The following is a 120,976-nucleotide window of genomic DNA, read 5'->3' on the forward strand; positions in this document are numbered from 1 at the left end:
CCTGTCATGATAAAGGTCTTGGAGAGATCAGGAATACAAGGAACATACCTAAACATAATAAATTCAATTTATAGCAAGCCAACAGTCAACATCAAACTAAATAGACAGAAGCTCAAAGCGATTCTATTAAAATCGGGAACAAGACAAGGCTGTCTACTCTCCCCATATTTATTCAATATAGGACTTGAAATTCTAGCTAGAGCAATAAGACAACAAAAGGAGGTCAAGTGGATATAAATTGGAAAGAAAGAAGTCAAGCTTTCACTATTTGCAGACGATATGATAGTATACGTAAGTGACCCCAAAAATTCTACCAAAAAACCTCATGCAGTTCATAAATAACTTAAGTAATGTGGCAGGATATAAGATTAACTAAAAAAAAAAATCCCCAAAACAGCAGCCCTCCTATATACAAATGATAAATGGGCTGAGAAAGAAATAAGAGAAACATCACCTTTTACAATAGCCACAAATAATATAAAATATCTTGGGTTAACTATAACTAAGCAAGTGAAGGACCTATATGACAAGAACTTTAAGTACTTGAAGAAAGAAATTGAAGAAGATACCAGAAAATGGAAAAATCTCCCATGCTCATGGGTAGGTAGAATTAACATAGTAAAAATGCAATCTTAACAAAAGCAACCTACAGATTCAATGCAATCCCCATCAAAATCCCAACACAATTCTTCACAGACCTGGAAAGACCAATACTCAACTTCATTTGGAAAAACAGAAAACCTAGGATAGCTAAAAGAATCCTGTACAATAAAGCCACCTCTGGAGGCATCACCATCCCTGACCTCAAGCTCTATTGTAGAGCTATAGTAATAAAAACAGCTTGGTACTGGCATAAAATTGGACATGTGGACCAATAGAATCAAATTGAAGACTATGACATTAACCCACACACCTATGAACACCTGATTTTGACAAAGAAGCCAAAACAGTACCATGGAAAAAAGAAAGCATCTTCAACAAATGGTGCTGGTATAACTGGAGTCAAACTGTAGAAGATTGCAAATAGATCCATATCTATCGCCATACATAAAACTCAAGTCCAAGTGGTTTAAAGACCTCAATATAAATCCAGTTACACTGAACCTGTAGAAGAGAAAGTAGGAAGTAGTCTTGAACACATTGGCACAGGATGCCACTTCCTAGTTATAACACCAGTAGCACAGACACTGAGAGCAACAATTAATAAGTGGGACCTCCTGACTGAGAAGCTTCTATAAGGCAAAAGACACAGTAAATAAGACAAAACAACAGCCTACAGAATGGGAAAAGATCCTTACCAACCCCACATCTTACAGAGGTCTGATCTCCAAAATATATAAAGAACTCAAGAGACATGGGCTACAGAGTTAAACACAGAATTCTCAACAGAAGAATCTCAAATGGCCAAAAGACATTAAGGAGGTGCTCAACTTCTTTAGTCATCAGGGAAATGCAAATCAAAATGATTCTGAGATACCATCTTACACCTGCAGAATGGCTAAGATAAAAAACACTACAGACAGATTATGTTGGAGAGGATGTGGAGCAAGGGGAACACTCCTCCACTGTTGGTGGGAATGCAAACTTATACAGCCACATTGGAAATCAGTATGGCTGTTTCTCAGAAAATTGGGACTCAATCTTCCTCAAGACCCAGCCACACCACTCGGGCATATACCCAAGGAATGCTCAATCATACCTAAAGGAGACATGCTTAACCATGTTCACAGCAGCATTATTAATAATAGCCAGAACCTGCAACAAACCTAGATGCCCCTCAACTGAAGAATGAATTAAGAAAATGTGGTACATATACACAATGGAGTATTAATCAGCAGAGAAAAACAATGACATCATGAAATTTGCAGGCATATGGATGGAACTAGAAAATATCATCCTGAGTGAGGTAACCCAGACTCAGAAGGACAAACATGGTATGTACTCACTCAAGTGGATGCTAGATATAAAGCAAAGGATAACCAGACTACAACCCACAACTCCAGAGAAGCTAGCTAACAAGGAAGACCCAAAGAGGGACACATGCATTGCCTTGGGAAGGAGAAATAGATGAGATCTCCATGAATAAACTTGGGGTGAAGGATGGGCAACAGAGGGTAGGGAGTAAGAGTTGAGAACATAAGGGAACAGGATGGTTGAGCTGGAACAGGGATGGAGTGGGAAAGCAGTGAGAGTGATACCATGATAAATGAAGACATCACGGGAATAGGGAGAAACAGAGTGTTAGTTAGGGAAGTTCCCAGGAATCCACAAGGATGACCGCACATTAGACTACTGGCAATGGTCGAGAGGGTGCCTGAACTGTCCTACTCAGGTGATCAGATGGCTAAATATTCTGTCATCACAGAGCGTTTCTCCAGTGACTAATGGAAGCAGATGCAGAGATTCACAGCCAAACACCAGGCAGAGTTCCAGGAGTTCAGTCAAAGAGGGAGAAGAGGGATTCTATGAGCAAGTGCATCAGGATCATGATAGGGAAACCTGCAGAGACAACCAAACCAAACTAGTGGGAACTCATGAAAGTTGGATCAATGGCTGTGGAGCCTTCATGGAACTGGACTAGACCCTCTGCACTGGGTAGCTTGATTTGCTTTGGGGCCCCCTGGTGGTAAGATAAGATTCCATCCCAGGTGCATGAGGGGGCTTTTTGGAGCCCACTACTTATGATGGGACACCTCACACAGCCTTGAGGCATGGGGAGTGGCTTGGACTTGCCTCTACTGGATGTGCCTCCCCACGGGAGGCCCTTGCCTTCTTCTGGGGAGGAGTGGAGGTTGGGTTGGGAGGGGGATGCTGGGGGGAGAGGAGGGAAGAGGGGGATTTTGACTGGTGTGTAAAATAAATGGAAAAAAATTTCTTAATAAAAAAAGAAAAAATAATAATAAAAAAGCTTTTTTCAGAGGGGTTCTTTTGTTCCTCTCCTCAGCCATGGGCACTGTGTGGCCCCATCAACCCACTTGGGCTTTGTGGTAAGGCAGGTGGTTCCTGCCATCCTCACCAGCCTCATATGTAAAGCCAAATTTTGTCTGTATTTTTCCCGTGATGTCATTGCAGCTTTGCAGCTACTGCTAGGAACTATGACCCTGTTTTTTTCTGCAGGAAGGATTTCCAAGGCCCCACTGCTTCCTCCATGCCATCAGCTTTTCTCCGGGTCCTACACAGCCTCTGCTGCAACTCCACACTGGAGGGAAGGTGCCCCATTTGGCTCTCTGCCTGTGCTCTCTCAGGCTCCTCTCCCTAGGCTCTGGTCATAAGGGACTCTGGCTATGGTCCTAAGTTTCTGCTGTTTTTCTAATACTGGCTTGAAGGGAAGACAGGACTAGCAGAGAGGGTTTACCATGTTCCAAGAAGTTTTTTTTTTTTTTTTTCTAGGGCAATTACAGGAGACTTTCCCATTCTGATAGACGTTCGTTCCTGGTGAGTCTAATTTTGCTCTTACAGAAAGAAAAGAGTTCTGAGAGAAAAAAAAGGTCTGAAAAGCTTTCAGTTTTTGAAAGAGAGATTACTAAATTTTCCCCATGATTTCTGTTCTTTATTCTTGGCTTCATGGCCAAGAGGAAACTAATTCTGATGGTACGCTGTTTTCATACAGTGGCAATATCCGCAGAGCAGAGGGTTTTGTCTCGCCTGCATCTGTCTCAGAGAAAAATTTTTTCCCACAGGAATCTTTTTCTGCATATTATCCTCATAGTATATTTTACTGACTCTGATTTTTACACAGGAGTCTGCATTAATAGTCCCATAGTTTGGAGAATCAAGGACATAGCTCCTCGGTCTTGTTGCTTTTCTTATACTAAGCTTTTTTTTTCTTACACCATATGCCTGTATTTTACATTACCCCAAGTTTTTCAGACTTTCTTCAAGTGAATCATTGAAGATCTGCTTACTATTTTCCTGCCCCATTTCAGCACAAGGGAAATTCTACTCTTATCCTTATTTTCTTCTTACCCAATATTCCTACATTTAACCCTATATTTTTACTTAATTTTTATAGATAGAAACGAGAGAGAGAAACCTAAACAGAGAGAGAGAGAGAGAGAGAGAGAGAGAGAGAGAGAGAGAGAGAGAGAGATTCACTGCAGCCTCTTTTTCCCTTTGACATTTCTTTCAGCCACTCTTTCACTCCCAAAAATAGAATACGCCTGCCTTCAATTATACTACAAATTGGACATGTCCACTGCTTCCTGTGGGCCCCAACCCTCTTTTTGCCAAGTCCTTGTCCCTGTTCATGGTACTATCTGTGGGAGGCCAGCTCCTACTTTTTCTCCAGGGTACTCTTGAGGAGAGAGGGATGAGAAATATTTAGATAGAAAGATAGATGGGAGAGAAGACAGACAGAACCACAGGATAGCTTCAGGAGGGCCTGGATCAATATACAGCAGCCCCTTTTGTCTCTTCAAAGGGGCTTTTGGTACGAATGCCAAGGGGTGGGCAAAACAGCTCCCTCTAGATCAAGCAAGTGCAGACCCTTCCAATCACCTGGTAACCATGCACGTGGTCAAGCCATCTCTTAATGCAGCACTGCTGGGTAAGGTAAGCTCAGATCTTCCTAGGAAACCTCAGTGGGCTTCTACATAATGAAATGGATTAGATGGTAAAAGTGTTTATCATGAAAGCTTAATGACTTGAGTTCAGTCCCCATACAAGCCTGAACACCTGAATTGATCCTGAGAAACCACATGAAAGTGGAGGTAAAAACTCATTAAATTTGAATTTGACCTTCACATATGTTACACAGAGCACAAGTGCGCATGTGCGTAGTCAGGATAATAAAAGTAATGGCAGCAGTATAGTAATCATGATGAGGATGATGACGATGATGATGTGCCACCCCACAGGTAAAGCTACTGTTTTAAGACACGAGTTAAAATGCCTTGTGGATATGTTATTTCTTAGAGGCATTATCAAAGATTGGTTTTGTACGTGTGTGCCTGTCTGACGAGTCCTGTTGAAGGCTTTGCAATTGACACTGGGACGTTTTTCTACAATGCTTTGAATTTGGCAGATAATTACACCGACTTTTCACCATTTTACTTAGGAGAGATAAATCCTTCTGCTGTCAATACTGTTGTTTCAAAATCACTTTCAATGACACAGCAAATTTAGAATGCAACAATCCCAACTAAGCAGGCACTTACCTAATACTTCACTGTAAAGCTGATTCCACCTCTTCTCATTAAAATTTTGGAAGCAAAAGTCAAAACAAAGCACATAGATTACATTTTGCACCCTCTCCATGATTGTCATTTGATCACTCAATTCTGACATAGCAGGAGGCACATAGGAAGGAGGCAGTGGGAGTCCTCCACTGTACTTTTCATATGTGGATCCAGGAAAGAAGCAGAGACTGTACACAAGTGGTATCTTGAGAATCTCAGCCAGCAGGTCACTGCAGGGTATGAAAGGATCTGCTACAATAACATCAAAGCTTGAATTGTGTAGTTTTGTCATGAGTTCCTTGTTAAAAACTACATCTTTGCAGAGACTTTCAAAATAATCTGAATATTTCCAAACCAATTCTTGCAACATTAAAAAGTATCTCCAAAATGATTGCTTTGGCAGCTCATAAATGCATTTCCTGAATAATTCGATATAAAGTTCCTCCAAATCAGCCTTGGGAAAGGATGAAGGGTATATCTCAAACTCAATAGCAGATGCTTCGTCAACCTTATAAGTAAAGGAAACTGAGGGTATCAGAACAGTCACTTCATGGCCCTTCTTCACAAGTTCTTCTAGGATTACCTTTAAGTTGAGCCAATGGCTGTATTCCATTGGCCACACCAGCACCTTCCCACCACTCCCAGATCCAAAGAAGCGACTCAGCTGGAGCAGGAGCAGGGCTGCTGTCATTTTCACTGACATCTTGGTTAAATCCAGAGCTGCCTTTCAAATGGCAATCCCTCAGATCTTGCAGATATAGGAGAGAAATAATTAGTTAAAGTATAATTTGTACTCACAAAAGTAAATACACATGGGATAGTCACAGCCTCTGGATGCCAAATGGAATATGAGGGGGCAGATGTGAACATGTGAAAAGACTCCTGATTCTCAGTGACCTTGAACATATAATGTACTTGGAGAACAGTAAACAGTAAGATCTCCCTCTCTTTCTTTGTCTCTCTCCTTCTAATGTAGCTTCCTTGATAAAGAACTTACAGAAAAGACATAACTGTTGAGTCACACTTTTAAAATATCATAGTCCAGTGTGTCTTCATATGAATGTTGGCAACAGCATTCCTTTACCATACTATTGAATGATTTTAAATAAATGGTTCAGAGGTCCATAGTATAACCTCAGAATTATAAACCTGCAACTAAATTTGAAGCTGATTTTAACCTAGATAGGAAGCCCCGTTCTCTTAGCCTTTCCATTGGTTCCAGCCCTATCCAGTCAGGAATCTGCTTTCTTGTCACCCTGGCAGGAATGAATATATTCTAATGAGACACTTTTGCCTCCCTCCTCGACTATCAGACTATTGAAAGAATGGACACTAAAAAAATTAGAATTTTCCTGGTGATCTTCTGGTGGGAGAAGAATTGTCTGATGCCTTGAGGGTACCTAGGAGGAATCGGTCCTCAAGGGCCATTTACAAACTGGAGGAGACTAACATTTCTGAAGAGCCTAGGAGCTAAGAAAATGTTGGGCAAGGGACCACATCATGGCTGAACTGTTTAGCTATGCATGTGTCTTGTTAGAATCCCAAAGATGGAGTTGGATAAACATGATGGGCTCTCTCTGCCTCTCTTACTAAAGTGATTACAATGAGTAAATCTGTTTTTTCTCATTTTACAGTTTATTTGTCTCCATTGATTGACTTATTTAGTGGTGTGTGTGTGTGTGTGTGTGTGTGTGTGTGTGTGTGTGTGTGTGTGTAACTGGCTTGTTGGGACATACAGGTTGAGACCCCTTAGTCATGAAACACCCCTTTTCCCCCTTATTCTGAGCTTTTCTTGTAGCTGGCATAAAATGGGTGGTACTTTGTGACTGGCTTTGATTATTATAAGGTTTTAATGTACTTTCATGTTATAAGAGGTAGCTAAGTTTCTTTTATGTAATGTTCAATCCATTTTGTAACAGAAAATCCACACTTCCTCATTTCTAATTTGATTGACATTAGCTTTGTTCCCAGTTTTTGACCTCTATTGTTGTATTTAATATTCACATACCATCATTTTGTTCTGTTCTATATTTTGATCTCAACCCTTTCCTGAATCCTCGTATCTTTTGCAGACATCACCAAGAACATAATCCCTTATTTTCATTATTCCCTCATTGAGGCAAAATATCATTAGAAAAAGATCAGGGTGCCTCCCTGCTGAAGCTCCTGTGGTGTCCTACACACAGCACCCAGCAAACCATGAGCTCCTATGTGGGATCCACCTCAGAGAGCAAAGGCAAGTGGTCTGAGCAAGCTGGGACAGGAAAGGGGGAATAGGTGAAAGCACCATTGTGCTCTTGCTCATAACCAAGTTTACCTTGATCTGTGCTGTCTTGGTGCTCCTCAGTGGGATCTACCTAGCAGGATGGCAGAGTTGCTCCTGAGTGGGCATTGAAGAAAGGGACACCCGGTGGAATTCTTGGCTGTCCTAGGGTGAGCATGGAAGTAGGGTGAAGCAGGTAGTCCTGCAGCTGGGCAGGCAGGAAGTGTGGAAAGAGACTTCTTGCAGTTCTTATCTAGAGTTTAACAGGCTCTGGTCGGGGAAATTAGGGATCCACCCTGCCTGTCCAGAGGGGGTTTAAAGTGAACCTTGGAATGAGGAGGTCACCCTGAACCCACTTGATCTCACCTAAGGTGAACTTTGGTTTCTGCTCAGGATTGTTTTGAATCCAAGTTGGCAGGAGCTGGAAATTGCTTCTGTTATCCTATAACGTTCTCCCTTTGAACAGTCAGTGTTCTTGTAACCCTTGTAAGCAATGTTTCCTTTTGGCCAGTGTTCCCTTTATAGCTAGATCCTTCAGCCTGGGGACACTGGCATAATGTTTCCACATCCATGACACTCTCTTGGTCAGCTTCAGCTCTCTTCCTTATTTCATGTATTTCTAGCATCAGCTTGGTTGTGCTTGCTTCCCCAGGGTTAAGACACAGGTATCACATTCTCCCCTGGGTTCAGAAGGAGCAAGGGCTTGTGATTGACCAGCTTTCTCATCTCTCCTTTTGTTGGACACTCTGAACTATTGCAGTTACTCTTCCTTTCTGTCCTTGTCCCCGACTGATACTTCCCTCCCTGGGTAACCTGATCATAATTCATTTCCAAACCTTTCTTGTGGTGTTATTTTGTATATGATCTAATAAATAAAGCTTGCCTGGAGATCAGAGTGTGGAGCTAGCCACTAGTTAACCATAGAGGCCGGGCAGTAGTGGCACACACCTTTAATCCCAGCACTTGGGAAAAGGAAATAGAAAGATCAGGAGTTCAAGGCCACCCTGGGCTACACAAGATTTATCCAGTCTAAAAGAGACAAAGATCCAGGTGGTGGAAGCTCATGCCTTTCATCCTAGCACTAGGGAGATGGAGACATTAATATAAGGCAGGAGTAGACAGGAGCTCAGCCATTCGCTTTGAGGATTTGGCAGAGGTAAGAAGTCTGTCTAGTGTCTGGCTCCTTTACCTCTCTGACCTTTCAGCATTTACCCTGATATCTGACTTCAGGTTTTTATTATTAAGACCAATTAGAATTTGAGTTACACTTTTTGAAGAGTATACACAGTATAGTTTACAGGTATCACAGCTGTCCCAGGGCTCACTTTATCTTCACTAACTAGGGTTTCTGCTGCTTCTGAACACTGAGGTTTGAACTGTTTATGGTTGAAAAGATCAGCTGGGCATTGGTAGTAAGATGGTTTCTAATTTCAGTGCATGTGATTCTCATTCAGGATTTCCTTCTTGTTGTTGATAAAATCGTGTTAGTTTCACCTGGGGCTCCAGTGAGGCTCAGCTTACATTTGAACAGAAGTCCTCTTGTTTATTCTGAAATTCAATGCTCACCATTAGCGGAATCCATTTCAGAATGTGTGGATATTTTATTGCAGGGTTTAAGGTGGCAATAGGGTTGATATTTTTGTGATCCTGCACTGCACAAAGCAGTTTTCGTCTATAACGTATGGAGCCACATCATATGCTAGATACAGTTTTCTTTTGTCTTTCTTTTATCTGGAGACTTGTCTTCTTGTGGTTAACTCTGGTATCTTCTTTATAAAATTATAACTATTGTTTTCACCCTTTGCTATTAAAACTTCAAGAACTAATTATAGGAACTCTTTTACATCATTAGGGTAATCTATATCTTATGATCTGGGTCATGAGATAGAATACCCTGGTTTTTCATAATAAATCCATGTCATCAGGATACAGAAATTACATTATGCCTTGAAGTATTCTTCCCATTTCTTGAATTGCACCATCAAGTTATATCTGAATCAGCTATGATCCAGATTAGGATAGTCTTGTTTTTACATTTAGAATTTATTCTGCCCATGAGAAACTTATAGTATATACCCAGATTATAGAACTAGGTTCTTAGATTAATTTAAAAACCATCCACAGAGAGTCACATTGTTCTATGAAGTGGGGATATATGAAGAAGAAGTCGAGGTCTCTATCAAGGATGAACCTAACATAGGGTAGGTGTAAACTGTGACTGAAAGTCAAATGAGTAATAGAACTTTTCACAATGCCATGACCTGGGTGCCATTTGCTGTTTTATTCCTGATGTTTAGGATTCCTGGATTTTCATGAACTAGAATAGAAATGAAATCTGATGGTGGTATGATGACACATGGCTATATCAGAGCAGTTACTGATATGACCTCAAAATAAAGTTGGATTTTTATGTCTCCCAGATTCATCCTTAATGAGCTTCCTATTCAATCCAGGATAGTCATGATGTAGAAGGAATAAATTAAGAATCAGTGGATATAAATGCCCAGTCTCAAGGAGCCAGGAGGTGAGGATGGATGATGGGAATCATGAAGAACTGTTACAGCAAGGATGCAACACTCTTCACTCTTCTGCATTTATTCTCATGTTTATCCAGGTGTCAGCATGCCACTTTAACATTTAACCAACAGCAACTTAGGGAAAGTTAGGTCCAGTAATATCAACCAGGGGTTAAGAAATGTATCAAGGTTGGTGAGATGGCTCAGTGTTTAAGAGCACTGGCTGCTATTCCAGAGGACTAAGTATCAATTCCCAGCACCCACATGGCAGCTAACAACTGTCTATCTGTAATTCCAGGTCCTTGGGAGCAGACACTCTCACAGAAACAAACATGTAGGCCAAACACCAAGACACATTAAAAAAAAGTGTGATTATAATTCCAGTTCAACAATCCACCTATGTTACTAATACACACATTGATTTTTCCAATATTTATTTATAGAAAATTTTCCCTTCAAAGTCAATATAAATATTTTTCAATTATATTGAGTTAATTTCCTTATCATCACTTTTATTATAGGTATTTTGTTAGATTAGGTCCTTGTTAGAAGACATTGTCTATATACATGGTCACTTCAAGAGCAAGTGCCCATCTTACCTTCTATTTCAGCATTAAAAGCCACAGTCTCCCAGGTGGACTCTGGATTGGTAAATCCTAGCCTACCTATTGTTTTGAATAGCAAGGAAAACATTTGCATTCATAAGCCCATTTTAATATGTAGGTGGTCACATTTGGCCAAGACCATAAAGGAACATTATGTTATACAAACTCCATTTTTAAAAATTTACATTTTCTTTTGTTTTCTATTTTCTTTTTATTGAAAAGAATTTTTTTCATACAATATGTTCTGATTGTATTTGATCTTTTCCCATTTTTCTTTTTCTATGCTTCATCTTGCATGCTCAAGGAGCTCAGACATGCCTCTGAAGATCTTCCTAATCATGAACAAAAAACATAATTCGTTTTCCTTCTACTTTTGTGTAATTATCTTTACTAAATACACAAAAATTATACATGTGGATTCTTCATTCATTATGTAAATTGATGTAAATTTCACTTCTTTCAGCTATAAAGAGAAAGCTATGTGGTTATCAACCATTCACCATGACCAGCCAACAAAGCCCCTGGACAGAGCCGTCTTCTGGATTGAGCTTGTCATGCGCCACAAAGGAGCCAAGCATCTGAGGCCACTTGCCTATAACCTCACCTGGTACCAGTACCACTCTCTGGATGTGACTGGATTCCTACTCACCTGTGTGGCAGCCATGGCTTTCTTTACCATAAAATCCTGCTTATTCGTTTATCAAAAGTTTATAAAGATGAGAAAGGAAATGAAGAATGAGTAGATCTTATTGAGAATGTACTACATGAACTAAATTTCAGCATCATTCTAATTTATGAACTGCCTTCTAAATATTCACTGATTAATTTATCAAGTCATATCTTCTTTTGACAGATGAAAGGGAAGGGGAAAATAATGTACTTACATTATATTCTCAAAAAATAAAAGACATAATAAAAATGAAAATGCTGAGCAAGCTATAAGGAACAATCTAGTAAGCAGAGTCCCTCCATTACATCTGCTTCAGTTCTGCCTTCTGGTTTGAGTCTTTAACCTCTCATCTACTTTTCCTCAGTAATGGACAGGGAGCTATGAGATGAAATAAGCCCTCCCCTTTCTCAAATAAAAACGAATATTTTAAAAAATTCAAACAAAGGAGAGGCCTGGGCCTGGGCAGGGGCAGGCACCACTATGAGGAGTAAATATGTGGTGGAGAGAAAGAGAAGTGGAAGCAGTTTGTGCTCTTCGAAGAGAGGCAGAACTGCAGAGGTGAAGGCAGCAGGGAACAACCCGATGTCAGAGGCCTGCACTGCCACCTGAGGCCACGGTGATACCTGTGATGCCACAGAGGGCCATATCTGGGTCCGTGGACTTTCTGTATCAGGGGTCTGTGTCCATGTCCATGGTGACGTAGACCTCCTTGGTCTGGGCTGCCATTTGAGGCCATGTTAATGTCTGAGTACTGTGCTGAGCTGGTCCAACCACTCACCAGCCACCACACTGTAGCACCAGCGGTGACATGAGCACTGGCCTTTTCAGTGTGGGAGAGCTGTCCCCCTATGCCAGTGTAGAAGAGCTGACCTCATGACTTAGTAGGGGAGAGCTGGCCCCCTATGCCGGTGTAGAAGAGCTGACCTCATGACTTAGTCGGGGAGAACTGGCCCCCTATGACAGTGTAGAAGAGCTGACCTCATGACTTAGTGGGGGAGAGCTATTCTGTCCCTCATCTTGGCAGTGCAGGAGAGCTAGCTTTGTTGGCATAGATGTGGAAGAGCTGGCCCTGATGTTGTGGGCACAGGAGAGGCAGCCTCACCCCTCGACTGTACATTATGGGAGAGTTGTCCCTGGTGACATTGGCAAGGGATAGCTGGTGGGCTGACCAACTCAGCCACCACCCCGGCCAAGATCCGGGGCTTTGAGCTGACTCACCCCAACACCTACCCCATCTGTGAGCTGCTGGAGTTAATGAAGGGGCTGGTCCTGCATAACCAAAGTTGGAGGAGCTCCATGACACAGGGCAACAACAGGATATCTTATAGGAATCTCAGTAGGATCCAGCTCCAATAGTGTAAAAGAAGCCAGAGGCCTCCAACCAGACCATTGACACATTGCTATGAACATTTTCAAGTAAAGCTGTTTGTACAAAAGAGTATAAGGTGTGAGACACCATCTCACACTGCAGCTTTTACCATGAGACATTTTGTGATTTTTATTTTCTATTTTCTTTTGTGGGGGAGATTACAGGGGTGGAAGGCAGATATAGAAGGACTGGGAAATGAGTGGGATATGAGGGCATGATGTGAAATTTCCAAAGAATCAGTAAAAAAAATTATGGGAAAAATTCAAACAAACAAACAAATAACCCTTATTCTAAAAGTAAGTAATAGTGTAAAAAAAAATGAAATGAGTAATGATCTCATCCTGACCTCTCTTCTCACATTCATAGGAGTCATGATTACAGCTGGGTATTGGGTAATTACATGTATATAAGGTAATTGGTTCAATGATTAATTTAAAATCAATAACTAAAAAATTCATGTATCTTATCATAATATCCTACTGATGATTTTCTCAGAACAGAAAAGGCAGACAATGTTAAGTGGAGTTAAAGAAAAGAATGAAATTGTATTGTAAAAGAGGTGGAAAATGTAAATAAAATGAACTGTCTTTTTTTAATCAGAATGCTGAATGAGACAAATAAAGTTCTATATTTAATAAATTCAGAAATACACTATCTGACAAACATCCTTCCCCAGTTAGCATTTTTTCAAATATCAAAGTTCATGGTTAAGGTTAAATATTGCTCTCAAAATTGCACTTTGCTCATCAGCTGTACTGTTTGAATTAGGCAACCAAGTAAGAGTGAGGATGCAGAGGGCATGGCCAGTGGGCTGTGAGGACCTCAGCAACTAGCATGCCCACACAAGATTTGTCTTTTGAGTGTACTCAGCATATTCACACAAACATTTCTTTTAATGTCATGTTAATAAAAGTCAAACAGAAACCTCACCAAGCAGGGAACAGTTGCCAGGCAGAAAACCCTGCTACAGGTTTCCACTGGGGAATCTCCTCCCATGAGGATGCTTAGGAAGCTATAGTCTTGACTCATGCCATGGTGAAGTCCTTCATCTGTGTCAGGCCAGCACATGTGAGGGTTCAGAAGGTCCCTGAGGGCACAGGTGGACATGTGTGAGCTTATCAACAATGCTGGAAGTGCAATGGTAACCAAAGCTAGGGTCACACACAGAGGCCAGTTTCAAAGTCTTCTTGCAGATGAGTATCAACACAAAGGCTCAATAAGCTGTTTCTCAGAAGGAGCACAGCATATGATCCAAGGAGCCACTTCCAAAGTTCCAAGGCTTGTCTCTTTTCATTTTGCCTTAGCTTTTTGCTATTAAGGGTCACAGCTTACATCTGATTCACTCACATATCAGTGCAACCTTGTGGTTAGTTCATTAGCACATCAAGGCCTAGTGTTAGTTTGGCTCTTCTGGGCTGCCTAGTGTCATCTCTCCTGGGACTGGAATTACAGATGGTTGTGAGTTACCATGTGGTTGCTGGAAATTGATCTGGTTCTTTTGGAAGAGAAGCTAGTAATCTTAACTGCTGAGCCATCTTTTCAGCTTGATATTTACATTATTAAAAAGGAACATATTAACAAGTACAATGTAAATTTAAACATTACAATAGTACTGCAGATAGGCATATCTTTCTAGCTTGCTCTTTTGCTAGCAAAATACCTAAAGGCAGTGTGGCACACACTACAGATGCTATCAGAGGAGGTTAGGTTGGTTTAGTGGATGAGTATGACACAAAATATATGAAACTTTGATTTTTATGATGCAGTATATATTTGATACATAATCTGACAATATTTGTATTGCTTGTATATTGGAATAGTCATGTACATATGCTTCTTAAAGAGGTATTCAGAGAGAAAGGTGGATGGGATACACCAAATCTGAGTCAGGTACCTACCCAGCCAAATGTCTTTAGAGGCACCCAAAATCAACCCACATAGGGAAGGGTAGCTCTATCTTTACTTGAAGTAGGAAGATATAAGAGAAAGAGTAAAAGCAAAAAGTAAAATCAAAGCAGGTCATAAAGTCTATTTCAATAGTAAAGTACAGATCATGTTTTAGGAAACTACAAGATAGTGTGTCATAAAACCTCAATCTGTGGCAGTCATGATGAAGTAAGCATGTTATAAAATGATAGAAGTGTTTTAATCTGATTTAATATTGGACATTGTATTTTAACATAGATTTTGAAAGTAAACAAGCTTTTGAGCTGGTGTGTCTAGAGATAACTGACAATATTTTGTTGAGACATGTTAACAGCTGCTAACATTGAGATTACAGCCCTAGTGATATGGTAAGATTTAATACTTGCCACATAATTCCGTGACTCAGCATTTTGTGTTTCTGATTAGAACTTAAAGTTCTGAGAAGTCAAGTGGAATTAGCAGCCGACTACATGATTATGAGAAGTTGGCCTTAGGATATGTTAAATTCATTGCTTCTATTTTATGCTCTTATGTATATACAAATTCCCTGTCTGGTAATTCACTCAACTGAGCTGAAGATTTGGCAGACTAATAAGCAATACTTTCAGACATACTTCTTCCTCTCACCCTTCCTTCCTTCCTCCTTCCTTTATTTCTTTCTAGCTATCATCTATCTATCTATCTATCTATCTATCTATCTATCTATCTATCTATCTATCTATCTACCTACCTACCTATCTATCTACCTATCTATCTATCTATCTATCTATCTATCTATCTATCTATCTATCTATCTATCTAATCTATCTCCATTTCTCTTTCTTTTTCTTTTTTAAGCAGACACCCATAAATCACAAAATAGAATCTCAGTGGGTTCATATTTTGGTGCAGTATTGACTATTCAATATTCACGAAGACCCTTCCTCCACTTAGTGACTTCTGACCTCTTAAGGGTGATCAAGCAACTAATATTGCCAATATAAATAGGAGGAGAATAATAACAAGATCTTGACGGTCTGTATTCCCCGAAAGCTAAGTTTAAGCTAGCTACACGAAAGGACTCATTGTGTTCCCATTCTGTGTAGGAGCCCCCAGTGCCCCCAGTTTCTGCCTCGATTTCATCTTGACTTGAGGTCAGACAATTCAAGCTTGTCTTTGTTCTCTTAGGCTGGATAACAGGATGTTGGGCCAAAGGTCAAACCAGATGTCTTACTCTTCAAGGTTGGATAACAGGATGTTTTTCCTATCTATTATTTCTCAATCTTCACTCTCTACTCAGGACTGCTTGTCAGGTCAGGCAGGGTCCAGTAGTTCTGGCATTAGATACACTCACTAGCTTACTTGTCTGATGTTTTAGGATTCAGTTTCCAACTTCCTGACCTACACCAGGACTGGTTTCTTTCTTTTTTTTTTAACATAGGATTGTGTAAAGTTTGTGATTTCTGTGAGTTTATATCATGTCATCTCTATTAATAGTGTAAATGAATGGTGTAGGCTGTTTTCCACCTTTGAGTTCAGAGACAATCCTACATATGTCAGCTAGCATTTATTCATTATTAAAATAAGAAATTTAATTTAAAAGGAGTTCCCAAGCCTAAGAAAAGGCTTATCCATAAAAACACAAGAAGCACATAGCACCAAATAGATAAGACCAGGAAAAAAAACTCCCCACAGCATATCACAATTAAAACACTAAGTATATAAGTATAGAGAAGAAACAAATAGTACTAAAAGCCGCCATAGGTGGAAAAAACACAAGTCATTCTAATTAAGGCAACAATTAACCAAGAAAATTTTACTACCCTAAATATACATGCACCAAATTCTGGTGCCAATTTCATTAAACATATACTACTCGATTTAAAGACATAGATTAACATTAATAGTAGGTGATTTAAGTACCCTACTTTCTCCAACAGATTTCTCTAAAAGACTGGTCATCTGGACAAAAATTAAGCAGAAGAACATCAGAATCAAATAACATCATACATCATCTGGGATTCAGAGATATCTACAGAATATTCCCTAAACACCAAAGAATATACATTCTCCTCAGTGTCCCATGGAAGCTTCTCTAAAATAGACAGCACACTGAGACATAAAACAAATATTGACAAATTCAGAAAGATTAAAATAACTCTTTTCATCTTATATAAAGGAGAGAGAGAGAGAGAGAGAGAGAGAGAGAGAGAGAGAGAGAGAGAGAGAGAGAGAGGAGGGTAAAATAACAGTAAGGATTTATTTACCTAAAGTTAAACATAATATATATGTCTATTATATACATATACATATACAGTTTAAATGAAATTTTCCAACCTGGATTGGAAAAACTCCTACAAGAGCCATGGACTAGAAAAAAAAAGCATAGCATACCTAAGAAGTCACCTTTTGAGTTGTTACTTAGGGTTGTCCAAAAGACTCCCCAAAACATTAAAGGTTATTGCTATTGATTTTGATTGTTCCCCAGGGATGGAAGATAAGTTCCTATTGCTGAAGACACCACGCACTTCAGACAAGGGACCCATAGGAACTGAGCTGAATCTGACCTGAAAGTCTCCTTCCTGAAGCCTATCTTTCCAGGTAGCAGTAGATGTCATACTAAAGAGAGGGAAAACACCAACAGCCCTACCCAGTTATGATGTCTACGAACTATAACAATAACCAACATGGCATAATAGCCTTAAGAGTACAGTACTGGCACTCCTATACTGGCAATTACCAAATGCCTTCTAATTGAACTTAAGACCCACTCAACAAGAGAAAATTCATACCTGGTACTAGAAACCTAACTATCTGGAGCAGATGACTTCATAGATCTTTGAGGAGAACTTACAATGTACTTTACTAAACCAGCAAAATTCCTAGGTCCTCCTCATGAGAGAAGAGGAGCTGTGCCATTGTGAAAATGTGTCCACCTTGAAGTAACTATTACTGACAGGAAGCACCTTGGGTCCAAAGGTGTGGCTTCACTACTGTGCAATATGTCTATGGTTATTTCAGTAGCCTAGGCTTAGGAGGCTGTGACTTGTACTGCCAGCTTGCACATAGCTTTCCTAGTGAAAGAAAATTATTGTCAACTCTGGAAATGATTCAACTAATCACAGTTTAGAATACCTATTTATTATGTGAAATTAGGTCATTTCAGGATAGAAGGATTCCAAAAGAACCAAATCCTTCCAGAGTGGAGAGTGGGCAATTCTTTCTTCTTTGAAGGGAAGGAAGGAAACTTCATACAACATTATGTCTGCATTACCCAAAGGGAGGAGCAGTGTAAAAAAATAGGCTTACCAAAGCAAAAATTTTATGGCATTTCCTCTTACAAATTTCACAACTAAGATAGGCTTGAAAATAAATAAACATCGTAATGCAAATTGTATCATGTTAGCTTGGTTTTAAACATTTGTTATTATCTGTCTGATTAACTGTTGGTTAGAGCTTTGTACTGATAACATTTGCTGTGACTTGTATCCTGTCAGCTAGTAAGATAGGGTGATGGTTAATTGCACAGACATGAAGCCACACATTTAGGCCCAGGGTATCCAAAGGCTGTAACAGTTATTTCAAGGTGGATCCATTCTTATCACTTAGAAGTCCAGCTGCTTCCTGGGGGATGTGATTTATGAAAATGATATGTTTTTGCTTCTTATGTTATTAGTCAGTGTTTCTGAGAATGAACTGTCCAACCTCTTTTGAGGTCCATATAAGAATGAGTAAGGCTACCTGAGTGCTTCATAAGAGTTTCAACAGAGGTAAAAACATTCAGACTAGCCTTTGAGACAACTACCTAGGCTAAGTAATGGGTGGATGGGATTACTTTTCTGCTCCTTAGGACCTCTCAGGGAAAATACCCTCAAGCCAGGCTTCCTGACAATTTTCCTGTGGTTGAGGTTATCATATTGCTTCAGATAAATGAGCAGAAACGTAAAATTGATACCTGGGCAACAGTTGTATGAGAAGGCACATTGTTTTCCATGAAGGCTCTCTAGAGTTTGAGCCATTTGTGGCATGAAGTGGTATTTCCTATGACAATATGGAGGTGGCAGAGACCATTGGCTTGTTTATAAGGCTGAATAAACTAAGTTGTCAATGCAGTTACCCAGCTACTTCACAGGAACCCTACCATGTAGAGTCCCAAGATGGTGATATGGAACAGGAACCCGAGTGGGAATACACTGTTGAGTGGATTTTCCAAGTCAAATCTTCAATGTGATAACCTAGTAACTCCTAAAAATGGGTTCAAAGCCTGTCTTAGTTAGGGTTTCTATTGCTGTGAAGAGACACCACGACTATAAACGAAAACACTTAATTGGGGTTGTTCACTTACAGTTTAGTGGTTCAGTCCTTCATCATCATGGTGGGCCATGGTGGCATGCAGGCAGACATGGTGCTGGAGAAGTAGCTGAGAGTTCTACATTTTACAGATACCAGGATGAGGTTTGAGTGTCGCACTGAGTGACGCTTGAGCAAAAGAGACTTCAAAGCCCACCGTGACAGTGACATACTTCCTTCCACAAGGCCACACCTTCTAACAGTGCCACTCCCTGGGCTTATGTGAGCCAATACATTCAAACTTCCATAGAGCTTACAGGGAAGCAAGCTTCTATATCTACAGTTATGTAGGAATGATACTCCTGCTTCCCATTTTCCATTAAGCAAAAAGCATGGTATTCATATTTTATCTTGAAATATGTGAAAAGGTAGATTCTATTTTCTTAGTCCTCTATTAGAAAGTCATAAGATATGTTATGACTTCAATATTCCATAGATGTATGTCTTTGAATATTTGATCCTCCATTTTAGACTTATTTTGTGGGGTGGGGAAACATGGAGGAGATGGAGCCAGGTTCTAGGAAATGGGTCATGGGAGTGGAGGGGGGCGGTGCTTTACAATCTATATTATGGTCCTGTTTCATGTCCAGTTTCTTCCTGATTCACTCAAATGTGAGATAAATGCCTCACACTCCTGATGCAATAGGTGTGACTCTTCCTGTCTTGTACAACCCTAAAAATAAAAGCATAAACAAACCCCTCCTCTTCTAACTGAGTTTTTGTAGGTTGTTTGGTTATGATGATGAGAATAGTAACCAATACAGAAAATTAGTGATGATAAATGGGCTCATTACCATGATAGCCTGGCTACAGGGTTCACAAATCATTGTCTAATGATTTTTTCAAAGAAAAATGGAAAAATTTGGACATGTGAGAATGCAAGAATCTAGAATTCTGTAAGCCAATTCTGTGGACATTTGGATTGGAGCCTAGAAGACCAGAAAATGAAAAAACAAGGTGTAGAAAGTATAAACTGGGTTCATGAGGTTTCAGCAGATAATGAGGATTTTGTCAGGGTCTGTGTTAGTGGCCATTTATGCTGTATTCTAGTGAAGAATCTGATTGTGTTATATTTATGTTCTGAGAACTTGAGTAACACTAAATTCAAAAATAATGGAATATGTTGCTTGGTGGAAGAAATGATTCACTTCTGACCTACTTTTAAATTCAAAAATGAAATCTGATCTCTAAAATCTACTTATTCATTTGAACTGCAGCAATTTTGGTGAACACAAAGAATGTGGTAGTCCCAAGGAACACAGACATTCCTGCCATTATTATTTGGTAGGGGTAGTTGTTTCTGTATTGTCTTTAGAGGACATTTGTCTCTCAGACAATCAGTGTTAAGTGTTTTTCAGACATGAATCTGTGACAATCGAAACAGTCTTCATTGTAATAGGTCTGCAGTGGCCAGATTCAAGTCCAATGCACTTCAAGATTTGGCACATAGAAGAGTAGAAATAGAAGCGTATCTAAAAGATACTGTCATTGTTAGGGTGTGTGTGACATATACAATAAGAAGTCATCCTCTGTTGGTGCTATAGTCCCCTCTCATGGATCTCTGGATCTCTCCATGATCCAGTGGATCTCTCCAACCACTAGAGCAGCACAGCAAGCAAATATAGACAAGGAAAATAGAAGTCAAGATTGAAAGGAGAAAGGAAGGAAGGAAGGAAGGAAGGACCCATGGATCTCTCCAACCACTAGAGCAGCACAGGAAGCAAATATAGACAAGGAAATGGAAGTCAAGATTGAAAGGAGAAAGGAAGGAAGGAAGGAGGGAGGAACGATGGACCCAGGACTCTTTAACATGCAGTTTTAGTCACTTACATTGATTAGTAAAGGATGGTCTGTTTACTCCTCTGAAGAGTACATAGCAGCCTGATGTCACACATCTACCTACATACTAGAGGAGGTGAGGAAGGACAATGAATTTTATATAGAGAGATACTTATAACCTGAGTTGCCACCAAAGGAAAGAAATGTGCTGAGAGACCTTGAAATCATGGAAGGTTAGAATTCAGCTGCAACAGAGGTTAGAATTCAGAAGATCTGCATTCCAAACTTCTGTTGTTTGCTTGACAAGCAATACAGAGTGTGTGGGATCTGCTGAGGTTACATGTAACACTTCCAACCTCACAAGGTTCTGATTTCACCTAACATCTTTCTCCTGGCTGTCAAACCACCAGGGTACTTCAAAAATAAAGTGAGAGCAATCATTTTGTTGAAATTGTAAAAGAATAAATAGTGAAAGATTAAACGTTTACGTTTTCAGAACTTACTGACATCATTTTTGTGAGCCTAATTTATGACTGATAGATCCTGGAGAATGTGCCATGTTCTGATGATAGAATATATATCCCACAACTATTGTGTAAAATCTGCTATCAACATTAGTTAGGTCAGTTGGGTTTTGAGAATAGTTTAATCCCAATATTGCTTGTATTGACTTTATTTGCCTATATGATTAACTCCATTTCTTATTTCTAATTTACTATAAGATTTATAAGGAAATATGTCTATTTCAGTTTCTTATAGTTCTGTTTCTCCTTTAGAGTCATATGTTGTCTTATTGTTTTATAAATTTTGTATCACTTTGTTGTGATTTGCCCACAGAGCAAGTCAACTGTATTTATTTTATATGTAGGATTGCATAGTGGCTAGTTTCTATTATTAACTTTACTTGATTAAGAAATGCCTAGGGCGTTATGATATAATTCTTGGGTATTTATGTGCAGGCATTTCCAAAGAATATTAACTTTTTAGTTCTACAGCATACAAGGAATAACTGTGAAGGCTTTCATCACCATGAACATTCTTACAGATTCAATGACATGATGGACACCAATTGCTTAAAATATAAGCCAACATAAACCATTCCTCCTATAACTTGTTTTTTTGTCAGGCACTCACCTAATGATGACAAAAATAACTAATGAGTAGATATTATTTTTAAATAATTAAAACTTCTCAATGATACTTTTTACTGTGTTCAGGTAACTATATGACTATCATTCTAGGGGAGTGTTTTAGTACAGTGCCTTTACAGCGTCTTCAGCTATAGTAAACAGTGATATTGGTGTATGTTTCTCTGTCCTAGGCTGAATGGGTTGTGCACTTTTATCAAATTTTTCTTTTCAACTTTTCTAGCAAGCTGGGTAACTACTAGTTTTAGCATGACATGATCAGCTCTGCATTTTCTACAGGTTATATAGGATGGGGTCACCATGTTGAGTCCAGGCATGTCCATTCATGGATGTAACATAGTAGATAGGATACCAACCTGAAATCTTAAGGGATTGCTGGACCACATCAAGGGCCTGGAGTAGAACATGAATCAGCATCCAGTGGCTGCATGGATGAACTTGTAGGAGTTGACATTCTCAGGAATAGCAGATATGCTGTTTCCTGGATTTGAATGGTATATAGATGCATTTATTCAATACTTATCAGTGTCTTTATGAGACACTGAGATTCTGAGAAAAAGTAATCAGTTATTAAAGCATGTTAGAGGCATACATAAATAAGTCAAAGCAGGCAATTGGCTTGTGAGAGCCTTGGTTGAGAAAAATCACTTAGGGCATTCTATTTAACTGTTTTGGTGGGGTCATGGGTCCTTCTCTGAAATCCATTCAGGCATTCAGCCAAGCTATTTTGTAGAGGCAAATTGAAAAATGCTCTGGTGAATGCTATAATGGTAGCAGAAGAGTGAGCATATTTATTAAGTTATTTTACAAGGGATTCTACTGAGTGAAACATATAGAATAGATTTTCCATATGCTTCTCGGTTTGTGAATGTACACAGGCTAGGTAATAGGATTACAGAGCAGGGTGACCTAAGATACAGGGGCCATGGGCAAGTTGGCCAGATAACTTACAACACATCTCAAGATGATCTATGCAGGAGGATCTGGTGATAGAGGGAAAAACATGTACTGGGTTATTTTACTCTGGCAATACACAATTGTGTGCTAACTGTGAAGTTCACCAAACCGGCTGCAAATATTCTGAGAAACAAGGTCTTCTTCTACCCAGATCATGACAAGAAGCTCTAGGAGCCCCTGCTTCTTTTCTCCATGCCAGGTTAAGTTCCCTGTGGTTCAAAGTTTCTTTCTGAGCCAAGACTGTAGATGCCTTGTGCTCAGTTTCCTTTTATAAGACCATTGTTTTATTTTTTGACAGTTTGAGACAAGTATATAATCAGTATTGATCAAACACCAGCTCCCCCCTCCATTTTTCCCACTACCCCACACTGTTTTTCACTCCCATCTTCAGAAGTTCACTTTTGAAACCCAGTTGAGTTCACTTACTCATACTGCGAGTTTGTGGATGGGTATAAAGTCATCTCCTGGAGCATGATTACCCCTCTCAAGACTGGAGCTTCTCACTCTTCCTCCCTAGCAACCATCACCTACCAATAAGTCCTCAGGTAGACATGGGACTCCAAGTATCCCCCTATCCATTCTGGGATTATGGCTGGTTTAATCTTCTGGGGGTTTTGTGCATCCAGCCACAGCCTGTGATTCATATGTGTAATGGTTCTGTAATGTCCAGAGGATGTTATTCTGCCCCAGCCATCCACTACTTCCGGCCCTTACACCCAGGGTGTGCAATCTCAACACATCCTTTTATACTTTGGCCCTTCCTAGAACGTGCTAGTAGAATGGCTTTTTTCACTTTCACAGGTTTTTTGGCTTTGCCAAAGTGATGACTGAAAAAGGTTACTACTTCTCATGAAATTCTTGCAAACTTGTAGTCAAGGCATTTATGCTTTATTGCAAATATAATATAAAACATTTCTCACACAGTTTAAGTTGATGAATTTTATGTAATAAGTACATTTAAGAACATTATTACAAAATTTTTTGATTCATTCTATTGAAGAAATAATGATCTGCTGAAAGCATAAATTAATATGCTTTCCAATTTGTTTAGAGGAGAATTCAGAAAGCAGCCACATTACTCCTCTCACTGCTATTGAGAGACATTTTATAGATTATTCAAGTATTTATGCATCATAGATGATTGAACATGCAGTCATCAGCTCCTGGCTTATTGAAAACACTTCATCATAAAAGACACATTAAACACACTCATGTAAAAGATAGCAAATAAAATTAGTCTTCTCTATTTTGTCCTTCAACATACTGATGGTCATTCAGCTTCCAGCTTTAATCAATGCAAGTTATATATTAACTTCTGGGCTAATTTCTTCTTAGATAAAAGTGCAAGTAGTGACAGAAGGAAACACACTGTGAACAGAAGGACTTTGATTTCCCAGGATGCCTGTGAAGTGGATGTCTGTTCTGTTCCTGCTGCAGATGAGTTGCTACTTCAGATAAGGGGAACTGTGGGAAGGTGTTGGTATGGCCTATGGAATACAGTCACTGGATGAATTTAAAGATAATACTGGATGAACTTGTACAAAGGGGTCATGAAGTGACTGTTCTGAGACCTTCATCTTCTATCTTTCTCGATCCCCAAAAACCATCTGGTCTTAAATATGAAACATTTCCTACCGCTTCCAATAATGATGAAGTAGAAAAGTTTTTTACCCAATGGGTCAATATGTGGGTATATGATGTGCCAAAAGACACATGTTGGAGATATTACCCATCGATGAACATAATGTTTGGGCAATTTTTTGATTTGTGGTTAAAGCTTTGTAGAGAAGCAGTTTCGAACAAACAACTTATATCAAAACTACAGAAATCCAAGTTTGATGTTGTTCTTTCAGATGCTATTGGTCCCTGTGGTGAGCTGATAGCTGAGTTACTCCCAGTACCCTTTGTGTACAGTCTTCGCTTTGGTAATGGCTACGCAATAGAAAAGTACAGTGGGGGACTTATATTCCCTCCCTCCTATGTACCTATTGTTTTGTCTGGGTTAAGTCGCCAAGTGACATTCATGGAGAGGGTAGAAAATATGATATGTTTGCTTTATTTTGACTTTTTCTGAGTCATTTCCTCATAAGGATTGGGATCCATTGTTCAGTGAAATTTTAAGTAAGTTGTGTCTCTCATCAGCAGGGTGAGGGCCTACCTTTCATTGCTCTTAAAGATATTCTTAGATGCAAGCATGTCTTTCATGCTGAAATGATTAAATAAAACATAATATTGTACAACAATCTCACTACAACATCATGTCCAAACCTCCATTTTAAAGACCTAAACTACTGAAGCTTGGACCTAAATATGTTTCGTTGGTATTGTTGGCAGTCATGGTCTCCTAGTTTAAGAAAGAAAGCCACAATTAAGCAAGAGCAAAAATTTCTGCTCTCATGTTTTCCAGATAATATTTGTAAATATTTCTACAAAGAAATACATATTATTACATTGTTAATACAAATGAAAAGTAGTTATGGATGTCATAAATTCTTCCAAGCATAACCCTCTAATGGGCTTCTTAGGAAAGGAAGAGTCAAGGGGTAGATTGTTTGTTGTAGAAACTAACATGATTCCTGCACAAGTTGTGTCCATAATTATGCTGAGATAGCTTGACTCTAGAGCTAGAATGCTCCTTTATATTTGTATCTGCTTTTCTGAAGCTTTAGAGAAGAACAAAATGCATGGCAGATACATCGGGGCTTCATGGATTATATAACAAATAGGATTGCTGAATTATTGAGGTGACGTTAGCATTTCATCTCAGTTTATCTTTAATATACATATATTATGTAAACCACAAAAATTGCATTATACATAAAGTAAATATATTTTTTCCAAGAATGTACACTTTGTTTCATTGAGTAAAATTATTCCAACATTTTTCAGACAATATATATATATATTTTAATTTTTATTTTGCAATACAATTCAGTTCTACATATCAGCCACGGATTCCCTTGTTCTCCCTCCTCCCGCCCCCCTCACCTTCCCCCCAGCCCACCCCCCATTCTCACCTCCTCCAGGGCAAAGCCTTCCCTGCGGACTGAGATCAACCTGGTAGACTCAGTCCAGGTAGGTTCAGTCCCCTCCTCCCAGGCTGAGCCAAGTGATCCTGCATAGGCCTCAGGGATCTAGAAAAAATCATCCTGAGTGAGGTAACCCAGACTCAGAAAGACAAACATGGTATGTACTCACTCATAGGAGGATACTAGATGTGGAACAAGGATGACTGGACTGCTACTCACATCACCAGGGAGCAATATATGTTTTATTCATGTGGCAATACTTTCATTACCATTTTGCTCTTTCATCTCCAACTCATTTCTCTATTTAGGAAGACCTACTACTATGGTTGACACAATGAAGAAAGCAGAAATGTGGCTCATTCAGTCCTACTGGGATTTAGAGTTTCCTCGCCCATCTTTACCAAACATGGAGTTTGTTGGAGAACTCCACTGCAAACCTGCCAAACCCTTGCCTAAGATAAGTACAACCTTTTAGTTTAGTTTTGTTTCATTTTATTTCATTTCAGTAAAAATGGTTCTACACCATTCTTTTAGTTTTTCTTCCAGTGAGAAAGAATCAGAAGTGGGGAAAAACAATGAGCGTGAAGGGAGACATTTGCATTCAAACCATAATGACTTACTAAACCTACTGATTATCTTACATTTGAAGAAAATTTATATTCATCTTGCTCAATACTAATGAGAATTTTAATACATTCTCAGGCAGTGTCCTAAAAAGACATATACCATACATACTTATGAAGGTAAATGTATAAATTTTGGAAACAGGATGAAAAAAGTGTAAACCTAAAATGTATCCTGCCAAGATTCTTCAACAGTATCTTAGCATAAGCAAAAGACCATTCTTCAATATCGTGAATTTTTGGCTTCAATGACTTTACAGAAAAACTCAACATTTCCTTGGTTTCAGTCTACTAATTAACTCACTACTCACTTGAGATCTCACAGTTTTGTAGCTTAGGGCATAAAAGGGATAGTTTACTCTATTGATGCAGAGGTTTGTTTGTTTGTTTGTTTTTATTTAATTGTCATTACACACACACACACACACACACACACACACACACACATACACACACACATAGAAAAATGTATAATACAATGTTTGAGTCCATTGAGTGTTGTTCATATGCACACGTTATTAAGGGGGGGAACTCTTGGTATTGGATAATGAGTTTGAGGCTCATTCCCTGGGAAGACTGATGATGTATTTTTGTATCTTATGCCAGACTACAGGAGACCACTAAAACTTCATTGAGGAACAGGGTCCTGGCATCATGGCTGCTTGCCGGAATAACCACAGGAAAAAATATATACTGCACATGAACACCTAGTTATTCTTACCACCTGCTTATGAAAACAGATGTAAATTACCCAATCATTCTGACAATATCTGATATGAAATGAACATTACATTTTGTAAGACAAATTGCTAAACAGCCTTATAAATAAAAAACCTGGAGGCAGATATTGGGGTGAAAACCAAGAGATCAGAGGAATAGGACAAGCCACAGCCAACCTCACCTCACCAACTCCTCAGCCTCCAAAGAGACCTACTTCCTGTATACTCATGCCTATAGCCTTTCTGTTCTGCCATCTCATTTCCTCTCTCTGCCCAGCTACATCACTTTCTGTCTGTCTCTACAGACCTCCAGACTTCTATGGTTAGTACTGGGATTAAAGGCGTGTGTCAGGCCGGGCAGTGGTGGCACATACCTTTAATCCCAGCACTTGGGAGGCAGAGGCAGGCAGATCTCTGTGAGTTCAAGGCCAGCCTAGGCTACAGAGTGAGTTCCAGGACAGGCTTCAAAGCTACACAGAGAAACCCTGTCTCAAAAAACCAAAAAAAAAAAAAAAAAAAGCATGTGTGTGTCACTGTGCCTGGCTCTGTTCCCCAGTGTGGCCTTGAACTCACACAGATGCAGATAGATCTCTGCCTCCTGAATGCTAGGGTTAAAGGTATGTGCAAACATTGCCTGACTTCTATGCTTAATATAGTGGCTGGCTTTTTCCTCTAATCCTCAGATAAGATTTATTAGGGTGCACAATATATTGGGGGACACAATATATCACCACAAGAGTTGTAAGACAGTTATAGAGAGTAAGCTTTCTTTAATGACACATAATATGATAGCCAAAGAATTCTTGCAATTTTATATCACTAGCAACCATATAACATTATTTTCCATTAATTTTTAATTTGTGTGATGTATGTGTGTACATATATACTACTGTGTATGCATATGGGGAGAGAGACATCGTGGCATAGGTACAAATTGTTGGCATCCCTTTATTTGCGGAACAACATGATAATGTTGCTCACATGGTGGCCAAAGGAGCAGCTGTTGCAGTTGACTTTCATACAATGACAAGTGCAGATCTGCTTAATGCACTGAAGGCAGTCGTTAACAACCCTTCGTGAGTGTAACCGTCTATCTATTTATTTGTCTTGTATCAGAACCCAGGACTTTACACATGCATGCTGAGCAACTATTCTGTCACTGAGCTATGCCACTAGCCTATTTAATATAGATCATTTCTCACCAGAAGGTCCAGAGAGCAGCAATTAACCTAAAGAAACAATGATACATACAAAGACCTACATTGGATAGTGAGGGAATGTCAATGTGTTTGCTCATTACTTTATTTTAGACAGAGTCTGGATTTAACTTGACGTCTTCCTCTTTCATCCTATAAAGTTCTAGAATAAAAAATATGTGCCAATACCCTAGACCAAAGTATTTTGCAATAGTTTTACTAAAAAAATTATCAGAGATTTAATTTTAGAATAATACAGTTTTATTTGTTAAAATACCTACTGGTAGTTGAAATTGTAGTAGAGTGAAGCAAGTGAACCCAGCCACCATTTTTCTTTTATTTAAAAAAAATCTCCTCAAAATGGCTTTTTGTTAACCAGTAGGATAACATTAATCTCTAATTCCAATTATATTTAATTTTACAAATTTGTATTTGCCAATATTTGATTCTATTGCTGATCTGTGGTGAAAAATAGAGCTTTGATTTTTGTTAATTAATAACATCAAAAAAGAGGATTCTAGTTATAAATAGTGCATATCCTTAGATTTTTAAGTTGTGGTTGCCTTGTGTAGAAGAATTATGTAATTTAAAAAAATTGCTTTGAAAGACAGAACTTGGCATATTGCTGTTCAATTGCCAAATACCTTACACAATAATGATTTACTTTCCAAAATACTTCAGAACATTAAATTAAATTATGCTTCCTCTTTATAGGCTCTTTCATCAACAATATTATACATGCATTTCATGCATAAAAATTTTGTTTAGAACTGTAATGGAGAAGAAAGGGAGAAAGGGAGAAAGAAAGAAAGAAAGAAAGAAAGAAAGAAAGAAAGGAAGGAAGGAAAAAAGGGGGGGAGGAAGGGTGGAAGGGAGGAAGAAGAAGAGAGAGAGAGAGAAGAGAGAAAAGAAAGAAAGAATAACTGGGCAGAGGTGGTGTACGCCTTTAATCACAGCACTCAGGAGGCAGAGGCAGGTGGATCTCTATGAGTTTGAGGCCAGCCTGGTCTACAGACCAAGTTTCAGGACAGCTAGGCCTGCTACACGGAGGAACCCTGTCTTGAAACCCCCAAGGGGAGAGAGAGAGAGAGAGAGAGAGAGAGAGAGAGAGAGAGAGAGAGAGAGAGAGAGACAGAGAGAGACAGAGAGAGACAGAGACAGAGACAGAGACAGAGAGACAGAGAGAGAATGGTGACAAAAGAACAACAGATGCATTTTAAAGCAAGTTAACTCAATTTGAACAAATTTTAGCTATTCTAATAAGCACTTTGTGAAACATTTTCTTTTTACAGTTTTTGAAAAATATTTTTCTTGATGGTTAGATAAAAACCCTCTTGTATGGATACTTGCCTACATTTCTAATCCTTAATAGACATAATGATGGTACTATGTAGCTAGAGTTTTCCTGCCTGGCCCACAGTCAGGACAAATCTCTGTCACCCGCCAGTCCCACAGCCACTCAGACCCGACCAAGTAAACACAGAGACTTATACTGGTTACAAACTGTATGGCCGTGGCAGGCTTCTTGCTAACTGTTCTTACAGCTTAAATTAATCCATTTCCATTAATCTATACCTTGCCACATGGCTCGTGACTTACCGGTATCTTCACATTCTGTTTCTCATCGTGGCGGCTGGCAGTGTCTCTCTGACTCAGCCTTCCACTTCCCAGCTTTATTCTCCTCCTTGTCCCGCCTACACTTCCTGCCTAGCCAATGGCCAATCAGTGTTTTATTTATTAACTAATTAGCAACACATTTGCCATACAGAACATTCCACAGCACTTCCCCCCCCCTTTTTTTTTTCCAAAAGGAAGGTTTTAACCTTAACAAAGTAAAATTACATATAATTTGGGAATTTGGGCGTAGCTTCTCTTACTACTTCCTGCTGGAGGGGGGCGCTGTATCTTATGGGGAAACAAAGAAAATTTTAGGATTATGGAATAGTCCATGAGGGTGTATCGTCTGAGCCAGTTGCCTTCAAACCATTCTGGATGTTGAATCATCTGGGCCATGGTGTCATCGGAGACCTTTCAGGGGGTCTTGGCTGGTCAAACCTGATGTGTCTTAATCTGGAACAAATCCATAGCCTCTGGCTTTCTGTGGAAACAAAAGCAGAGTCTCCTTTCCAAAGTAACATATCCTTATATCCAAATTTTGAAGTCAAGGTACCTTTAAAATATACATTTTGGCATAACTCAACAGCTTTTACAATCAAATGTTTTTCTGCAGTTAAAAGTCCCAAAGACAACACAATGCAGATTCTCTGTGTAATATCCATTTTTACGTGGCTTATTTTTTATACTACCTTTACTGTCTCTTTAAAGACTTTATTTTTTAAAACTATGTATTTGTTTCTATAACTCTATATATCATCTTTTTTGTCTCTTTCAAGCCTATGTATCTTTTACACACATTGTAAACTATTACATCTGAATCTGTCTTATTGTGAATCTATTGCCTTAAACTGCAGCAGCTGTGGCTGCTGGATCCACCCACCTCAGCTTCCCAACATGGCCATGGTTTACCGCCAGCTCTGGGAGCTATCAGGGGTCTATGCTTTTAGCCAAGCAGCGTGTAGCCCAGAAACCTCCCCTTTTGCTCTGCACCAGCAAAGGCTAAATCCACCATGCAGCTCAAAGTGCCACTTGCAAAGGCCTCATTCCCGCCATAGGCAGGTCGAGCACGCACGCTAGGAACCCACCAGTAGCTCAAACAGGCAGCTGCCGCTCATTTGAGAGAGACAATTAGGAAGCTGTTTTTAGCTCCGTTTTAGAATCTTTTTTCTCAGGTTTTAGGTGGAAACTCTTGCCACCACGTTGGACGCCAGTACTAGATGAAGCTGATTTCTTAAATAGATGATACATTTTGAAGGCTTATGACGCACACTGTATTAGTCTTGAGTAAACTGTTCAACATCCTTATTATAGGCCTCATGTCCTGTATAACAAAAATACAGTACTGTTTCTACCTTTGTCTGAAATACACTGTCTTTTGTCTGTGTATATTATGGCTGCCTTATATTATAAATAACAAGAAAGGAGGTTGCCTCTATTGCCATTGGTACTCTGTTATGATACAGCATGTTAAGCTTTACACTTGATGAGACATGTCCATAAATAGACCCCTTTCCCATGTATCCTGGTCTGTAATCATTTCGCCACTAGAATCAAATATCTCTTTAATGTTTCAGTGTAAAATATTGAGTAGTCTCAATATTGAAAAGTCACAACACGTAAAAGAAAAGCATAAACAGTAATTGCAATAATAATTTACAGTAAGTAATTTACAGTAAGAATGATTAAAAGTAGCCGGGCGGTGGTGGCGCACGCCTTTAATCCCAGCACTCGGGAGGCAGAGGCAGGTGGATCTTTGTGAGTTCGAGGCCAGCCTGGTCTACAGAGAGAGTCCAGGAAAGGCGCAAAGCTACACAGAGAAACCCTGTCTCGAAAAACCAAAAAAAAAAAAAAAAGAATGATTAAAAGTGTTCCAAGAGTCAAAAACATTTTCCAACAAATAAAGGAAAGTATAGTTTTATTATTTTCATCTAACAGTTAATAACTAGAAGGAGAAATTTATGAAAAGAAATTAGTAAATTTCTTTTACTAAGAAGAAGCTAGTAAATGAACAATCATTGCATATCTATGTTTATAATCAATAAGCACTGATAAGTGGTCAATACAAATTCCTGATCAATCCCAACTCCTTATCAGCTTTGTCCAGATATGGACCACAGTGAAAAATGGCATGCATTGGCTATGCATCTCCAAATTGTTCTACTGTTCTGAATTCTTCATACCAGCTACACTAGTAATTGCTTTCTAAGTGACTCATGTTTCAAAACCTCAAAGGATAACTCATTTTGATTTTGTTTATTTTGCTTTGGGGTGTAAACTGGGTCCAATCTCTTATTTATGAATATTTGCTTTTCCTAGCATTTCTCTTATATATTTAAATCCTGTGTGTTGAAGAAGTTCTAGCTGATACATTATTTAATAAGATCTTTACTGTGATGAGCCCATAATTTTCTTTATACTTCCATGTGATCATCATCATGATACACAGAAATTTAGACACATATGTTTTCACCTTCATTCTGTAAGTCAATGCCCATCATATCTCCCTTTAGCTATAAAGAGAATGTGATGTGGTTGTCAACCATTCACCATGACCAGCCCATAAAGCCCCTGGACAGAGCCATCTTCTGGATAGAGTTTGTCATGTGCCACAAAGGGGCCAAGCATCTGAAGCCACTTACCTATAATCTCAGCTGGTACCAGTACCACTCTCTGGATGTGGTTGGATTTCTACTCGCCTGTGTGGCAGCCGTGGCTTTCCTTGATGTAAAGTGCTGCTAGACTATTTACCGATTCTTGTAAAAATGGGAAAGAAAAATAGGAACAGGGTTCTTTAAGAATGAAGGCAAGACTCTCCCATTCAGCTCTTGCACTGTGTATCAGGCTATTCTTGCTTTAGGAGATATAAGGATACTTGACTTATCTATATATTTTACTCCTTAAAATTAAGAAATTAACCATTTAAAATACTTATTTCCTCATATAACTAATTTTGTGCTGATTTACTGATGTAATAGTCTTGAGAACAATGATAACCAGAGAAACACCATCTTGTTTATGGGAGAAGAATAGGAAGCCTGAAGTTTTATTGTGAATTTTGCAGAGATATCATTTTTAAAATAAAATGGAATGAAATGAACTACCAGTGTCTGTCAAAAGAAATGATCTACTTATAAAGTGACAAGGCAGATTTTTATTTGCCAAAATAGAGGACAGGGCCTTCGAGATACAATGAATCCAATTCTATAAGAAAGAAGATAATTTTATAGAAACAAACAGGAAAGGCATCAAGATGTTTCAGCTGGTAGGGGCATGGGTCACACAAACCTGTTGACCTGAGTTTAAGCCCCAGAATCCACAGACTGTGAAAGGAGAGAACCAATATCACAGAATTGTTCTGTGCCTTAATTCTGTGTCTCTGCACACACATGCCCATGTGCCCATATACACACAGCATGTACACACATACACACTCATACACCACCACCACCATAAAAACAATAATACCAACAATAACAATGAATGTAAAGTGAAGTTTAAAGAACATTGAAACATGTCTAGAGGGGAATAAAGAAGTCTGAATTTAAAAGGAGTCCTAGAGTTAGTTAGAATTACACACGTAGGTGGAAAATTAATTTAAGTGTCCTGGTAAGAGGGAAAAACAATGTACAATTCACAGTTTCACATAAATACAGATGTATGCACATAAAGATTGAAAATTAAATCACCTTTAAAGACAGAATACAACTGGAATCCAGGATAACTTGCTCTAGGTACATTGTTAATCAAGTCCTACGTGCTACATGAGCCTAGAAATACATCTTTCTTAAATACAAAATACTTTGCCAAGAATTTTTGTTATTTATTACACCAACTCAAGATTTTTTCCTAATGCATTTCCCACAGTTCTTCACAATTGATGGCTTCTTGCAGGGGTGTGAGGAATGATTCAGTTACCTTCAGAGAGCAGGCCACTGGGAGTGTGACCATGCCCCAATGACTGAATGGACAGCACAGATTGCACTTGGTGTATTTTGGGGGTAGAACACTGGGGAGGGTGCGTGGACCTGGGAGGACTGGAAGGAGAGTGTGATAGGGGTGTCTTGTGTGAAATTCCCAAATAATCAATAAAAATATTAATATTACACTGGAGAAAAATTAGATCACCTGATACATTTTTGGTTAAATAAACAGAAGCCATTATACTGCATGGTGCCTTGACTATTCTTTTCATTGAATAGCTCTGTGCAATTGGACAGTCTGAAAATGCACAATGGAAGATGGCCTGCTTAGCTCAGAACAATAGCTGAGTACCCATGCTTAATTGAGTCTGCTTAGTGTTATAGCACATTTTCGTCCTGTGGCAACAAGGTGACCTGTACCTTCCTGTTATTCACCTAGCTAGTCATTTCTAGCTGCTTTGTTACCCAGAACAAGTATGTGAAAAACACAAACTTTTACATTTTTACTTATTTTGCATTAACAACATATGAGATAATAATTGCAAGAAGGAATAAATAGTCAAGATTGAATGAAAAATTTTGATATCGTAGCATCTTTGCCAGAGAGAATAGCTTAAATAGTAAAAGACTCTTAAGATCTGACCTGCAATATCTACAATTAGAATTTTCCTCCTCAGGGCATAGTCTGCAAAGCAGAGCACAGTGAAGACAGACCACAACTGAACAGCATTTCTTTTGCTCAATAAATATCATACAATTGAATAGGGCATGTAATTATCACGTTTGATACATGGAAAAAGATTTCTACAGTATTCTTCAATGCAAAACTTTAGAATGATTATTATTCATACTAGATATGATAATAATGTGCAGGAAATAAGCAAGAATTTTTTTTTTTACTGAACTTGAAATATAAGAGAATTGGTCAGACACAGCCTTCTTGTCACTGTGCAAAGATCAAAGTTGAAGCTACTTTCAATATTTACACAGCAAATTAAGGTTAAATGGTGCTCTTTTCCATTGCCTTACTTTGAGAATGAGACTGAGCATGGAAATCTTTGCTTGTAGCAGCCCATATTAATCTTCGTTCTACATACTTTATAATTCGCCTCAACCTTCACATTGCTGTGTCCTTTTAATACAATTCTCATGTTGCAGCAACACAAACCATAATTCATTGCTACTTCACAACTGTAATTTTGCTACTGTTATGAATCATAATATAAATATCTGATATGCAGGATATTTGATATGCGACCCCTGTGAAGGGGTCAGTTGACCCTCTGCAACCCACAGGTTGAGAACTGCCTCTGTAGACAAATAAACAGCCAATTAAACAAATTTTCACAGCTCCGCATTTTGGAAGTTTTTCAAAAACATAAGCATTTCCCGTCATAGCAACATGAGTAATGTTGAAAATTTCACTTATAGGTTTCCTAGTAGTGCTTACATAGTTGTTATTAATTTGTTATTAATATTTAATTTCAGCTTATTATCTCATATATGTTATTGAACAAACTTAAGGAGATAACATTTTGACTATTCTGACAACAGGGAAGATATTCTAAAGACAGACACCCCTGCTCCCTCTTTTGGCTATTAAGACTCTTCAAATAGACTCTAAGAAAGTCTACTTCCCCAGGAATCTCATGCTGGGAGAAAGAAAAGGCTGAGTTCTTGATGCCAGCTAGTGGGCAAGCTTTTCTCTTGGGAAGAAAATTCACAGAGTTCTGGCAAATTTTCAGACAACCTTACAAAAGAGACTAGAGCCAGTGAGACCATGATCAAAGATAAGCAAAGGACTCCGTTGGAAGGCTCCTATTGGATGTTTATTTCGTGCCCTGTATATATCTAAATCTCTTAAGTACTCCCAGATGGACTGGACAGGTAGGGTAGAGGCTACTGGAACTATATGCTCATCTTTTCAGTGTGGCCACATCAAATAAAATTCCTTCCTCTGCTCATTATTACTTTTCTCTTTCATTGGTTTATATAGGACAGGTTGCTAAGCTTAGAGTTTTAAGATAGCAGGGGCCCAAGCTTTGTCCCTAACCACTTTTGTAACAGTTTCTGAAACTCGGTGAAATTTAAAAGTGCTGCAGTCGAAACTATAGAAAAATATACTTTCTTTACATAATGAGTCTTACAGAAATTTGAGGGCAAGAAATCAGAAAAATTAAGACCCAGTAGCCAGGAATATAAATGGATATTCCCCAACGCCCTGCTTAGTGAGACACTGGAGAACAAATGGTTGTTATAAGGTTGATAAGACTCAGTAGGTATTATATACACATATATTCAATGACAATAATTATTAAAAAAAGATCATGAATTCCAGATGGATTGGGAGGAGGGGGAAAAGGTTGGAGGAAGAAGATGAAGAGCTAGAGATGATTCCAAAACACTGTATACATAAATGAAGTTTTCAAAAAATAAAAAAACCCTAAAAACAAATAGAAAAAAATTGATTGAAGAGTTTTGACTCAAATATTTTGTTTTATTTTTATTGTATTTTATTGCAATAAATTGCTGTGGATATCACTCTGTATCAATAAAATACTGATTGGCCAGTAGCCAGACATGAAGTTTAGGCGGGACTAACAGAGAAGAAAATTGAGGGAACAGGAAGGCAGAGAGGGAGACACTGGAGTCGCCGCCATGACAAGAAACATGTGAAGATGTTGGTAAGCCACGAGCCACGTGGCAAGGTATAGATTTATAGAAATGGGTTAATTTAAGATGTAAGAACAGTTAACAAGAAGCCTGAGCCATTAGGCCAAACAGTTTAAATAATGTAAGTGTCTGTGTGTTTATTTTATATGTGGGTTATGGGACTGCAGGGGCTTGGTGGGACCTGGAGAGATGCTCTCCAGCTACAATAAATTTATTGCACTTTTGAAATAATGCTGATAATAATATTTCTTCCTTTCCTCTCCTCCTCCCAAGCCCTCCCATAGAACCTTCCCTACTATCCTTGAAATTCATGGGCTTTTTTCACTAATGTGTGTGTGTGTGTGTGTGTGTGTGTGTGTGTGTGTGTGTGTGTGTGTGTGTGTACATATTCCTAAATATCACCAGTTCAATCCATATAATGGTATTTGTATTTATGTTTTCAGGACTAACCTTCTGGCACTGGACAATCATTTGGTGTGCTCCTCCTTGGGTAGACCACCTTCTCCCACTCCCAGCTTTCTTTGGTTGCCTATAATTCTTCATGCAGGATGTGGACTTTTCTCCAGACACTTTGGCATGTCCATTAGTGTCCTTGTTCAGCCCACACTTGAGCAGTCATGTTAGTAAAACTTTATGGGTGTAGCTTCTGATATTACTAGGTGACACAATGTCACAGCAAACTCCCTCTCCCTATATGTAATATTGTTAAGACTTTACAAGATAGAGTAAAATCTTAAAAGTTTGCCCTATCTTCAAATACCTGCAGTCATTATTTCATAGCTGAGAATACTTTGCAAAATGAATGGAGAACAAGGAAACTAAATTAAGAGGACCTCTTCTGTAGAAAGAAGTATGTTTTAATAACTCAAAGAAAGACTGAGTATCACTCTTTACAAATCAAAAGTACATTCAGGTAGGCAAATAATACTTAAAATTAATTGATGTAAGAAATCATAACACTAACATCAAGGAAAAAGCAGACAGTGCTGAATTATTTGGATTATATATTGAATATTTTATCATATAACTAAATGGGCAAATTCAAATAAACAATTGACCAAAAGAACAAAAATAATTAATTACATGTTCTTTCACTATATTGATATATTTTTAAATTATTTTTATTATATTTTTGTACGATGTATGTATTTCTGTTCTCGATTTATGTGCAGTATCCAAAGAATGCAGAAGATCCCCCTGGAACTGGAGTTACAGACGGGCATAAGCTACAACATGGATGCGAGGGATTGAACTCAGGACCTCTGGAAGAAAAGTCAGTGCTCTTAATTGCCGAGGCATCACTTCAAGCCCTGTAGATATATTTTTAACGAGGGAAGAAACCTACCAAACTACAGCATCCAGAGGCAAAATAAGAACCTAAGAGGTCTAAAAGCTAAATTTCCAGTGTACATTTATTTTATTTTATAATTAAAATATAATTACACAACTACCTACAACCCTTCCCATGTTCTCCTCTAAGATCCATGACCCCATTAGGCACAAAATAATTATATCATTTTTTTCTTTACAGTTGAATAGTATTTCACAGTGTATATGTACCACATTTTCATTATTCATTCACCAGTTGAAGGACATTTAGGCTGTTTTTATTTCCTAGTATGAATAGAGTGGCAATGGACACAGCTGAGCAAGTGTCTGTGGAGTGGGATATCACTTTTCTGTTGCTGTGACAAAACTTACAGAGGCAACTTATATATAAAAGAGTTTATTTTGACTTATAGTTCCAGGAGGTCAAAGTCTATAATGGTGGGACACCATGGAAAGGTAGCAGACATGGTGGCCAAAACAGGAAGCTGAAAGCTCCCATTTAACTACAAGTACAAGCAAAGAGAGAAAACTCAAAGTAAGGCAAGGTTTTTTGCTCTCAAAGCCCATCTCTAATAACATACTTCCTCCAGCAAAGCTACACATTCTAAGCATCCCCAAATGGTACTACCAACTGGGGGACAAGTATTCAAATACATGAGTTTGTGGGAGGGCACATGGGATCATTCTCATTCAAACCACCAGAGATGTGGAATCCTTTGAACACATAGGAAGGAGCAGTATGACTGGGTCATGTGATGTAATTTTAGCTTTTTTGAGAATTCTCCACACTGATTTCCATAGTGATTTCATGTCTGCAATCCCAGCATTGAACATGGGTTTCCCTTTCCTCACGTGCTCACCAGTGTTTGTTGTCTGTTGTTTTCTTGATTTTAGCTATTCTGCCTGGAGAAAGATGAAAACCCAGGGGAGCTTTAATTTGCATTTCCCTAATTGTTAAAGACAATGAACACTTCTTGAGAGATTTTCACTTCATCATTTGAGAATTCTCTGTATGTTAATGGATTATTATGAAAATACCTCTCACATTCTAAGAGACTGTGACTTTTGCTGGACCTCACAGCCAGAGTTAATAATGCAACCTGAGGTCACTTAAGACTCAAGACAGATACTGTGCTGTCTCCTCAACCTGTTTGTCTAATCTGCCTTTATGAGAACAGTGTACCAACTGATCTTAATTGCCTTGGATTCCCTATGCAATCAGCTTTTACAACCTAAGGTAAAGTGTAGCTGTGAGTTTGTATTATGTACTTTTCCATGGCCTAAACCAAAAGTAATACATCTATATATGTGTGTTCCAGCAGTAATGCCGGAAACCACAAATAGGTTGAAAGAAACCATATGAAATGAATATCCAGAATAAATGCTGGAATGCAGCATTCAGATAATACTCAACAGTGTTTGTTTGTTTGTTATTTTGGTTATGTGGGGTCATTTGGAGCCAATGACTTAATCTCTTGTAAAGCTATGTTGAAGATTTCTGTGAAGTATCCCTCATTCCTTTTCCCATCTGATGCTTTCTATGGTGTTTAATAAATATGGAGCAAAATCCCTTTGTTAGGGACACAGAGACACACACACAAGTACAGACACAGGGGCAGATTCACAAGAGAACTTTCAGGTAGACACAGATATTTCATCATATATGATAAAATAATTCATTTATTATAATTTTGAAATCTTTACACATAAAGCAGTATATATGTATGTTTATATACATACATATACATACATACATACATGGAAAAAATACATGCACATCAGGATAAATTTTACATGCTCTGGAAAATTCAATTATATACTAAGTGTTTTGAGTTTAATACCCAAAATTGTTCCAAAACAGACTGTAGAATATTCCAAATGTGTCATCTATTAAAAGTATTTTAGTATGGAAAGCTGTAAATTGTCATATCTAAGACCAGAAATGATGTAATCTTATTCATTATTTCGGGGCAGCATAATTTTTTTTAACAGCAATGCTTAAAGACAGGATTATATCAGTAACTATGGATTCAAAACAAAATTAAAATAATCATGTGTTGGAAACCTTGCTTCAGATGTGTTCGATGACCGGGGGGAATGTGTGAAGTTGGAGCCAAGAAGAGACTGTGACCACCTGCTGTTGTTCAAACAAGTGGCCCTGGATAGTCTGGGCTGTCTTTATTTATGCAATTTCAATATCAGTTTTACAATCAGTTTTGCTTCCTGAGTTTCTAAAATTGGCTACAATAATTATGAGTTTGTTCCTTGTCTCCTTCCCCTTCCATCCCCCAAATCTCCCACCAGTAGCCATTACCTTTTTATCTATGTCTCTACTGTTAGAAGCTTAAGCAGTCTTCTAAGCTACAAAGGAACTTCTCTAACTAGGCACATCTACAGGTAGAACAGTGGGCCCAGTTGGCAGCATGTATGGTTACTGTGTCATGCAGGGTGAGAGACAGTTTTGTCTCTTGGGGTTAATATTTACATCTGATAGAGTCTGGGTTCTCATGAACAACTCACTAACCAAAGCTGGATCACTCTATTCTACATTTTGTACTACTCTGTCTCCTCTGAGGGCATACCAGGTTTTTCTATTTATCCTATAGGAAGCATAACTTGGAAACTGACTCTTAATAGCTGGCACTGTTCACCCCTTGTCCTTATGTCTACCTCCCTTAATTTCTTGGGGTAGTGGCACAGTTATTAGAAATGAGGGAACTCTAGGTTTCTATGATTCTGTTTCATTCCCTGTTCCTAGACTATTTCCATTAACTCCTGATTCCATCTATTTAATAACATTTCTCAAAGACTCTTATGGTAAAATCAATCTTTCCAGAATATTACAGCAAATATGGAATATTAAACTGCATGCCCTACTGTGACTCATTCAGGCCAGCAGTATGGCTAGCATAGGGAAAGCAAGGAGAGCATGTAGCACACGCATTCCCAAGGTCATTCCCTGAATCATGCAGCAAACTGTTTATAGGTCTTTGCCAAGTGGGTCAGGGTCTCCAGGGTCTTGCCACAAGGAGAGCCGTTTGTACTATTCTCAGGCCTTGTTTCCCAAAGAAGTCACATGGCTCCTGCCAATCATGGATTCATATCTGAAGATGACACAAGAAGCTGAGACATCAATGTGAGGGTGTACACCTGTTAAGTCAGAGTTTCCTGCACTAGGTTACAGACTGAATGCAATATGAATATGAAAGAATGGATGATACAAATGTGCTAACTGGGTGTCTGCTTCCTAACATTCTTTAAGCACAAAATCCAGCATTAAACATCTACCACATAAAAGATATTCTTGAAACGAGCAAGAGCTAGAAGCATTACTACAGAGCAAAGAAGATTGTCTGCTAGTGATGAAACATTCAGCCATCAGGAAAAAAAGATGAATGTCTGCATACCAGATTCAATTCAACAAAATGATACCAAGACCTAGAAGATGATACACAAAGTATCAATATTTCATCTGTTATCACCCTAAGCATTGTTGTCTCCTTGGGTAATTTGGGAATGTGTGGAATATATATATATTCATATAAAATTATGATTGTAACTGGAGACAGTGTACTCTTGAAAGATGAAGTTATTGAACAAGGGATCAAATAGAGAATCTGGCAGAGGTGAGTTTAGTCAGCCATTGGTTCTGCATTTCTGGTGGTGGGCCCTGATGCATTCACCTGATGGCCTGACATGTGATCAGACTTAATGTTTATCAACAGGTATTGTTGGATTTTGGCTCTAGTACTACTTACCTCCATTCTGGTTGCAGATGAGTTCAGCTGTGTCCTTCATATGCAGTGATCTCTATGTACACTCACAAGCCATCATTTCGGTGGCCAAGTATTAGTTACCTCCACTATGGTATTTATTTTTCTAAATATAAGACTTATGAAAATCTTTCAGATGATCTGAATAATCATTCTAAGTACCTTCATGCACTTTTGCTTACATCCTGCACTCATATTCTGTGGGATTGTTCTGTTGGATGTGTTTTGGTGAAGTTAGAATAATCTTGCCTTTTCTCAAGCTGCTGAGTCACAGTGACATTTCTAATAGTCATGTTCTGGGAAATGACATCAATTAAAGTTTGATAAAAGGGTAATGTTTAACAACAAATAACTGGTCACACAAGGTGAGACCTAGAAATGAATACTTAACAACAGAGAATACATGCAGGTTACAAGTATTAAAAACAGTTTTCTTTTTCCTTTACTGCTCTATTTCCTTTACTTGGCAATATTATGCTTTGTTATTTCTGCCAAGGTTTCTTCTATGATCTTTGAGAGGCTAATTATGCAAAACATATCATGTACCCCTGAAAACTATGCATGTATTCTCACACATTCCTCTATGTCTTTGATAGACAAATTATACTGCTTGGCTGTAATATACACAAGTCATATTACCCCCTTTGCCCAAATGGCATAAAATGACAACTTTTTTCCTCTTTCCTTTTAACCAACATCTTGGAACGCATACGAAATTAGAATTATAGCCATTTCAATTTTGTTATTGCACTGAGCTATTATGAAAGGTCTTTATTTTCACTAACTGGTTTTCTATTTCTCCACGGCCTTTGAAAATAGTTTCCAGTTTATTTTATATACATTTTGAGATTGTATCCCAGTCTGTAACTCAGTCTACAGGCACAAGAACCAAAGACCTACTCATTCACACAACCCACAAGTCCTATAAAAATACTAATCTGAAAGGTATAATATATGTGCAGAGGAAGTGGAGCAGATCTATGTGGGCCCTGTGCTTGCTGCTTCAGTCTCTGTGAGTTCATGTGAGTCTTGTTCAGTTGATTCAGAGGGCCTTGTTCTCCTGGTGTCCTCCATCCTTTCTGACTCTTACATTCTTTCCTCTTCCTCTTTCTTCAGTTTCCCTACTCTAAGGAGAGAAAGATTTAATGGAGATATCCCATTTAAAACTGTATGTTTCAAGGACTTGCTCCCCCCCTCTTTCTCTCCATCCCTCCTTCTCAGCATCGTTCAATCCCTCTTCTCTATGCATAATGTCTGGCTGTGGCTTTCTACTTCTGTTCCTGTCTGGTCCAGAAGGAAATGGCTTTGATGATGACTTAATAGGCACTGATCTATGATTATAGCAGAATATTACTGAGTCGTTTTATTGATACTTTTTTTCTTTAGATAGTATGGTTTGGTTTTACCCTAGGTTTCTGGACTCTCAAGTTTCTGGTTCTTGGTCACCAAATTGTCTTGTGGAATGGACCTTAAATCAAACCAAACCTTGCTTGGCTATTCCCATAGGTTCTATGCCAACATTGCCCTAGCATATCTTGAAGTCAGATGAGATAGTAAATCATAGGTTTTGTGACTAAATTGGTATTTATACTTCTATTTGTTAGCCTACAGAATATATTCTCATAACAAAGACATTAGAACATAGGGATGAATGCTCCATGTAAGAACCAGCTTGAATACCCCAGTTCAGTGAGTTGTGTGGGTGTTGTCCTCAGCAATGGAGCACAGCAGTCAGTCTCCAAAGAGCAACCCACTATCTTAGCAATGATCTTGGTTGTTTGGCCATTTCCAACAACTCAATTTAATGCAACACAGTTTGGATACTGAAAACTTCCTTTGGTGTCAAGACATGGCCAGTTTGAACTCTGTCACTCTCATTATTAGGAGACCTCATTTGGATCACCTTCATATATTTTAGGGAATTTCCACTGCACTAGGTTTCCATATCATTCCTCAAATGCCTCTCAATTCTAGCTGTCTCTCTCTGCATTCTCTCCCTCAATGGTATCTCTCCTCACATGATCCTCCCTACCCCCTGCCCGCTTCTACACTCCACCCATAAATCTATTCTATTTTCCCCCTTCCAGGGAAATCCAAGTTCCCCCACAACACTCAGTCCCTTATTCTATCCCTAACCTCTCTGTGTCTATGGATTGTAGGTTGGTTACCATTTATTTAATGGCTAATATCCACATACAAGCAAAATACAAACCTTATTTCTCTTTCTCAGTCTGGGTTACCTTACTTAGGATGATTTTTTTTCTAGTTCCATCCATTTGCCTGCAAATTTAATGAAGTAATATTTTTTGACTTGGAGACTGTTAGTGACAGCTTCTATTTCTCTACAGGGTGTCTGTCTATTTAAATTGCTTATCTGCTCTTGATGTAATTTTGGGAAGTGGTATCTATAGAGAAAATTTTCAGTTTCTCCTAGATTTTACAATTTGGTGGAGTACAGAGTTTGTTTGTTTTGTTGGTTTGGTGTGGGTTTTTGAGGGGGTGGGAAGGGGTGGCAAGTATTTTATATATTTATTTGTTCTTCTCTCATACAATGCATCCCAAGCACAGTTTCTCCTCCTTCCACTCCTTCCAGTTGGCTTTTAAAGTATGTCCTTATGAATCTCTGGATTTCCTCAGTGTCTGTTGTTGTGTTATGTCTGTTGGTGTGTTATTGAAAGTTTGGTGGGTATAGTAGTCTGGGCTGGCATCTATGGTCTCTTAGAGTCTGCAGCACATCTGTCCCAACACTTCTGGCTTTTAGAGTTTCCACTGGGAAGTCGGGTGTGATTCTAATAGGTTTGCTTTGCTGTGGGATGGTCTGTATGTCAAATTGCTCTGATTGGTCAATAAATAAAACACTGATTGGCCAGTGGCCAGGCAGGAAGTATAGGCGGGACTAACAGAGAGAACAGGAAGGCAGAAGGAGTCACTGCCAGCTGCTGCCATGACAAGCAGCATGTAAAGATGCCAGTAAGCCACGAGCCACATGGCAAGGTATAGATTTATAAAAATGGATTAATTTAAGATGTAAGAACTGGATAGCTAGAAGCCTGAGCCATTAGGCCAAACAGTTTAAACAATATAGTCTCTATGTGTTTACTCGGTTGAGTCAAAATGGTTGTGGGACTGGCGGGTGAGAGAGATTTGTCCTAACTGTGGACCAGGCAGGACTGGAGAAAACTCCAGCTACACTGCTTTATTCATATTTTTCCTTTGCAGCTTTTAGTAGACTTTCTTTGTTTGGTACATTTAGAGTTTGATTATTATCTGGTTCCACCTATTTGGTGTTCTTTATGTTTCTTGTATTTTGATCAATATTCCCTTCCTTAGGTTAGGGAAATATTCGTATACGATTTTGTTGAAAATATTTTCTGGCCTCTGAGGTGCATTTCTTAACTTTCCTCCATTGCTATCATTCTTAGATTTGGTATTTTCATTGTGTCCCAGATTTACTGGATGTTTTGTATCAGGCATTTTTTAGAGTTAACATTTTATTTTACCAGTGTATCCATTTCTTCTATTGTATCTTCAATGCCTGAGGTTCTCTCTTCCATCTCTTGTACTCTTTGGTGAACTTTGCCTCTGTAGTTCTGTTCAAATCCCTAAATTTTTCATTTCCTCAGTTTGGGTTTTCTTTATTGATTCTGTTTCCATTTTCAGGTCTTCAACAGCTTGTGTCCTCCCAATGTTTGCTTGTGTTTTCCTTGATCTCTTTAAGGGATTTATTCATTTCCTCTTTAAGGACCCCTGTCATCTGGATATAGACTGTTTTAAGGTCTTTTTCTTGTGTTTTGGTTATGTTAGAATTTTCAGCGCCTGCTGTGGTAGGATAGTGTGGTTCTAGTGGAGACACATTGCCCTTGCTCTTGTTGATTGTGTTTTCATGCTGGCTTCTGAGCATCTGGGATTATAATGTCTAGGTGCTGAATTCTGGTTTTGTGTTTTTGGGTGTGTGTTTTGTTCCATGGTTACTGTTTCCTCTCTAGATTTTAGGAGAGTGTGAGAGCTGTGTTGTCTGGTGGGAAACTGTCTATGAATGTAATTGATGTGGTCATCCATGGAAGATCCAAGTAAAATGTATTTCTGAGTATTGAGAGCTGACACTTAAAATATAGAATAGGCTAAGAGTCTCAAGGGTTTCTTGGAAGGGGGAAGAGCAGGTTGTTCAGCCAGGATCTACTTATTTTGTCTCCTTGCAATAGGGATAGAGAGTGAAGAGAGGTTACTTCAGATGGTCTGATATAGGGCTGGAGATGATCTTTGGATATTTAAGTAGTTCTCATTATATCACCCATCTTATCTACATTTCTTCATGAATTTCATAAACTCTGAATCTCTACAGAATTATGATTTGACATTCTATAGTTCTTTGGAAGTTTGAGAACAAGAAACCAGATTTAACAGGAAGCAATACTTACATATGCAAATGGAGGCTTCAAAATGACATTTGTGGAAGACTAGAGAATGAGTAGAGAAAATATGAGTATCAATCAATGAGACTAATAGTAATTCAACAATAATAGAATGCACCAATTGAGCATTTGGTATTGAAATTTCAAAAATAAAATAAAATTTTATTTTATCTTTTCAGCCTTAATAGAAATGAATTATACCACTGGGAACCATTACGATTAAAAAAAAAAAAACCCAGCAATATTTAAGTTTAGCTGTGATTCAAAATTTTCTCTAATTACCCAAGTTAATTCATTCATTACATTTACCTTTTTTTCTAAAGTCCAAGTCTCCAAATTCACTGAGAAATAACCCTTTGCTGCATTATGAGTAACGATATTGTTACTGAAAGAAAAACAATCTCTCTTTACACTTGGCCTTTATTGTTCATAAAGGCATCTTTCCAGTCATTCCTTTTTGCCACCTAGCCTTCACTTACTTCTAGGGACTGTAGGTACCTCTTGCTCTGAAGTAATAGAAATTTAAATGAACTTCTATGCTTTTAAAAATATTTATGCAAAAAGTATGGCCCTTGAAGTGCTTTGTACTATGTTACATAACTTCTAATTAATCTTACTGAATTTGTTGAAGATAGTGTTTTTTTCTCAAATGAGTATATTTGGCACCTTTAAAACACATAATTTCAAAAGTTTAATCTAGGGTTTGTTTGTGACTTTGGCTCACAAATGTGACAGAAGGTAATGGCGAAAATCCTGGTAGATCACAGTTCTTATCTCATGACGGAAGGATGCATAAAGTAAGGAAAGAAAAAAGACAGGATCTCAATAACAATTTAAAGAGAATGGCTTTATTTCTGCTACTTTAAACCATTTCCTAAATCTCCAAAAGCTTCCAGTAGGTTACCAGTGGCATGCCAAAACCTCTGAACATTGACCACAAGACACCACTATCTAAACAGTAACAGGAGTATATTAGTAATAATAATACAAAGACTTCAACTCCAGGGACAGGCTATCATTTAACAAAGGTGATATGCTTGCATAGTTTTAATGGCAAATCATGGGCAAGTTTTTGAGGACGAGTTTATTGGAAATTTCAGATCTTTATCAACTTTGTTCAAACATGCACCTCAATATTACTACATATTTTTTTTGTCTGGAAATTATGGTATTGTCTTGAACTGTGTGTATCATGACCAGTTTTGGACATCATGGTCTTTGACATTACTTACCAGATAATTCAAGGCCTACATCCATGACATGATAATCTCTGCTGTCTCCAAGTTACTCTTTGGGCTTCACTGATTACAGTTTCTAGTTTAACTGTTTTGTTCCTCTAGCTCTTCTCTTTGCATTTCTAAATCCTGTGCTCAAATTGTTGCCTGTAGTGAAGTGAAGAGAGGAAATGATTTTATTCCATATTTATTCTCAGTTTTGTCAGCTTTGTGAGAATTCTAAATCTATCATTTCTCCTTAATTTCATAAGTTAATGTCTAGTTTCCTTAAGCTATTAAGACAAAGTATATTAGCTGTATATTAGCTGGCAATCCATGAAAAACACCCCATGAAGCTCCTTTATAGAGCAATCTTCTGGGTCAAGTTTGCCACCTGGAGCCAAACACCTGCAGTCATTTGTCCACTCTCAGTGAAATAACATAGTCTCCATGTAACTGTGTCCTGTAGGTCTCTATGGACACCATTATTTTGCTTGACATAAAATGTCATTTGTTTATCAGAAGTTTATGAAGACAGGGAAGAAAAAAATGGAGGTAAAGCCCTTTGATATATAATGGTGTGATTGAGGTGTGTCAAGATCATCTTCCACATTTTACAAGACTTTGAATTCCTGATTTCCCTGTGCACTTTACTCACAGTCAAACATTGAAAATGTACAATTCTAATTAAAGATTTACTCAAATAGTTTATTTAGTGATGACACATTCACATTATCATTACTGAACATCAGGCTCACTGAAACACCAACGTGGAGGTTTGAGAAGTTCAAGATTAATGTGTCTATTGTTCATTTTCAAAAGAAAATCTATTTGAATGAAACAAAATCAAGTGAACTCTTTTGTGTTGTATTGTTTTTGTTTATGTTTTGTTTATCAAAGAACTCCAGAACCACATCTTTGTGAATTTGGCAAGACATGCAAGTGTAGGTAGAGCAATATAAACTGAGCTTAACTCTGACTTATATAAAGCTGACTGAGGCTTCACTATGAATGAGCAGTTAGTGAAGAGAATGGAAAAGGTTTGTGCCAAAGGGCATTGTCAGGATTTGGAAGTGTAACAGCCCCATGGGCTCATTATCATTTCCCAGCTGGTGGTGCTGTTCTGTCACTTTATGGCCTCTTTGCCACATGAAGTATCTCTGGCAGATGTACAGCCACAGAGGTAAGACTGATTGATGGGTTATAGCTTGCTGTAGCTTGAGTTTTCCTGCCTTGCCCACAGTCAGGACAAATCTCTGTCTCCTGCCAGTCCCACAGCAGCTCAGACCCGACCAAGTAAACACAGAGACTTATATTGCTTACAAACTTTATGGCTGTGGCAGGCTTCTTGCTAACTGTTCTTATAGCTTAAATTAATCCATTTCCATTAATCTATACCTTGCCACATGGCTCGTGGCTTACCGGCATCTTCACATGCTGTTTGTCATCATGGCGGCTGGCAGTGTCTCTCTCACCCAGCTTCCTGTTCTCTCAATTCTCCTTTCTGTTAGTCCTGCCTATACTTCCTGCCTGGCCACTGGCCAATCAGTGATTTATTTATTGACCAATCAGCAACATATTTAACATACAGACCATCCCACAGCACTTCCCCTTTTCTTTTCTTAAAAAGGAAGGTTTTAACCTTTACACATCTTCAAAGTCAGCTTGGTATATTTGGGAATTTGGGCGTAGCTTCTTTTACTACTTCCTGCTGGAGAGGGGCGCTGTATCTTATGGGGACACAAAGAATATTTTAGGATTATGGAGTAGTTTGTGAGGGTGTATCGTCTGAGTCAGTTGCCTTGAAACGGTTCTGGATGTTGGATCATCTGGGCCATGGTGTCATCGGAGACCTTTCAGGTGGTCTTGGCTTGTCAAACCTGATGTATCTTAATCTGGAACAAATCCATAGCCTCCGGCTTTCTGTGGAAACAAAAGCAGAGCCTCCTTTCCAAAGCAACATATCCTTACATCCAAATTTTGAAGTCAAAGTACCTTTAAAATATACATTTTGGCATAACTCAATAGCTTTTGTAATCAAATGTTTTTCTTCAGTTACGAATATGAAAGAGAACATAATCTAGATTCTCTGTGTGGTAGCCATCTTTACTGGCTTATTTTTTTATATTGGCTTGAGCCTATTGCTTTAAACTGCAGCCTTCTAAGCCTGAAACGGAGCTGGCTCTGTGACTGCTGGCTCTGCCCACTTCAGCTTTCCAACATAGTGGTGATACATTTTCCGCCAGCTCTGGGAGCCATCAACTCTCAGAAATAGTGGGTCTATGCTTCTATCAAAGCAGCGTGTAGCCCAGAAACCTCTTTTTTTTTCTTTTTTTTTTGTACTACCAAAGGCTGAATCCACCACACAGCTTAATATGCCACTTGCAGAGGCCTCATTCCCACCATACTGCAGGTCGAGCATGCACGCACGCTAGGAACCCGCCAGTAGCTCAAACAGGCAGCTGCCGCTCATTTGAGAGAGACAATTAGGAAGCTGTTTTTAGCTCCGTTTTAGAATCTTTTTTCAGGTTTTTAGGTGGAAACTCTTGCCACCACGTTGGATGCCATTTGTAGCTTGAGTTTTCCTGCCTTGCCCACAGTCAGGACAAATCTCTGTCTCCTGCCAGTCCCACAGCAGCTCAGACCCGACCAAGTAAACACAGAGACTTATATTGCTTACAAACTTTATGGCTGTGGCAGGCTTCTTGCTAACTGTTCTTATAGCTTAAATTAATCCATTTCCATTAATCTATACCTTGCCACATGGCTCGTGGCTTACCGGCATCTTCACATGCTGTTTGTCATCATGGCAGCTGGCAGTGTCTCTCTCACCCAGCTTCCTGTTCTCTCAATTCTCCTCTCTGTTAGTCCTGCCTATACTTCCTGCCAGGCCACTGGCCAATCAGTGATTTATTTATTGACCAATCAGCAACACATTTAACATACAGACCATCCCACAGCAGCCTGCCTCTATTTCCAGCCCATATTTCAGTTTCCTGGGCTTCTGAGATGTGAGAAATCACAACCACAAACCGCTACCTCCAGGAACTTTGGTATGTCCTTCTTTCCATGATGAAATGAACCATCTCAAATTCTGAAGAACAACACAGTCTTCCTTCCTAAATGGCTTCTGTCAGATATCACTCATGGCGATGACCAAAGGAATCACCACAGAAAAGACTTTTGAGCTCCGTAGAACTAGAAGATCATGAAAGAAAAGTGGAAACTTAACTGCAAATTTCTGGACTAAGGATTTGACAATGCTAATTTTCTAGTTTCATACAATCACATTTATTAGAGAAAAAACATGGAGGGTGAGACCTCTTATGAAGACACAGCCCATTAATCAGCATAGGCAGAATCCAGGATAAGTTTCCTCAAGTCTCTCCACACAGTATTAGCACATATTCTTTATGTTACTTGAAAGATAATATTACATAAGTTTCATGAGATATGTAACATTCCATTATGGGGGCTGGAGAGAAGGTTCAACAGGTAAGAGCACAGGCTGCTCTTCCAGAAGACCTGAGTTTAATTCATCGCACCCACATGGCAGCTTACAAATGCCTGTAACTTCAGTTCCTGGGGATCTGGCACCCTCACACAGACATACATGCAGGCAAAACCACCAAATGCACATAAAAATAAATAAATCTCATGGTCTATGTGGATGCCTGAGGCGATGTTGATGTCCTTGGTCCATGCTGGCACCGGAAATCATGTGGAAGTCCATGATCCATGCTGCTATGTGGGCATGGAAGCTGCTTTTGCAGTGCTATCCATGACAGAAAACGCATAATTGAGAATGAGAGACCATGAAGGCTTCTGTGACAACCCACCCTCCAGAGCAAGAGCGAGAGCGAGAGAGCGAGAGAGCGAGAGCGAGAGAGAGAGAGAGAGAGAGAGAGAGAGAGAGAGAGAGAGAGAGAGAGAGAGAGAGAGAGAGAGCAACAATCCAGGCAGGAGTCTTTAAAAATATTGATAAAGATACTGAAATGTACCTCTTTGTAGTTGATGTCTTCCAGCAGGGGTGAAGTTTGGGGAAGGACTCAGCTATCTTTAATGGGCTGGTCACTGGGAGTTTGACTGTGCTCCAATGAGTATATGGGCAACACAAATTGGACTTGGTGTATGTATTTTTTTTCTTTTGTGGGGGGAGTGCAAAGGTGGGAAGGTGGACCTGGAGGGATGGGAAGGGAGTGCTATTGGGGTGCATTGTATGAAATTCCCAAATAATTAATAAAAATATTATGTTGGGGAAAAATCTTTTAAAAAATTATTCCATTTCAGATATTTCTTATTTCACAAAATCTGTATAGTTCTAACACTTTCCACTCAAAACTATGGAACTGCTGATATTTTTGCCTGAAATACCTTTTGAATGTGAGACCTTAAATACTTTGATTTGCTACTTTTGCTTCACTGATTGCCTCTATGCATTAGACAACAATGTACACAGCATAGTACTTTGATAAATCCATGTCTATACATATTAAAATGATTAAATTAAGCTGATTATTCTCCTTGTTTTTATAATTTTATGGTAAAATCCATTCAGAAATTTTCAAACGTATAATAGATTTTAATTATTATAATCATTAGGAAAAGTAGATATTTGGGGTTTATTCCTTGTGTTGAACTAAAAGTTTCTGACTTTAACCAATATCCACCCATCTCATGTCCCACCCCAACACACAGTGGTCACAACCATTCTCTATCTATTTGGTTTGGGCTTCCTCAGTGAAATTAGGAGGTATTGATGTCTCTGTACCTGCTTCTTTCATTCATAAAGTGTCCTACATATTCATCTAGGTTGCCACCAATGACAGAATTTCTTGTGTGTGTGTGTGACATGCTCTTTACCTATTCAACTTTTGAATTCTTAGGTTGATTCTGGCATTACCAGAATTCTTAATTCATAGTAATTATGAATAATACTTCAATAAACAAAGAACTGTAAATGTCTTTTGAATTAGTCCTAACTTTTCTTTATAAAAGTGTACATGCATAATTTCTTAGATGTGTACTGAATTTGCATGTTGTCCCTCCTTCCCTTTCCAAACCCTTCCATGCCACCATTTCCTTTCAAATTCATAGCTTCCTTTTCTCTAGCTACTAGTGTTTCATATGTATGTGTATATATAAATATATAAATACAATATAAATACATATATATTGTATGTGTATTTGTAAATATATAAATACAATCTATTAGTCCATTAGGTGCTGCACATATATATATATGCATGTGTGTGTTTGTACATATGTATGTGTATGTGTATGTATATACACGTATATGCATTCATGTGTTTTTAGATCTGATCACTTAGATAACTAGTTGGGAGGTTCCTCTATGCAGAAGACTGAATCTTCCTCAAGGGAATATTTTCAATGAAAAAATTATTTTCAATAGCTTGTTTTTGTCTCTGAAATCCTTGTCTTTGGACTCAAAAAAGTTTGGAAAATAAGCCCCAGAAAACAAAGGAATTAAGCAAAGAACAGTTTCCCTACCTAAACAGAGATATTTCAGTTAGTTTAATGGTAGACTCATATTATATCCCTATTAGGTGAAAAAATAATAAATTATTATCAATAAAACTAGTTATAGCACTATGATAATGATGCCCCGAGAAGAAATAAACTGTGATTATTTTTGTTAAACTGATTATGCTTATGTTTGGTACCTACTTACACCACAAAGAATAAAAATCACATGAGAGTAAAGTAATAAAAAGAAAATGTTGTGTGTTACTATTCTTTAACTCTATCAGTAGAAACTTCATGGGTAGTATCACTAAACTTAGCCATCTTTGTTTATGATGCATTGTTTCTTTTCCTACACTGACCTCTTGTGGACAGTTTGTGCTAATGCTCAGTTCAGGATTGTTAAAACAGCTCGAATACCCAACAATGATCAGTGTGGCTCAGAGAAACTGACAAACAAAAGAACTGAAACAATCGATGACATAAAAAGAAAATAACTATCTAGAAATTCTAGGTATAGAAAGAAATTCTGAAGTCAAAATCTAATTGTAACTACATGCAGTTTGCAAGAGTAATGATATGATAAAATCAAAATGGACATAAATCACAAATATTTAAATAAAACAAGATGGGTGATTGTGACTGAGAAAATAATCAGAAACAAGGGGATTGGAGGTATAAATCCAGGATGAAGATGGGCCTAATGTATGGTGCTGTGGAATAATTCTTTTGTACACTGTGAAGATGTGTTGCTCTGTTAATAAAGAGCTGACTGGTCAATAGCTAGGAAGAGGTTAGGCAGAGGAGTCAAACTGAGAGATGCTGGGAAGAAGGGGACAGAGTCACCAGCCAGACACAGAGGAAGCAGGAGATAAACAGGCTGTGCTGAAAAAAGGTACCACCATGTGGTAGAGCATAGATAAGAATTATGGGTTAATTTCAGTTGTAAGAGGTAGTAGCAAGCCTAAGTTATTGGCTGGGCATTTATAATTAATAATAAGTCTCTGTGTGGCTATTTGGGAGCTGGCTAGCAGGACAGAAAAACCTGCCAACAGTAAGGTGGTAACGATGCTTTGAACCTGTTTATGACAATTCCAGAGCACTTAGCTGACTGCTGGGAGCTATTGAAGTTGTGATTCAGTGAGGTGGAAAAATAGTATTTCCTACTATGATCTTGTTCATTCTTTTCCTTTAAGATTTATTTTATTTTTAATTATATGTTTGGGGTTTGTAAGTGCATGTAAATGCAAGTGCTCACAGAGGGCAGAGACATCAGGTTCCCTGAAGCCAGAGTTACAGGCAGTTGTGAGCAGCTCAGTACTGGGAATCAAACTCAGTCCTCTGTAATAGCAGTACATTCTCTTAACTACTAAGCCATCTCTGAAGCCCTTGTTTATTATTTTTTATTATTCTTTCTGTTCCCTTTGAATTCATATATTTTTTACATCCTCTGCAACGGGTGAATGCACTTCTGATAGCAAGAACTTATTTTTTTCTTCTCAGCTCAGTTTTGTTTTCCATAACAATGTATTCCTCTCTGAGCATTTAAATAATAATTACTTTGATTTTATAATTTTATGTTTACTTTTATCTGCAATCTTTAGGTACAAAACTTCCTATTTTATACAGTGGGTGGCATTTTCTCAGTCACAATCACCCATCTTGTTTTATTTAAGTATTTAAAAACACGCTGACTTATGATTTTATTAGTTCTGTTATCATTAAACTGTTACAGTGATTCGACATGAAATTTTGGCTACCCAAATCTGTGTTCCTGTGCTATGTTCACTAATAGTTAGATCCAGAATAAATAACCTTTTGGTGAGAACTGATTTTCCTTATGTTGACAATGGAAACAAACATAATGGAGGAAGGAATTACAAAAATAAGAAAACGAGTCCACAGAACTAAATAATGAACTTAAGCAGTGATAAATAGTATGCTTGGCCACAGGAAAAGAAATGTAAATTAAAACTACTCTGACATCCCATCTCACTCCAGTCAGAATGGTTACCATCAGGAACACAAATGATAGTGTATGCTGGTGAGGATGTGTGTGTGGAAAGGAGAAGCCTTATATACCATTGTTGGGTTATATATTAGAGTAGCCACTGTGGAAATCAGTTTGGAGATTTCCTAAAACAATAAAAACAAAACTACCGTATGATCCAGCTGTACTATTCCTGGGCAGACCCCCAAAAGACTTTATGTCCTACTTCAGAGATGACTGTTCAGACATGCTCATGCTGCTCTGCTCATAATAGTCAGCAAATGCAACTAGACTAGATGTCCTTCCTTGGAAGACAGAATCATGAAAATGCAGTGGTGCATATATATCACAGATACATTCAGCTGTAAAAAAAAAATGAAATTTGCAGTAAAATGGATGGACTAGAAAACATTAAACTAGATGAGATAACCCAGGCTCAGAGACAAATGCCTCACTGCCTTACGCTAACTCTCATATGTAGAGCATAGCTTCAAGTATTTAGATTTATATTTAACCCAGGGTGTCTATAGAAACTGGGAAACTAACATGGAGTCATGAGATGGGAATAATCCTGAAGTAATATTGAAACTGTAGAACATGAGAAATATGAAGGTAGGAGGCTGGAGAAGACCAGACATGGCAATGTTTAGACAAGTAGAGGGACCGAGAGATAGAGAAAAGAAGGGGGTGGAGAGAGATCAAACAAAATTAAGTGTATCTGAAGAAGTCACATGGAAACCTACTACAGTACAAACTACTGGAAAGATATTTTTGCATTGAAATGTCCTGCCTGAGCTCATATAAGAAGCCATGTGGTTCATGTTGCACTTGTTTACTGTGTCATGGTGTAGCTAGAAGACCCTCACCAACTGCCAGTGCCATGCTCTTTGAGCTTGTCACACAATAGAATAATGAGCCTCAGACATTTTGTAGCAAGACAAAATAAAGTAAAACAAGCAAAAATACAAAAGGCTTTTACAATCCTATAAACATGAAACACAGAGTTATCAGTTTAACTTAATGTGTTAAGGTATGTGTGTTTTTAATCATCAAAGTTTTAATACACAATTACTTAATGGCATCTAATTAATAACTATGAATTTACTTGAATTTATAATTTTATATAGCTATACACAATACAGACCAGCCAGGAGGGCTTCCAGAGTATGCTGTTTTTGACACTGCTCCAAAAATGCTACACACAAATTATATATATAAAACCTATAAATGCAAAGCCATTCTCTCTTGGTTGGAAGATAGCCTTAGAGAACTGAAAACGATACAAAACAATTTTTAGAAGCTTGAGGTCATTGAAGTTCTGTTTGGCAAGCTACATTCCACACCATCAGAAGCTGCCCATTAATAGTGGACTTTGAAGTGTACGAGTTACACATTAACTTCTTGATTGATTTCTTGTTGCATATAAGCTTGGGTTCATAGGGACAACAAATGTAAAAGAAGCCTTTAAATTGCACTACGCTACCTACCTACAAAGGTTACCTCAGTTCTTCTGCTGATGCCAGTGACGTCTTACTTAACTCTGGAAATTGTGTAAGAGTGCTGATGTGACTGGAAGACAGCCATCAGATCACTATTGACACATCCTGAATGGACTTGTACTGAGACCATGAAGTGAATTCGATTCTTACTGATCCCAGCAAACTGGGTTCCTCTAAATTTGATATTTTTCTCTGTATATTTGATGAAACAGGAGTTTGAAGATCACAGCATGAAATGGGTCAATTGGTGAATACACAAGTAATAAGAGTGTTGATTTGGGAACTATCAGTCCAAATAACCAAGAGACTTTGCAGAATATTTGAATATTGTAAACTAGTGCTGCAGAGATTCATGATAAAGCTACAGGATTCAAACTTTGATGTTATACTTGAAGATGCCACTTGTCAGTGTGGTGAGCTGATGGCTGAGGTTCTTAAAATATGTTTAAAAAATACCCTCTGCAATTCTTGCTTGACTATACAGTAGAAAAGTACGGTGGAAGACTTCCCCCTCCTGTGTACCACTGTTCTCTCAGAGCTAAGTGAGCAGATGACATTCATTGAGAAGGTTTAAAAACACAATTTATGTACTCTGTCTTTGGCTTTTGGTTCCAATTATTTACTGAGAAAAAAATGGAAATAATTTTAGAGTGAAGTTCTAGGGATGTTTTAAAATAGGTGTTGCATAATCTTAGTGTTTCTGTCTCTGTGAAGGCGAACCTGTATATTATTTTTAATCAAAAGACTGGATTTGTGTAAATCAATCAGGGAATCTGTTGTAAGATTGTATCTCCTAGCAATATCAGAAGTTGTACCCATGAAGTCTCACCAACATGATCACCTAAACAGGAGATGGACAAGGACAACGACAAGAGACATGTCAAAGTGGACAGAGAAAAACGAGAAGGGCTCAGCCCTACGCAATGAACTGCGTGCAGCTAGCTAAGGAATGCTGAGAGCAGGGGAAATAATCTTCTCCATCAAAGAGCACACCAGCTGGTTATCCAACACCAAATGGTCATCCCTGAAAAAGAGACCATACATATAGACATGTAACATTTAGAGTCACCTGAGAGATGGCTCAGAGGTTAAGGGCACTGGCTGCTCTTCCAGAGGTCCTGAGTTCAATTCCCAGCAACCACATTGTGGCTCACAACTATCCATAATTAGATCTGGTGCCTTCATCTGGAGTGCAGGCATACATGCAAGCAGAACACTGTATAAATGATAGATAGATAGATAGATAGATAGATAGATAGATAGACAGATAGACCTGTATCTCCATTATTTAAGAATCCACATAAGAGAGAAAACATGTGATACTGTCTTTCTTAGATTTGCTTAACTACCCTAATACGAATAACTCCAATTGTGTTTATTTTCCTGAAAATGACATAACTTCATCTTTTAAGGCTGAAAAGTCCTGTTGTGTATATAAACTACATTTTCTTTGTTGCCTGTGCTGAAACCTAAGTTGGTTCCGTGACTTAGCCACTGTGAATAGGGTTGCAACACTGATACATATACATCTCTGTGATGTGCAACCTTGGAATCTTCAGAGTTCATGCTCAAGAGGGATATAGTTGGGTCATATATAGTGTAATTTTAGCTCTGTTACATTGTTTGCTTTTTTTCTGTATGTTTGTATGGTGTGTGTGTGTGTGTGTGTGTGTGTGTGTGTGTGTGTGTGTGTGTGTAAACAAACACATAAATACAACCTTCTGGAGCTCAGGGAACATCATGGTATGGGGGTAGAAAAATTGTAAGAGCCAAAATACCAGGAAGCCTGTTGTAAAACAGTCTCTCCTAGAGATGGCTGTATAAACAAGACTGAACAATAGCAGTATCAATGAACATGTTAACATAAAAGGGAGAAAATTTCTAGAGGTCCCTACCATAGACAAAAAAAACCCCTGCAGGCAACTAATGACTCTTGGGAGAAGGAGAATTAGCCTCTCCCAAGAATGAGTCCCTTTATTGGTTGCCCAGATCAGTGTGGTCAGCACTGAAACCTTAGACACACAAACAACAAGAATATTCCCTTGTTCTGAGAGCAGACTGTTCATTTCATTTGCTCTTTTACTAAGTGGGCTGTCTCATATTTTCAGTGTTCCATTTTGTGAGTTCTTCATATATTCCATCGTTTAATCCTCTCTCAGGTATGTAGTTGGCAGGGTTTTCTCTCATTCTTTAGGCTGTTTTCCCTGGATTGTACCCTTCACTGTGCACAAGCTTTTTAAATCTCATGCAATCCCACTGGTCAGTTCCTGATTTCATTTCCTTATCTCTGAGAATTCTTTTCTGAAAGTCCTTGCCTAACACCATGTCTTGAAATACTTTCCTTGCTTTCTTTAACAGTTCCTAAGTTCAGGTCTAACATCAAGGTCATTATACATTTTGAATTGTGTTTTGTTCAGGGTGAGGAATATTAATCTAGGTTCAGCATTACACATATTGATGTCAATTTTTCTAGCATTCTTTATTGCAGAATTTTCTTTCCTTCAATGTATGATTTTTGCATCTTTTTTCCAAAAAATAATGTTGGTGGTAGCTGTACAGGTTCAATTATGAGTCTACTATTCTGTCCCATTGAACTACATGTCTCCTTTGTGCCAGTATCATGTTGCTTTTGCTACTATGAACTGGCAGTCCAATTTCAAATGGGACGTGGTGATACTTTATGAATTATTCTTTTTGCCCAAGATTGCATTGGATATTTGGAATCTTTTGTTCTTCCATGTGAGTTTTACGATATTTTATGCTTCTGTATAAAGTATAATTTTTATTTTGATGAGAATTGTACTGGATCTGTAGTTGTGCTAGTAGAGTGATGCTTACACTATTAAATATGTCATGAGTATAGTGGGTCTTTCCATTTTCTAGTACCCTCGTACATTTTTTTCTTCAGTGTTTTAAACTGTCTACTGTAGAAATTTTTCCCCTTATCCCTTGGTTGAGTTTATTCCTAGGTTATACTTTGGTGGTAGTGGTTTTTGTTTTAAAGCTGTTTTGCATAGATTTTTTTCTTGATTTCCTTCTCAGAATGCTCATTATTGACATATATAAAGCATCCTGGATTTTTGCATGTATTTTTGTGTGTAGCAGGCATGTGTCTATATATGTGCATTAGTGTATTGTGAGTGTGTCATGCACATGTGTGTGCATTGTTTGGAAGTCTGAGGTTGGTATTGGGAGTCTTCTTCAATCATTCTCCATGTCTTTCACTGAGCCAGTCTCTCATTTGAACTCAGAGCTCACCCACACGGACTAGTCTAGCTAGTCAGTTTGGTCTCAGTTCCCTTGTCCTGAGACATTTGAAATAATGAAATATAGGTGGGCTACCTTATCCATCTGGGTTTACTCTGGTTCTCATGCTTGAGTGGCAGGTGATTTCACTACTGAGTCATCTCCCTGGCCTGCTACTGTTGTTTGTATATTGACTTTGTGTCAAAACATTGATGAAATAGTTCATTAGTTCTCAGAATTGTCTGGTGGACTTTAGGTTCTCTTACATGAATCACACAATATGCAAATAGCAGAAAAAATTTTTTTCTACTTGTATCCAGTTTTTTTCTTTCTCTTGTATTATTGCTCTAGCTAAGATTTCAGAGACTATATTAAATACACATGGACAAATTGATCCATGTCTTTATGCCTGATCTCAGTGATAATGCTTGTTTTTTCCATAAAGTATAATGTTAGCTACAAATTTTTCATATATAGCATTTCTTACATTCCTTCAATTCACAGTCTCTTGAAGGCTTTCATCATGAAGGAATGTTGGATTTGTCAAGGATTTTCTGTATAAATTGAGATGAATTAAAACCTTTCTTGACTCTCCAGCCATGGACCTTACAATCATTCTCAAATTTCATTTGTACTGTTCCATTAACAGGACTTAAAATTACTCATTATCACCTTCTCTCTAGGAAAAAAAGTTGTGCTGTCTCCTGACATTGTATTTTCACTTTAGGAAATATTACCCCATACAAAGATTCCAATTATAAACCAATGACCACATGAAGATCAAAGCGAAACTTCATTACTTGTATGACAAGGCTATGACGCTTATTTTTTTTTATTTTTGAGATTATAATATATTTACATTTCTCCCCTCCTCCTTTGAAACCCTCCTATATACCCCTTCCACTTCTCCTTCAAACTCATGGCCTCTTTCTTCAGTGATTGTTATTGAATGCATTCATGTATTTGTGTATACATAATTATTCCAAATATAACCTGTTCAGTCCATATAGTGTTACCTGTACTTCTGTCTTCAGGCCTGACTGTTCGGCACTGCACCACCAATGGGTGTGGTATTCCTGGGGAAGACACTTCCTCCTCCTCCCAGCTTCCCTCCATTGTCTATCGTTCTTTGTGTAGGGCTGAGGTTCCTGGGCTGCTGTTTGTGTTATTGATTTTAACCATTCTGACAGGTATAAGATGGAACCACAAAGTAGTTTTGATTTATATTTCCCCTACAGGTAAGGAAGTTGAACATTTTTTTCTCATTTGTTCAGCAAATATTTATTGAACAGCATCTTTGTTGGACCTGGTTCTAGGTATCTGGAAAACATCAGTTTCTCGCTGGTATCATTGGCAAATCTTTGACTTTTTAAATTACTTTTAAAAAATATTTTATTTATTTATTCTTCCTTCACAAAATACATCCCAACTGCAGCCTCCTCTTCCACTCCTCCTCCCAGTGCCCCCACCCCACGTCCCCTCTTCCCCAGATCCACTACTCCTCCAGTTTCCTTCAGAAATGAGCTGGCCTCCCAGTATGTCAACTGAACTCAGAATAGTAAGGTGCAATAAGACTAGGCACAAGCCTCATATCAAGGCTGGATGAGGCAATCCATTAGGAGGAAAAGGGTCCCATGTGATGGCAAGAGAGTCAGAGACAACACCCGCTCCCATTGTTAGGAGTCTAACAAAAACCCTGAGGTAATGAACCACAGCATGTATGCAGAGGACCTGGTGCAGATCCATGAGGTTCTGTGGTTGCCGCTTCAGTCTCTGTGATCCCCTATGAGCCCTGTTCAGTTGATTCTGTGGGACATGTTCTCCTAGCATCCTCAAATCCTTTGTCTCCTACCATCCATTCTCCCCCTCTTTTGTCGAGTTCTCTGAGCTCTGCTTAATATTTGACTGTGGGTCTCTGTATCCATCCCCATCAGCTACTGGAGGAAGTCTCTCTGATGACAAACGGGCTAGGCATTGATCCTATGAGTATAACAGAATATCATTAGGAATCATTTAAGTGTTTCTCAGCCATTTGAATTTCCTCTATTGAGAATTTTCTGTTTAGATCTGTAACCCATTTTTTTAAATTGGAATATTTAGAATTTTCTATATCTAATTTCTTGAGTTCTTTATATATTTTGAATAATAGTCTATCAGATGTGGAGTTGGTAAAAATCTTTTTCCATTCTGTAGGCTACCATTCTGTCTCAGTGACTATGTCTTTTGCCTTACAGAAACTTGTCAGTTTCATGTCAAATACCTCCCCTCAGGACTCTGGGAACCCTGTAAAAGAGAAGGAGGAAAGAGTGTAAGAGAAGAGGGGATGGAGGACATCAAGAAACCAAGGCCCGCTGAATGAACAAAACAAGGCACATAGGAACTCACAGAGACTGAAGCAGCAAGCACAGGGCCTACATGGGTCTGCACCAGGTCCTCTGCATATATATTACAGCTTTCAGTGTAGTTCTCTAATGGGACTCCTGAGTGTGAGAATAAGTGGTTCTCTGATTCTTGTGCCTGCTCTTGGGCCTCTTTTCCTGCTGTTGGGCTACCAACTTGGATATGATAGTTTTTTCTTTATTTTATTTTATTTTGTATTGTTTGGTTGTTATCTCTTAGAAGACTATTCTTTTCCAATGAAATACAAAAGAGAGTGGATCTAGAGGGGATGTAGGGAGGAACTGGGTGGAGTAAAGTGAGGGGAAACTATAATCAGGATATATTGCATTTGAAAAGAATCTATGTCCAATGAAAGGAAAAAATATTCTGGATAATATATAGTCTACATGGCCATCATTTGGAAACTTTTCTGTGTTTCTTTCTTTGAAAATTCTTTTTTGTTGTTGTATTAAACATACATTCTCATGCAAATATTTTGCCATGAATAAATCAATAAATAAGGCAATATTGCACGATGTGTTTTTCAAGTGTTTGGCCAATTAAAAAAATTTTAAACCAATGATTAAAAAGTTTTAGAAAGTCCACATTTCATATACTAAAGAATTGGTAATATTTTTGCAGTGAGAAAATAATGTATAATGTGTGGGAGCCCGTTTTCAGGTTCCTTGTGGCTTTACCCAGCAGGTCCACATAGAGAGGATAATTAGGACCATGGGCCTGAGTGCAGGTGTCTGAGATGGTCTGCACTTGGCTGTGCTAGGGGGGAGGTCTTTTGCTTCATCCCTTGGTGTCTCTATAAATACCCTGGGGCAGAGACAGACAGGGGCCATTGGAAAAGGTTACAGGCCCTCTTGAGGCTATCCTTTATTTTCTATCTCTTCATCTCCACAATCTAAATCCTTCTATCTAATATTTCCTGCTGCTCGCACTCAAGAAAACTCTGGGGAGCTGTGGGGTTGGTGGGTAAATGCCCCGCAATAATGTAAATAAAATAGTTAAAGAGTATTATACAAATTACATGGATTCAATAAAACTTTCGCTGCACCTAGTTGTTTCCTTTAGTGCGATTTTTTTAATTTCTTCTTATTTTGTCTAGACTTTTTTTTTTTGAAACAAGATATTACTGTGGTCTCAGATTCAATATGTAGATGAAATGATCTTGAGTTCCTGAACATCATGCCTTCACCTTTCAAGGACCATTACCTGAAAGGGGAGTGTGTGATGCTTGTACAGGAGCTCAGGTCTTTGTGTAAGGGAGACAAAGGCTTTACCAATCAAATTCCAGCGCCATACCAAGATTTGATTTCATAAAAGGCTACACATTGAAGGCTTGGTCTCCAGATCACAGCAATAAACATTTTAAGTGGTGGGGCCCGGTGAAAGGATGTTGTGACATTTATTCCTAGCATGAGGTGAGGTGCCTGCTGTGCCCTTCATTCTCCCCATGATGGCCAGAATAAATGCTATCTCCTCAGGAACTAATTTTGTCAGCTATTGTTCCAGGAAGAGGAAAGTAGCATAAAGGGGAGTGGAAATGAGGCAATATAAGATCATTATGTTTGTAGATAACAACTGGATTTTAAAAGGTCAAGGTTGGGACTTGGACATATGAAAAATGCTCAATTTCAAGCACATTTTACCAAGACCAAATGGCCTTCTGTGAATTGCCGATAGACATCTTCCACTGTGGTTTAAGTATTCCCTGTAAGGACAAGGAGAGCTGAGAGAAGGATCTTTCCATGCCAGTTATACAAGGTGCATTCCATGGGGACAGTAAATTGATATTAGAGCAAAAGATGTCTTGCACACACAGTTACATAAGAACAGTGAACATAACATTAAATCGGGTCAATTGGAGTACATACTTCTGGGTTACAAATAGGACTCTTCTATTAAAATTCTGAATTCCAACAAGATTAACCTGAAAGTCAGAATTTCTTCACTTCTTGCCATGAAAGAGTGATTTAGGTGCCAAGACTAGAAAACTTTTATAAACTCAGACAATGTATAAAGGAAGACAGAGGCTAAGAGATGAAAATATACTACAATTTTAATTCCAACTACTTCTTACATAGCTCATAATCAAAGAAAAAATTATACTCAATGAAATGAGTCCCAGATAACCTAAAAGAATTTTCTAAAAGTATAATGATAAATAAATTTAAAGTAGCTAAAATACCCTTTTCCTTTTGAAAATACATTGTGAGAGCTGAAGAGATGTCTCAGGGTAAGAGTACTTGTTTCTCTTTCACAGGACCAGAGTTTGATTTTAAGCACCTATGTCGGTTGGCTTAAAACTACCTATATAGATTCCTGCTTTGGGGATCTGACACCCTTTTCTGACTGCCATAAGTACAGGCACACTTGTGCACATATGCACACACAGACATCTAATTAATTAATTAAAAATGCACACATATCTATAAATGTTAACAGTAAACAATAACATTGTAAATGATAAGTATGAGTAGAATGTTTTCTTAGTGTCCCCAAATAAGCGTATTCAAAAGAAAATATGCCCAACGCCTGTGAAAATGTTGTGAGGTATCCACCAGAGAAGACTACCTGGATACGAGTTCAAGCCAATAGTAAGCTTTTATTCACTGGCTGGAGAATACGCTGAATGTTCGGGACTCCAATGAAGTCCCAAGTCTTTCTCAGGTTGAACTTTGAAGCACAAAAACCACATCCTGGGTTGACACACCTCAGTTAGCAAAACAGTTAGTCAGAAGTGGAACTACAGAAGCCAAAAAGTAATGTTAGTACATTTAGAGACTTTCCCAGAACTGTAGGCTTTGATGGATTAGGTCTTTGTTCTTGTTTTTTTCTCAGTGTTTCTCAGGTGTTGCTGCCTATGTGCTGGGTTCCAAGGCCTGAAGGACACCTCCACTATGACATCAATTCTGCTAAGATCTGAAGGTCTGTTACAAAACACAACAAAGTAACTTTACTTAAGACCATGACAGTTAGTGTCTCTATCACTGCAATCATATTTTCAGTGGGAAGTACTACAGTTTGAATCTGACCTGTCCACACAGGAAATCATGATAAACTTTGGTCATTGTAACAAGATTGAGAAGCAGTAGAGAGTTTTGACAGATGATTAGGCATTCAAATTATAAAGTTCTCCTGGAAATATCTTAGATCAGTTAGGACTAGAGTAATTACCATAATAATAAATTGTTATGAAGTAATCCACATATTTGGCCTCTTTTGCACATACACATTTTACTTCTCTGTCTTTTTAATATATAGACAAATAGCTGTCATTAGGTATTAACCCCAGGCTGTCTGGACTTTCCAACCATCAGAATCATGAGCAAAATATAGCATTTTTCCATGCATTGTAGTATGCCACAAGTATTTTGTTATAGAAACATAAACAAAGGTTTTTTTAATGATAAAAGCTTGATTTGAACAAATGAAATGCAATTTTATAATTCTATGGATTTACTGTGAAACATTGAACTGTAACTTTTGAATTCATGAATTGTATGCTATGTTCATTTTATATTATCAAAATTTTAAGCACATTTTAAACTGACGGATAAATTTTGACACAGCTGCATTATTTTATCTTTATATTTCTAAGTAAAAGAAAAAATGTAAGCAAAGTGGTTGTGGATGTGAAAGAGAAAGGAAATAGCAAGCAAACTTTTATGACCTTTGGGTCATCTGAGTTCTATAGTACCCAGGTGTCCACATGATCAAAAGCTAAAAGAGTATTGATTTGTAAGAAGCCATAAAGGTTAGACTTTAACTTTTTTTAATGCTTTGTCCTTAAAGTAAACCAGAGAAGGACAGCAAAATTTGGCAGAAGTACTGGCATTGCAGCAATATTCATGAGCAGTGGATTTCAGTTCTGCTGATACGCACTAGGGCATCTGTACAGAGGTCACAGGACACCTGGAGAGAATTGCTTTTCTCTTTCTACCATGTATTTACATAGGATTAAACGCAGATCATCAGGATTGGCAGCAAATGCCTTCACCAGCACAGCAATCTTTCTGACTGTAGTCATTTTTTTTTAAATCGTATCTCTTAATTAAATAAAATGTAAAGTAAGGGTCTAGAAAGATTTTGACAGTCAAAAGAACTGACTGCTCTTCCAGAACCTCCATTTTCCCATAGGGAGGCTCACTCTCTTCTCTAACTCTAATCTCAGGGGGCTCCATTGCGCTCAGCTGGCCTCCCCAAGCACCAGGCACATGAGTGGTATACAAACACACACGGCAGCAAAACACCCACACATACAAATAAATAAACTAAAAATTTAAAGAATATGTGAACTGATTGCAAGCTTCTACACTGGCTATTGGCTAAGTTGCCCAAGCCCACCGGTGGCATCCTTCCTACATTTGTAGGCCTGACAATGGCCACAGAGCTCCCGCACAGACTTTCCCAGGTGAGGGTCACTGAAATCAAGCCTTCCTGTGCCAGCAGCGAATTCCCATGCCCAGTTCCAGTCGTGCAGCTCCTGCATGAGCTTTCCCTAGTAAGTGCCATCAGAAGCCTGCCCAAGCCATCTCGGAACTTCCAGACATAGCTCCTGATATGCAGTGCAGACTTTGTCTGCAAACCTCAACAGAATCTTAGGCTTCAAGACTGTCCCCAGACTCCAAGGCTCCAGGGGTATATCTCCTACAAGAGCCCAGACTGAAGCAGGCCAGAATACTACATCATACAGAAAACAAATGAGAAATGTCTACATGCCCATATCACAGTGCGAAACACAAATATGAAAGGTCAAGACAGTATGTCCAACCCTTTAACAGAACAGTCCTATGGAAATGTTCTCCAGTGAAAACTACTTAGATGAACCACAGGGCACATACAGCTAGGGAAGACTGCTTAATTGCTCTCTCTCTGGGCAGATTTCATAGTATTTTCTGGAACCATTGAAGTTAGACTGTAGGAAGAGGCTTACTGGTCAGATCCAGGTCAAATCCTCTGAGTTCTGTGTCCCAAGTGTGTAATGTCTTCAGAAATGAGGTCCAGGGGCTGCATCAGTAGCCAATATTGTTGGGGAGTCACTTGGACAACCACGACCAACCATTTGAAAGGAGATTGTCTTAGTTAGGGTTTTTATTGCTGTGATAAATCACCATGACCAAAAGTAAGTTAAGGAGGAAAGGGTTTATCTGGCTTATACTTCCATGTCACTGTTCATCGTTGAAGGAAATCTGGACAGGAACTCAAACACAGCAGGAACCTGGAGGCAGGAGCTGATGCAGAGGCTATGGAGAGGTGCTGCTTACTGGCTTGCTATTCATGGCTTGTTCAGCCTATTTTCTTATAGAACCCAGGACCAGAAGCCCAAGGATGACATGACCCATAATGGGCTCTCCCCCATCAATCACTAATTAAGAAAATGCCTTCCATCTGGATCTAATGGAGGAATTTTCTCAGTTGATGTTCCCTCCTTTCAAATAACTCTAGTTTGTGTGTCAAGCTGACATAAGACCAGCCAGCACAGAGGTATAGTGTGCTGGAGAGAAATTATGACTGATACAGGAAACCTAGCCAGCCTCCTGGGGCTAGTGACATTATTGCCCTTAGGGTGAAAAAAAAAACAATGATTTCCACTTTGCTAGACCAGCACAATTCCTTACTACATTCTAAATCTTATTCTTATACCCATAGGTAAGTGTGTGTCTTAGTCAATGTTCTATTGCTGTGAAGAGACACTGAGATCGTGGCAACTCTTATAAAGGAAAGCATTTAATTGGGGTTGGCTTACAGTTTGGAGGTTTAGATCATTGTCATCATGGCAGAAAGCATGGTGGCATGCAGGCAGACATAGTTGAGAATTCTACATCCAGATCTGCAGGAAGAGAAAGAGAGACACTGGGCCTGGCTTGAGCATTTGAAACCCCAAAGCCCACTCCCAGGGACACACTTGCTCCAACAAGGCCACAGCTACTTCAAAAAGCCACATCTCCAAATAGTGTCATTCCCTGGTGACCAAGTTTTCAATTATATGAGCCTATGAGGGCCATTCCTATTCAAACCACCACAATGTGGCTGTCACACTCTACAACAGAGAACTATCACAAAAAAAGCACAAGTTGGCATAATGAAAATATCAAAATGTCAGAAAGTTCTGCCCCAATAGATACATGTACATCACAGCTTCTGTAAATACAGCTCAAGGAATATGATGAAAGAGAGAGCACATGATTGTAAGAGACAGAATGCCAGGAAGTGAAGTCTATGGTGAAACAGGTACTTTTAGAGCCTGCATAGGCAAGCTTGAAGCCATGGCAATGTCAACGGACATATTAATGTTTAAGGGAGGAAATTTTGTTTGTTCCCCACTGGCTCTAAGAAACAGAAAAACAATATTTCTACCTCATCCTCCCTTTTTTTCTACTTTCCCTGTCAAATCAGAGACTAGTGAGGAAACAAGCATCGTCATCTCTCTTTTAAATGCTGTACTACTCTCCGTATAAAAGAAAGTTCTTTATATGCCAGCAGCTGAGTCTCAGTAGCATTTACATCACCCAGAGCAACAGCCATACAAACAACTCTACTAGAATAATCTTTGATTTTATCTGTATCTGTCCCTCTTTGGGCTACAATTGCATAGATGATTTTTCCTAGAAATATGAGAACAAGTGTCTATTAAGATCAGAACAGGCATTGATTCCACTCAGGTATGGCAATGTGAGCCAAGGAATTTATTTAGTTCTTTACAAGAGCATAGAAGAGTGCATATCTGAAAGGCCCATCCCATCGTGAACTCTTAAGAAAGATGCATCCTTGGAATTTGCTATGTTACTTTGTGCTAGTGAATTTTTAGTCAACTTGACACAAATTAGTGTCATTTGAGAAGAGAGAACCTCAATAGAGAAAATGCTTTAATCAGATTGTCCTGTGGGTCAATTTTTTTGTTTTATGAATGATTAGAAAAGCCCACCCCACTGTGACTGTTGGCATCCCTGGCAAGGTGGTCCTGGATGTAAGAGAGAGCAAACTGAGAGAGCCATCAGGATAAGCCAGTAAATGTTGTTCCTCTATGGCCTCTACTTCAGTTCCTGCTTCCAGGTTACGGCCTTGAGTTACTGCCCTAACTTCTCATAATGAACAACAGCTCTAAGCTGAAATAAGCCCCATGTTCTCCAAGTTTATTTTAGTCATGATGTTTATCATGGCAATAGAAATCTAAAGAGGACGCACTTGTAGATATGTCCACCAAAAACCCTCCAGGATCCAAGTAATTGTGTGTTATATAATCTGGAAGAGATATGTTGTAAATTTTTTTTTAGTCCCCTGAGCATTATAGGACTGCCTTTTCCTTTCAGGAGGGAATATGGCAATTTGAATGTAACATAATGCATCATACATAATCAAAAATTTTGAAAAATACCAAGATCTAAGAAATGCTGTTTTCCCCATACCCTTGTTTGATCTTTACTGTTATGTAAGAAATAGGAGGTTCTCATTTGTGACTCTTCATATGATTCTAAAATGTTATATTTAAAACAAGATAATTATACATGGAAAGTGTTTGATCTTAGCTGATTAGTATCAGGCACCAGAAAGAAAGAAAGAAAGAAAGAAAAAAAAAAAAAAAAAGAAAGAAAGAAAGAAAGAAAGAAAGAAAGAAAGAAAGAAAGAAAGGAAGAAAGAAAGAAAAAAGGAGACAAACAAACTTTGTTAACCTTGAGTTCATGTTCCATGTGCATATTTGCAGATGATATCACACCACCAGGCTTGTTAACTCATTGATGGTTTTGAAGTTATATGTTAACTTCTTGATTTATCCAACTTTGCATAAAAGCATGAAAACCTGCAAAGAATGATAGATGTCAAACCATTCCATTTCAGCAAGATGTCTGTGAAACGGACTTCAGTTTTGCTGCTGATACAGCTGATATGCTACTTTAGACTTGGAACTTGTGGAAAAGTGCTGGTGTGGCCAACAGAATACAGCCATTGGATCAATATAAAGATGATTCTGGATGAACTTTTGCAGAGAGGTCATGAAGTAACTGTTCTGACATCTTCAGCTTCCGTCCTTATTGAGCCTAGCAATGAATCTTCTATTAATTTTGAGATTTATCCTGTACCTTTGAGTAAAGATGATCTTCAATATATGTTTGAAAAATGGGTAACTCAATGGACATACGATTTTCAAGAACCCTCAGTTTGGACATATTATTCAAAAATGCAACAAATCTTTAGTGAATATTCTGATGTTATTGAAAGTTTCTGCAAAGCTGTAGTTTGGAACAAGAATCTTATGAAAAAACTCCAAGGATCTAAGTTTGATGTCATCCTTGCAGATGCTGTTGGTCCCTGTGGTGAGCTGTTGGCCGAAGTGCTTAAGACACCTTTAGTGTACAGTCTCCGTTTCTGTCCTGGATACAAATGTGAAAAGTACAGTGGGGGGCTTCCACTCCCTCCTTCCTATGTGCCTGTGGTTCTCTCAGAATTAAGTGACCACATGACATTTGTAGAAAGGGTAAAGAATATGTTGCATCTGCTATACTTTGACTTTTGGTTTCAACCATTTAATGAGAAAACCTGGAGTCAGCTTTACAGTGACGTTCTAGGTAAACTGTCTTTCACTGTTACAGTGAAATTCCAATTTTCTGCTTCTTAGAATGTGAGTGTGTGTGGATGAATATACAGTCATAGAATGAGGTTGCTAATTGTGAGCTGATAAAGCAAAAATAGAAGACAACTAAATAGCCTCAAAACAAGGCAGAACACTGTAGAGTTGTTCAGAACACTCCAGAAATTGCTCTCCATGCAAATTGAGACAAAGATTTCTCTTGGTAATCATTTGATGTATTCTATGTTTGTCTTAGTATAAAAAACTCTAGGTTTCAATGAATGCATTAGTGACTGTAGATATGTGCACTAAGGATTTCTAATTCGCTACTGTGACTATCTGTATAGTACTAAAGAAAATATGTTCCCTTATAAAAGTTTTTTCATTTGCAAATTGAAACATTTATCTAGAATGTCATGAAAGGTCTTTCACAATTAATCAGTATCTCTAATACCAGAAACAGTCAAGGGAACTTGGTTTTCTTGGAGTTTGAGACTTCTTAGATGCCTAAAACTGATGACTTAAAGCCTAAAATCTTGCTGAAAAAAAATGCAGGCATTTTTATTTGCTGGTTTTTAAAAATACCTTTCCATTAAATAAAATAACACCTAAATTAAGAGTAAGAAAAATTTGAATGTTAAATTTTTTATGAAAAATATCTAGCTGTAACTTCCACATATACAAATGTTAGTATTACCAATACCCTTTGATAGACCCAGTACAGCAGTACCTAAAAGGAATTTAGTCATACCTTAGAGATTATCATAGTGCATTTGAAGAATCAAGGATCAAGAAACTAGCTTCTAAAATACATAAAGTAGACTAAATATTCTATGAAAGCTGTTTTTTCAAGATTCTTTGCAGGAGTCAAAAAGCTTTGAAATTACTGGTGTAACTTTGGAAGACAATGTAATTTTTACACAAATTATTATTTAATTTTATAATAATATTAATAATATTAAATTTAATATTAGTACATCTATATTATAAACCACAAGTGAAACATTTCAAATTGTTGTCTACATTATATCAACTCATCACTAGAAATCATATGCTATATGCCAGACAAAATCCTTTCATCACTGCATAGTTTTAACTTGTTTTTTGTGGTGCAGGAAGACCCACAACATTATATGAAATGATGGGGAAAGCAGATATGTGGCTCATTCGAACTTACTGGGACTTGGAATTTCCCCACCCACTCTTACCTAACTTTGACTTTGTTGGAGGACTCCACTGCAAACCAGCCAAACCATTGCCTAAGGTAACCCTATATTGTTTCCTTTGATAAATTGCTTTGCCTTTTTCATGGAAACAATTCTTCAACACTCTTTCAGGATGTTGGGTTTCATGAGAGATATAAAAAGTGGATTAGAATTCTCTGACAACTGACATATACATTATTTCCATACTGTAACACATCTCTGTGTCTCACTACTGTTAAGCAAAATGTCATATCATTTTAGAATGTGGTCAGTGACTTAACGGCCTTTATGTAACTCATAAAAAAAGAATTAATATTCTATTCAAGAACATATAGTAAATGCCAGAGACATATGTTGAAAATCTAAAGAAAGAAGAATAAATTTCTCTAACAAAGAGAACCTATATTCTACTTGAACAGAGTATAAGAATGAAGAAACGTTGTATATAGTATAATAAATATTGTGTATTGTGTTACTAGAGGAAGACAGATATGTGGCAGACATATCCAACAGAGATCACAGGAGCTGTCCCAGAATCCTTGCATAGTTACAAAGTGTGCAGGATTAGATGAAAGAATGAAAGGGAGAAAGAGGAAAGCAGACAATTCCAAGAACCGTTGACAAAACTCCACACTCAGCCAAGCAGGATGACAAAGCAGGCAGGTCATGTGAGAGCCGTGTCTAGGAGCGCTCTACACAGCCTCTTGTTCTTCCCGACTTCCTCATAGTGTTTCTACAGTTATGTTTTTGCTGGTATTTTGTTTTTGTCTTTGTAGTTTCCACTTATAAAAGAAAACAAAGTTTCTCTTTGTGTGCCTGGCTTATTGCTTAACATGGTGACCTCTAATTAATATCTGGGTAGAACACAATTACGTTTATATACCAACACTTTTTTACACATTTGTATGTTGAAGACTATCTAAGCTAATTCCATAATTGGGACATTGTGGGTAGTGGTATAATAAACATCGTTACGTGTATTTTTTTTCTCTTTGTGACTCTTTCTCTCAGATGTCTCACCCAAGAATGGCATGTACATTTAGAGCTAATGTTATCTGTATGAAGAACCTTCTTTGTGTTTTTCATATTGGTATCACTTCACATTCCTAGCTATAACAAATACATAAATGTTCAATTTCATAATGTCTGTGGGAGTTTTTGCTATTGTTTTAATTTTTGTGACATACATGCTAACTGGATTACGATGGAATATCAACATATTTTGAATTGCATTTTCCTAATAGCTAAAAATATTAAAATAATTTTTCATATAATTATGGGTTACTTGTACCTCTACTGAGAATGGTCCCTTCTGGATCATTTATCTATGTTGACTGAATTATTTTTTTCTTTTGATATTAGAATTTTTTTTAATTCATCTACAGTCTGGACAAGTTTACAGATTTTTCCCCCAGTTTTTAAGAGTCTCTTCATTTTGATGATATTTTTCTTTGTTATTCAGAAGTTATTACTATAAAGTAGTCCCACTTGTCAGTTCCCAATTTATTCCCTGGGCTGATGGGATTCTAATCAATAAATTACTATCTTTTTCAGTGTCATTGAGTTCTCTTAGAGACATTTGAACTTTCAGTTTCCATTTTCATGTCTTTTATCCATTTTGAGTAAAATTTTCAGAGTGAGAGAGAGTTCTATTTTCATCCTACCTGTGCAGATAAATAGAATTCTTGGCACCATCCTTTAAAAGGTCTGTCTTCAACTTCCATGTGCAGTTTGTGTGCCTCTGTCAGGGTTATAGACAACCTGTAAACCTATTTCTCCTACTTGGTCTATATGTTTCTTTGCTTTTTCCTGGTTCTTTAAGAATTTTATAGAGTGTGTTTTCATTATAAAATCAGCTCTCCCTAACGTCTCCCAAATCCAGAGACGTTACCTGATCCTTACCCACTCTAACTTGTGTTCTCTTTTCTTTTTTCATTCTTTTAGTCAAATTCGTGGAATAAAAAATTTTAAATAGAAAAAGAAATCAACGTAATATGACATATGATAGATAGTGTTAATATGCCACTGAATTTTACTTACAAATATTTTATTCCATCTGTGTTCACTGGGGGTGTGTGGAAATTCATGTTGTTTTTTTTAACCAAGTTGTAACAACAGAAAAATACTAGCTTAATAAGAAGGCTTAACAAATGTTCCTTCTCTTTCCACTTTATTGAGCTACTTGGGTAGCATTGGTATTGTGTATTTATTATAGCTGGAGAGCATTCATCATTGAATCTACTTAGTGTGCAGTGTTTGACTTTGTAACAAATGTTCTTTAAAGTTCATTGTTCATTACTGTTGTGTGTGTTTACAATGAAGTTCTTATATCCTCAGTTTTCTTTCATTTCTTCAAGATTTCCAGATGTGTTAGTATATTGATTTTCTTTCTTTTTTGAAGCAGAGTTGGAGTTTATTAAAAGACATTTATAACATAGATTTTTTTTTGAGACAGGGTTTCTCTGTGTAGTTTTGCTGCCTGTCCTGATGTTGCTCTGTAGATCAGGCTGGCCTTGAATTTACAGAGATCCACCTGGCTCTGCCTCCCGAGTGCTGAGATTAAAGGTGTGTGCTGCCACTGCCTGGCCATTAATATAGATTTAAATCACAGAGATAAGTAGAGAGATGTTCATGCCAAGATGAAGACATATGCAAGTGTGTATATGAACTTTGCAAGGGAGTGTCACAATTGCGTTTACAGTAGCCATATTGGAAAAAATTGGAATTTTTATTCATTCCAAACCTTTTTTTTTTAATTTTTTTGAGTTTTTTTTTTTTTTTTTTTTTTGGTTTTTTGAGACACTACAGGGTTTCTTTGTGCAGCTTTGTACCTTTCCTGGGACTCACTTGGTCGCCCAGGCTGGCCTTGAACTCACAGAGATCCGCCTGGCTCTGCCTCTCGAGTGCTGGGATTAAAGGAGTGCGCCACCACCGCCTGGCCCAAAACTTTTTTCATATAATACATTGTGATTATCTTCTGCCAGATCATACCCACCTCCCCACCCATACTTTATGTTCTCTCTGTCTCTCTGTCAGTCTGTGTGTGTGTGTGTGTTTGTGAGAGAGAGAGAGAGAGAGAGAGAGAGAGAGAGAGAGAGAGAGAGAGAGAAACCACAAAAATGAAAATCAAAACAATGACCTAAAAATAAATAAGACCAAAAAATGCCCAAGCAAAACCAAGTGAAAGACAAAGCCCACAAAAGAAAAAAAAAAACATGGGATTTATTTTGTGTTGACCAAGTACTCCTGGGCATGGGTCCTGCTCTAGGATATGACTGATTTACCCAGTGATATTCCAATAGAGAGAGAACTGATTTTCCCCTTTGCTATCAGGTATCAATTGCAAAAAGCTTCCTAGTTAGAAATGTCCATGTCCATTTTCCACTCTCAGTGCTGGGACCTCATCTGGCTTGGACCTGTGCGGGTCTTACGTGTGTTGCCACAGTCTCTGTGAGTTCATATATTCCTCAGTCTTACTGTGTCTGGAAGACACTGGGATGTCATCCATTCCTTCTGGCTTTTACAATCTTTCTGCCTCCTCTTTGTGTTGTTTTTAAAATACCTCCTAATGATCATCTAAATTTCAGTGATACCTCTAATTTACTTATTTTGGTCAGTTGCACTGTAGCACAAATGTACTCTCAATGAATATTGAGTACTGAAGCAATGGAACCACTGATCTTCTTAAAATAATTCCAGTTATTACATGATTTCCTCTCATAAAGTTTGTCGTGGTGCTTCCTATGCTGCCATTCATTTGCAATGTCACATCTCTCTTTGTAGGAAATGGAAGACTTTGTTCAGAGCTCTGGAGAACACGGTGTTGTGGTGTTTTCTCTGGGTTCAATGGTTAGAAATTTAACAGATGAAAAGGCCAATATAGTTGCATCTGCTCTTGCTCAGATTCCACAAAAGGTGAGATAAAATGTCCACTAGGTGGACAATTGTATTATAAGTGTATTGAACTCTGAAAGGTTTTAAGTAGAGAAAATTCCCGTGTGAAAAGTAAATGAAGGTCTCTTTCCTATTCATCTCTAACACCATTTTAAAAAGAAAATTTTAAATTGTTCAGGGTGAAATATTAATCTGGTTCTGATTGACCTCATGATCTGAAAGTTTGTAATTACATCCATGCATGGTTGTGCATAGTGGTCATCCTGGCTCTTAGAGACCAGAGTGGGTCGTTTTTTCTCATGTTTAAAGCCAGTTTATACTTCGTGGTGATTCCCAAGCTTTTCATATCTCAAAGAAGTGAGAAGAAAAAGAAAGAAAGGATGGGGAGAGAAAGAGGAAATAAAATAAAAAGAAATATACTGGAGCTGGTGTGATGACAGTGGTTAAGAGCATTGGCTGCTCTTCCAGAGAGCCTGGGTTTGATTGCTAACACTTATATACTAACTAGCTCACAACTGTCCCCAACTCAAGTTCCAGGAGACCTAATACATTTTTCAGGCCTCCAGGTGGCATACTCGTAATGCACAGAATTACATGAGGGCAAAACACCCACATACATAAAATGAAACACAAATGTTTGTAAAGAAAAGGGGAGGTATCTTCTTCCCAATGGCTGATGTAGGAAAATATAAGAGAAAGGATGATGAAAATAGGTCCTGACCCTGAAGTGAGCCTGGGATGATAAAATTATGATTGCATCTACAGGAACTCTGCTTCTAGCACATCAAGTGAACATCTTTTTCTGGTTGGTGAAAAAGCATGGAATTTAAGATGGAGTCAGGTATAGCTCAGTATGCCATAGGAAGATTCTAGAAGCTCCTGACTCCATATACTTTTGTATGGTTGACTCACTTTCTAAAAGCATCACTCTTTGGCTGTTTGGGGGCTGAATTTACTCTAGTACTTGATAACAGTTTCTCCTGTTCATGAAGATAATTTTTATGTAAACTTATTTTATGAGATACAGAGCATATAGAAAGTGAAAATGAACAGTTCGTATTCATTTGTGAGGATTGCTTGTATTTCAGAACTCAGTTTGGCACTAAACATGATTTGTATTTAGAGCAATAGAAACCACGCTTAAAAATTTCCTATTGACAAAATTTTCCCTTGGGCAGACCTTAAAGTTTCATCTGAAACAAAGTAAATACACTTTCTAGTAAGAAAGAAATTATTTCTCAGAATAGTAAACTATATCAATATAATACTTTATGCATCAAAATTAAACCTAGTATAATGAGTAGACTAGGGAAGATGGGAATATAGGTAAAATTATGTGCTCACAACTCAAAAAGATAAAAATTAACATTGAATTTGTAATATAAGAGCTAGAATTTTATATAATATATACATAATCATAAATTGTTACTAGTTGTATATAGTAATCCCATTCAGGGTTGCATAATTTTCATGTATGCTTGAATTTGTCATTAATCATTAGACCTATATAAATTAGCATGATGAAATATCATGCTCAAGTTATTGTAAAGCTATGTACAGAAAATGTATTATTTATGTCAGTCTTTTAAATCTCATATTATTTTAAAACCCCCTGTCTTAATTTCATTAGCAATCATTTGGATAATGTTCAACTGAATAATCTCCTTGGTTCTCCAGAATCAAAATATACCAAAGCTTTTGAATTTCTGCAATTGAATAAGGTACTTTCTGTGTATAACAGGTTCTGTGGAGATTTGATGGTAAGAAACCAGAGACCTTAGGATCCAATACTCGGCTGTACAAGTGGATCCCCCAGAATGACCTTCTTGGTAAGACAGAGGTCAATAAAGTAAGAAAACAAAGGGAGCAACAGATCTTGAGGACAGTAAAAAACAAAGCAAATATATTTATATTTATTTTCATAAACACAGAATGGAAAATAGCTACCTATAAATTCTGTCATCCTACTATTAAAAATCATCTTCTCTATGTCTAAAATCTGCATACCTTCAGTTCAGCTGTAATAACTGCTCTAAGAATTGTCCAGAGACTGTATGAATTGCCCCTTTGTATCTTGTTTCTTAATTTTGCATGATTTTTATTCTACTACAGGAATATTTCCAATGCCACTGAGAATCTTAGCCCCTCCTGTTGCACCAACTCTGTATTTTCTATGCAAACAAGTGTACTATCTTTACCACAAAGTGCTAATATATTTCATGAGAAATTGCAGCTTGATTGGCCTTAGATTCCACCATCTACTATCCTGGTGACTATACACTACACACCAGACCCAGTGCCACAACCATTTCTATATAGTCTACTTGCCTTCTGGGTTTTAATGTGGTATTTTAATAAATAAATTTCACACAATATATTTTAGTCAAATTAAACCATCAACTCCATTTATCTTAACTCTTCTCATATCTACCCTCTTCCTTCCCACCCACTCCCTTTTTTTCTCTTTCTCATTGGTTATTATTATTGCATCTGTACATACATATGGATATACAAATACAATCTGCTAAGTCCATCTAGTATTCCTGCTAGGTTTCTGAACTCACCATTGGTATTGGATAATAAATTTGAATTCATCCCTGGGGAAAACTGATTCTCAGCAGTCATTATGTGTCTGTCTCTCTTCACCTGGGGACAAGGCACTGTAACATTTTCTGCCTTTACATTGGCACGTCAACTGGTATATTCATTGTACTGATCTTGTTTAGGCTACCATAAAATCAAGATTCAGTGACTGCAGTCTCCCTGTGCTGTATGAAGACACAATCTCAGAGCAGATTTCCTTGTCCTATGATTCTTACCATATTTCCACCCCCTCTTCTGAAATGTTTCTTGAGCCATATGTATATATATGTGTATATATATATATGTATATATATATGGGGTTTGTGTTATAGATGTATCATTTGGAGCTTCATACCCAAGGTCAGTTGTTCTCTGTATTTTGACAACTTTGGCTTTCTGTAATGGTCTCTGTGTGCTGCAAAAATAAGATACTTTGATGGGGGATGAAAACTACACATACATGTGGGTATAAGGTAAGGATTTCAAATGCAATGAGAAATGACATTGGTTTAGAAAAGTGTCAGTTGTTGGTTCTTCTCTATGTTCAGAGCCCCAGGGGAAATTCACAACTGGTACTATTAACCTAACCATGTGGATTCTTTCCCACTGGATCTTTTACCCACAATCTTCCTTTCATTTTCGTATGTGACAATCTTGTTTCATTTTGCAGTTCTCCAGACACATACTACTTCTTCCAAATACTCTTCTCCTATCTCCAGCTCACTTAAGAGCTTGATATAAACTTCCAAAGCAGTTTCACTGCAAATTTGTGGCTATAGCATGTTTCCTATGAAAACAGTCCCTTTGGAACCCTTATATTTCACTTCTTTTTTAATATTTTAATAAATGATTATGTAAAAATAATTCTAATTGTAGGTCATCCAAAGACCAAAGCTTTTATAGCTCATGGTGGAACCAATGGCATCTATGAAGCAATCTATCATGGCATTCCTATTGTTGGTATTCCATTGTTTGCGGATCAACCTGATAATATTAACCACATGGTAGCCAAGGGAGCAGCTGTTAGAGTGGACTTAAACACACTGTCAACTACAGACCTTCTCACTGCCTTGAGGACCATCATTAATGACCCTTCGTGAGTACAACAATTTTTTGTTTGAATTTATTTTTCTTTTTTGAAACAAGGTCTCACTGTATAATCCCACGATCGCCCCTGAATTCATAGAGATCTGCCTGCTTCAGACTACTATGTGCTGGGATTAAAAATTGGTCTCATCATGCTTGATGTATGTAACTACCTCTTTAAAAATATTGATAAAAAGATTATTATCATCATATTATTGATTTTAATCCCATTTGAAGGAGAATAACAGTAAAAAACTTCAAATTATTTTGCATATCTGAAATATGTACCTGTTTTCAATAATAAAGTTACTCTAAATTCATATTTGACTTCATATGAGAAATGATTAGTCAGAAAATTCTCTGTATATGTGTAAATAATGTTTCAAATATACATCTACTGGTAGCAAGGACATTAAAATATAACAGAATATACATAATGAAGTAATCATGAACTTTAAAATTTATGAAAGAATGTTTAAATGTTTATCCATACTTTCTAAATCTATAAAACTTTTGGTGAAATTTTATATTATTTCTATCATTTTTTAAACAGGGTCTCATTTTGTAGTACTGAGCTGGCCTCAAATTCAGAAAGATTCTCTTGACTCTGCCTCCCAAGTGCTCAGATAAAAGGCATGTTCTACCAACCCTGCAATAGAAGCTGAAGTGACTAGCTTTGAGAAAATGTGTTCTAGGTTCAATTTTATGACATCTCAAAAGCCCTTAGAATAGTTTAGGTCATAAAATTAATATCAATTCTCACTGAACTCATAGCCAACATCTAAGCCAGTGATGTCAACAAAAGAACCCATGTTAGTTGAAATTTATGTTAAGGCCTGGACAGTGAGATTAAAACAATCACACTGGAATGAGAGACAATATTAAATTCATAACATACCCAGGGAACATCATTAGTACCTTCAAGGTTTACCAGAAGAATGATGTACCTAATCAGAAAGTCCATAGGCAAAACAACAGGAGAAAATGATGTTGGTTCTTACAGACACAGTCTCCATGTCTGGGTGCAGAATTGGATTTGTTTTTTCATTATGTTGAGAATTCTGGTGGAAGTTCTGTGCAAGGAAGAATCATACTTCAAAAAGTGTTTTCAAACATGAATCTAGTTTTAGATTGAAATTAGAAAACAGAGGTAAGAGAGGAGAAACTGAAACTGGAGAGGAGATATCCAACATGACACCTTACCCTGTGATGCTTAAGACAATTCTATGTCTACTTCACTTATTTGTCTTATATCATATGTTACATGTTCCTCACATGAAAAATATTTAACTCTCATTACTAATGATCTCTTGCCAATTTGAAAATATGGCTGAACTACAAAAATTTCAATTAAGAATTAATATTTTATGGGAATAAAGCAAAAACAGACCCAGCACTTGTAACTGAGATGCCAGTGGATGCTGGTAATCTCATCAATTGGAAAGTGGATAGAGAGATTCATTAAGTATTTTTAAGGCCAGTGTAACCTACACAACAAGTTCAGAACAAACTTGTGCTACACGAGACTGACTCAACTCTCCTCCTTGCCGCTCAACTCTTCTCCCTGCCACTAAACTGTCCATCCTGTCCCTCAACTATCCTCCATGTCGTCTGATAAACCACAGCAAATCTATTTGGTTATTTTTGAGTCACTTTAGGGGCTTTTTCCCAAACCAACAAATGTTAGGTAGGCCTGAAAATTAGTTTCATTTTAATTTTAGTTGTACACATTGTCCCATTCAGGTATAAAGAGAATGCCATGCGGCTATCAAGAATCCAACATGATCAACCAATAAAGCCCCTGGACAGAGCCATCTTCTGGATTGAGTATGTCATGCGCAACAAAGGAGCCAAGCACCTTCGTGTGGCAGCACATGACCTCACCTGGTTCCAGTACCACTCTCTGGATGTGCTTGGATTCCTGCTGGCCTGTGTGCTGACTGTGATGCTCATCATCATGAAGTGTTGCCTCTTTTGTTGCCAGAAGTTTACTAAATCTGGAAAGAAGAAGAAAAGGGAGTAGCTGATGTGGGGAGGACTGCTAACGTGGGTAAAAAGAAGAGAAAAGAGTAGCTGCATTGAAGCCTCATGAGTCCTGAGGGATGAGCATCTCACAGCTGCTCCCAGCAAGAAGAGGTTGAGATGCCAGGTCTTTCCCTCTAAGAGAAGACAGTTTCAGGTCTTCAGTAAAGAAGGCTTTCACGTATTTCATATGTTTAAGATGTGCAAGATTTCATGACAATTAGGCACTCAGTGTTATAAAACAAAAATCATGTGTTCACTTTAGAATGTTTTGATGTAATTGAGGAGCTATCCCCAATAATAATCACTGAGATTAACTGTGGTTCACAAAAGTCACATGGGCATAGAATCTTTGAAAATACCATGTTATGTCATGTAAGGGTAAATATGTCATGTTAGGTAAAGGTAATTTCAGTTACCTTTACAAATATCCAGCCTGTTCTGACTTCATTTGGTGGACTATTTTCTTTCTTGTTTTTACTACTCATGAATAATAGTGTTCAGGAGCCAAACTTCTGAAATAGACTTGGTTTTCCCTTTGTATAAGGGAAGCTGTTGTTCTGGTTATTTTCCTGTACACACACCACACATCCTTTATTTATTAAAGGACCTGTGATGAAGGTTCCTCCTCAAAACAGAGGCATTTCTCCATGCGCATTCAAACAATTATTTCTACGTGCTTGTGTTAAATTCCATTACTTGGGAGGTTCTACAACTTGACAGGATTATTCATTCACTCTCCATCTTATCCCTTAGTCACAACTGACCTGGACACTATCACTCTTATTTCAACCTTTTGAAGTAGACATGAGCTGTTAAAAGTTCCATTTTCTCTCACTTATAAAGTGCACAGGGTTAGCTACAATAAGCCGAGTCTCTAGATAAATGCAAGACAAAAGAAAACTGTATCTAGCACATGATGTGGATCCATATGTTATAGATAAAAAAAATGCATTGTGCAGTGCAGAATCACAAAAAGATTTACCCCATTGCCACTCTAATCACTGCAATAAAATATCCATACATTCTAAAATGGACTCCTGCAATGGTGAGCATTGAATTTCAGAATGGACATGAGGACTTCTGTTCAAATGTAAGCAGAACCTCACTGGAGCACCAGGTGAAACTAACATGATTTTATCAACAACAAGAAGGAAATCCTGAATGAGAAGCACACACACTGAAACTAGAAACCATTCTACTACCAATGCAGAGCTGAGCCCTTCAACCATAAACAGTTCAAAGCTCAGAGTTCAGGAGCATCAGGAACCCTAGTTAGTGAAGATAAAGCGAGCCCTGGGACAGCTGTCACACCTGTAAAGTATACTGACCCCAAAAGGTTGGGAAATGAATTATGATCAGGTTACCCAGGGAAGGAAGCATCAGTCCTGGACAAGGACAGAAAGGAAGAGTAACTGCAATAGTTTAAAGTGTACAACAAAAGGAGAGATGAGAAAGCTGGTCAATAAAGAGCCCTTGCTCCTTCTAAACCCAGGAGAGAATGTGACCCCTGTGTCTTAACCCAGGGCAATACAAACAAGCTGATGCTAGAAATACATGAAATAAGGAAGAGAGATTAAGCTGGCCAAGAGTGTTCTGTGGATTGAGAAACAGGCTATGTCAATGTGCCCAGGTTACTGGATCTAGCCCTAACGGCAACACTGGCCAAAAGAAAACTTTGCTTACAAGGGTTGAGAGAACACTGTTCAAAGGGAGAAACATATCTGATAACATGCAGAGGGTCCAGCCTTCTGCAGGTCAGGGAGACTGGGAAAGGGATGCAGAGTCAGCGAGAAAAACACACAGACGTCTTTTCTGAGGGATTGTAGCATGAATCTTAAAGAGTCTTATTAATAAAAATCAAAGCTGGAGTCAAGTATTGGGATGAACACTAGAAGGTCAGAGAGACAGAACGGGCCACAGCTAACCTCACCTGACCAACTTCTCAGCTGGTCTTGTTTCCTCAGACTGGAAGCCTCTGTGTCCTCATATCTAATGGCTCTCAGCTGAACTGTGCTGCTAGAAGCCTGAAAGCTTAACTAGCCAAATGCTTCTAGTTTCTGGTCCTCACACCTTATATATCTTTCTGCTTTCTGCCTCACTCCCTGGGATTAAAGGCTCGCTTTCTGGGATTAAAGGCGTGTGTCACCATGCCTGGCCGTTTCCAATGTGGCCTTGAACTCACAGAGATCCAGAGGGATTTCTACTTCTGGAGTGCTAGGATTAAAGGTGTGAGTGCCACCATTTTCTAGCCTTTGTAACTAGTGGCTGCTCTGTCTCTGACCCCAGATAAGTTTATTAGGGTGCACAATGTTTTGGGGAACACAACACCACCACAAGGGATAAAAGTTTTTATATTGTTTTATTATTCTTTTTGTTTGTTTGTTTGTTGTACTCTTTTTTTTGTTCTGTTTTTCTACTCTGGTATTCCCCTTTCTCTTTCCTGATGACTTCCTTCCATCTACTTCCTGATGTCTTCCTTCTACATCCTTACTTCTACCTATATCTTTTCTGTTTTTTTCCTTTCATGTATCTTTATTTTTTCCATTACAGCTTATATACCCCAGCAGAATCTTTCAAGCAATATAAGAATTACAATGTGGTCTCATTCTATTTGTATGTGAATGATTACAGTGAATACAGGTAAAAAAGAGCATATTTTCTATAGTCCTTAAATGTTTAAACATTTTATATATTACAAGTGGAAAACGAATTATCCCCAAGAACCCACATACACTTAAACATTTATCTTTTAGACTTCTCATAGATGAGGAGTCTTTCAGCTATAACTGTTTACATAGGCAACAGTCTTTATAATTGGCAGAAAAACAGATTACTGGTTTTACTTTTCATATTTCAGAGTCCAGTCTAATTATCTTAACTAACCATGCAATTCTTTGTTTTCTAGTTACAGAAGTCATTATTTAAAACTTTGTTTTAGCTATGATGCACACCAAAATCCATGAACACATTTCCCACTATCAAAAAGAGCTAACTTCTGGGACTCGATTGTTTTCGTTAATCATTAACTTAAGTCACTCTCTGTATGGCTCCTCCAGAGAAACTCGAAAGTCCTAGCTGTGTGGCATTTCCTTGTTCTTATTTTCTATCCTCTATAGCCCCTAATTATGAGGGGAGAGACAACACTGTATCCTATCTTTACCTATATTAATTTTCCCCATCATAATCCCTTACTATATTTGTTACAAACCCTTAATAATTAAAATTATATTTAAACTAACACCATTATTGCATATTATATAATAACATATTATTACTTCAGTTAAACAGTACAGCTTAAAATGAAATCATCTGCATAATAATCCACAGGTGAAAATGCCCAGTAGAACAGGATATATCCATGAGATAATCTCACTACACTAAAGGCAGTAAGAATCCCCATGTGCCCATTCACATTGTACCAATAAAAGAAAAAAATGGCAGCAGCAAACATGTAAAGACATAGCAGTAACTAAAGACATTCTGAAGCCAAAGCCATATCATCTGAGATTGACCCATCAGTGCCCTGCTTCCTGGTGGGCTGAAATTCCTGAATTCAAGTGCCACCTGCTGCTCCTCTAACACAGCCATGAGCAGTAACAAAAGCAAGCTCCGACTCCTGCCAATATTTGGATTCAAAACAATCCTAAGCAGAAACCAAAATTCACCTTAGATGAGATCAAGTGGTTTCAGGGTGATGTGCCCATTCCAAGGTTTACTTTAAATACCCTCTTTCTGCCCTGGTTAGCAATTAATTCCAGTCTCTGCATATCTAGAATTAAAAGGCACATTGCCCCATTAATTTCCATACTTCCGTTTTTACTTTATAAAAATTGCTTTGTAATGGGATTCTAATCCCTCTCCAAGCCTACTTGCTCAGAATTACATTTTAGGTTCCTATTTTTAAATCATATTTATTTAATAAGGATAATAATTTAATAGGATAGCATCAGGATGCTGGGCAGGCCAGGGTATTATCTGCTTGTTGGCCAGGATTCCAAGAAGTGGGTCTGAATGCTAACATTCCTCCCTTTTGATTATTATAAAAAGGTGAGTTATAGATAGCAAGTGGGGGGAGTAGGGGCACGTATTTCTTAAGACTGCTTCCTGCTGACAAGCGGCAAAGTGGGAAGGGGAAGTTGGAGGTCGATGTCATGCCTGATGGGAGGTGTGAGTAAAGAAGCTCTTAGTTAGCTGTCATAGTGGAGTCCTCAGGCATCTGTTCCTTGAGGGAGCTGAGAAGGCAGGTTGCTAGCAGAAAAAATAGCAATGGTCCTATGAATGGGGCTAGCCATGGGAAGAGTGAAAACTGCCAGAAAGCATGGGACAGAGAAGTGCCTTGGTTGTACAGAAGAGGCAAGTGTGAGTGAGTGAGACACTAGAACAGATATGTTCTTTATTGGGACATCTTGGAAAACTAGGTTCCAGTTGCTGGGTTGGTGCCCACTTGAGCCTGGAGACAGGGGTACCAGCAGTGAATTGAGGGATGATGTGTTTTTCATGAGTACTTGAGCCATCCCATCTGCTGTTTCTCTGGAGGTGGGAAACGCCTTTATCCATCCTGGGAAAGTGTCAGCAATTCCGGAGATAACAGAGTTTTTATGAGTGGGCATGTGGGTGACGTTAAACTGCCAGTATTTGCCTGGTCGGTGTCCTCAGTTGCTACAGTGGCTGGTGGTGTATCTGGAGGGTCTTTGAGGGTCTGGCCTTGGCACAAGTCTTGCAGGAAGGGTCAATCTGTGCAGGGACCTGCAAGTGTTTGTAAAACAATTGGCACAGATTTACATCTTGGTATCATAACAAAAGCTATGGCTTTGGGTTAAAAAGCATGAACATATCTTTAAATCTATAACCAGAGGAAACTGACTAAATGGAAGTGGTTGAGTGAGTGAAGGAGGAGGGCAGATCCCTACCCTCTCCAATACTAACCTGTCTCCTAAAAGCTGGTAACTGTAAAATCCACAGAAATTTAAGGACTCCCAAGACTGTCTGTAGTCAGTGATCTATCAGTTTTATCAAAACTACGTTTATCAATGTTAAACTTTTGAACTTCTGAAGTTACACCTGAAACCAGTTTTATCCTGTACCATGGAGTCTGTGAATGAGTCACACCTGCCTGTACTTTTGACAGGAAACTTATTAATGAGCTACCAAGGATTGGGGGAGAGATGTAAAATTTGCAAATCCTGGTCATCAAACACCATCAGATCTGAGAAGGATAAGTAAGTGAACAGAACTGAGACAGCTTTCTAGCTATGTAGGGAGTCCCAGGTTTCTCTTAAATGGGAAGGAGGGGGTCCCATCCACCCCTGTGACAGGAATTGACAAGGGAACTGTGGGACCCAAGGAAGAGGTTAGAACAGAATAGGTAGCTCCTGAGTCCAGTAGAGGGTCAATGGACTTACTTGCTACCTGCAGTGCCACCACAGGCTTGGAGAGGGAATGGGAGTCACCAAGTCTAGATGCCATCAGTCTTCCACCAGGCTTAGAAGTTCAAAGGCTGGGCGAGTCAGATGCCAATGTTGCTGAGGCTGGACTTCCATGACATGGCATAGAGGATGAGCCAGCATGGGGCATTCAGATCTCCAGTGTCCAGGCTGTCAGTAGACAGGGCATGGCCTTGTGGGTGGCTGAGGATCAGGGTGATACTGTGACCAGTGGCCCCAGGCTGCATTTGACACAGGCTCCTGGTGGTGTTGACTTGGGCTGAGCTCCAGCAGGATGGAGCCTCATGGTCAACTTCCCTTGTCTCCCATGTGTGGGGGATGAGGGGTCTAGTGGCTTCAGGGCAGCTGCCAAGGCATGGGCTTGGAGTGTAGGTTTCTGTTGCAGCTGTGCCCATTGGGAAGACTCAGCTGTCTCTTTTTGGGCGTTAAAAAAAAGCCAATTTTGCCAATTCCTGTATGGGAATTGGTTACCCTCCTCAGCCCCTTTAAAGCTTACAGAAGCATCTGATTTGACCCACCTGGAAACAAGGAGCATTTATATCGGCTGGGCTGGTCCATATCAGCTTTTAGTAAGTCCATGGCTTACACGTTGAAGTCAGCACGTAATGGGTATCTAGACTCATACCTTTGAGTCCTAGCAAAATTACAGATTTGGGCTAAAAATATGTACATTTTTTTTGTTTGTTTAGAGAATCAGGTACAGATTCGACAGAGATGTCTTTGGCCTGATGAGTTTAGGTTTATATTTAGAGGACAACCCCCCCCCCCCCAAAAAAAAGTCTAAAATCTTGAGCTTGTGACCCAAACAGTATCAGAATTTTATTAATGTTAAAATCTGAACTTTTGAAATCTTAATATAACAATATCATAGAAGGGGAAAGTAATCTGAAGCATTTAAATCATCTATTTATATCTTTGTAACTGGTATTTACACACTGACTAATTTTCTGAGTCCTTCAAAGCATGCATGGACTTTTATATCTTATAACATGTTTTTTAATCAAGAGACCTAATAGCTTTAGAACAAGTAAGGCTTGATTTATTATCTATAAAATGAGCTGGCAAGTTGTCCATAGCCTTATAAATTGAAATATCTTAAAAACTGTTAAGAAAAAAAAAAGGTTTAAAATCCCTCAGATGTCTTCCTGTGATATCAAAAATAAAGTACCCTCTTGTTTTTAGAAATAGTTAACTTTCCAACAAGGCAAACAAAACTTTTTCACAACCTCTCAAGCATGTTAGTGTTGCTACCCTATCACGGATTGGGAGAAGCCCCACCCACAGGCATGGGAGCTGGGAGGCTGAAGTGGCAGAGCGGGGAAGGCGGGTCCTCTGGGGCTACAGGAGCTGCTGTCTCGCCCATAGAGAAGTGCAAGCTGGTGACATCCCAGAGGGAGAAGACAGTATTGACAAGGCAGCTCAGGATTCACTGCAGCATCTGGAAGGCAGGCTCTTTGCTCAGGGCCTGCCGGGTCTCAGGGCCCCCTGTTCTTAGGAGCACATTCAGAGCCTCAGAGGAGTGCCAGACTGTGACCGAAGCCTGCAGAGGCCTGCAAGGCTGGAGTCCTCAGCCCTGTAAAACAGTGCGTGGCACTGGGCAGAGCTTTCTTGCCCCAGAGCAGACCTCCCACATCCCCAAACAGACGACCTAAGCACTGGGGCACCCCACCAATACTTGAGCTCTGGACAGGAAGTGACTTTCTGCTGCCGTTAGTAAAGATGGCAATGAGGCCATATGACCTGTCTGGGGGCCTGACCACGTGGTCATATTTTTTTTTTTTTAACAAGACAAACAGAATACGTAAATGCAAGCATTAAAAACTCAGACAGAAACACAGTCACATGGCCACATCCATCATACACTTCCATTTGCAAATATGAAATAAACTTTTTTTTTTTTTTTAACAGAATGACAGACAAAACTTCCCAGGAAAGGTCAGGTGACAAAAATCCAGAGAGAAAAATTTACAGTCAAGGAGGAGCAGGAGATAAGGGAGCCATCAAGCAGTGGCAGCAGGAGCTGCTGAAGGGCGGGTGGGTGCCAGAGGCAGGGGCTCAGTTCCTGGAGGCTGCCCTGGTGCCATGAGCGCTGGCAGCAGTGACCACAAGCAGGAGGGAGGGAGGAAGGGATGAGAGTGCATAGCCCAAGAATCCTTGGATCTGACTAATTTCCCATGAGTGAGGCAGAAGGTGAAAGCTGCTGAGCAATTCATCAAAAGCAGAGCAGGGGACCGAAGGACACTGAGGTCTGAGAAACAGGACAGCACAGGCTGCTGCAATGTTTCCTCAAACAGAGAACAAGATGCCCAAATAGAGTGCCCAGCACAGGGATTTCAAGGTGAGACAAATCCTCATTTGTGGGAAATGAACAGAAGCGGGGTAGGGGCTTACCAATTTGAAGGTTCCAGGGATCCTAGTGCGTCTCAGACTGCGCCAGGGGGGCCTCTGCAGAGCCATATAGCACCTATGTTGTAACAGGGAGAGAGAGAGAGATCTTAGCAAGTTTGAGCCAAGGTGCCCCACTGCTGGTGAGAGACAGAGATGCTATGCAGACAACACTCAGTGAAGAGTTTTATTTGGTGGGGGGAAGAGAGAGGGGAGAGGGAAAGAGAGGCAACGAGAGAGAGAGAGACAGAGAGAGAGAGAGAAAGAGAGAGAGAGAGAGAGAGAGAGAGAGAGAGAGAGAGAGAGAGAGAGACAGAGAGAGACAGAGACGGAGAGACAGAGAGAGAAAGAGAAAGAGAAAGAGAGGGGGGAGAGAGGGCGGGATGCACTACCTAGGGGTGGGGTGGGGGAGAGAGAGAGAGAACGAAGGGGGAGGAGTCCTTTCTTAAAAGGAACATAGTACACCATCAAGATGCTTATTGGCTAGGATTCCAAGAAGTGGGTCTGAATGCTAACATTCAGGTAAGGGTTGAGATTAAAATATAGAACAGGACAAACAGATGGTACATGACTATTAATAAAAAACAATAGTAGTAAAAAACTGGGAACAAAGCTAATGTCAATCAAATTAGAAATGAGGAAGTATGGACTTTTTGTTATAAAATGGACTTAACATTACATAAAAGAAACTTGGCTGCCTCCTATCACATGACAGTACGTTAAAACCTTATAAACATCAAGGCCAGTCACGAAGTGCCACCATTTTACACCAGCTATACAAAAAGCTCAGAATAAGGAAACAAAGGTGTTTCATGACTTTGGAATCACAGCCTGTGTGTCCCAACAAGCCAGTTACACACTATATATATGCCAATCAAAGAAGCTATATCAATTGTGAAATACAGAAAAAAAAACTGATTTATTCATCATGATCACTTCAGAAAGAGAGGCAGAGAGAGCCAGTCACCCTTACCCAACTCCATCTTTGGGATTCTGATAAGACATATGCACAGCTAAGCAGTTCAGCCATGATGTGGTCCCTTGCCCAACACTTTCTTAGCTTCTAGGCTCTTCAGAAATGTTATTCCCCCACCCCCCCAGCTTGTAAATGGCCCTGGAGGACAGATTCCTCCAGAGCACATCCAAGGCATCAGACAATTCTTCTCCCAGCAGGTCACCAGGAAAGTTCTAATTCTTAGTGTCCATTCTTTCAATAGTCTGATAGTCAAGGGGGGAGGCAGAAGTGTCTCATTAGAATATATTCACTCCTGCCATGATGACTACCTGATTGGGTACAGCTGAAACCAATGGAAAGGCTAAAAGAACGGGACTTCTATCCAGGATAAAATCAGCTCTAAATTTAATTGCAGTGTTTATAATTATAAGGATCTACTCTGGACCTCTGAGTCATATATCTAAAATAATTAAATAGTATGGTAAATGATTGATGTTGCCAACCTCACATGAAAAAACACTAAACTATAAAATAAAAAAAAATATGACTCAATAGCTATGTCTTTACTCCAGTTTCTTATCAAGGAAGCTATATTAGAAGGAGAGAGAGAGAGAGATCTCATTTTCTACTGTTCTTCAAGTACATTATACATTCAAGTCCACTGAGAATCAGAAATCATTTCACATGTTCATATCTGCTCCCCCTCCCCCATTTTGCATTTGATATCCAGAGGCTGTGACTATCCCATGTAACTGAAGTTTCCTCTGGTCCTGCCCAGCCCCACAGAACCCACAGCCACTTTAAAAATAATTACTTCAGTTATAATCCCATGTGTATTTGCTTTGGTAGGTACAAGTTATACTTTAACTAATTGATTATTACTCTGTCTATATCTGCAAGAGTTGAGCAATCACCATTTGAAAGGCAGCTTTGAATTTAATCAAGATGTCTGTGAAAATGACAGCAGCTCTGCTCCTACTACAGCTGAGTGGCTTCTTTGGATCTGGGAGTGGTGGGAAGGTGCTGGTGTGGCCAATGGAATACAGCCATTGGCTCAACTTAAAGGTAATGCTAGAAGAACTTGTGAAGAAGAGCCATGAAGTGACTGTTCTGAGACCTTCATCTTCCCTTTCTTATGAGGTTGACAACACATCTACTATTGAGTTTGAAACATACCCTTCATCATATTCCACGGCTGATGTAGAGGAACTTTTCATGGAGTCAATCAGGAAACAAATTTATGAGATGCCAAAGAAATCATTTTGGAGATACTTTTTAATGTTGCAAGGAGTGGTTTGGAAGTATTCAGATTATTTTGAAAGTCTCTGCAAAGATGTAGTTTTTAACAAGGAACTCATGACAAAACTACACAATTCAAGTTTTGATGTTATTGTAGCAGATCCTTTCATACCCTGCAGTGACCTGCTGGCTGAGATTCTCAAAATACCACTTGTGTACAGTCTCCGCTTCTTTCCTGGGTCCACATATGAAAAGTACAGTGGAGGACTCCCACTGCCTCCTTCCTATGTGCCTCCTGCTATGTCAGAATTGAGTGATCAAATGACATTCATGGAGAGGGTGCAAAATGTAATCTATGTGCTTTATTTTGACTTTTGGTTTCAAACATTTAATGAGAAGAGATGGAATCAGCTTTACAGTGAAGTATTAGGTAAGTGCCTGTTCAATTGGGATTGTTGCATTCTAAATTTGCTGTGTCATTGAAGGTGAATTTGAAACAACAGTGTTGACAGCAGAAGGATTTATCTCTCCTAAGTAAAATGGTAAAATGTCTGTGAAATTCTCTGTCATATTCAAAGCATTGTGGAAAACCTTATGTCCCAATGTCAAATGCAAAGCCTTGGCTATAACATGACCAGGAATCTTCAGGAAGGCATACACCACAAAACAAAGCTTTGATAATTTCTCTAACAAATAACATCCATGGGGCATTTTACCTCATGTTTAAAACAGTAGGTTTACCTGGGTTGTGGCATGATCATCATCGTCATTATATTGATGCCATTACTATCATTATCATGAGTAACATGCATACTTCTATTACGGGTGTAGACCTTGTGCTCTGTGTTGCGCATGTAGAAATCAGCTTAAACCTTGATGAGTTTTTACCTCCAACTTTACTTGGATTTTCAGGATGAATTCAGGTGTTCATGTTTGTCTGAGGACTGAACTCAAGTCATGCTTGCATGGTAAACACTTCAACCATCTAATGCATTTCACTAGCCCCTAAAACAGTAGCTTTAAACAAATTCAATGTCTTCATGATTTACACATATAGGCTGAGCACTAATATACATTTCTAGATACGTATCTACATAGTATTGAGAAGTTTTCCATTTATATAAATTAGTTTTCTCATTTATAGTTTGAAATATTTTCTTATTTTCCCTACTAAATTTCTGCACAACTGTGAATACAATGTTTATGTACCAAGCTCAGAAAATGTGTGAAATCAGAATTTTGGAGAACCTATATTTATTTATTAGGAGGGTTGAAATTGTGTTTAGAATGTTTAACACTGAAGTGTATGAATAATGATTACTAGTTACAGTATTTTAAAATATACCTAATGACCATACATTGCTCTTCTCTTATTTTAAGACTTGCTATCCTTATTATCTGCAAACAAATTTACACATACTTAATTATTACAGTCAATCAAGAATCAAGAGCAGCATGAGGACAAGGAACTCAGGCATAATTGAAAATTCTCTTTGAAGTCAGCCAGGGCAATATAGTAAGACCCTGTCTCCTGAAACAAAATTCCCACAAATGTTTACATTGGGCAGCACACACCTGTAATCCCAGCAGTTGAGACCTGGAGGACAAGGATCTGGAGTTCAAGGTCAGTTTTGGCTACATAGTGACATAGGGACCACCCTGGGGTCCATCAAAATATCTCAAAAAAAATAAAACAACACAAAATTCTCAGTTCCCTCAGAGGAGCACACATCAGGAGCACACAGCAGCTAAACAGGGCAAACTAGATGGGGAGTTCCAAGAAAAGCGTTTCCCTGAGCATGACCAATGGGATTCATAGATAATGGCATTGATTATTCTTCACTTCAATGGCATATTTAGATATTTGGTAATCATGAATTTCCAAGGTGTGTTCCAGATGTGGTATCTTCTCCCAAGTTGCTTGCACAGTGACTTTATATATATATATATATCAAAGCATAAGAAATATATATTATATATTATATATAATATATATATTAGTATAAGAAACTCATATTGCAAACTTACATCAGACATTATACATAGAGATATAGATAGATAGATAGATAGATGATAGATAGATAGATGATAGATAGATAGATAGATAGATACAGATATATAGATACATACAAATATGCTTTATAACCCAGCTCCCCCAAAGAAGGAGAAAAACAAAAGAAAATAAAACAAATAGCTATTTAAAACTGTGGTATAGAACTAAACAGAGAATTCTCAAAAAAGATGAAACACAAATGCCCGAGAAACAATTAAAGACGCATTCAATAGCCTTAGTCATTGGCGAAAGGGAAATTAAAACTACTTTGAGATTTCATCTAAAACCAGTTAGAATGGCCAAGATTAACAAAAATTATAGCTTGCACTGGCAAGGATGTGAAGAAAGGGGAATACCCATCCATTGCTAGTCAGAATGCAAACTTGTACAGGAACTATGGGACTCAGTGTGTGGGTCCCTCAGGAAGATGGAAAGCGATATACCTCAAGATTCAAATATATCTCTCTTAGATATATACACAAAGGATTCTATATCCTATTAAGGAAACACTGGCTCATCCATGATGTTGCTACTCTATTCATAATAGCCAGAAACTGGAAACAGCCTAGACGTTCATCAATAGATGAGTGGATAATGAAAATGTGGTGCGTTTACATAATAGAATATTATGCAACCTCTAAAAAGAAAAACTAAATTATGAAATTCATAGGTAAATAGATGGAGCTAGAAAATCATGTTGAGAGAGGTAACCCAGATTTTAAAAAAAGACAATTATTATATTGTTAGCTTTTAAGCCTGCAATAGACATGCTGCAATGTGTAAAATCACTGAAGTTTGGTACAGAGTAAGGGACTGTGGGATGAGAAGATCTCCCAAAGAAGGAGAAATACAATATATAGTTATGGAGAGACAGTGGGAAGAATGACACAGGATTGAATGATGAAGAGGATCGGAAGTGGAACATAAGAGATATAATATAGGCGGTTACTACAAATCCAAGGGCCATTTGGTTGTATGGAAACCTTCTACTATAGAAGCCTTTTTAAATATATAGAGATATGAAAGAAATATAAGTAGAATTACAAAATAATTAGGGAGACTAGACATCTCCCAGCACAAAGAGAAACTCCTGGTGTTACAAATGGATTACATCTAAATGAGCTATTGGCCAACGGAAGCCCCATGGAAACCCTCAAACAACTCTGACTATTGCCAAGGCTATTGATTGCTCCCCATGAACTGATGGTAAGGACCTATTGCTGAAGACCACACTTATTTAACTCATGGAAAAATGGAGAAGTTGAGCTAGCACCTACCCAGAGTTCCCTCTACTGTCCAGTGTTCATGGTACTGAAAGGTACTCTGCAACCTATCAGAGGAGAAATACAACCACCAACTCAGCTATCAACTCTTAAATCTACAGAGGTGACCTGCCTGCATGATACACCAGAGCAACAGTGGCAGAAATGTGGTGGGAGCAACCAACTACTCTGATTGGAGTGACAGTCCACTCCATGAGATAAGAGAACCTGGAACTAGATAGGCCATGGGCCTAGGGAAAGTCCTCATACTACAATTCTGCTAAAGGAACATAGGAATATAATGACATTTTGCTATATTCATAGATCAGTGTCTTGCTCAACCATCATCAGGGAAGCTTTCTCTTTATAGTACATGGGAACTAATACAGAGACCCATAACTGGGATAATGTGTAGAGAATGAGAGACTTTGGAACACTCATTCCTGAGTGTGATAAGATTGTAAGACACCAATGAATTTATGCCTCCCAGATACAACAGGAAAGTTATACCTATGAACTTACAGAGACTGTGGCACCAAGCACCGGGCAGGCACAGGTTCAAGCCATATAGGATCTCAGTGTGGAGAGAGGGAAGAGTATGAGCTCCCGTCCCTAATCACGAAGCTAACTCCAACTGATTCAAACTGCTCTCAAAGAAAAAATTACTGTTCTCCATTAGAATGTCTCTGGATATACAAACCACAATTAAGGGTAGGCTCCATGCTCAGTAGTAGATGGCCAACACTAAACAAATTCAATGATGTTTTTGTAGAGAATTTTTGTTTTTTTGTTTTTGTTTTTGTCTCATATTGCTTTATTGGGGCTCTCTTTATCATACTGGTTTTTTGCTAGTGTGTATGGCTGCTTTTGTATTTTCATGTGGTGTGTGTGTGTGTGTGTGTGTGTGTGTGTGTGTGTGTGTGTGTGTGTGTGTCACACACACTTCTTTTGCCTTATCTTTGTTTTTTTCATTTTTCATTTTGGTTTGTTTGTTTGCCTGTTTGTATTCTAAAGAGAGAAAAAGGCATGGAGTTGGATGAGTTGAAAGGTTGGGAGGAGATGGGGAAGAGGAAACTATGATCAGAATACATTGTATGAAAACAATTATTTTCAATAAATAACATCAACATTTATAGGGGACAAATGTGAGGGACCAACAAAGAAACCATCAGTTCAGGAATGAATAAATAAGTGTGGTCGTTTATTACAAAATGGGGTTTGATGACTACACAGAACTAATTTGCATGCTTGCTATAACATGAAGAGTCCTCAAAAACTTCAGAAATATTGAAGCCATATGCAAAAAACCACCCATATTATAATACAACTTGATATGCTCAAAATAAGGAAACCATAACATACAGAAGTAGAAAAGAAGTTGGAAAAGACTGAATCAAGTGACAAGGGTAAAAAGACTGTGGTTATATCTGGGATAATAAACATCTCCAAACTTTATTACAGTGGTTGGTTCACAATTAAGAGATTATGTTATGAACTTCAGGAGTATAGATCTAATATTCATGGGTGATATGATACATGATTGCCATGTCATACACATTCATATGGGGAAAAAGTCACTGAACTGTAATAGAAAAAACTCTGCCTCAGCAATGTTGCCTTTATTTCAGGCCATATATATATAATTTTTACTATTCTAAAACTATTTTAAAATTTCTAGCATACTACTTCACACTATGTGAGCCCCTATGAACCCTGCTTAGTTGATTCTGTGGACCATGTTCTTGTGGTGTCCTCTACTCCTCGCTCCTACAATCCTTTCTCTCCCTCTCCTGTGGGATTCCCTGGCTCCACCTAGTGTCTCTGCATTTGCTCTCATCAGTTGCTAGATGATGCCCTGTCTGATGACACTTAGGCTAGGCACTGATCTATAAATATAACAGAATATCATTAAGAATAATTTTGTTGAGTTTTTTTCTTGCCACTCATGTTTAGTTCTATCCTGGGTCTCTAGGCTGCCCTGACTCTAGTTCCTGGTCATCCAGGCAGTGTCAGGTGTGGGATCTCTCTCATGACCCTGTATGTGTCTGAGCTAGGCCCTCTACATATACCTTACGGTTGTGTAGCTTGGTATTCTTGTGGGACTTCCAACAGTGGGAATGGGAGGTATCTCTAACTCTTTTGCTTATTCTTGGGACCTTTTTCCTACTATTGGGTTGCCTAGTTGAGCCTTAATATGAGGGTTTGTGCCTTTTCTTGTAACTTACTAGGTCATGATCAGTGGATATCCCTGAGAGGCCTCCTTTTTCTTTCAAAGGAAAATAGAGGAGGAGTGTATCTGGGGGAGAGGAGAGGTTAGGGGGAGGACTAAGAGGAGTGGAGGAAGGGGAAACTGCTGTTGGGATGTAATATATGGGAGAATAAAAGAAAAAATATCTAACATACCAAAGATAAATTACCCATTTAAAGTCACTAAGAATCAGGAGTCATTTCACATGTTCACATCTGCCTCCTGGAATTGCACATGGCATCCAGAAGCTGTGACTATCCCATGTATATTGACTTTGGTGGGTATAAGTTATACTTTAACTGGTTGATTATTACTCTGTCTATATCTGCAAGAACTGAGTGAATGCCATTTGAAAGGCAGCTCTGAACTTAACCAAGATGTCTGTGAAAATGACAGCAGCCCTGCTCCTGCTCCAGCTCAGTGGCTTCTTTGGATCTGGGAGTGGTGGGAAGGTGCTGGTGTGGCCAGTGGAATACAGCCATTGGCTCAACTTAAAGACAATCCTAGATGAGCTTGTTAAGAAGGGACATGAAGTGACTGTTCTGATACCCTCAGCTTCCCTTTCTTATGAGGTTGACGACACATCTGCTATTGAGTTTGAGATGTACCCTTCATCCTTTCCCATGGCTAGTATAGAAGAACATGTCCTGGAATCAATCAGTAGATACATTTATGAGATGCTAAAGCAATCATTTTGGAGATACTTTTTAATGTTGCAAGAATTGCTTTGGAAGCATTCAGAATATCGTGAGAGTATCTACAAAGATGTAGTTTTTAACAAGGAACTCATGACAAAACTACACAATTCAAGCTTTGATGTTATGGTAGCAGATCCTTCCTGTCCCTGTGGTGACCTACTGGCTGAGATTCTCAAAATACCACTTGTGTATAGTCTCTGCTTCTTTCCTGGATCTACATATGAAAAGTACAGTGAAGGACTCCCACTGCCTCCTTCCTACATACCTACTGCTCCATCAGAATTAAGTGATAGAATGACTTTTATAGAGAGGGTACAAAATGTAATCTATGTGCTTTGTTTTGACTTTTGGCTCCAAACATTTAACAAGAAGAGATGGATTCAACTTTACAGTTAAGTATTAGGGAAGTTCCCCATTCAATTGGGTTTGTTGCTCTCTCAATTTCTCTTTCAATTTGCTGGGTCATTGAAGGCGAACTTGAAACAACAGGATTGACAGCAGAAAGATTTACCTCTCCTAAGTAATATGGTGAAAAGTCTGTGAAATTATCTGCCAAATTGAAAGTATTGTAGAAAAGCCTATATCCCAGTGTCAAATTGGAAAGCCTTGTCTATAACTTGTACAAGATACTTCAGAATGGCACATACTCACCAAACCATGCTTTGTGGGTTTCTCTAAGCAAGTATATAGCTATTTTATCTCAGCTTTTAAAACAGTTCTACCTCAGTGGTATTTATCATCATCATAATCATCATCATTGTTGTCATTATTATTTATTTGTGCACTGACTGTGAGGTTGTATGTCAAGACACACATGTGAAGGAAGTTCAGCAGATAATTTGTAGAGTCTATTCTCTCATTCTACTTTTACACATATTCTAAGGGTTATAGGAAGCTTTTTCATTGGTTGCCATCTCACAAGTAAAGACACGTAAACATTAATTATGGAAGGTTTTCCTTTAGCTTAGGCTTCTCTCAATTAGCTCTTATAACTTAAATCAACCCATTTATATTAATCTATGTCCTGCCTTGTGGTGTTACCTCTCTTCCATCTTGCACCTCCTGTTCCCTCTCCATGTCTGGCTGGCAACTCCACATTTTTTCTTCCCAGAGTTCTCTCTATGCCCCAAATTCCCACCTATACCTCCTGCCAATCTATTGGGCATTCAATTTTTTATTACATCAATCACAGCAATACATTTTCATACAGTGTACAAATATCCCACAAGAAAGGACGGAAGTATGTCTGCCACCTTGCACAGCAAATGCTTTAATCCATTGGGCCACCTGGCTGACCCCTAAAGTGATTGTTTTAAACTCATCCAATGTCTTCCTGAGTGACAGGCATGTAGATTGAGGATTAACACACATTTCTACCACAGTTATCTACACAGTGTGGAGAACTTATCACTTCTAAGGTAATTAGTTATTTTATTTAAAATTTGAAATTATTTCTGACTTTACAAAATGAATTTCTTCACAGTTGTGACATACACCATCTCTGTCTCGGACACAGCAAATTTATGAATGCAGGATTTTAGAAAATCCATGTTCAGTCACTGGGTGTTTAAAATTCTTCTCTTTTAAACCGTTAATGGTTCCAGCAAATGGCTCACCAGGTAGAGGCCCATGCTGTCAAGAACCTGAAGACCTTAGACCCATTCACTGGACATAAGGAGTGAAAGGACAAAAGGCTTTCCTCCAAATGTCCTCTGAACACACACACACACACACACACACACACACACAAATGCAAATAAGTAAATATTTTTCAAAAGCCCTACAATGTTCACATGTGGACATGGAAATTATTAGTTACAGAGTTTTAAATGATGTCTTTTTTAAATGAAAAATTGTAGGGAATAGACATCTCTTTCCATATTGTAAGGCTTGTTATCACTTAACATTTGCGAACATACTTATATATACACTCCGTCATAATTTAAGAGCAGTACCAGGACAAGGAACTCATGCATAATAGAACTTAATAGATCAGCCAGGAAGATATTATGAGAGCCTGTCTCAAAATGAAGTGCTGAAGCAGAATCCACAAATGTTTACACTGGGTGTGGCAGCACACACCGCTAATCCCAGCAGTGGAGATTTGGAGGAAGAGGATCTGGAGTTCAAGGTCAACTTTGTTACATAGGGACCATCCTGGGCTCCATCAGACTATCTCATAACAGCAAAAAATTCTCAGTTTCCCTTAGAGGAGCACACATCAGGAGCACACAGCAGCTAAACAGGGCAAACTGGATGGAGAGTTCCAAGAAAAGTGTTTCCCTCAGCACAACAGGCAGGATTTATAGATAATGGAATTTGATTATACTTCAATGACATGTCTAGATATTTGGTAATAATGAATTTCCAAGTTGTTATGTATGTGTTGTCTTCTCCCAAGTTGCACACACACACACATACACACACACACACACACACACACACACACACACACACACACACACACACACTATATCCCAGCCACACACTTGTAAACGACTCTGGCTGGCTACATTATCGGAAGTGCTTTCAGAAGACTTCCTGGCATATTCATCTTCACCTGACACTTATGTCATGGGTTATACCTTCCCTGTTCTTATTCCTTTTCAGGAAGACCCACAACACTCACTGAGATGATGGGGAAGGCAGATATATGGCTCATTCGAACCTACTGGGATTTGGAATTTCCTCACCCTCTCTTACCAAATTTTGATTATGTTGGCGGACTCCACTGCAGACCTGCCAAGTCTCTGCCTAAGGTAAATATATTCCTGTCTGCTTGCTTCTCTTTACTTTACATATTTGGCAGGAATGATTCTATTTTATTCCTTCAGAATGTTTGTGTCAAACTCAGAGTGTCATAGGAATTTAGATGAAGAAACTGGCCAGTAGAAACGAGTGTATCTATCCCATCACAAGAGTCTGAATTTATTTTATGGAGCCCTGTGGGACTTCTGAGGACAGGAACAGTTAGAGTCCTACTCAATATGAGAAAATCTCAGTGATTCACGCAGAACATACAGATAAGTGACAGGGACACCCCACAGGAAAGTACCGAGCAGACAGAGAAATGAAGTGTGCACAGGCTCACCCACAAACACCAGCAATTCTGTTTTGAAGACAAACTGTGAACAAGTAACAAAACTATGGAAATGTTACAGTGAGGAAAGGCCAAGTTGCCTGGCAGTAAAAGTAAAGAGCAGAGATGGAGCACAGGTAGGGAAACAGTTCTGCTTAGTGAGGAAAACTCAGCTCTCTCTGGTCACTAAAGCCTGCCCTTAGTTAATGACTGCAAATTGCTGCAGGCCGCAGGAATATATCATAAGAACTCAGCTGGTTATGGCAAAGTCACTATCTGGAGGAATCAGGGAATTCCTCCAGAGGAAGCCAAATCCCAAGGAGTTTTTGGTGTTACTTGGCTTGTTATATATCAGCTGTCTTCTGTTATGAAAATCATGTGTGCCTTCATAGTTTTCCCAATTGATTTTTCCCTAAGAAGGGCTAACAATGTGGACTGATCACTCTCTAGACATACACATTCCAGGCATTTGGAGAACAGCCTCAGGAAAGGCTTTCCCTGGAATCAGATATCTCCCCTAGCCACTTTCAAGGACTAAAGGAGACACCACCCAGGTGGTCGCCCAATTTCCGAGGACTAACAGTGATAATAACCCACAGAAAAGTCTCCTGACTTAAGGTAAATTCCACAAGGAGACACCACTCAGGGGGGCGCCCAACTTCCTAGGACTAACAATGATAGCAGCCCACAGGCAAGTCTCCTGATTTAAGGTAAATTCCACAAAGAGACACCACCTAGGTGAGGTGGACATTAAGTAAATAGCTTCACATAATTTAGCTCGGACCCTCCCTTTATATACCGGGACTTCCAGAGCACAGGGGAGAAGAGAAAAGAGAATGGAAGAACTAGATGGGTAAGAACTTGAGAGGAACAAACTGAGGGAAGATTCATAAGTTCTGTGCAGGTCAGCACTGTTTACAAGCGACTCTGTCTTTACATTAAGGATGGTAATGTTAGCAGGAGAGGTGGGAGGGAGGTAGACTGAGGACCTACAGGGTGTGCTGAGGCTGTGGTTCAGTAGTGGAGAGCTGGCCCCACATGCCCAGTGCACCAAAAAGGAAAAGGAAGTAGGGGGGATTCTAATCATGGTAATTGAGAACAATAGAGGGTGGATTGAAGTTTTGTTATGCCCAGATCGCGTTCCCAAAGAGGCCACCAAAGACTTTAGGTACAGAATGCAAAAGCAAGGTTTATTTCTGTTTACAAGCCGCGGGCAGGGAAGCTCGATCCAAAGTACTCACTCTTAGTAGCAGTGAGGCCAGGAGGAGCTTGCTTTTTCTTTGTGTGGCTAGCTTTTTAAAGGCAAAATCCACAAGCCCTTCAGGGGGTTTGGGGGGGTTTTGCACTGGTGCAACTCAGATTGGTTTATTTTTATCTCTATTCTCTTTTAATTGGATGAGGGTATGTAACCTTTGAATTTACTGGTTGGTGGTTACAATTTATCACTTTGGGGACAGTCCAGCACAAGTCCCAGGCTTTGTCCTTGAGCCACCATGGGGGCTGGCTGGCCAAGCATGTACTGCACATAACTCTAAGTTGGTGAGGGGCCCCAGACAGTAAACATCTGGCTGAACTTTGAGCAGTCAGAGGACATCAGAAAGGGAGCTACTGCAAGGACTATGTCTTTTGTTCATGGCCCTCCCAGAAACTGCTTGCTCAAGTCTCAGGAAACTGAAATTGAGGCCTGATCTCTGAGAGAAGACCGAGCAGCCTGTTATGGCATCTGCTTGGTCCTTTCAGTTTGAGACACAAGTTTTCTGTCTTAATAACTTTGGATTCTTTTTGTCATTTGTGATGAGAATTGTTGTTCCTCTACAGCACCTAATTCATATCAGATTCTCAAATATTTCTGTGCATCTCAAAGAACATATATTTGATAAAGTACATCAATAATGCAAATATGCACATTAAATTTTAGTGTGTATTTAAGAATAGCTAAAAAGGCTGGAGAGATGGCTCAGGGGCTAAGAGCACTGGCTGCTCTCCCAGAGGTCCTGAGGTTAATTCCCAGCAAACACATGGTGGCTCACAAGCATCTGTAATTAGATCTGGTGCCCTTTTCTGGCCTGCAGGGATACATGCAGGCAGAACACTGTATACATAATAAACAAATAAATCTTTAAAAAATGTATATATATTCTAATATATATATATATATATATATATATATATATATATATATATATTAGGTTTGTAACACGTACTACTCATAAAAGAGGCCATGAAAAAGCAAGTAAGGGAATATACATTGTTATGTTGGACTATATGAGTAGTTTTTATGGTAGTATTATATTATCTAAACAAAGAAACAGTAAAATAGTGTAACAAATAAAAAATATTTAAAAAAAGATTAGCTAAAAGATAATGTTTGGAGCATTCTTAAACTAGAAAACTAAAAATTATAAATTGGGTGAATATACTATTTGCTATGATTTGAAAAGCCTTCATATAAAAAAGAGAACAAATTTCATGAGCTCACTAAATATGTGTATGCTCATATGAAATAGTTTAATCTAAATATTGTTAAACCCACTAAATGAGTATAAATACCATTATCTGCTGTGGGATGTCCTGTAAATATATGTTACTATGATTGATAAATAAAATGCTGATTGGCCAGTAGCCAGGCAGGAAGTATAGGATAGGTAGGACAAAGAGAGAGGAGAATGCTGGGTGGAAGAAGGCTGAGGCAGAAAGAGATGCTGCCAGCTGCCACGAGGAGAAGCATGATGTGAGATACTGGTAAGCCACAAGCCACATGGCAAGGTATAGATTCATAGAAATGGGCTGAGTTTAAGTGTAAGAGCTAGACAGTGGTAGGCCTGAGCTAATGGCCAAGCAGTTTAATTAATATGAGCTTCTGAGTGATTATTTGAGTCTGAGTGGCTGCCAGCCCAGGCGGGACTGGAGATAACTCCAGCTACAATTATCTAAATACTTTGGTCAAATTATGCAAGCTTTATTTTCTGCCAGTCAGAGCTATCTCCCCAAAGCAAAGTTTGAGAAAATGGCGGCAAACATAGGGGGATATTATAGCTTCCAAAACTGTAAGACTGGGGGGGTTTTCAATGGTTGCAGAATTACCAAAGGAATTTTGGTTATGCAGCAATGTAGTTGAATATTTCAAGATTTCTTGGCAGAACTTCCTATCAGGGTAGAGTTCAGGGTAAGTTCAACAAGTAAGTCAGCCTCCAGAGGGTGGGGAACATATTAGACTCCACAAACAGGTTAAAGCATGATCAAACTTGAATTTTGCAGCAAGTAGAAACAAATTTATTCTGACTTAACAACAAAATGGCTTCTGATATTATGAAGGAATCAGGCTGGTCCATCAGTGTACCATACATAAGGGATTATGCTCACCCTGACCCCACATCTTGACAAAAAAGCAAAACTCTAGGTATGGGATACTGTCCCTGGTGGTATTGTTCAGAGGTATCGCACAGATTCCTAAAGCAATGCAGGGTGTTTCTAAGGCTTCTGGTTGACCCCTAAAGCTACATGATAAGACTATTGCTGAAGACAGGACATATTTTGGTCATAAGACTTGGAAATATCCAAGTGAAACTAAGTAGGAAACTTCCTCCTTGCTGGCTAGTTAGCACTCTTAGTATTGGAAGGTGCTATGAAAAAAATGTCCTCAGCAGTCATCCCAGATGGTAACCCAGTGAACTACAATTGTGACTAGCATGGCAAGATCAGTCAATGAGGACAACAGCAGCATGAATGTTATGGGAATAACTAACTGCTCTGAGCTTAGATTTAAAGCCTGCTTCATAGAAGAAAAGACATGGCTGGCACCATAAATTTGGACATGACCTTATTTAGGGGGAGCTCACAGACCCCAGTGATGAACATACTCTATTATTTTGCAAAATGGAGATAGCATCAGATACCTTCTTAATTAATATCTCCTTACTATAAACTAGTTCAGTTCTCTGACCTCATCTAAGAAGCTTCTTGGGTAATCAGCAGTGGATAATGCAGAAACAGACTACTGCTCAAAGTACAGAGCCTAAGTGACTGTGGAGTACTCAGCCACAAATTTGACATCTATATCAATATCTCTCTCCAAGGGCCAGGAGCCACGGAGTAATAGGAGGTAGACATACTGTAAGGGCTGTGGGATGAGTAAGAACAGAGGAAACAGTGTCTTCTGGACGTAACAGGACCACTGCATTAGCAAACTCCCAGAACCTGTAGCTATCTGCATAAGAACTGCACGAGACCAAGCTAACAAGCATGCTTGCATGGAGTAGGAAGGGTCTCATGAGCTCATACAACTTACTGAGGAGCTTCGACAGTTGATGGCTTCTAAAGGAATGGAGTAGATTTTCTTTAAGCATGTAATTCCTGAAAGGTCAGCCATGCTCCGGTGAATGGCCCCAACGTTCAGAAGTAAGTGGCCAGAACAAATTGAAATCAATGGGTTATTAAAGGTTTCGAGAAAAGGATTAAAAAATGGAGTACCAGGCAGAGCAGTGGTGGCACACTTCTTTTTTTTTTTAAATTTTTTATACCAACCACAGATCCCCCTCTCCTCTCTCCTCCCGCCCCCCAGTCTTCCTCCTCAACTCCAACCCCATTGCTACCTCCTCCAAAGCAAGGCCTCTTTTCCAGAGTCAGTAGAGTCTGGAACCTTTAATTGAGGCAGGTCCAAGCCCCTCTCCCTGAACCAAGGTTGTGTAAGGTATCCCACCATAGGCACTGGACTCCAAAAAGCCCGCACATGCACCAGGGACAGATCCTGATCCCACTGCCAGGGAGCCCCTTAAGCAGGTCAAGATACACAACTGTCTTGTCTATGCAGAGGGCCTAGTCTAGTCCCACGCAGGCTCCATAGCTATTGGTCCACAGTTCATGAGTTCCCACTAGTTTGGTTTTGTTGTCTCTGTGTTTCCCCATCATGATTTTGATACCCTTTGCTCATAGAATCCTTCTCTCTCTTCAACTGGACTCCTAGAGCTCGGCCTGATGCTTGGCTGTGGATCTCTGCATCTGCTTCAATCAGTTACTGGATGAAAGGCTCTATGATGACAGTTAGGGTATTCACCAATCTGACTACCAGAGTAGGCCAGTTTAGGCACCCTCTCCACTATTTTTGTAGTCTAAGATGGGGTCATCCTTCCTTGTGGATTCCTGGGAACTTCCCTAGCACCCTGTTTCTCCCTATCCCTATGATATCTCCTCTATCATGATATCTCTTTCCTTGCTCTCCCACTCTGTCCCTGTTCCAGCTCAACCATTGCATTCCCTTATGATCTCATCTCCCATACCCCACCTTCCATTGCCCCTCCACCCCCATTTACTCATGGAGATCTCATCTATTTCCCCTTCCAAGGGTAATCCATGTGTCCCTCTTAGGGTTCTCCTTGTTAGCTAGCTTCTCTGGAGCTGTGGGTTGTAAGTCTGGTTATCCTTTGCTTTACTTCTAGTACCCACTTATGAGTGAGTATATACCATGTGTGTCCTTCTGAGTGTGGGTTACCTCACTCAGGATGATATTTTCTAGTTCCATCCATTTGCCTGCAAATTTCATGATGTCATTTTTTTTTTTACTGCCAAGTAGTACTTCATTGTGTATATAGGTGGCACACTTCTTTAATCCCAGCACTCAGAGCCAGAGCCAGGAGGATCTCTGTGAGTTCGAGGCCAGCCTAGTCTACAGAGCAAGTTCCAGGACAGGCTCCAAAGCTACACAGAGAAACCTTGTCTCAAACCGCCCCCCCACCCCCACCCCCCAAAATGGAGTATCATTATAAGGTCATTTCTCTGCTAAAATAAGGGATTCATTAACTAAATGTCAGGAAATAAATAAAGGAGGTTTGAGAGAGCTAATAGGTGAAAGAGCAGGTAGTATGAGAAAAGATAATAATGTCTCTTATGGAGATTGTTAACTTATGTCAAAAACATTAATAAGGCTTAATTGTGCTGTCTTCTTCTGTAATAACATTTTCCACACTACCTTTCTCTCAGCTTTCTTGACATATAGAAAAGAGAGTGAGATGTTGCAAAAGGTGAATTCTTGGGAGTTCTTAGCAGTGTGTTGTGAATGAGGGCATACTTAGAAATCATTTAAAATTGCATCTTTCCACAGGAATTTAAAATGTGCTTTTTGTATGTCTGCATTAAGATAGAAAATGGAAGTAGGAATGTAACAATCTGTCACATGAACTTGGGGTCCCAGAGCCACACACTTAAGGATTTAAAATTTTATAATGCAGTAATGCATTTGGTTCTAAAAATATGAGTTTGATTGAGTTGTGATTGATGACCATAGGTGTTAACGTTAGAGAAGAAGGCATTGAATTCTATCATAGCATCTTTCAATAAGTTGTACTCCGTGGAAGGAGAGAGAAGGAATATACCATTAAAATCTGTTTCATGGGGCCAGAGAGATGGCTTAGAATTTAAGAGCACTTGCTGCTCTTCTAGAGGACCCAGGTTTGGTTCCCAGCACCCACGTGGTACTTTACAATCACCTATAACTCTAGTACCACAGAATCTGACTCCCCTTTTCTGGCCTCAGGGAGCACTTGCACACATAGAACACATACATATGTGCAGGCAAAACACTCAAAAGAAAATCTTTTAGAAAAGAATTTGTTTTACTATAAACTGTTGGGAAATTATGCATAAAAATAATTAAGATGTATTTATGATTAAGACTCATAGCAGTTATTCATGAAGGAAGCACTGAATGTTACTTACATGTATAAAAAGCTGGTTTTATTTTTATATGCATGCTGTATGCCTACAAAAATGTTACATTTTTATTGAAAATTCGTACAATATATTCTATAATTATTTTTCATAGAATACTTAACTACTCATAGCCACAACACAAATTTACATATAAAATGAAGAGAAAATGAAAAAAATAGGGAGAAACAATGTTGTTCTATAGGAGTAAAAATGTCTATATTATAGGACTTTAATTTTCTAAATGTATATCACATAATCAGCATGTGTAATATATATATATATATATATATATATATATATATATATATATATATAGTAATTTTACGTATGTGTTTGCTGGGGTAAAACCCAAGGTTGCAATAATGGAACACATGTAACATGAAAATAGACTGTGATTCCTGCAGTAGAAGATGGAATGGGGAATGGAAGCCCAGGGGCATGGGACAGCAAAACAAAAGCAAATTATATTCCCAAATGTCACAATGAAGCCTACTGCTCTATGTACTGATTCAAAAAGATGGGGGACTGAAGAAACAGCTCACTGAACCAGAGCAATTGCTGTTCTTGTAGAGGACCCAGGTTCTATTCCCAGCTTCTCAATATCAAGTAAAAAGTTTTTCCCTTTAGAAGTCGGGAAATGACCCCCCTCTAGAGTCAGTCAGCAAGATTTCCAACCAAGATGGTGCCTCAACTCAACAGACTGTAACTAAAACTAGATTCTAGAAGCCAGGGAATTTAAGCCAGCCTATTAGAATTGGGGAACTGAGGAAACTGTCCTCCATTTCTTCTGAATTCAAATTCAACTTATAAAGGATAGTAAGGTATTAATAGACAAAATATGCCCCATGCAACATCAACAAATGTTTTTTGATCAGGAATTTGACTCAACAACTGACAGCTAATCAGCCTATTTTGACTACTGACTATGGTTTCAAAGATGTGCATATATGGTGAGGTATGGCCATGTCAGGACAACAGTGATGTGTTTTGGCTCTCTCTGTGGTAGAACATCAAAATTGTTGCGGGAAGAAAGTTATTCAGGATATTTATATCCCCTAGATGGCATATGCAGGAGTTGAAAAATACATGAAGGATGATTAGGACCAATTTCAGCATTTGGATCAAATTAATTCAAAAGATCTGTTAAAGACTGTTTTCTCAGCTGGGCAGTAGTGGCACACAGCTTTAAGGCAGAGAAATGAAGATCTCTGTGAGTTCAAGGCCAGGCTGGTCTACAGAGCAAGTTCTAGGACAGCCAAGGCTATATACAGAGAAAACTTGTCTCAAAAAAACAAAAAGAAAAAAAAAACTATTTTAAAAATGTTTTCTTTCATTCAAGCATGCAAAGGAGAACACACAAATACTTAATGCAAGAGCAGTTCCAGAAGCCAAGTCCTATACAAAGTGAATTAGGAGAAGACAAATGGAGTTATGTCAAAGAAAAACTTATTGTCAAAAGTCACAATGGCTGTATGTGCTGTCTTGGTCAATCAGTCACACAATTAGAAACACACTCATGTACACATACACATACATACATACACACATACATACATACATATATACATTTACACAAGGAAGCACAGTAACATAAATTGACAACATAGTAAATATTTTTCCAACAAACTGAGTGCCTCTTAAAATACACATATACTTTAGAAAAGAGAATGGACATTGTTAACAAAATTAGAAAAAGATTCATGGTCCATGAATTCCACTCTTGGGTCTGTATGCAAAAGAATGGATGGAAGGATGATCACAGCTGCACTGTTCCTGACAGGAAGATGTGTGGTAGTTGAAGAAGAATGGCCCCATAGGGTCATATATTTGAATGCTTGGTGTAAAGTCGAGGAACTGTTTATAAAGGATTAGGAGGTGTGGCCTTGCTGGTGTGTCACTGGAGACAGGCTTTGAGGTTTCAAAAGCCCAAGCCATGCCTGGTGTCTTTCCCTCTGACTACAGTTTATGGATCAGGTTGAGCTCTCAGATACTCTGCTGGTACCATGCTTGCCTGCCTACCACAGTGCTCCCCACCACAATTTTCATAGACTAAACCTCTACAACTGTGACAAAGCTCCCAGGTGGCCTTAATCGTGATGTCTCCTCACAGCATTAGAACAGTAACTAATAAAGGGAGAAACAGTCTAGGTATCACTAGAAGTATAAGTAAACAATATGTAGTACATAAATACAAAGAAATATCACTAAATCTTTAAAACTGAGAGTATAGAGATACATGGTATGACCTTTAATGACTGTACACAAAGTAAACTCAGCCACAGAAAAAGACAGAAATAAGAAGAAAATCTTATGTATACTACCCAGAAAGTCAAAATTATAGAAACAGAAAACAGATGTATGGTAACCAAGGGACTAGAGAAGGAGAAAGATAATGTTGGATTTAATTTCTACAAATCTTGCCTTTCAAGATGAAAATGTTCCAGAACTGTTTATATGAATGTGAATATGTGTAACACACAGAACTGTAACCTTACAGTTGGCTACAACTGTCCATCCATGTGCATAGATTTAAGCACCCGCTACTCTATCATTTCTATTGCTGCTCAGTTTCTTCCTGTGGATGTTGGTGTCAGTTTTTATGCAGGTTATTTGGTGTTGATGCTGTTAGTGATGAGCTGATATTCCATTAACAGGAAATAGAAGACTTTGTCCAGTCTTCTGGAGAACAAGGTATTGTGGTGTTTTCCCTGGGATCCATGGTGGGTACCCTAACAGAAGAAAGGGCCAATGTGATTGCAGCAGGCCTTGCCCAGATTCCACAGAAGGTGAGACACAGTGCCTCAGTGTTGCATCCTGTTCAGGTGTGATTGCAGAAACCTCTTTTGTGTGAAACTGAAGTTGTCCTGATAACTCTAGCTCATCTCTGAAGTCACCTGTGACACAGAAATAGAGGGGACAGATGCCAAATAGTAGGTGATGTTTTTGATTAATAACTTTGTTATTAACATTATGTTCAGAAAAAAAAAACAAAACAAGAGTTTGTGAACTTAGTGTCAAGAAGGTATTATAGGCACAACAATGTGCCTTCTTACTTCCTCCATTCACTTGGAGGACTCTGCGCACACTACCTTAAAACCATAAAGCATTTAAATTATAACCAGTAAGTGCACTGGCCCAGTAACAATAAGGAAGCAATGAAAATTTGCAATTGTGGGACTGCAGAAGTGCCTCATCCTTGAAGAGCATGTGTTGCTCACCCAGAGGACCTGAACTTACTTCTGAGACCCCACATTTGTCATCTCACAACTGCCTGTAACTGTTTCACCATGGGATCCAATGCCCTCATCCATCCTGTCATGACACTCATACACACTTTCCATCCATATGTATACACATACTGTCTTAGTTAGGGTTTCTATTGTGGTGAAGAGACACCATGACCACGGCAATTCTTTTTTTTTCCCCCCCCTTGATTTTTCGAGACAGGGTTTCTCTGTGTAGCTTTGCGCCTTTCCTGGAGGCAATTCTTATAAAGGAAAACATTTAACTGGGGCTGGCTTACCATTTCAGAGGTTTAGTCTATTATCATCATGGCCAATGGCATGCAGGTAGACATGGTGCTGGAAAAGGGGCAGAGTTCTTACATCTTTATTCACAGGCAGCAGAAGGAGACTGTGTGCCACCCTGGGCATCGGTTGAGCATATGAGACCTCAAAGCCTGCCCCCACAGTGGCACATTTCCTCCAACAAGGTCACACTTCTTCCAACAAGACCACTGCTCCAAATAGTGCCACTCCCTATAGGCTAAGCATTGAAACACATGAGTCCACAGGGGCCATACCTATTCAAACTACCACACATACATACTCACACATGCAGACACACTAGCTTACACATAAATAAAAATAAATCTTTACTTTTAAAATGGAATTTGTGCTATTCTGGCTTATTTGCTTATCTGTTATATTATTTTATTTTATTTTATTATTTAGATGCCAGTTTGCTTTCTAAGGAGAGAGAAAGAATGGGTATGGATTTGGATGGATGAGGAGAGGCTGGGGAGGGAAAATATAATCAGAAGATACTGCATGAAAAAAATCTCTTTTCAATAAAATGAAAATAGAAAAAGAAGAAAATGTAAATTTAAAAAGAATGAGGTTTGGTTTGTCTGGAGGTGGTGGCACATGCCTTTAATCCCAGAACTCAGGAGGCAGAGCCAGGAGGATCTCTGTAAATTCAAGGCCAGCCTGTTCTACGGAGTGAGATCCAGGACAGGCACCAAAACTACACAGAGAAACCCTTTCTCAATAAATAAATAAATAAATAAATAAATAAATAAATAAATAAATAAATAAATAAATAAATAATGAGATTTGTATAATGGCATAATATCCCTTTGTAGCCTTGGCCAAATGTGACCACCTACATACTAAAATGGGCTTATGCAGGGTACTGTTTTCCTTGCTACACAAAACAATAGGTAAAATAGGATTTACAAACCCCAGGTCCACCTGGGGGATTGAGGATGTTAATGCTGAAATAGGAGGCAACTCAGACACTTGCTCTTGAAATGACCATGTGCTTAGACAGTGCCATGCGACAAGGATATAATCCAATAAAATACCTTTGATAAAAGTGATGATACATGAACTAACTCAAATATCATTGACAAATATTTATATTGAATTTGGAAAGTAAAAACTGCTATAAATATATATTAGAAAAAATCAAGTTATGTATTAGTAACATTGGTAGATTAACTGTAATTTCAATCATATATTTCTTTTTATTTTTTAAATTTGCATTGGTGTTTGGCCTGCATGTATGTTTGTGTGAGGATGTTGGATCCCCTGGAACTGGAGGTACAGACAAACAGTTGTGAGCTGCCATGTAGGTGCTGGGAATTGAACCTGGGTCCTGTGGAAGAGCAGCCAGTGCTCTTAAACATTGAGCCATCTCTCCAGCCCTGACACATTTCTTAATCCTGCTTGACATTGCTGGACCTGCTTTTGCCTAAACTGCTGTTGGTTAAATGTTAAGGTGGCATGCTGACACTTAGATAAGCATGAGAATAAATGCAGGAGAATGAAAAGTATTGCATCCTTGCTGTAGTAGTTCTTCATGGTTCCCATCATCTATCCTCACCTCCTGGTTCCTCAAGACTGGGCATTTATCTCAATTGATTCTTAAGTATCTTGAGAATTCTAACAGGAGTAACTTGCATTTGACCAAAGTAATAAGAGGCTAGCTTCCTCTTAACAGGTTCTTTGGCGATTTGAAGGCAAGAAACCAAACACCTTGGGCTCTAATACTCGGCTATACAAATGGATCCCCCAGAATGACCTTCTTGGTAAGTATTAGGAGACGCCTGAGACATAGAAATGGCTGGTCAACACTAATGCATTTATGACAACTGTGATCTAGTCCTGGGGAAAATGGATACAAAAACTAATGGAATTTCCTGACACTAATATCCAGATGGGATAATCCATTTTTATCTCTCCTTTAATTACCGTTCCAGTACATTTCAGTCACTTCTTTCTCTCCACCTCCTATGTCTATACCTTTACATACACCCTTTCCCCTATTGTAGGTGAATTTCAAATGCCAGTGAGAATGGTATTCTTTCATTAATGACTCTTCAGTTACTAGCTCCCTAAAACTCCATATCATGAGGCAGTCCTGTATTTGGTGAAGTATTGCTTGTCCTAATTCTCATTCCATCAGTACGATCAACCAACCCCCTCCTACACGGAGGCAACCTACCATGAGCAGTGGCTTCACTGTTCCTTTAAGAGAACACACTCTCCTGAACCAGAGCCTGTGCTTACACAAGCTGTTTGCTGCACTTGGGAGGAGCTCTGCCCTTTTGGTCATTGTACAAAATCATTCTGCTTCCACACTGCACCTCCTCTAGGTGGCCTTCACTTAACCTCTGTGGACTTGTGGTGCTCCTTAGTCTAAGATATGGGGGAATTCAGTGTAGTCCTGTGGTTATGATAATGTTAACTAGAGAATATTTACCCTTTCTGTGCCTCTTTTCCTGCCTCTCATTTTCTATCTCAGACTCATGATTAACACTTGCCCTTAATTTCTCCCCTTCCTAGGTCATCCTAAAACCAGAGCTTTTATAACTCATGGTGGCACCAATGGCATCTATGAGGCGATCTACCATAGGATCCCTGTGGTCGGCATTCCTTTGTTTGGAGACCAGTTTGATAATGTTGTTCACATGAAGACCAAAGGAGCAGGTGTTAGACTGGACTTTCTCACAATGTCCAGTGCAGATTTGGTCAATGCTCTGAAGACAGTCACTGATGATTCTTCGTGAGTATAGTGATTTTGTTCAAATTGGTACTGGTCTACGTAGGCTCTCTCCAAGATAACAGTAGAATTCATCTGGTCTTATTCTAAGTTTGAAAACAGCAACAACAATATAAAACTCATTTAAGCACTGTGGAATGAGCTTTCACTGTCAATCAAGACTGTAAATTGGGCTGGAGAGACAGCTCAGTGGTTAAGAGCACTGACTGCTCTTCCGGAGGTCCTGAGTTCAATTCCCAGAAACCATATGGAAGCTCACAACCACCTGTAATGAGATCTGGTGCCCTCTTCTGGCCTGCAAGGATACATGCAGACAGAACACTATGTATAATAAATAAATAAATAAATCTTTTTTTTTTAAAAAAAAAAAGACTGTAAATCGCTATAGACTTACTGCATGAGAGGTTAGTTTAGAATAATTTGATGATGGAAATAGTTTCTAAGCAAGTTATCAATGAGCTGCATCCCAGCCCTCAAGTCATCTGGTGCAAAGTACGTCCCATTCTCACCAGTTCCCAATTTTTAATCATCAATAGTGTTTTTATTGAGATTATACAGAATTTTGACAGCATTTCTTCTCAAGAGCATCAATGTGATCATGCTCAATGTCTATGAATCACCTCACTTACAGTGCTAGAAAAGGATTATGAACATTTGCTCTGCTGAAAAGATTTACTTCCCAAATGATTTCCATTTCAGTTTGGGAAAGAATTTCTCAGAAAATGACAGCTTACAGGCAAACCTTCAAACATGTCCCAATCAAACCACACTGTATCTAGGGCTAATCTAAGGAATGTACTGAGTCTTGTGATGCTTTCCCCGAACCTTCCATAGGCTTGATGCACTTAAGTAAACTACTTGGTTTTCCATGTTGCTATCTTTAGCTATAAGGAGAATGCCATGCGGCTATCAAGAATCCACCATGATCAGCCAGTGAAGCCCCTGGACAGAGCCGTCTTCTGGATTGAGTATGTCATGCGCAACAAAGGAGCCAAGCACCTTCGTGTGGCAGCACATGACCTCACCTTGTTCCAGTACCACTCTCTGGATGTGCTTGGATTCCTGCTGGCCTGTGTGATGACTGTGATGCTCATCATCATGAAGTGTTGCCTCTTTTGTTGCCAGAAGTTTGCTAAATCTGGAAAGAAGAAGAAAAGGGAGTAGCTGAAGTGGGGAGGACAGACACACAGATCTCCCCCAGTGCATCCCAGCAAAGCAGGCTTTCCATCTTATCCCATAGTCACAACTGACCTGGACACTGTCACTCTTATTTCATCATTTTGAAGTAGACGTGAACTGTCAAAAGTTCCTTTTCCTCTCAATTATAAAGTACACATGCAAGAGAAGACCACAATTTTTTAAGTCACAACATCACTTACCTCATATTATATTCCAATCTTGAAAGGTTCCCCACAGACTTCCAATTTGTTTGGTTTATTTTGTTTAATTTATTCATTTATAATTTGTAACCTTGATTCAGTGAAATATTAAATTGGTCCCTCATGATCACGTATCTACTTCCCACTGGATCTCACCCAATACGTCCAAATCCCAACTTCCTGTCCTCTAATTATTAATAACCCAGTAAGTCCAATTAGTTCTGTCTATAGATGCATGTGTGCATTCATGGGGAGACATTGCTGGATCATGACCAATGTACCGGTGTCCACCCAACTCCCATAATAATGATTCATCCCTTCCTGGAATCTATGACTGCCAAAAACTCTTTATTTATGGGTGGAGTATTAGGAGATCCTCTCCATTTGTTATGGAATTTTGGCTACCTGATCTTTCCGAAGTCCTGTGCAGCTGACAGATTCTTTGAGTTTATGAATGAAAAAGCCATGGCATGTCCAGAAGAAAGTGTTCCATAACATTTCTCCTCATCATCGGCTTCTTTCTTTCCCCATGCTTCTGAGCCTTGCATGGACTTCATCATTCTCAGCCCTTTGGGCAGTTGTGAGTCTCTGAATTGATTAGTGAACACTACAACAAAAGCTTCTTTGACAAAGGCTGAGAGTAAGCCAGAGCTATGACTATGGCTGTTACCATAAACATTGAAACTAGAAACCATTCTACTACCAATGCAGAGCTGAGTCCTTCAACCATAAACAGTTCAAAGCTCAGAGTTCAGAAGCAGCAGGAACCCTAGTTAGTGAAGATGAAGTGAGCCCTGGGACAGCTGTCACACCTGTAAAGTATACTGTATACTTTACAAAAAGTGTAGCGTGAATTCTAATTGGTGTTAATAATAAAAATCTGAAGTCAGATATTGGAGTAAATGCTGAAATGTCAGAGAAGTGAAAGAGCCAGCCACTAGAGAGACTTCTTACCTCTACCGAATCCTCAAACCGAATGGCTGAGCTCCTGTTTCCTAATGCTTTGTGTTAATGTCTCCATCTCCCTAGTGCTGGGATTAAAGGCGTGAGCTTCCACCGCCTGGCTCTGTTTGTCTTTTAGACTAGATAAATCTCCTGTAGCCCAGGGTGGCCTTGAACTCCTGATTTTCCTGCTTTCTCCTCCCAAGTGCTGGGATTAAAGGCGTGTGCCACCACTGCCTGGCCTCTATGGTTACCTAGAGCTAGCTCTGCCCTCTGATCGCCAGTCAAGCTTTATTTGTTAGAGCACAAACAAAATACCACCACACACACAAACACACACACACAAAAGGTTGGGAAATCAATTATGAACAGGTTACCCCAGGGAGGGAAGCATCAGTCATGGACAAGGACAGAAAGGAAGAGTAACTGCAATAGTGCAGAGTGTCCAACAAAAGGAGAGATGAGAAAGCTGGTCAATCACAAGCCCTTGCTCCTTCTGAACCCAGGAGAGAATGTGACCCCTGTGTCTTAACCCCAGCGAAACACAACCAAGCTGATGCTAGAAATACATGAAATAAGGAAGAGAGCTGAAGCTGGCCAAGAGAGTTCCATGGATGTGGAAACATTATGCCAATGTGCCCAGGTTACAGGATCTAGCTACAAAGGCAACACTGGCCAAAAGAAAACTTTGCTTACAAGGGTTAAAAGAACACTGACTGTTCAAAGGGAGAAAATTATAGGAACAGAAGCAGTTTCCAGCTCCTGCTAATACTTGGATTCAAAACAATCCTGAGCAGAAACCAAAGTTCACCTTAGATGAGATCAGGTGGGTTCAGAGTGATGTGCCCATTCCAAGGTTCACTTCAAACACCTTCCTTCTGCTTGATTAGCACTTAATCAAGTGCATATCTCTGCATATCTAGAATTTAAAGACATATCGCCCCATTAATTTCCATACTTCTGTTTTTATTTTATAGAAGTTGCTTTATAATGGGATCCTAATCTCTCTCCAAGCCTACTTGCTTAAAATTACATTTTAGTTACCTATTTTTAAATTTTATTTATTGGTATATGCTGCATGAATGTTTTCTCAACAAGTATGTGTGTGTACCACATGCATGCTTGGTGCATTCAGAAGCTAGAAGATGGATTAGGAAACCCTGGGACTGGAGTTACAGATGTGTATAAGTTGTGTGGGTGCTGGGAATCTAACTGGGTCCTCTGGAACAGCAACCAGTGTGCTTAACTGCTGAGCCATCACTTCAGACCAGGGTTTGAAGTGAAACATATGTTTGCTTATCACTTTCTTTTATTTCTTTTATTCTTTTATTTGTTCTTCTTTGTGATTGTTGACTTGTACACTTGAGACAGACTCTCACTATGTATCTCTGGGTGCCCTCAAACCCTCTATGTAGTCCAGGCTGGCCTTGAACTCACAGAGATCTACCTGCATCTGCCTCCTTAGTGCTGGGATTAAAGGTGTGTGCCATCTTGCCTGGCTACTTAAACTTCTTCTTTATTTATTTACTTTTAATTATTTTAAGTATCTAGGCGGGGTGGTGCACTCTTTTAATCCTAGCACTCTGGATGCAGATACAAGGTGATCTCTGTGAGTTCAAGATCAGCTTGGTCTACAGCCTTGTCTCCTAGACCAGAAAAGAAAAAATATATTTTATGTAAATAATACAAATAAAAAACATAGTCAAGAGTGGTAGCACAAGCCTTTAACTCCAGAACTCCAGAGGTAGAGGCAGGTGGATCTCTGAGTTTCAAGTCAGCCTGGTCTACAGAGAGAATTCTAGGACAGCCAGGAATACATGAGCAACTCTCTCTCCAAAAAAAGATATTTGTAGTAGACAAATATTTGTAATAGACACACACATATATGTATGTTTAGAATTCCTATCCATTTTCATTGTTACAGTGTTGGGAAATAATTGTTTCATATTTGATTTTTGATCTGGGTTTGATTTTTATCTTTATTTAAAAGAAAACTGTTACATTAATAAATTATGCTCTTTGGCATAGGTAATGTCTACAGTTTTTATGTACACATGAACATATTAAATCATATATTGGCAATAAAAGATTCTTAATGCTTGATGGTGGTTTTATTACTTTTATGCTGTATTAATTTTGTGTAAGAGTGCTAAAGTTATAGAGAATATAAAAATATACAATTTGATTGATATTTGACAAGGATCACAAAACTATCCATGGGAAAGTTGCAGGGTTTAGTTTTGCTTGTTTGCTTTGGGTTTTTTTTCTTTTTTTATCAAGGGCTTCTAAGATATCTATTGGCATGAAAAATTAAAAATGGACCTCTAACTCTTAAATGATCATGTAAAAGTATCATCTAAAATGCTTTGAGAAGTAAAGGTAACAATTATAAATATTAGAAGTTAATAAATGGGTAAATATATATTTGTTATTGAATTTGAAATTTGGTTTTCTCTTTGACCTCAAAAGCAGAAGCAGCTAAGCTAAACTTCATTAATTGGACTCATAAAAATGAAAACTTCTCTGCATCAAAAACATCACTGTAAGTCCTGAAAACACAAATCACAAACCTGAAGAACGCATTTGAAATTCATATACCTCCCCCACCCCAAAGACTTAAGCACTGTATAAAGAAAGGTCATAACTTCATAATGTGGAAGGGAAAACACCTGACATGACTCAAAAATAAAATATGGACACAGGATCTGAATAGACATTTTTCCATGAAAGAGCTACATGTGGCCAATATGCATGTGGAAGAATGTTCAGCATCATCATGCTTAAGGTCAACCAAGCTCAGCTCAAAACAATTGAAAACCACAATGAGATAGGGCTTCATCCTCTTAACTGCTTGTAATCAAGAGAGAAACAGTAGAGAGCAAGGGGAGACATCAGGATACTACTGTACTATGCTGTGGGTGGCAACCAGAGCAGCTCCTTGGAAACAGTCTGCCACTTCTGCAGACTTCAAAGATCTCATCATTAGGCTCCTGTAGTTACACTTCAAACAGATCCAAACAAACCTCTTATAGAAAACTGGGATGGAGACACAGCAGCAGGCAGGGTGGATCCCTATTTCTTCAGGTCCCCGCCCAGAGCCTGTTAAACTCCAGATAAGAACGGCAACAAGTCTCTGCCCATGCTGCCTGCCTGCCCAGCTGCAGTACTCCCAGCTGCACCCCACTTCCATGCTCACCCCAGGACAGCCACGAGTTCCACCGGGTGTCCCTTTCTTCAATGCCCACTCAGGAGCAACTCTGCCATTTTGCTAGGCGGATCCCACTAAGGAGCTCCAGACAGCACAGCTCAAGGTAAACTGGGTTCTGCCCAAGAGCATGATGGTGCTTTCACCTTTTCCCCCTTTCCTGTCCCAGCTTGCTCAGTCCTCTTGCCTTTGCTCTATGAGGTGGAGCCCACATAGGAGCTCATGGTTTGCTTGGTGCTGTGTGTAGGACACCACTGGAGCTAAGCAAGGAGGCACCCTGGACTTTTTCTAATGATATTTTGCCCTAATGAGGGAATAATGAAAATAAGGGGTTATATTCTTAGTGATGTCTGCAAAAGATACATGGACTCAGGAAAGGGTTGAGATCAAAATATAGAGCAGACAAATATATGGTAATGAATATTAATAAAAAAACAATAGTAGTCAAAAATTGGGAACAAAAGCTAATGTCAAATTAGAAAAGAGCAAGTGTGGACTTTCTGTTACAATATGTAGTTAACATTACATAAAAGAAACTTGGCTACCTCCTATAACATGACAGTACTTTAAACCCTTAATATAATCAAAGCCAATCACAAAGCACCACCCATTTTATACCAGCTATACAAAAAGCACAGAATAAGGAAAAAGGGGTTTCATGACTAAGGGGTTTCAGCCTGTGTGTTCCAACAAGCCAGTTACACACACACACACACACACACACACACACACACACACACACACACCCCTAAATAAGCCCATCAAAGGAGCCAAATAAACTGTAAAATGCAGAAAAAAAAACAGATTTACTCATTGTAATCTCTTTAGTAACAGAGGCAGAGAAAACCAGTCACGTTTACCACTCCATCTTTGGGATTCTGACAAGATATATGCATAAGCAGTTCAGCCATGATGTGGTCCCTTGCCCAACATTTTCTTAGCTCCCAGGTTCTTCAGAAATGTTAGTCCCCTCTAGTTGTAAATGGTCCTTGAGGATAGATTCCTCCTGGGTACACCCAAGGAATTAGACAATTCTCCCAGCAAAAGGTCATCAGGAAAATTCTAATTTCTTAGCATCCGTTCTTTCAAGTCTGATAGTCGAAGAGTGAGGCAAAATGTCTCATTAGAATATATTCATTCCTGCCAGGGTGACTAATTTCAAGAAAGAAGATTCCTGATTGGGTAGGGCCAGAACCAATGGAAAGGCTAAAAAACGGGGCTACTATCTTGGATAAAATCAGCTTCAAATTTAGTTGCAGTGTTTATAATTCTAAAGTTATACTATGGACCTCTGAACCATTTATTTAAAATCATTAAATAGTATTGTTGTGGCTATCACTCTGTATGTTGTAAATGTATTGCTCTGATTGGTTAATAAATAAAGTGCTGATTGGCCAGTAGCCAGACAAGAAAAATAGGTGAAAAAAGCAGAGAAGAGAATTCTGGGAAAAGGAAAGCTGAGTCAGGAGTCACCAGCAAGACACAGAGGAAGTAAGATGTAAAGACAGAACTGAAAAAAGGTACCAAGCCACAAGGCTAAACATAAACAAGATTTATGGGTTAGTTTAAATGAAAGAGTTAGTCAATGGTAGACCTGAGCTAATGGCCGAACAGTTTTAAATAATTAAGCCTCTGTGTGTTTACTTGGGTCCAAGTGGCTGCAGGACTGGCAGGTGAGAGAGATTTGTCCTGACCATGGGCCAGGTGGGACATAGAAAAACTTCAGCTACATAGTATGGTAAAGGAATGCTGTTGTCAACATTCATATGAAGACACACTGGACTGTGATATTTTAAAAGTGTGACTCAACAGTTATGTCTTTTTTGTAAGTTCTTTATCAGGGAAGCTACATTAGAAGGAGAGAGACAAAGAAAGAGAGGG

The 120,976-nt window shown here is 38.7% G+C and overlaps 4 protein-coding genes across 7 annotated transcripts in view; 3 read left to right on the forward strand and 1 right to left on the reverse strand.

The window, feature by feature from the left end:
* Positions 1-5,883, reverse strand: part of LOC128108779 (UDP-glucuronosyltransferase 2B31-like) — a 23,026-nt gene extending 17,143 nt beyond the window's left edge. The window contains exon 1 of the mRNA XM_052735823.1: positions 5,157-5,883. Within this exon, the coding sequence (XP_052591783.1) occupies positions 5,157-5,880 (724 nt within the window). The 5' untranslated portion in view covers positions 5,881-5,883. The remainder of the gene's footprint in view (positions 1-5,156) is intronic.
* An 18,254-nt stretch (positions 5,884-24,137) lies between these two features.
* Positions 24,138-32,662, forward strand: LOC128108781 (UDP-glucuronosyltransferase 2B7-like). Its single transcript, XM_052735824.1, is given in 7 exon segments — positions 24,138-24,191; positions 24,193-24,809; positions 24,811-24,860; positions 26,077-26,229; positions 26,471-26,511; positions 28,038-28,186; positions 32,434-32,662. Coding segments are annotated over 7 exon segments (1,293 nt in total).
* Positions 32,663-69,697: 37,035 nt separating this feature from the next.
* Positions 69,698-81,214, forward strand: LOC128108576 (UDP-glucuronosyltransferase 2B1). 2 transcript variants are annotated; one of them, XM_052735310.1, is made up of 6 exons: positions 69,698-70,421; positions 71,539-71,687; positions 75,412-75,543; positions 77,264-77,351; positions 78,982-79,201; positions 80,935-81,214. In XM_052735310.1, the coding sequence occupies exons 1-6, from the start codon at positions 69,698-69,700 to the stop codon at positions 81,212-81,214; spliced, it is 1,593 nt and encodes a 530-aa protein (XP_052591270.1). The 2 variants fall into 2 exon arrangements, with proteins under 2 accessions (XP_052591270.1, XP_052591271.1); XM_052735311.1 differs by having other exon boundaries at positions 69,698-70,169.
* Positions 81,215-90,942: 9,728 nt separating this feature from the next.
* LOC128108922 (UDP-glucuronosyltransferase 2B31-like) lies at positions 90,943-114,755 on the forward strand. Of its 3 annotated transcripts, none has more exons than XM_052735927.1 (6): positions 90,943-91,669; positions 100,111-100,259; positions 109,939-110,070; positions 112,508-112,595; positions 113,353-113,572; positions 114,454-114,755. In XM_052735927.1, exons 1-6 carry the CDS (start codon positions 90,946-90,948, stop codon positions 114,731-114,733), a joined length of 1,593 nt encoding a protein of 530 aa, XP_052591887.1. In that variant the 5' UTR covers positions 90,943-90,945; the 3' UTR covers positions 114,734-114,755. The 3 variants fall into 3 exon arrangements, with proteins under 3 accessions (XP_052591887.1, XP_052591884.1, XP_052591886.1); XM_052735924.1 differs by having other exon boundaries at positions 90,946-91,673; positions 100,115-100,259; XM_052735926.1 differs by having other exon boundaries at positions 90,946-91,417.
* The last annotated feature ends 6,221 nt before the right edge of the window (positions 114,756-120,976 follow it).

The sequence above is a fragment of the Peromyscus californicus genome, unplaced genomic scaffold (genome assembly GCF_007827085.1).
Source record: "Peromyscus californicus insignis strain IS unplaced genomic scaffold, ASM782708v3 Scaffold_13__1_contigs__length_99412109, whole genome shotgun sequence".
In the NCBI taxonomy this organism is placed as follows: Eukaryota; Metazoa; Chordata; class Mammalia; order Rodentia; family Cricetidae; genus Peromyscus; species Peromyscus californicus.

Coding starts and splice junctions, on each gene's coding strand:
- LOC128108576 (XM_052735310.1), top strand. CDS start 69,698: ATGTCTGTGAAACGGACTTCAGTTTTGCTGCTGATACAGCTGATATGC. Junction 70,422..71,538: donor GCTTTACAGTGACGTTCTAG/GTAAACTGTCTT, acceptor TTTGTGGTGCAG/GAAGACCCACAACATTATAT. Junction 77,352..78,981: donor CCCCCAGAATGACCTTCTTG/GTAAGACAGAGG, acceptor TTCTAATTGTAG/GTCATCCAAAGACCAAAGCT.
- LOC128108922 (XM_052735927.1), top strand. CDS start 90,946: ATGTCTGTGAAAATGACAGCAGCTCTGCTCCTACTACAGCTGAGTGGC. Junction 110,071..112,507: donor TTGCCCAGATTCCACAGAAG/GTGAGACACAGT, acceptor TCCTCTTAACAG/GTTCTTTGGCGATTTGAAGG. Junction 112,596..113,352: donor CCCCCAGAATGACCTTCTTG/GTAAGTATTAGG, acceptor TCCCCTTCCTAG/GTCATCCTAAAACCAGAGCT.